Source organism: Spermophilus citellus, assembly GCF_964194105.1.
Source record: "Spermophilus citellus genome assembly, chromosome: 2".
Taxonomy (NCBI): Eukaryota; Metazoa; Chordata; class Mammalia; order Rodentia; family Sciuridae; genus Spermophilus; species Spermophilus citellus.
In genome coordinates, this window is record NC_138183.1 from 24,245,765 (window position 1) to 24,367,660 (window position 121,896).

Sequence of the window (121,896 nt, forward strand, 5' to 3'; positions counted from 1 at the left end):
ACAACAACAACAAACCAACAGCAACAAAAACAAACAAAAAAACATGTTTTTGTAAAATAAGATTTTGTGAACTCTAAAGATATATGAAGAAATAGAAGCCCCACAACTCGAGGACCTTCTGTAGCTTGTTTCTCTGACTATAAATGTAATAGCGGGACACAGCCACTTTAATATTTTGGTTTAGTTTGTTTGGTCTTGCAGTGTCAAGGATCAAACCCATGCATGACAGGCTAGCACTCTACCACTGAGCCACAACCCAAGATTCTTGGTGCAGTTCTTTCTTGTTTTTTTCCTATGTGTACCTATTGAGTTGAAATACAGGAAACTGCCCATGTTCAACCATTTTTGACCCACACATTGGCAATATTCTATGTTTCAACCTGGTAATTCACATAGTTGACTCTATACTGTGCATATAATTTTACACTGTGTTTTTCCATGCTATTACAACAGCAACATTTGCCCAAGTATTTCCGGATTCTGGGCCCTTCCTGGACTTGCATTAGCTGCACAAATAATTCATGAACATTAGCATGTCGGCTGGGAGCCCCGCCCTGTCAATCACTGAAGCAGTTCAAGTGGAGCCCAGACTTGCTGAGTCTTCATATAAATGACAGTCCTCACCAATTCTTCTAGGAATCTCTTCCTATAAATTTCCCCAACCAACTGCTGGTGTGCAGTGCCTGCCACCAGATCTTCTGTCCAAACGGCAGTTTCTGGGAATGTCGCTAATGACTGTTTCGTTTCTCATCTCGAGTCCCTCCTGTATGAATCTGGTCCATTACTAGTGACGTGTACTCAGCTTGTGGCTTCTCTTCCTCCCCAGTGAAATGACCCTCTTTGATTTGTTGTTGCTGTCTCTTGGTTTCTAGATTTCTGGGCTAGTCTACCAGTATGTTTAAAAGTGAGAGCCAATTGGTTTTTGGGGGGTTTAACAACAGGAGCAGTGCTCCCCCGGGACCTCTGACTGCCTCAGCAAATAGTATCAAGGCCATCAGCTCTACTTTTCATCAGCGAGTTCCTGAGAAGTTCATGGACCATGGTTACACTGAGTTGTGACCCTGCCCCCAAAATTATTGCCCAAGAACAGTCATCTATGTGGGTTCTGTCTGAACCAGTCTGGTTATCTGGATTCTTTCTGTGCAGCTTTGTTCCCATCTGGGCCTAATTTGCTCTAGATTTGCAATGTTCAACTATAGACTAGGGGTTCTTCCAAAAACCCCATTTGAATAAGGTTTGAGAACTTCTGATACAAGATCAACTCTCTCTGCTGATAATAACATTATGTCTCTCTAGGTACAGCAGATTAAAAAGGATGGACTTTAACATTTTGGCCCTAAGAATAAGAGAGTAACAGGAGACCAGAACATTTAAAGGTAATATGTAATCTATGAACACATCAAAGGATAAAGAAAATAAGGCAAAAAAAAAAAAAATCCAAAATAAAATACTCTGTGGCTCCTCTTATCAAAACACAGTAAGCTACCACACATAGAGGCAGTGGGCCCTGAAACCTGACACCCTGGTTTTGAAATCAAACTAACTTGCATTCAAATCCTGACCCTGTCTGTTCCCAGCTATAAACAGGGCTGAGATTGCCCTTCAGTAAAACTGAGCTGAAAAAAATGTCCACTGTGAGGATGGGAAAACTTGAAGAGAGAATGTGTAGAAAATACTGGCCACACTTGAACTTGATCAGAGTCATGGTTACTATTAGACTTAACAAAACAAAAAAATTGTAATTTGGTCTTATAAATGTTTTTATTATTGCAAAAACAACATTACAGCATGAATCAACTCTGTTATCTAAGCTCTTTGCTTAGATAAACTTGAAAAAAATAACCCTACTACAAAAAAAAAAAAAATCAGACTTGACACTTTTCTCTATTTCCTTCTGGACTTGGTGATGGGGCTACGTCATCTTTACCCACTTGCCTCTCAGCTTCTTCACTTATCACATTCCCGAAGTCTTCCTGGCACCCCATGTTCTAACTCAGTGTAAAAGTTACTATTTCAACCAATATACCCTAACCTGATAGTCATGCCTCTATTGTTGAGCACTTAGTTTCCAGTTTGGGAAATATCCTTTCACTTGGTTCCTGTTATGGTGATTTGAAATGCATGATTAAGAAAAAAAAAATAGGTCTTTTCCTTTAGGTATACGGATATTTCTAGCTCGAATTTAAGAACATTACTTACGGTAAGCAATGTTGAAAGAAAATAAAGATGGTTTCAGTCTAGTGGATTGCAAATTGGGGTAACTCCAGGAACTCGCATGTCCGTTCACCTCGGTTTTCGCATCTCGACAGCTGCCAAATTGGTCTGAGGATGAAGAATAACTGAGAATGAGATTTGGGGAGCGGGGGTCTGTAGCAAAGTTCACAGCTGAGTGCTAAACTATGTGCAAGGCTCTAGGTTCAATCCCCAGCACCAAAAGAAAACAAAAACCTTTAAAGTGGACTAAACAAGTTCGTGTTAATTCAATTCCTCACACTCCACCCATATGAAAGCGTGGGAATCCGTATTACTTGAACACAGAGAGGGAAAGGTGCTCCCCTCAGATCCACAGCAGCTAGAGATGGAGAGAGTACAACGCCACTGCACTTTGGGGGGTGGGGGGGAACTTCCTTCCCCAGGCGCTCCCGGGAGAAGGCGGAAGGGCGAGCCACCAAAGGCCAGGTGGAGCTCTGTGGGGCGTCGCTGGCCCTCCAGAGGGCTCCTCCTTCCCGGAGCTCGGCCCCGCCCGGCTCCGAGCATGCCCAGTGCGCTCCCCGCCGGTCCGAGCAGTATTGGGCAGGCGCTGCGGCTCCAGGTTTTGCCGGCGACCCGGCCCGACCGGGGCGGGGCGCCTGCAGCGCTGCCCCAGGGACTCCCGCTCCATCGGAATTCCCCCGACGCGACGCCCGGGCGGCGCCCGCAGCAGTGGCGCTACCGCGGGACGTGTGCCACGGTGACAAGGACTAAAGTGAGGTATCTGGCATTGCCGGGGTCTCCGCACGGCTCTAGGACAGATGGCTCCCTGGATCTCGGGTAATCGGATCGGGACTGGAGGGTCCCAGGCTTCTCTCCATCCTTCAGTTCACGCATTCATCCAACACGTGTTCATACTCTGTGCCAAGCGCAGCTGAAGGGCCTGGGTCACTGCAGCAGACAGGCAGAGCTACAGCCCTAGAACTGACGTTCCAGAGGGGCCACACCTGAAGAAGTGAGCAAATCAGGAAAAGCCAAAGTTTGCTCTCTGGAAGTTCCTTTCGCAGTCTTGCGCTTTTTTGCACTGGTTGGTTCCTCTCCCAGGAATGCTCTTCCCGTTCGTCTGCGGGGCTGAAATGTCACCTCTCAGTGTCACCCGATCCGGCCACCCGATTAGACTACTCCATCAGCTCAAGGGCCTGAACTGACCGCTTCATTGAAAATTGCACCAACTCCACCCGCAAGCCTTCTCACCTGGCACTTTTCCCATTAAAGAACTTCTCGCCTTTCCTGTGCTACTTCGTTTGCTAATTTGCTGTTGATCTGTTGTCGGGTCTCTCTTCCTGCAACCCTTAACCGTGGGATAGAATTTTGTCTGTTTGTTAACTGCACGTGAAAAAACGGGAGCAGGAACTCGGCAATATTGGTTGTGTGGATAGTGACAAATGCTTTGAAGAAAATTAAGAAGTCGAGGGCCAATTTAGAAAGGTGGTCAGGGAAGGCCTCTCCAATGAGGGCATATATGTACAAGGAGGAGGCGCCAGACACGTGAAAAGCTGGGCAAAGGCGTCCTACAGAGGGACAGACGTGCAATGTCGTGAGGCTGCTCAAGCCCTGAGTGTCTGATGAACAGAAAGGTGCTCCTGGAGCTGGAGGAAGGCAAGTAAGTGTGAGAGGAGGCTTAAGAGTCAAGTAGCTACACGGGTCAGGTAGGGGGCCCCACAAACCATGGATGGAAAGGTTTCACCCGGGAAGCTTTCTACAGCAGCCAGACTAGCACGGCACTGAGAGCCAACAGAACCCCATTTCAGCCGCTGACCCGCCGTGTAAGACCCCTCTCCCCCTCGTTTTAAAGAGTTCTTGGGCGCCAACTGTTTGCCATTTCTCGGCATGAAATCATGGTGAGGGCCAGCACATAGTAGGTGTTCAATAAATGCGTAAGAAACGAACGCCTGCGTGCGGGAGCCAAGGAACCGGGGCCGGTCCTGAGCTCCGCGGTGGTGCCAGGTGGTCCTGGAAGCCGCGCAGGAGCGCGCGGCCCGGGGCGGGGGCGGGAGGGCCCCACAGGCCGGCCCGGGCACCCGCCCCCCGCCCGGCGCGCGGGCCCGTCGCGGCCAGCCCGGCCGGCGGGAGCCGCCCGCGGGCGGCACTGGGCATGCTCAGACGGCGGCCAGGTCGCGCCGCGAGCGAGCTTCCGCGCCGCCCGCACGCGCGACCTACCTGGGCGCCCCGCGCCCCCGGATGCTGCAGGTACGGGCCGGCGCGACCCCAAAGGGCCGGGGGCAGGGTGCGGACGGCCGGGGCTAGGGGCGCACTCGGCGCCGCCCCGCCCCCACTGTCCCCAGGCGCGCGGCGGACGCGCGGGCGGGCTGGCGGCGCGGCGGACGCGGGGTCCCGGAGCCACGTCGGGGCGGGGAGGGGGCGCCGCGCCGCGCTCACCTGACGGGGCCGGGGCAGAGGGCGGGGGCCGAGGCGGGCGCGGCGGGGCTGGGGCGGGCGTCCGGGACGCCGGGCGCGGCGGGCGTGGGCGTGCGCTCCGGCCGAGCGGGGCGGGCGCAACCCGCCGAGCCCGGTGCCTGCGCGCGGGAGGGCCCCGCGCCGCAGCGACCCCGGCTCCGGGCGCCCAGGGACGCATCGCGCGCGGGGAGCGAGCCGGCTGGGGCCGCCAGAGCTCGGTCTCCGGGGCGAAGCCGCCTCTAGGCTTTCAAAGATGGCATTTCCTGGGCCTGGCACGAACTCCAGCGCCAATAAACCCTCCCGTTCCGCGGGCGATAGGGAATGATTTATCAGGTAACTGCGGTGAGACAGCTGCAGTGGGGGAGTGTAGGTGAGAGCGCTCAGCTCCCCGGAAATGCCCGGGTTCTGCCATCTAAACTTACTGAGAAGTTGCAGTTGCCTTAAACATTTATGGAAAGTTGGGACAACTTGACACCTGGGTTTCCCGAGGTGATGGAAGGATCTTGTGGCTCGGAAACTGGAGACCTGTGTTCAGGTTGGGCTCCCCTGTGGACAGCTGGTGTCCTTGGGCAAGTCGTTTAACCTCTCTGATCCACCATTTCCTCCTCTGCAAACAGCCGGTAATAATGCCCACCTCATTGGGTTGTTGGTGGATTAAGTGGGATAAATTATGTGGAGGTGTTTGGCTCTGTGCCCGGCACAAAGCAAGCGAGCAGTTGGCGTGATGTGAATTTAATTCATTTAGAGACCCTCGTGGCTCCCATTTCACCAGGAAATTAGAATTAGCAAAGCATCTTCTGGGCCTGTCTGTGCCCAGGAGAACTTCTGCTGAACGCAGAGGCTTTGGAAAAACAATTTCCCGAAGTGTAATCAGAGAGCATCTTCCTTAAAAGCAGTTTTATGCATTCAGAAACTCCAGAAGTTGGCAGTTTGGCTTCACTTACAAAAGAGCTGTTTTGCAAGATGGATCATCTTGCAAATGTTTAAGCAGATGATTTGAGAAAGTAAAGCCTGTTTAGGAGGATTTTTGTTCTACAAAACTCCCAGGCCCAACTTTAAGCGATTATTTGGATCAGAATTTCTCAACCTCACACAATTGACAGTTGGGGTTTGATAATTCCTCTTTGAGGGCGCTGTCATATGCATTGTAGACGTTTAGCAGCATCCCTGGTCTCAGTATACTGCAGTAGCAATCCCTCTCTCAGTTGTGCCTCCAGACATTGTTAAATGTCTCTTGGGAGCTTAGTGCCCCCCCCCCCTTCTCCTTTGAAACTGCCAATTTAAATAATCCCTGTTTTCTGAGAATTTTTGAGAATTTCATCTTGTGCATTTTTTTTCTTTTTTTTAGTGGTGCTAGGGATTGAACCCAGGGCCTGTGCATGCAAGGCAAGCACTCTACCAGCCCCCATCTGTGCATTTATGATAATAATCTTTGCATCACCTTCTGGAGCTGTATGGAGTTACCAGTATCATCTCATTTGATTTTTACAACTCCCCCACGAGGCTGGTGTTACTCCCATTTCACAGATGAGGAAACTGAGGCTCTGAGCAGCCAATTACATAGTATGTGGTACAACTGGGATGTAACCCAAGTCTTCTGGGTCCCAGGGCAAATCTTTCTCTTGTGCATCCAACTGCCCCAAATCTTTCTCTTGTGCATCCAACTGCCCTTTGTCACATGGAAGCCTTCACTTGGATGACTTTCCTCATGATTGAATCAGAATGTAGAATATATTGGAAGCTGGAAACCTTTCTGACTAGTTGAAAATTAACAAGAGTAGGCCATTATCTGGGAGAGAGTAGGCTGTTCTAGTTAAATATTCTAGTTTATAGTGAGCTCTCATAAATCCCACATACAGTTAATGGAATACCAATTTGCAGAGAATTAGAGTAGAATAAAACGTGCCTCATACTCTATATTGATCCTGGTTGTCTCTGGTGATTTGCCTTCTCCTAAAAAGGACTCATATATGCAAATTAGACATTAGCTGGGGCTTGTAAAAGGTCAGGTTACTAAAGGCATTTCAGAATAGCTCCACTGATTGAGCTGCTTCTGTATGGCAGGTGCAAAGCTGGGTGGGGATGCTGAGTTGGACCAGCCCCCAACAAACACAGGGTGCCCGGGTGAACTTCCCTGCAGCAGGTTCAGGCCAGGCCAGACCCTTGGTATGCCCTTCTGGATAGCTTAGCGCAGGAGAAGGAGCCCCAGTTACCGTGGAGGCAAATTCAGGATCCCACACTGCTCACTCCTCCTGTCTCTGAGCGTTCGCTTTGTCTGTTACACCAGAGGTATTTTGGTAGCTTTTAACATTCTTCAAGTTTTAGGGACCCGGTAAGGGAGGCAAGGTTCATAGACAAACCTTATCTCAGAAAGAAGTTGGGGTTCCAAGATGGCAGATGGTCTCAGGTTTGAGACCAACAGTGACCTTTCACTGTGAACTGGAAGGGTTGCTGCCCAGGCCTCCTGACTTCCCCACCCCCATTCCCTTGCAGGTGAGGAAACTGAGTTGGAAAAGATGGAATGGGACCAGGAGTGAGAGGACTAATTGTCACCTTCCTCACGCAAGGGGTGCTGTTTTCTAGAATGGAAATAACTGACCAGAGGGGATCAGCATTGTGTAGTAGAGGGAGCAGGGAAACATAGCACCTCCCTCCTGAATTCTCAGGGACTGGCGCAGATTGAGAGGGATCAGCGATTTGTGGTCCCTGAGAACTCCTCTGGACCTAATCCTAGGGTTCACTGTCCTGCCACCAGACAGTGAGTTTCTAGAAAGCAGGGCTGATCTTTCCACTCTTCCCAGGGTCTGCAGCAGGGGCTGGAATGCCACAGGCCAGAGGCCATACCTGGGCTGGCAGGGGCAGGGCTGCTCCCCAAGGGTCAGCTCTCCCTTCCAACTCTGATTCAGATGGGACTGATCCAGGTCCCTTGAACACTGCTCTTGTCTGGGCCCTGGCGACCTCATGACCTCAGCCTCCCATCATCCAGGTATCTTTTTTCCTTGGGCTGCAAAGGAGACTAAGGGAAGCTCTTGGTAGGCTCCTGGCTGAAATCTGATCTGGCCATGGCTTCTGAGACCTGAGCTTCTGCTTGTACCTACCTGAAGCCTCCAAATTAATTGGTTATTCTAAGACCAGCTGTGAGCAGTCAACCACAAATTCAGACATTTTTTGAGTCTATACTATTTGTCAGGCCAGAGGGCTGCAGAGATGAAAGCTGAACCTTGCCTTGGAATGATTTGTAACACTTGTGCATGTGTGTGTCTCCATCCATCCATCCATCCATCCTTCCATCCATCCATCTATTTATCCATCCATCTACCCAACTATCTGATAACTACTTTAAAGGGGGATTATACCAGATGCAACGTGGGGGGAGGCGGCTATTCATTTTGAGGGGCACCAGGAAATACCATAGGGAGTTGCTGACATTTGCATTAAGCCTTGAAAGTTAAAAAAAAAAAATGGCATTCAGGGTGGACAGAATAGCAGAAACAGAGATGCAGAGGCATGAAGAGACCTCCCATGTTTTAGTTTAGGGTTGAACCCACGGCCTCGCACAGGCAAGACAGGTGCTCTGCCACTGAGCTCTGTACCTAGGACGTGAGAGTTTTCATATTTTAGGCCTGCTGACTCTTTCCAAACCCATTCTTTTTTTATTTTTGAGGCAGGGTCTTGCTGTGTTGCCCAGGCTGCCCTTGAATTTCTGGGCTCAAGCGATCCGCCCGCCTCAGTCTCCTGAGTAGATGGGACTAGACCTGTGGGCCAGTGTGCTGGCTCAGGCCCAGCCTCTTGACTTGCACTGGTGCAAGACCCCACTCTTATGGACAGGGTGCTCCCCCATCTCTGTGCAGGGCTGGACCTACCCAGCACAGGGGTTAGTGCCAGTTCTTTTTGTCCCCCCAGCATGGGAGTGACACCTCTGGTTGTCTTTGAAGCAGGATCCACTCTGCCTGGGATGCTCTGGTTTTACCTATTTAACCCTAATGTGGTACTCCCAGGCGGCTAGCCACTGTTCCCAGAGCTTTCCAAACACTGACTGACTCCTTTAGCCCGGTAGGTAGGTGGGGGCAGAGAGCTCACCTATGTACTATGTGTATCTGTGCAAGTGGTATTCTGGTCACTAAAGTCACCTCTGGCTATAACTGACTTTGATGTGCCGGGGAACAGCCAAGTCTGAGAACGTGAGGCACTGCTGATAGCCACAGATATTTCTCTCTGACCCCATTTCCTTCAGGGGGCCAGCAGCGCTCTGCTGACTGCATTTCTGAACCAAAGACTGGGATGGGTAGTCCAAAAAAGAATGTGCTGCTGCTTTGTACAAGAGGAGGCCTGAGAGGTGTTTGGATACTGAGAGAGTGGAATTTTTGAGACATTTTGATGGTTTATGTGGAAAGTTAGGACAGAGGATTTGCAATTGGGATAGCGCTGGAAAATTCAGGTCTTATGATTCGTCAGGATACACAGCTTTTAGCAAATGTTTATGCAGTGTGTAGTTTGGAATGAATTTTCTGCACTTATCCTCTGGAGCCCCAAAAGGGAACAAATGGTGCCTTCTAGCCTCCAAATTTTGCTCATTCCTACCAACCTCGTTTGACAGATGGAATAGGAAAACCAGCCAATGAGAGGTGCACATGGTGGCCTGGGAACCAGGACCCCCAAAGGTCACAGGGCTTATGAGCAGAGCACCCTAGATTTGAACCCATGTCTGTCCCCACCCAGATCATTTATCTGTAAAGTGAGTATCACAATAGAACCTATTTTCTTTGAGCTGCTGGATTTCTTTTCCCAGTGCTGGGACTCAACCCCGGGGCCTCACATATGCAAAGCAAGTGCTCTCCCGCTAAGCTGCAACCCCAGCCCTAAACTGACTGTTTTTGTTTTTTTTTTTTTTTTATAATATTTTATTGTTGGTTGTTCAAAACATTACATAGTTCTTAATATACCATATTTCACAGATTGATTCAAGTGGGTTATGAACTCCCATTTTTACCCCGTACAGGGTAAAAATGGGAGTTCATAACCCACTTGAATCAATCTGTTACTCTGCATTAAGAAATGACAAAAACTGACTGTTTTAAATGAGCTAATAACCCATGAAAAATTGACAGAAGATCCCAGACAAGTGCTTGGGTCTGGCTCAGTGCTGAGCATCGCTGCAGGACCTCTTCTGGGGGATCCAAGAGGCAGGGCCACAAAGGAATTGTGGCTGGCTGGGAGCTGTGTTGGTGAAAGGCCCTTGACTAGGGAGTGGGGTATGGAGACCCGTCTTCCGTACCCTGCCTCCCTCAGCCAAGTCAGCCGCATGGACTGTCCCAGAGGCTCTGGGTGAGAGAGACAGAACCAGCTCCCTCCTGCATCCCTGACCACTGCCTGCTGATGACCTGGAGAGAGGAAGGGGCAGCCTGAGCCCACTGTCCCCTCTGTGTTCTTCTGGCCCCTCCTCTGCTAGGTTGGCAAACGTGTACGTGGTGATCATAGAAAGCTCAAGTATCGGGGAGCAGCAGAGACATACAGTGCCCCTGGGGGAAGCGGTCACTCTTGACTGCTGTGGAGTCCTACGTGCCCTCTCCCCTTCCAGTCTGTTCTCTGCTCTGCAGCCCAGGGTCTCTCAAACACTTCCTGTTGCTCTTAGAATAAAGACAAAGTGCCTCTCCCTGGTGTCTCCCTCTGGCCCAGTCTTCCCAGCCCTGCCTTGCTGTGCTCCTGTCAGGGCACTGTAGACCCCGAGGCCACTTAGCGTCCCCTCCTCCCCAAGACTGCAGATGCCTCCCTCACCTTCCTGAGGTGGGTTAAACTGTCTGCTATAAATGGTCATGCCACCAGAGCACTCTCCTGGATGGCGCTTTTCTTGATGGCAATTTTGCAGTTAATTAGTGTAATTATTTGTATTAGTACCTGTCTCCTCAGCTACACTGTGAGCTCTGAAAAGGCAGGATCTCTCTCTTTTTAAACTTTCTCTAAGCTGTATTTTTTCCTTTTAACTTTTCTATTTTGACCTAATTCAGACTTACAGGAAAGTTAAAAGAACAGAACAAAGAACTCGCATGTCCTCTTCAGCCCGATTCCCCCATGACCATTTTACCCCATTTATTTTTTCCTTCCATGTAGATGTTTTTGTTCCAACCATTGGAGGATCACCGAGAGGCTCTTCCTTTCCCCTTTAATCTATTTCCTAAAAAGCAATGGCACTGCTTACAAAACTACAGAATGCATTTTAGAATCACAAAATTAACATCATTACAGTAAGTGCTGGGACCTAACCTATAGACCGTCCTCAAGTTCTTTCTGCCACTCATCTCACTAATGTCCTTTTGGTAACAGAGACCCTCCGAGCATGCATTGTATACAGTTGCCACGTCTCTCTGGTCTCCTTTAAACAGTTTTTCAACCTTGCTTCGTCCTTCATGACCTGGACAATTTGGGAGAGCATAGGTTGGTCATTTGGTTTCATGCCCCTCATTTTGGGCCTATGTTCTAACTCACCCTTTGTGTCCCCAGCACCAAGCACAGTGCTTGGACCGTCCAGTGCACTTGGGTGAGTAGTGTTGGGTGAGGGGAAGGTGAGGGAAAGGAGCAGCTGCGTGGTTTCTGGCCTCCCGCACCTCTGCCTTTTTCCTTGCTGAGGGATGTTGTTATTTGTTGCAGTCAAATGTAAATTGTTTATAACAAAGAGAGGTTTCCTCAGCAGAGAGAGAGCCTGCTGTCCTTGCAGGTGTAGAAGCAGATGCTGGAGGATGGCTTGCGGAGAGGGATTGAGAGAGAACAAGGGGACATTTGAGGAGGGCCTAGACTCAGACTGGAGTCCCCTCCCGGCCACGCTTTCTCACTGCACCTCTAACTTCAAAGGCTTAGCTGCCCAGGAATAAGGCATCTCGACTTCATCATCCAAACAGGACGTTTGGAGAATGAAAGGAGGTGCTGTTGATAATTGCACATGCTGGACAGGCCTCAGCTGGGACTGCCCTAGTCAACTCAAGTGTGGCTTTGAGATTTAGGATCAGTGCTGCAGGACCGTGGAAATCCCTCTGGCACTAGAAACCCTCCTCCTGGATGAGGACAACAGTGACCAGTCTCCCCATCTCCCTGGCATTGCACAGGAGCCCAGTGTTCATGGCTTTGGTCCCACACTTCTGTGGTACCCACACCCTGGGTGTCCCCTCCCCAGCTTGCTCCTGTCATTGCAGCCTCTTTGCAGCCCTCCCCTCAGTGTGCTCCTTCCTGCTACTTGGTCAGGGAGCCTCGCTGTGTGCAGGAGGATGGGCATTAGGTGACTAGTAGGTGCAGAAAGGGACTTGGATGCAGAGAAACCAGGCAGGAAACCAACCTTGAAAGATCCTGGTGACAGGGACAGTTTGGGGCCATTTTTGGGGAAGTCTAGGGTCATACTATCAAGTGTGCAGACGCTGGTCAGGGCCGGGCTCCAGGATCCATGCAGTCAGGTTCTTAGAAGAAAATACTAACCCTGACTTCCTGGGTTAAGAAGTGGATGAAGATGTGACTACTTTCTGGGAAGCATCCCAGTCATGTGGACCTCAAGGACATTGTCGGGGCACTAGAGTGTTTATAACACTAGGCCCCAGCGGCTTTGTTGGAGGAGCCAGTTAATGCAGAACGTTCAGTTCTTAGAGTGCAGTGCCTTGGAAACCTTGCAAAGGCTTTCCAGTTAATGTGCTGTTAGATTTTACTACTTAAAAATGTACTTGCCCTCCCAGGCACAGGTAAAAGCATTTAGTTCGGGGGCATTTTTTTAATAGAACAGAGTCACACAGTGTCAGAACTGAAAGGGACCTTAGAAAAGCCTTTTCTTTTTATAACTGGGGAACCTAAGGCCCCGAAAAGGATGTGGCGTACCCAAGGATGGGCAGTTGGCCTGTGGCAGATCGGGGGTGGTGCCCAGGGCTTACAGTATCAGACAGGATATACATTTTTCTTATTTTGTTCATACCCTTTGCCATTTCTCTTGCTATAAAAATACAGCGTGTTGGTATTGAAGCAGTTATGCATTTCTTGTTTTATGTAGAAGTTCCTAGGTTGTTTAAATTTTTTTCCTATTAAAAAGATTATAGAGTTGCCATTGAAGCCCTATATTCTTTAAGAGTGCTTCTCAAACTTGCACATCAGAGTCCCCAGGAGGACTTGTTAAGACACAGGTGCTGGGCCCCTGTGTCCACCTCCAGAGCTGCTGATTCTGTGGGTCTGAATCGGAACCTCAGGGGGGACTGGAAAATTTGCATTTCTCTCAGCGTTCAGGAAGTGGCTGGTGAAGGTGAAGGGACCCTTCTTTGAGGAAGCCCCCCCCCCCAACCCCCAGTGCTGGTTGCAGATAACGTGTTCAGTGCCTCAGCCTCAGCCTCAGCCACCTGGGCCCTCCCTGCTGTCCATCCGGTCCTCTCACCTGGCTCTCACACCAGCTGACCCGACCTTCTTGCTCTCCCCAGGTCTCCTTGTTGTCCTCCCTCCGGGTGACCTCACCACCCCCTCCAGTTGCCTGTGATGCTGGAGGCTTCTGAGGGCCCCCCCCTCCACTTGTTCCTTTTCATTTTCTGGCTCTTCTCCTCTCCTTCCTTCTAGTCTGAAAAAAATAAATGTCTCTGGCTCCAGCTTACCCTCCTCCACTGACCTCCTGCCGCCTGGAGGGAAAAACCTTCCCTCTGGGGGACAGCCTCACCCTGGGGTCACCGCCTCAACTCCCGGAGGGTCGGTCCACAGCAACTGTGAAGGACTCGCTCCTGCCATTCCATTCCAGGAGTCAAATTTTATCCCTATATTGAAGATATAATTTTAAATTTTGGGTGAAATGCACACAAATTCATCATTTCACTGTGGTTTTAAGGGTACAGTTCAGTGGCATTCAATGCAGTCACACTATTGTGTGATGGTCACCATTGGTCCACTGCGTCTCCCAGAATGCACGCTATGCCCATTAAGTGGTCACATCACTCCCTCCCTCCCCCAGCACCTGGCGACCACCTTTCTACTTTCTGCCTCAGTAAGTGCCTCCTGTGAGTGCCATGGTACCCTGCCCTTTCTTGTTTGGCTGATTTTTCGCTGAGCGTGGTTTAAAGGCTCATCCATGTTATAGCTGAGTCAGGATTTTCTTCCTTCTAAAGGCTGAATAATATTCCCTTTATGCAGTTGTATGTTTTGTTGGTCCATTTACCCATTGATGGACACTTGGTTGCTTCTGCCTTTTGCCTATTGTGCATAACGCTGCCACAAGCGTGGGTGTGCAGAAAGAGATCATTTTGATACACTTAAAACCTCAGGTGGAATGTTGAGGTATTTGTGTAGCAGCCTTAGCCTCCTCCGCAGCCCACAGGCACCAGATTTCCCCTTCCTGCCACTTGACTGACACTCCCTTTGCGGACATGGCCAGGGGCTGCTTACTTGTTAAGACCAGAGCCGAGTTCTCATGTGTCAGCCTATTTGGGCTCCTGGTGCCAGGACTCCTGTGATGCTGTTCTCCTTCTACCCCGCAGCCTACCCTGGCTCCTCCTGTGCTTTTACTTCCTCCGTCCTCGTTCTTACTGTCCTGCAGGCCATCCTAGCTCAGTGCTCCCGTTTCTGTCGCCAGGGGCTCCCACGTCTGTGCCTTCAGCCTGGTATCTCTAGGCATTTCTGGTTCTCAGGACATCACTTCTGAACATACCCCAGGAGTGTCCCCAGGAGTGTCTCTGCACGTCTACAACAGACTTGTTACCTTCTTTCTTAAAAGTGACCTCTCTGTTAGCGATGGTCTTCCAGCCTAGAAAACCCAAGGTCACCCTACTCTGGTCCCCGACACCTGCTCTGGAAAGATCTTGCCGGTCAGCCTCAGCACCCCTCCTCCAGCCTACCCCCTTTTTCCATCGCTCCCCAAACTGGCTTTTTTTTCCACATGCTTCTCCCATTGCCCCTGCCTTTGTTTATGGTCACGATAGGCCTCTCATGCCCCTCTTTCACATTGTCACCAGAAACTGTTCCCCCAAAAAAAGCATGTGGATCACCGGATGTTCCGCAGGCCCTGAACTGCCTCTCTGTCTGACCTTTCTTCCCCGTCTTTCCCCAGCCCTGCACACCATCCCTTTAAGCCAGGGCTTCCCCAGCTTGTGTGTTAAACTGCAGGTGCACATTAAGCAGGGGTGGGGTGCGCCCAGTGCTCTGTGCGCATGCCAAGATGTGGTCCACAGACCACCATAGAGGAGCAGTTGGACTCCAGGACACAGCTGTGTTTCACAAAGCGCCACAGCCCTGTTTTCTGCCTGTTGATAGTATAAGAATTTTTAAGTTTTGTGTTCTAAATTTTTTGTTTCATGTAAACTTGATTCTAAATGTTTTCAGTCATAAAGGCAGATTCCTCCTGGCATGATTATTTACTCTTGAAAGAATTTTCAAAGACTAAGAAATCCTTTGCGACTGTACTGGGGCGGGAGGGTGGCTTGTGAGATGGCTTTCCCTTGACAGGGGCTCTGTCTTGTGAGGGACTTCAGGGCAGAGTGCTCTCATGTTTAGCCCTGTCCCGCAGGGCCCAGTTCGTCGTCAGGGGAGCGGGGCTGGAGGACGTGAGTTTGGAAACAGGATTTGAGCTGGGGAAGACAGGGCTTGGTGGGGAGTCCTTCTGGGGTAGTGATTGAGAGGGTCAGGGTACACCTCATGGAGGGCATAGCAGGTCTGGCTGGGGACTCTTAATAAGACTGTGCAATTGAGGAACCAGCTGAGGGAAAGCCAGACATTCTGGAGGTTTCCTAGGAGGTGGGCTTTGTGCTGGTCCAATAGGGAGGGGTCATGGAGGTGCAGACTGGGCAAGGTCGATCAGGCAGCTGATGGATGGAGCTGATTGTGTTTGCAACATCTGGAGGGATAGGAGCAAGTGCCAAGTGGTGATGAATCAGGTCTGCAGGGTGAGGGAACGGGATGGACGTCAGAGAAAGAGATTGGCGATTTGGACCACTGTTCAAAGACTTCATCACTTTCCTGACCCTCGTAGGTCTGCCCCTGTGGGGCTTCTGCACCTGGACTCTCCCACTGGTGTGCACCACTCCTCTTCTATCCAGGTACCAGCCAGTTCAGGACTGTCCCCCACTTAAACTGTAGACTCCCTGCCTCAGGGCGAAGGCTTTGCCCAGCAGTCGGTTCTGCCAGGTGTGGTGCTCAGTGTTATCTGTGTACAGGTTGGAAGCCTGGACCATCGCCAGCCCCCACTGTCCCACTCAGTGGCCTGTGTTGAGCCCCATGGGGTCTCAGTCTCCACATCCCACACAGGAACAATCATGGCACCTCCACCTCACCAGGTTGCATGAAGATTGCAGGATGACACAGTGGCACGTGCTGATTACTCAGGTGCTGGGTTTCTGTTCTTGGGACTAAAAGGCTCAGGGGTCACTCTAGTTAAACTGGGCTAACTGGGCTGCATGAAATAACCACACAAGAGACGCAAGTTCCTTTTTCTTTGGGGTCGCTGTGACGGCTCCTCTGACCTTAAGGGTCTGCAGAAAGAGAGAGAGAGAGAGCACCCGCTGACCCCTTTTATTGAGGAGAAGCTATTCAAATGAGGCAAGGGGTCAGGTTTCAGGGGGCTGAGTCTATCTTCATGATGTCCACTGTCAGCAGGTTGACTGACACCTGGGTAGGCCACACCCAAGGGCACAGTAAGAGGAGGGGACACACACAAGGCACTTCCATGGAAGATTCTATCCTAAACAGGGCAAGGGGTTATATTACAAAGGAACATGTGAGCATAGCTTCACCCATGGGGCTGTAGCAAGACACATCCATTTCTGTGACTGAGCGCCTCAGCACCCAGCTGGGGAGTGTAACTCAGTCACCCATAAGGTTGGCCTCCCACACTCAGGCAGTGCTGGTTGTCAGCCAGTGCCTGCCGTGTGACATCTGTCCCCCATTTGAGCCAGCCGTCTTGGGGATGGAGAGAGCTGTGGTTTGTGCATGCTGCCTGGGCAGGGCAGGGCTGTGGGTGGACACTCTGAAGGTTGGCATTAGTTCCCTGTGTGGGTATTGAAGGCGCCAAAAGATGGCAACTGGCAACTGAAGCCAAAGCCTGGGAAGTTGGAATTGGGAGCAGAGCCTCTCCTCCCAGCGTGCATACCCGATGAGTCTGTTCTGGGGGCTTAGAGTGGGACTGGTGGGTCTGCAGGCTTGACACACACTCAGTGCTGCTGGAGCTGCTGGTCTGGAGACCATCCTTTGACTGGAACATGATTTATGGTGGGGAGGCTAATGGAGAGAAGGAGGAATACAGATCCTGCATAGACTGTCTTTTCCTGAACATCCATACCTATGATCAAGTTTAATTTGTAAATCCTGAGTTCATTCGATCCCCAGAAATACACACACACCCTCCAAACTTTGAATTATTTCTGGAATTTTCCACTTAATATTTTCAGACCCAATTAACCACAGGTAACTGAAGCTGTAGAAAACCAAGGAGCTGGCCCGGGGAGGGGGTACAGTAAACCCAGTCTTCTGCTTGGCTCCTTGGAGAGAGCTTGGTGCACCCAGGTCTGGAGCCTGCAGGTACAGTTGGAGTTAAGTTGTGGGTGATGGTGGACGTTCCCAGGAGCTTTGGATCCAGTGTGGGGCCATCTGATTTTGTTGACTGGTACTCCCTCCTTCTGGGTCTAGCTTCACAGTTAGATTCTCCTTAGAAGGTGTTGCTTTCCGCCCCAGGCTGAGCTGGGACGTACCCTGGACTAACATAGCCCAGCAGCCAGTGGCTCCCCTGTCCTTGCAGCACTCACCACGCTGAAAGGTGATGTTTCTGTCCCACTAGCCCTTGAGTTCCTAGAGGGCTGAGGCCTCAGCCAGCCTCTTACATACCCCCTGGGAGCCTGCCTCAGAGCCTGGCTACAGTAGGGGCTCATAAATCCCTAAAGTGTCATAGAAAGGGACTAGAGCAAATACAGAATTTTAAGAAGGAAGAATGTGTGCATGCTCTGACCAAAAGGGAGCAGGGGAGCCCCAGCCCTGAGCCAGGGAGACCCACCAGTAGGGCCTCAGGTGGGATATCAGGGATGTGGAGCCAGAGCTGGGCTGTGCATCTCCAAAGGAATGGAGGGTTCCGCCAGGGACCAGGGTGGGAGGCAGAATGGGGATTTCAACCAAAAGCCTGTACGTTGATCTGAGAAACCAGGGCAAAGCTGCTTCTCTTCTGCTGTCTTGAGGAGAGGATGGTGCTCAGATGTAGGTCACTGAAGAACAAAAATTCTCTTCTGGTGCCATTAGTAGAGTCTAGGGCGAGTTCACAGACCTCAGTGCTCAGGGGGCACTTTCAGCCTCTTGTCCCTGAGGAATAGGCAGAGTCTCAGGGAGGTTCAGTCACTTGCACAGAGTTGCGGAGTGGGGATGGGCAGGCAGTGGGGGCCTGGCCTCTGCCGCCCAGGAGCTGGGACTTGGAGGAGCAGGTGCAGAGTTGGGAGGGCTATGGGGCCAGGTGCTTGGGGGCCAGCCCCAGAAGGAGGGAGCGGGTCAGGTGCAGGCAGGATGCTGCCTGTGGTATGTAGAGTGAAGTTGGGAGGGAGGGCTAAGTCCTTGAATGCCCTGTGTACCTGTAAAAGCATCTGGTGACCACTTTTTCTTTAAAGTTCTATCAGTTTGATTTCCTTTAAATTAATTTATTGCTCTTTGTAGAAATGTCACACTCCTTTGTATTCTCTCAAATTCCTTTGTTTTAATTAGTTCTGGCCTGCTGAGGATGTGACTTTATAACCAGCCTTTCTTAATATCCTAATCACTTTCCATATCATTTTGAGGTTTTCCTATGGTCATTTTTATGGCTCATTTAAGTGGCTGCCTGAAGTTGGCAGTTAGCTTTTTTGTTTGTGATCTCTAAGGGGTTGAGTGTAGCTGGGGAGATCTTTGCAAATAATACTTTTTGTGTGTGTGTCTGATAATCCTGATGGGTAGTTTCCTGGGAATGGAATTAGTCACACCACCTCCCAGCGCAGTTGGGATGGAAGGAAGCGCTGACACAGGCCTTCTCAAATTGCAGGTGTAAGCGCTGCACGCATTAGTTGATCGTTCATTCGTGTGTGCATTTATTAAGCACCTGTGGGTAGAGACTTCCTTTTCTCTGGCCAGGTCAACAGAGTGGCCTCTGCTTGCATCTTGGGCTTGACAGCTACGTGTGGGAGTGTTTGACTACGCATGATGTCCCTGCTCTCCCTGTCCTTGTCACAGCCCAGGAGTCCCATCAGCCTGTGGGTTCAGAAGTAACTTGTTGCCTCCATGCCACGGGGCCTGGCAGCAGTCGCCTGTGCTTATGGAGCCACCTGCCTTCCCTCTGGTGCTCGGCATTAAGGTATAGGCTGAGTGTGTCTTTTCCATCATCCCTGTGTCCTGCAGAGACTGATCAAGCTAGGGACTGCTCTAGGTCTAGGGAGTCAGCAGGTCACTGATGAAGTCCAGCTGCTGTGGAGCTTACGTTCTAGTGGAGGTGGGGGCATAAATAAGGATGTGAGAATCAGGGCAACAAATAGTTAATAAAGGTGGGCAAAGGACAGTGATCTTGGGAAGGCCACCCTGATAGGCAGAATTTAAGCAGACACAGGAAGGAAGCGAGGGAGAGGGCCAGGGGTGGGTCTGAGGGAACATCGTTCCAAGCAGGGGGAACAGCATGTGCAAACACCTGAGATGGGAGAGTCTGGCCCAACCTGGGAACGGCCTGGGGAGCTGTGTGGCTGAGCAGGGTGAGTGTGGGTGTGGGCTGAGGACAGAGAGGTGGCCAGACTCAGGCCATGCAAGGTCCTTGTGTAGTGGAGTGAGATCTAGGACCTGGGGTTCACGCCTCCCACCCCCAGTTCCCAGTTTGGAGGTTTGGGAACCAAGGGCCACCCCACTATTCAAAGCACTTCAGACTAAGCTCATGTATTTTTGCGGCTTCTCTACTCGGGTGATCCCTGCACATTTTCTGGGGAAGGCCCTGGCAGTGGAAGCCCTTCCCTCACTTGCCCTTCAGCTTCCTCATCTGCACAGTGAGGAGCAGCCGGTGAGGGGACTGGTAAGGGTCGGTGAGCCTTCCCCGGCTGGGACCCTTCCTCCTATTATTAGTTAGGGATGCTCGTTCAGTCGTGGGTCATTTTAAGTTAACTGATAGGAGTGTGTAAGGGACATTGCTGGTACATATGTCCGGCCTGTCTGGTTTGCTTCTTGTTTATTGTGGAGCGTCTCTCAGCCAGCTGGGGTGGTCTTGCAGCAGTCAGGAGAAGCAGGTGGAGGGAGGGGGCTTATCTATCAGTGAATTACTGATCACCTGCTGGGTGTGCTGGGGGTGGGGTGCTGATCTTCTACAGGTGCAGACCAGCCTTCATTACTACATACAAAAAGTAACTCAAAATGGATCAATGACCTAATATAAGTGCTAAAGTCATAAAACTGTTAGACAAAACAGGAGTAAATAAATCTTCATGACCTTGGATTCAACAGTGGACTCTTGAATATGATGCCAAAAGCATAAGCAACAACAGCAAAAAATAGGTAAATTGGACTTCTTCAAAATTAAAACTCATTTGCACCAAAGGGTGAAAGGACAACCTACAGCATAAGAGAAAATATTTCAAATTGTAGATCTGATAATATTCTAAATTTAAAGAATTCCCAATGCTTGACAAATCCAATTTAAAAATGGGCAGAGCGCCTGAATAGACATTTCTCTAAAGATACACAGATGGCCACTAAACCCATGTAAAGATGCTCAGCATCCCTAGTTGTTACGGAAGTGCAAATCCAAGCCATGAAGAGACACCACTGCACACCTGCCATAATCAAATAAAGAAAAATAGCAAGTCTTAGCAAGGATGTGGGGAAATAGGAAACCTCCTACATTGCTGGTGGAAACATCAAGTGGTGCAGCCTCTGTAGGAAAGTTAGGGTCCTCAAAAAGCTAAACATAGAGCTGGGCATGGTGGCAAATACCTCTAATCCCAGCAACTCAGGAGGCTGAAGCAGAAGGACCACAAGCTTGAGGCCCTGGGCAACTTAGCAAGACCCTGTCTCAAAAAAAAAAAAAAAAAAGGGATAGGGGATGTAATTCAGGGTATAGTGCCCTGGGTTCCATCCCCAGTACCAAAAATACAAAAAAACCTAGCTAAATATAGAATTACCATATGGCCTAGCAGTTCCACTCCTAGGTATATACTCCACAGAATTGAACACAGGGACTCAAAAACAGATTCTTGTATGCCTCTGTTCAACTGTAGCCACAACAGCCAAAAGATGAAAACAAATGATTATTGACAGATGTATTGATTTTTTAATATGTATATATTTTTAGTTGTTGATGGACCTTTGTTTTATTTATTTGTATGTGGTGCTGAGACTCGAACTCAGTGCCTCACATAGAGCACTAGGCAAGCGCTCTACAACTGAGCCACAACCCCAACCCCAGATGTATTGATGTTTAAAAAACAATGTCATGTAGTCATGAAAAGGAAAGAATTCTTGCTATGTGCTAAAATAGGGAAGCATCTTGAACATATTACGCTGAGTAAAACACAAAAGGTAGATACCTGTGACTCCACCTCTGCGGGGATAGCTGAAAGGTAAATCCATAGAGCAGAAGGTAGAGATTCCTGGGAGGCGGAATTGGAGACGTATTGCTTAATGGGTACAGAGTTTCTGTTTGGAGTAATGAAAATTTTCGGGAAATAGTGGTGACAGTTGCGTAACATTGTGTGAATGTAATTAATGCCGCTGAACTGTACTCTGTAAAAGGGTTAAGATGGCCAACTTTAAGTCCTGTGTGTTCAAGAACTGTGTATTTTAAAATACCACCATTTTTAAAAGATCACAGTAGGTGTGTCTGGGAGGAGCCCCGCAAGTCAGGACCCGGGTCTGGACTCCGCTCTGCTGCTGGGGAACCTCGGGTGCCAAGCCTGGGGGTTCCTTCTGATGTGAGACTCTGAGTGGGGTGGCAGGTGTGGGGTGCCTGCAGTGGGTCCTCGAGATGTTCCGAGGATGCCCTCGTGGCCCCCCAAGTCCATCCTTCCCAGTGTAAAAGACTGCTGGTCTGGTAGTCAGAAAACAGTAACTGTGATGATTTTGCCCAAGTCATCCTCAGTTTCCTGTTCGTCTGATGTGCCATTTTTGCCTGGGTGTTGGTCTAGCCCCTTCCTGTCAGTGCCTGCCCACTCATCTTTGGTGTTTTTGCTCTAAAGCAGGGCTCCTCTGGGCCCCACAGCCCTGTTTGTGCCTGTCCTTGGTCACATGCTACCTCTTCCTCCTCTGGGTTCATTGTGGATTCTTTTGAAATCCGAGCTCTACTGATTAGGAGTCATCTGAACACCCAGCCATGGTTACGTGCACCCACTTGATGGAGTATTGTAAAACCATAACAGAAAAGGTCAGTGATGTGTTTGACAAACCTGGACAAATGTTAGATTGTGATTATGTGAAAGAGGAGCATATACAACTGTGCAGACGTAGATTACAGCTTTCTAAAAAATACACCCCAAGCAAACAAGACCGTGCTCTTGGTTGGCTTGTGGTGCTGGAGGCTTGTATTGTTCAGGTGCTCAGAACCACCTTGAGTTTGCACAGTCATCAAGGTCGATTTCCCTCTGCCTGAGCATCTCTCAAGGTTGGTTTAGACACTGCAAGGCTGTCTTGGGTCCTCCTGTCCCACCCAGGGTGAACCCTCTAGTTTATTACCCTTGCCCCAGGACTACCTTTACGAGATCCTTGACTTAGAGCCTGCAGGTGTGCCCCTGAAGTGACAAGCAGGGTGTGATGGAGCTCAAGTTCACAGGGTGGGGATGAAAGGGGGCCTGGCAGTTCTGAGATCCCTGCAGGCAGGTGCCCGCAGAGGGGGGTACTGGCTGGGCTGGCTGGGCTGGCTGGCGGTGCCCGCCCTGCACTCAGGACCTCCCAGAAGACAGCCACTGGTCACAGGGGAGGAGGGGCCTAAGGTCAGACCTGGAACTCGCCTCAGGAAATGGGATGGCCCACTCTGCTCTGGCTACTAATAATTAACCCAGGGATGGCTGCCTGTCAGGCCAGAGGCCTTTAGATGTCACGTGATGTTCTCCAGCCACGCCTTTCTGAAAGTGAGAGGAAGTCATTTACTACATTTTCTCCATTCTGAAAAGCCCTTGTCCACATTTTAACATTTCTGAAATCGCTGTGACCTTCACAATCAAAGGGAATTTGGGGTGTCCTGTTTCTTTAAAGTATTTTTTCTGAAACACCTGTTAAATCAGTTGTGTCACCTTTCAGTAGAGGGAATATGGTAATAAACACCCAAATCATTACTCAGGTTTCTAATGTTGCAGAATTAATTAGGGGGAAACAAGGTTTTCTGGACCATTTCCTTCATAAGAGGAAATTTACCTACATATGAGCCTCGGGGAGTGTTTATAAAGATTATCTCAAAAGGGTAAGAATATACCTGTAGTCGGTAGATTACAGGGACGGTAGTGATTAAGTGTGGGGCCCTTTTTACTCCCAGTGAATCACCTGTAATTCACCTTCTTCCTGGTTGTGTAGGTCAGTAAACTCGAGAGTTTGGGGGGGGGGGGTGTAATGCCTGGAACCAAGTTGGGGCTTTTGATCCATATCTGGATCTGTGAGATGGGAACAGCAGTGCTCCCCGCCAGGCCAGTCACAATCGGTGGTGTCAGGGGTGATGGGTGTGAAAACATTTGGAAAACTGAAGTCCTGGAGGACCAGAGAATGTTGCTCAGGACAGAGGCCCCAGGATGGGAGTAAATGGGCCAGGGACTTGGGAGCAGAATGTGTGGAATGTGTCTGGTGGACCAGGCCCTGCACTGCATAGGGTGTGGATTGTTTGTAAATGGGGAAACCGAGGTGTAGAGGTCAGTTTGTCCAGAGCTGTGTCAGCTTATGAGACTGGAACCCAGCTCTGGCTTTTTATCTTCCAACCCTTGAGCTGGCCCTGGCCTGCTGAGAGCCCTGGCCAGCCAGAGCCTCTAGGCAAAGATGCTCTTGATCCAAGTTGCCCAGTGCTCTTTGAAATCAAGGAAGGGGTTGTGTTTGTCTCTGTGGCTTCCACATCCCACATTGGGAAGGCCTCAGTCCAAATAGATGTAACCTCAGAAGCAAGGAGATATGAATATTTTTAAAGAGCTTAAACACATCATTTTTATTTTAAAAAATAATTTTGTTGTTATTTATTTATTTATTTATGGTGCCCTCAGTGGTTGAGGGGCACTCAACCGTTGAGCCACATCCCTAACCCTAATTTGAATTTTATTTAGAAACAGGTTCTCACTGAGTTGCATAGTGCCTTACTTTTGCTGAGGCTGACTTTGAATGCAGTCCTCCTGCCTCAGCCTCCCAAGCCACTGGGATTACAGGCATGTGCCATCAGGACCAGCTATTTTATTTTTTTATGTGGTGATGGGATTGGACCCAGGGCTTCATGCATGCTAGGCAAGTGCTTTACCACTGAGCTATCTCCACAGCTCCTCTTTTTTTATTTTTTAAGTGACATCTATACATTCCTGTATTTCATATTGTATGTTCTAAGATATACAAAATGATGTTTTGATAATACACATCTGTTTCATTCAATTATTTCTAAGTATCGTTGTTCTGATTAGCACCGTCATATGATTTTATGTCTTCTATGGAGTTGCTTTTCACCTGTTTTCTGAATTCATTTTATCAAGGCACCAAGCCTTGGAAATGTGAAGAAGCTGCATAAAAAGACATTTTATCTTGGTTTCTAGAGGCATTGGCAACTAGCAGGGTGAGTGTGCCCAGTATTACCCAAGATGGCCCTGGGATCGAAGCCTTCCAGGCAGAGTTCTGTTGCTGGAAGGAGCCTTAGAGGCTTCAGCTGTGATGCCCAGCCCAGGAAAAGCAGAGCAGTGACTTCCCAAGCTGATAAGTGACAAACAGGAGGGTGCTTTGGGGGCCAGGGGAGCAGTAAGGGCAGAAGTATTTTTCTCTTTTTTCCTTGAGATAAAATTATGGTGAGGGCTACTGGTGGTGAGGATCAGGTTTCTCTGGCCAGGCTGCCACTGGCTTTGGATTCCTTGGCAGGAACAGTCTGGCGGGATGGTCCCTTTGTAGGATTCCAGCATCTCAAACCTTTCAAAGTGACTTTAGCTGTTTTCTTTTCTGAAGTCTTCTGCTGTTTTTGGTTGTTAAGGGGTGGGGGCTGGAGTCTAAGATAGAAATATCCTAGACTGACACCCAATTGGGTGTGTCTGTGCCTGAGGGCAAATATTAGCACAGTATTTTTGTAAAGTTTATGCAACTTGAATCATGTCCCTGTAGAGTAAATTTATTCCATCCTGTTTTCCAGTCTGTTCGGAGCCTGGTGGAACTATTCAGAGGGAAAATGAAGAGAGGTTGGTAGCTTAATTTTAGGTAGAAGCTGCTAAATATTGAACATATTCCATAGTCAGTTTTTGAGCTTTACAGATGATTTTGTCTCTTCCCCTTCTTTTTATCTCCATGTTTCATGGTTTGATAAACCATTTAGTTTTTTTTTTTGTTTTTTTTTGTTTTTTTTTGTTTTTTTTCCAAGAACAAGGTATTCATTTAGAATAATTTCCCATGAGAAGTCCATCCATGGAAGGAAATCTGAGTTTGAACAGTGGTAGCTTGAATGTGGTTTACAGGTACAGAAGTAGCCCCTTGGCACTTGGGAAACAGAAGTCGCTGTAGAATCCCAGACCTGGAAGCCTGAAGTTCATCAGTCTCGCCCTCTCCTGTGTCAATCATCCCTCCATAGCCTTCTCAGTGCAGGTCTCATCCAGTTCCTCTGCTTGATGGCCGCTAGGGACCTCAAGCTCCCTGCTTTTCATATATATGTGCCTTGTTCTAAAGCATTGTTCTTCTGTGGAGAAATCTGTTTTTTGAACCCTTAAGGTTGAAAAAAAAAAAAAAATCAGTCTTATGATGGTAGCTAGCCTGCATGTATTTTTGCTCCAGTGCTTAAAGCAACTTTTTTTTAAATTTTTTTTTAAACAAAGAAAAAGAGAGAGAGAGAGAAAGAATTTTTTAATTTTTATTTTTCAGTTTTTGGCGGACACAACATCTTTGTATGTGGTGCTGAGGATCGAACCCAGGCCGCATGCATGCCAGGCGAGCGCGCTACCGCTTGAGCCACATCCCCAGCCCTAAAGCAACTTTGGAAAGCAGGAAAATCTCCCTTCTTTCATAGAGAAGGAAACTGAGTCTCAGAGATGGGAAGCGATCTCTCAGGTTCATCTCTCAAGCTAACAAGTAGTCAACCTGGGGTTCCCACCCAACCCACAACTTCTGATTCTGAATCTAGTAGCCTTCCAGAGCCTACCCTGAACCCTGATTCCTTCCTTAGGTTTCTGAAGAAACTGATGTTATCCTCCCTGAGATTTCACAGGGATTTCAGTTACTTCTGACACTTGTGCTGAGTCTCTTTCCATAGACTTCCTAAACGTGCCTGCGTTTCCCCTCCAGCCTTTGCACATGCAGTTTGCAGTACCTGGAGTCTTCCCTGCCAGTTTCCTTTTATCTGGCAAGATTCCTGTGAACCAGAGTGAATGGTCCTGACCCTCCCCCCCAAGCAAGGCCAGAGCCCTGGGTGTTCCCAGTCCCCTAGGCTGCCTTCTCCCCCCAACTTGACACTTGGGCACCTCTGCCTTCCCTACCCCCACCTCACTTCCTGGCCTGGCGGGCAGCCAGGAGTGAATTGAGTGAGTAAATGGCCCGGAACTCCTTTGCCAAAGTAATAACAAAGGAGGCTAAAAGTAATTATAAACAAGATCTGCTGGTCTGTGAGATTGCATCTGAGTTCCCAGTTTAGCTGGTTGTGGCAGCGGTGGGGGGGGGGGGAGGCTCTTGTGCAATGGTAAAGTCCTGGAAGTCATTCTCTTGCAGCCCAGCACCACTGAAACACTCCACAAGCCATTTTCCCCAGGAGGCAGGTTTGCTGGCCCTCAGGCTTCTGGGTTCCTGGAGGGGCACTGGTGGGGAAAATCTGCAGTCCCCGTTCAGTGACTGCATGGACGAGACCCCTCTCTGCCCTTCTCCTTTCTCCAAAGCCACACCACGCAGGCCACCAAAGCACCCTGTGTGATCCTAGAAGCGACCCTGGGAGAGTTGAGTCCTGTGGGATGACAGGGTGTGCACCTCAGCGGCACCCTAACTCTTCCATGAACACTGAAAAAGTAACTTCTGAAACTCTCACTTAAAGAAACCTCATGAAAATGCTAAGTCAGGAGGGGTCACCTCTGGAGGGAAGGAAGATCTGGAATAGGACTCGAGGGGGCTTCTGCCACGTGTCCCGAAGCAGTACACTGAGGATTTGTGCTTTTCCTCTACGAGAAACTTCAAGGAAAAAAAAATTTTTTTAAAAAGAATCCAGTGACTGCATGTAGAGTTCTCAGCGTGAGCGAGTGCTCCTGGCTGGGAACAAACCTCGCGGAGGTAGCGCCCATCCCAGAGCTGAGCCCTGGGCTCCGCAGCAAGGAGCTTGATTTCTCTTTATACCACCTGGGCCTCTTCCCAAAACTGCCCGAAGCTCCCCCAGCATTCTTATCTTGCCCTTCAGAGAGCTTAAAGCTACTTCTTGTTATCCTCCCAGTATCAGGTATGACTTTTTATTTTGTCAGTTTTGCAAGTGTCAGTGCTGTCCAACCTATAAATAAAGCCTATAAATAAATTCGCACTCCATAATAAGAAAACTATTTGACATTTTGAAGTTGTATGAGAACAAGGGTGCTAATTATGGGTCTCGGTTAGAATACAACTGATCCTACAAATTACTCTACCACTGCTTCCCAGGGGCATCCCTCAGAGATCCATTCCCTGAACCAAGTATCGGACCCACAGAACAGGTGACGTGCTCCCAGGAGGGTGCTTCTGAGTGCAAGGATTAATCACCGCAGGATAGTTGGAGTATTGACCTGTGTTGTTAAAGTGACTTGTGTTTTATACCATTGTGGTAGAGAATAATATGAAGTCTTGAGCGATACATTCATAAATGCACTTTCACTTAACATGATTTTAAGTACTTTTACAAAAGCATGCCCAAGTTTTTAAGAAGTTTTGCACACCAGTAGTTGAATTGGGAGTAGTTACTATCATATTCATCAGCAGGTTTTAAGTTTAAAATTTTTTTTTTTTTATTTTACTTCATTTTCTTTTACTCTTTGCAGTATTGGCGATTGAACTCAGGACATTGAGCGTGCCAGGCAAGTGCTCTTCCAATGAGTTACATACCCAGCCCTTCAAAATGTCATTTTAAAATAAATGTTTGCGTTTATAGGTTCATGATAAATTAGTATATTGGCTTTAACATTAAAATAGCAATATGAACTGGGCACAGTGGTGTACACGTGTAATCCTCAGCAACTTAGGATGCTGTGGCAATAGGACCACAAGTTCAAGTCCAGTCTTAGTAATAGTATTATCCTGTGCCCCGCAAAATAAATAAATAAATAAAAAGGACTGGGACGTAGCCCAGTGGTTCAGTGCCCTGGGTACAATTTCCAGTACTGTAAAAATAAGTAAAAAATAAAAATATTGAAAATGCCTTGCTTAATGAAAAGATTTTTATTGATTTACTATGTATTTAGTAGAAATTGTTTACATTAAAAGTTAATTTTTAAAAAATATATATATGTATGGTTATACAGTGTTGTACTACTTAGGAAGTTTTAAAAGCCACGAAAATGGAAGAAAGAAACAGAAGGTAATGTTATCAATTTAGAAAATTTGAGTCACAAGGAATAGATATTAAATACCATGTAGCAGTTGTAGGGTGATTTTGTTATCGGCTGCATATAATTTAAAATTAGTAAAGTGAATGTACTTGGAAGTATTTTCTAAGTTGTAAGGACATTTCACAAATTCAAACTAAAATCACTTGATTTTTAATTAGTTGGGCTGAATTTTATTAAGAACATTTGCAAAGCCTAATTAATCACCAAATGCATTCATCTCTTTCTTAGCTATTTTTTAAGACAATGCTAGTTGGGTCTTTCACCTATTTCTAAAAAAGGAGGTGCTTTATGTGGTACTGTGGTCATTTTGTCATATGGGGTATGATGAAATGTCCAGAATTGGTGTCTGTGAGTAATGCCAACTATTCTTGAGTGAACAAGACGAGACATCTGGTTATGTAAGAGCAAGTGACAGAGCCCTGGTTGAACTAGCTTTCTTCTCTATTTTGACAGCAGTGCTAATCCTAGCACTGACATATAGACTGGGAAATCTGTTACTTCATCAATAACGATTTAGGGAGCACTTCTCCCACACTGAGTGATAGACAGCTGCTAAGCTATGGAAATTTTGTAGTTTCTAAAATATAAACAGGGAAACTGACATTAGGGCACCAGCCCATCCACCACCCTGGCTATGTGCACAGACGATCAAAACCAAAGGAAGCCTGGAGATGGTCTGGTTGAGGGTTTTACAGCCTGTGGTGCTCAGGCAGCCTTCACGGTCGTCTTGCGGTGAGGGGTGAGAGGGGGCTCTGCTTATTAAAAATGCATCTTCCATATGACAGGTAAAATAGAGCACGATTCCAGTTTGCATCCTGGATCAGAAGAATAAAAGGGCATCACCCCAAACAATTTGCAGAATTTTAATGTGGACTTCATATTAAAGTATTGAATCAATATTTTATATCTTCAGTGTGATAATTGTACCATGGTTATGAAATGTCTTTGTTCTTGGGAGATATATGCTAAAATATTTAGAGGTAAAGGGTTATTACATCCATAGCAAGTGGTTCTGAGAGAAGTGTGGGCTCATATCGGTAATGCAAAGGTAAAACGGTAACAGGTGGATTCAGGTTAAGAGAGGCATATGAGGTGTTTTCTTGCAATTCTGTAAGTTCAAAAGTTTCTATTTTGAAAGTGCAGCTTCCTGGGCCCTTACTGAACCAAAATCCCTGTAAGCTGTGCCCAAGAATCTATCTTTTAACCAGCTCCATTTTTTAAAACAATTAATAAGTATATATTTTTACAGTTTGATCTCTCTCTCTCTCTCTTTTTTTTTTTTGGTACCAGGGATTGAACTCGAGGGCACTGAACCACTGAGCCATATCTCCAACCTGTTTTGTATTTTATTTAGAGACAGGGTCTCACTGAGTTGTTGAGCATCTGGCTTTTGCTGAGGCTGGCTTTGAACTCCAGACCCTTCTGCTTCAGCCTCCTGAGCCTCTGGGATTACAGGTGTGCACCACCATACCCGGCTTGATCTCATCTTAATTGTGCCAATAAATTATAAATTTCTGCCCAAAAGTTTGTAAGTTTTATCCTTACCAGGGAATACCCACTTCTTTCGGAGGAGCTTAGGGATACTGAGGCCTGGCTTGGCCTGGACCTTGAAGGTGCCCTGCGGCAGGTGGAGACTGATTGGAGAGTGTGCTTTATGTTTTCCTGTTTAAGCACCAGAAAGTCATGAAAGTGACGAGTGATGGTCAGGGCTCTGGTTGGCCCCTGGAGACTTGGCTAAATCGAAATGCAGCCCAGCCCTCTGTGTTTACAGTGATGAGGGAGAGAAAGCAGTCCTGGCACTATCTTCTCATTCAGTAAAAAACTTATCTACAGTCATCAAATGCTGGTATTTGGTTAGACTTGCACTTGGCTTGATGAGTCATTGTCTCACATGGCTGATGGCACATGTTCTTTTCCATGCTAGAAATGTCCCTCTCCAGCAGATCAGTCATCTGTTGAGGTTCATAAATAGCAAAAACATAAACGAAGGAGTAAGAAAGAGCTTTCCTGAGTTCACTAGGGTGGTTGAGTTAGAGAGGGAACTGGACTACAGAGAAGGCCTTGGATACCGACCAGGAGAGGATTCCTGGAATAAGTTGAAATGCCAGCGATAAAAGAGCAGAGTCCTGGGCTGGAGGCGAAGTGTCTTCCTCTGGTGGCCACTAGGTGGTAGCATTGGCCTAGGTCAGCTTGAAGACTTGCTCAGGTTGGTTCCTGGAGCCAGCCACCCAGGATTCTCACAAATTAGGTGTTTATGAGTCAAGACTGCTTTCTTCTTTATTTTTTAAACTGACATTCTTGAGTTAGAGACTTAAGCATACTTTTAAAAACAAGGGTAGGGGATAATTTGCATTTCATTTTAAAATGATTCAAATAGAGTTGGGTTGGCTGTCTCACTGGTGTGAGCTGCTTGTCCTTCTTTCGGTCTGTGTTTCTTTGACTTTTGAAAGAATGGAGTTCTTCAGATCAGCATGGAGACAGACCCTTAAGAAACAAAGCAGCGCCATAACCTCTCCTCCAAGGCTGAGGGCAGCCGGAGAGGGACAGTAGTGGGAGCCAGGCTATCCAACCCTCCCACCAGGGCTCTGGGGTCCCTCATGCCCGGGGTGTGGCGATTTGTGCCAAGGTGCCCTTGCATCTGGTTCCTTTGAGTTTGTAGAGCAGCTCAAGGGTATATCACACATCTAAAAATACTGCCTTTAGCTCTAGTAAGCACTTTATTTAAAGGAATAAAAATTTAAGGAATGAAACATTTATACTTCTATAAGGTATTCGACATCAAGATAGCTCTACAAAATCTGGGATCTGTAGTCAGCACCTGGTAGCGTCAGAAGCTTAATATAAATAAAATGTCTTTTATTGAGTACGCAGTATGTGTTCCACATTGGGCAGGTGCTTTACATAAGCTATATCTGACTTCAGGTATTTAGTGAGCCCCTGCTGTGTGCACAGTGAGATGGTGCCTCTTCCTATTGTGTTTTCACTGAAAACTGTGTTCACAGAACAACCTTTACTGGCTAGTGTGTAAAGCATTCTAACTAAAACTTAACTGTTTGATTTTTTTTTTTTTAATTATGCAAAGAATAGGCTTGGCGTCCATGTTCTAAGTGGCTTCAGCTGTGGCTGTGATCATTTGTGGTCACAGAGGCCAGTGTGTTCCTGTTTGAGTTGTGGCTTTGTTGAGAATTAAGAGGCTTATAAAGGAAGCCATAGAAACCCTGAGTTCCCCAATTGCTGTGGTGCAGGAAACAGGACAATTAGTCAGCATCCATTGTCCCCATTAGAGTGTTTAAGATACACTTTCAAGACAATCTGAAAACATCACGTGGCTCGATTATGTGGTCGTTCAACATCAGGCACACGCTTGTCAAGGTTCCCTTTAGGAACAATTGTAGGAAGAACATTTTTGCAACTTTCATAAAATACCTTTCTATGACATGGTCCTTAGATTCCAAGCCCTTTATGTGACAGTCAGAAGTGGATACAGGGAGGGAAAACCCTGTCTCCTCTGGTTACTGGTCTCCTTTATTTGGTCCACTGGCTGAGTGGCCATGCTGGGAAGCCATCCTTAGCCATGGTTAAATTCACAGGTGCCACAGGTCGGGGTTGGGACCCCATGCTGGCATCACTGTGAGGAGCAGTTTGCAAGTCCATGCCCACGTGACTTTCATTGCAAGCTCCTGTTTGAAGTCATTGTAGGTTTCTTGTCCGAGCCACTGTGTGATCAGCTCTGCTTAAGGTGCTGCTCAGCAGAACTGCCCCCCAGCTTCTTCACATGCCCCATGGTGAGTGGCCTAGATTCCACCCAGCCTCTGTTCCCACCCCAGCGGTCCAGACACTGTCCCTCCACTGCCTGGCCCTTTGTTGGAGGGCCTCCCAAAGGGAATGCCATTGTGTGCCACACCCCAGTGTGCTGAATCACCCTGGGGCGGGGCCAGGACAGGAGTCATTTGTGAAAGCCCCCCCCCCATGCTGATGTGCACCTCCCACCAAAACCACACTTGGAATGATTCTATTGTATCTTTTATTTATTTATTTATTTTTATTATTGTAACCCACCTGAGATTCTTAGACAAGAGCCAAGCAACAAAACTGACATTTTAAATTCAATGTGGGTTAAAGCATTATGGAACACATTTGTTGTCTTTTGGTAACTTTTTGTATTACTCAGAACATGCATCCCTGCTTCTGATGACATTTTCAATGAAAAGGGCAAGGTGGAGGTGTTGGGGTGGGTGGAATTTTATAAGTGATTGAATATGTTTCTCTGCACTGCCGGTCCCAGGAATTATTTTTTTATTAATATTTGAGATTTCCTGTCACTGTCTACAGAAGAATGTTGTTTTACCTGGAGCTTCTCAAATACGTTGATAAGAGACCTTGTCTTCCTGCATGTACCTTCTACACAGTTGTCACATTCTTTGAATTTTCTCTTTCTGCAACAGGATGTATCTGTAGGTCTCTGAAGCCTCATTCTCAGGCTCGCACTCTGCTTTGTCCTCATCCCTTCCAGAGCCGAGTTATTTAACAACCTTTGCTAGTTTCCCAGACCTCAGTCTCTGGCCTGACATTTAGTGCTGATTTTCCATTTATCTTGGACTTGCTCCTTTTAGGGCAAACGCTGGATGCGGATCTTGGGCATCACCTGGGAGACTGAGGGACTGCTGGCACCCGAGTCTGCATTTTCATCAGTTCCCAAGGACCTCTGTGTGCACGTTGCACTGGGACGCACTGGTCCGTGGGGCATCTGCCCTCCACCCTCTCTCTCATCCCATCCTATCTCCTGCTCCCTCCCATCCACGTTTGTCTCTCAGTTATACCGCTCTTGTTCCAGACTGGAAATCGTGGCTTTGTTTTCTGTTTGATTCTTCATTTCATTTTCTATCCATTCAGATACTGACCGACTGCCTCCCAGAGCTAAGTGTTAAAGATACAGTCAGCAAACCCAGACCTGATTCCTGCCTTTGTGGAGCTCAGTGTCTAATGGGAGAAGCAACTGTTAAATACTCACTGAATTGTACGTGTGAAATTCTGTGAAATTCGGATGAGAACTGAAGAGAAAGCAAGTCGTGCAGACAGGACTTGCATCTCAAACAAGGGGCAGCACATGCAAAGGCCCAGCTCAGTAGAGGAGGTTTATAGGGGATTAAGAAAGGATTTACTTGCCCTTAAAACCCTCATCTGTGTTTCTTCTTCCTCCTAATCCTGTCAGATCTACATCTTCTCTGTTCCTGGGATTGAGGGCATGCCCCTCTGCACTGGGCTGCTGTTGTTTTAAAAAATTTATTATTAAATATAATGTTGTACTATTTTTTCCTCACTATGTTAAAATACCCAACACAGGCTACAAATGAAAATAAAAGGTTTATTTAACTCGGTTTTGGAGGCTCAGGGGCATGGCAGTAGCATTGACTCAGTTCTTTGCTGCATCACAGCCTGGGGGATGGCAGTGGCGGGAGCGTGTGGGGGAGCAAGGGTTGCATCTCAAACCAGAAGCAGAGGGAGGGGACCGACAGCGTCAGGCCTGTTCCTTTAATAACAGCCCTCTTGAGAAAGCTACCAAAGGAGTCTCATAAGAAAGACCTCACACTCCCAGTGATCTAGGGACCTCCGGCCAGACCCCACCTTCCAAGGTTCCACCGACTCCCAGCAGCGCCACCTGGGGGCCAACCCCTCAATCGTAGTGGAGCCCGGGGATGCACACTGTATTCAAAGCATAGCAAACTTACATGCAGAAAAATGTCCGAATCACGAATGTGATGGATTTTCAGAGTGAGAACAGGAGCATGTTAGCATGCGCACCCAGACAGGCTGTGGAAAGCACCAGAAGGCTCCTTGGGAGCACTTTGGCACTCTGAGCAGAGGGACTGCCACTCTGCCTTTGATCCGCCTTGGTTGGTTTTGCCTGTTTAACTTTATGTAAGTGTAGTGACACGTGACCTGTTGCAGCCATCTTCTGTTATCCAAGGTAACATTCGAGAAATTCTTTTCTCGTCGTCGATGGCAGCGGTAGTTCATGTCTGTCGCTCGCTTTGTGGTAGTACCCGGTATGACCACCAGACCGCAGTTGGTGGGTTTTATGGTAGATAGCCATTTAGGTCTTTTTCAGTGGACGAGAGGCATTTTTCAGTGTGGGACTGCTATGGAGATTCTTGCATGTATCTTTTTGTGAATAAATGTACATTTTTCTGTTGGGAACGGACCAGGTCTGGGATTGTCTTGTCACAGAATGTGCATATGTTCAGTGTGGTAGATATTGCCCAGCAGTTTCTTGAAGCAGTTGCTCTGATGTATGTGCGTGAGCGACACCCCCCACCCCTCCACAGCCTCCTAGGAGGTCATGTGACCTGCGGGCTCTGGGCAGGTGTGTGGAACTATGGCTTTGTGGTTTCATTTTGCATTTCTTTCACAAATCATGTGGTTGAAAGCCTGATTATGTTTTCTTCCCATTTTCTAGTTTTTTTTTTCCCCCTTACTGAGTTGTAGAACACTTCATGCAGTCTTTATAAATCTGTATGTTGCAGTTATCTTCTCCTCTGGGTTGTCTTTTTGGTCTTCTAAGTGTGGCCTTTTAATAAGCAGAAGTCTTTCATTTTAATACGATCCAAATTATCAGTAAACCTGTTCATGTTTTAAATCATATTTAGGGCACACTTACTTCTGTAAAACCTGAGTGTAGACTACACAAAAACGTAAGATGGCAAAGCCTAAATAAGAAATCTAAAGCCTGGGAAGTTAGAAGAAATTAGAAGAAGAAATAGACCTGTGAGATAATAAGAGAGACAAATAAGCCATGTAATTCTACAAGCAGGTTATAATTGAGCAGTCCATTTTGCTTGATCAATGCAAGTGGAAACCTGGTTTGTGTACACTTTTCTTTACCTGTGAGTTTCTCAGATAAGATTGTATCAAAAAAACAAAAAAAGAAGTTTGAAAACCACCAAAGAGAATAGAAACATTACCTGTGAAATGATACCTCAACAATGTGAACTGTAAGAGAATCACCCACGTCAGCGTAGACCAAAGTGTACACTTCTGAGGCGAGCTTCAGAAAATCACATTTGTCTTCCTCCCAGAAAGACTCTCGAGAGAGTTGAACAATAAAATTCTCCAAGTCGGCATAAAGAAAAAAGAGGAAGAAAAAAAAAAATAAGCCAACAGTTGTGAAGGGCCTGGGAAGGCTCAGGTGTTCACAGGTAGCTGGTAATTTGCACATGAACTCACTGACGGTGTGTTTCACCTTACAGGTTACTCAACGATAGTTATGACCTCCCGGTTACGCGCGTTGGGTGGAAGAATTAATAACATACGCACCTCCGAGTTACCCAAAGAGAAAGCTCGATCGGAAGTCGTCTGCAGCATACGCTTTTTAGATGGCTTGGTCCAGACCTTTAAGGTTAACGTAAGTTCTCCACCTCTGCTTTCAATGCGTTAGTGCTCCAAGGAAACGGTTCTCATCTCTCAACTTACAAAATGAAGAAAAAGATGATTTTAAGATGAAAGTTGAGATGTCAGGTCTGGTCTCTTGAGACTGGACTGGAAATACTCCTGGAGCCGTATCCCGTGCCTCGCTGTTGCCCTCTCCTTTGTGACGTGACCCTTAGGGGTCTTGGCTGCTGCTGCTCCCGCGAAGTCCCCGCCGACCTCCTGAAGCAGAGCTGGTTCTGAACAGTGGTGCCCTGCGGGTGCCTCCTGGGATCCCCTGTCGCGCTGCAGTTTTAAAACATGGTTATCAGCATTAGATTACGTGTCACCTACTAAACTGTGGGCTCCCGGAGGACAGGGAGGGTGTCCTGGCTGGCACCTGGCTGGGTACACAGCAGGTGATGGTTAAATGTGTGAATGGGCAGCAGGAGTCCTGGGGATCCTGGCTTTTCCCACTTAGCCCTTGGCAGAGCCAGGGTTGGGAACAGGCCTCCAGGCCAGCAGCTGTCAAATGTGGTGACCGTAGCAGCCCCTGCTGGCCATCCACTCTGGTCATTGCCTCCGGTGACCTTTGCCTCTCTCCCATCTTCTGGCCAGTCCTAAAGGGGTCAACCCCCACCTGGAACCTACCAGAAGGCCTAGTATGTGAGGGAAGGTGTGAAACAGAGACACACAGGAGAACAGTCTGGAGAGCCAGAGCCCCTGCAGCTCCCACCCACCCACAAGCTTGCCTCCTGGTGACCCCAGGGGCCGGGACCTTGGTGCAGGGAAGAGGAGAGGAGCCTGACAGCATCATGGGTGCTCTGTCTTCTCCCAGACTGGGAAAGGACCACCACCAGGAGCTGGGCCCTGGGCATCTAACCAGGAGAGGACGAGACTCGGGTCATGAGCATTTGGTCTCTTGACCACAGAATGGAGGTGGTCAGTGGAGACTGATGTCCTCCGGGCTCTAGCTGCTTCCTCAGCTCCCAGACCTCCAGCTCTTCCCTAGGGTCCAGGAACCATTCCTTTGAGAGTGGGAAATATTTTTGTAGCAAGAAAGGAAAAATCCAGCGGGGGACTTCAGTTGTCTAGTTAGTTGTCTCCAAAGTCTGATTAGGGGGTTCACATAAACACCTGCGACCTGGTGGTGGTGGTTTTGTTTTGGTGCTGGGGATCCAACCCAGGGCCTCATGTGGGCTGGGCAAGCCTCTGCCGCCCCCCTGGGAGGGGTTTGTGAATCTCCTCACGCAATCGCCTCATAGGCTGATGCTTTAGGCCCTTTTGGCAGGGTCTGGCACATTTCCTCCAGAAAGCGGCTACTTTGGTTCTTATGTAGAGTTTCCTTTTCAGTAATACGAAGCCCTGAGAAGGTCACGGGTCTTGTGTCTGGATGCTGCGAGGTGACTGTGTGATATGTGTCTGACTTCCTTGTTAAAATCTGTTTGTGTTGGGGGTATTCCCCTTCCATATGGCTTCTTCCTGATCCCACGGTGAATGTTTGCTAGTAGGTTACTCATTTATCCATTCAGCAGGTGTTTACTGAGCACTAACTATGGGCCAGCCTTTGTTCTGGTTACTGAGAAAATCATAGTGAGCAAACTAGAGCACAATCACTGCCTCTTGAGGTTTACAGCCCAGTGGGAGGAGACGGGTGGGACTGCCAGTTTCCAGACATGATGGGGGGCCTCACTGGTAAGATGAATGTGATTGTCTCCAGGAAGAAGGAATAGCAGTGCAAAGGCCCTGAGGCTCCTGAGGCCCATGTAGTGAGATTGTGGAACAGTATAGACGCCAGTGTGTCTAGAGTGGGATAAGCAGAGAGTAGCAGGAGGTAAGGTCAGAGGGAGAACTGGGGTGAGAATGCAGTGGAGGCTCATGGAGAGCCTCTCCATCCCTCTGGGAGCACCAGCTTTCACACTGTGTAGCTTTGGACAGAGACTTGACATGATCTGGCTCAGGTGTCACTTGTGAGGCCATGTGGGCAGTAGCCAGGGAAGGAAAGGGCTGAGGGACTGTGGACAGTCTCGGGAGAGAGGCTGATGAGGGGGCAGAGTGAGCTTGTGGAGATAGGTGGCTGAGCGGAATCCACGTCTGGAAACACTTTGAAGATGGAGCCAATAGGATTTGCTGAGAGCCGGGATCTGGGGTGTGAAAGACTGAGAGAGGCCTCAAGGTGACGCCAAGGGTTTTGGCCTGAACAGCCTGGCAGCACAGAGTTGGAGTTTAGAGAGATGGGAAGGCTGCGGGAAGGGCAGGTTTGGGGTTGGAAATGACCAGTTCGGTTGTGGACATGTGAAGTTTGAGGGGCCAATTATTCGTCTCCATAGAAACCCGTCAGGCTGGGGTTATAAATGCGGATCTCACCAAGGTGGAGGCAGTGGGTCAAACCATGAAGCTGGGTGAGACCACCTGAGAAGTGAGTGGGAAGAAGACAGGGCTGAGGCCTGAGGTTTAAAGGGGGTAGAGGTGGCAGAGGAGGCTGAGGGGGACCATCTGGGGAGGCAGGAGAGACGTCTGAGGAACTCGGGTATAAATGCATTGTCGGAAGGAGACCAGCCCTGTGACGAGCAGGCAAGGCCAGGGCCTGCCTGGGGCACTGGCCGTGGGTCTCAGAAGGGGCCCAGAAGTTCTCCGTGGTCACATCATTGTTCTCCTGCTGCCACCACCTGGAGCTTGCCGTGGCCTGGTCCAGAGCTGATGTGGCAGAGCCCAAGGGCCTGGCTGCGGATCAGAATGTCCCTCGCATTGTGTGGGAGGCCGACATAGCATGTGACCAGGTTTGCTTCCTCTCCTGATCCGTGTGGCCCTGTCTGTCACCCCATGATCTGGTTGCTTAAGTAACCGAAAACGGTAGCCCTGATCTTGAGGATAGAGAAAACGCAAATGTGTCTTCATGCATGGGCCTGCCTTCCCGAGGCCCCGTGGGTGGAGCTACGCTCGCCTGTTCCTTTGTGATATTACCCCTTGCCCTGTTTAGGATAGAATGTTCCATGGAAATGCCCTTTGTGTGTCCCCTTCTCCTGCTCTGCCCTTGGGTGTGGCCTTCCTAAATGTCATTCAACCTGCTGACAGCAGACATCATGAAGCTAGACTCAGCCCCCTGAAACCTGACCCCCTGCCTCATTTGAATGGCTTCTCCTCAATAAAAGGGGTCAGCACATGGGCTCGCTCTCTTTCTGCGGACCCTTAAGGTCAGAGGAGCCATCACAGAGCCCCCAAAGAAAAAGGTATTTCTGTCTCTCGTACGGTTATTTCATGCAGCCCAGTTCCCCTGGAGTGACCCTGAGTGTTTAGTTGCGTGGAACACGGCAGGTGGCGTCCCTGGGTGGGCAGGTGTGTTCCTGCCCGTGGGATGGCCGCGCAGTCTCTCCCGACTCTAGCCTGGACCCCTGTGCTAGGAGCGTCCTCGGGGAAGCTGGCTGGATGTGAGCCATTCCCACCCCAGCCAGGAGCCCGGGGGGCCGCTGGCAGTGAGCCAGGGCAGAAGAGGTGACCTCTTGTGTGGTGAGGACAGGCCGGTCCTTATTAGAAATGTGTCTTTAATTCTATTTCAATTTCTTTCGAGAGTTGGGTGAATCATACGTAATTGATCCCTGTGTGCTGGAATCATGCACTGGAGGTGTGGTGCGGGGAGCACTTGAGCCCTGGTGTCAGTGAGACCCGAGTCGGGGTGATGGTGCAGGGCGCGGAGCCCCTCGGTGCCTCTGCTGCTCCCTGGTGAAGGGGCTGCTGATGGCTGTTTTGCAAAATTACCACAAATATTGGAGGTCAGATGTGAAAAGTGCACGTGGTATTATATCTGCTGCTTGTAGACTTCCAGTAAGTCACAGCTGTTAGCAATACGTAGTAAATGTAATATGAAGTCATATTTAAGTAATGAATAGCAAGGGGAGCAGATAGCTCTTTGATGCACTGACTTTTTAAGTCTCGTCCCAAATGTGGGACGCCTATTAAAACTTAAACTGAATAACAAGTATACCACTTAGGGTGACTTTTGAAATAAATACCATGTTTTTATTTATTTTTTCAATTTTTTCCTTTTCTACAAGGCATAAAACCCAGGGTTTTACATGTGCTAGGCAAGTGACCCACCACTGAGCGGCATCCCTAGCACTGTTTTATATTTTATTTTGTGGCAGGGTCTTACTTAATTGCCCAGGCTGACCTTGAACTTGTGATCCCCCTACCTCAGCCTCCCAAGTAACTGGGATTACTGTAACTGGTGTGTGCCATTGTGCCCAGCTGATACTGCTTTTAGAGTTCTGTTCCTCTGAGAAAAGTAATAGGTGAATGACAACAGTGTTTGAAAAAATGTCTCTACCTATTTTTTTTAATTGATTTTATTTATTTAAAGAGAGAGAGAGAGAGACAGAGAGAGAATTTATTAACATTTATTTTTTAGTTCTCGGCGGTGCACAACATTTTTGTATGTGGTGCTGAGGATCGAACCCGGGCCGCACGCATGCCAGGCGAGCGCGCTACCGCTCGAGCCACATCCCCAGCCCCTCTACCTATTTGTATATATTTCATGTACATATGAAAGGGCATTGAAGCCCTCGATAATGATTTTCAACCTACTTTAATGAGCCTGTGTCAGTTTTGTGGAAATATCCTCACAGTTGTAAACTCGGGGATTGGATTAGGGTTAGGAGAGCCCCCTACAGCTTGGAGGGCGAGTGTCTCAGGACTTGGGATGTGGGGCCTGATCCTTCTTCCCGCACCCATCCAGATTCTCTTGGGGTGGGCGAAGCCCTGGTTGGACGAGGGGGCAGGACGGGCCAGAGGTGTGTTGGGAGATGTTGTATCTTGAGTTCCCCTTGCTGAACAGATCCTGTGAGGCTGCAGGAAGGGCCTGACTGTTATGGAATTCTCCTGGTCCCGGTCACCGCGACCTATTTCCAAGTCCATTATCTGATGTCAGGCACTCAAAAGAAGAGCTGCTCCTGCCGTGTCTGTGCCCTGTCCATTTCTGACTCACGTTGTCCCCATATTAAATGTTTTGGTTCAAAAGATTCCTGAGAAACCTGCCTGTTAAAATAGAATTTGTGATTTCCTGAACATGCCCGGCTATTTTTGCAGCCACGCCCCACCCCACCTGCCCTTCTACCGTGCCTTTGCTGTGCCTGGCCACCCAGCCGTCAGCCTCAAGCGCCTGCACACCTAGAAGTGTGTGTCGTCCTCGGCCCTGTCATCCTTGCAAACCCAGATATCAGGGGTTGCTTCTGCTTGTCCCCAGGGGAGTTGACCATTTGTACCGTCCCTTGGGTTCAGCGTACTCAGCGGTACTTAATAATCCATGTTACTGGCTCTGTCCCGTGCTCACACGCGCCTTTCTGTAAACACCGTGTGGTGAAGCGGTGCTGTCCCACTGTGGAGTGAAGCGTGGCTGAACATCCTGCTGGCTCCTCAGCGAGGCAGATAATCCCACAGGGCAACACAGGCCAGCTCACTCTGAGGGTATTTCCAATGGCATTCAAGTATTTTTAGCAGCTGGTCAAGAGTTTTCCTCCCCTGGGCGCACACTCCTGGGTCCCTGCAGGGGCAGGAGCCACTGGCGTCCCAAGGAGCCAGCAGAAGCTGACCCTAGATGTGTGTTCTTGGCGGGTGATGCTTGGTCAGGTCACGGTGAGGTTGCTGTGGTCATAGTGTGTGGGTTTTCTGGTTCAGACCCCACCCCCCGAAGCCTCAGCTGGGGGGAAGGAGAGCTCAGAAAGCCAGCTCATACCGTCTCACGTGGAATTTACCTAGTATGGTCTCAGCCCTCCTCCCGAATGCGCTGTGCAGCCTTGTCACTTGGAATTTGAGATCACTTTTGTTACTGTGGGAAGTGCACGTGTGTCAAGTCTCTGGCTGTATCTGCTCCCTTCAGTGGGCAGTGGAGAGGCTGTCACCACCAGTTCTTAACTTGCTTTCAAATTTTTCCCATTCTATTTTTATTTATTTATTTATTTTCCCCCTAGAAACAAGACACTGGCCAGTCGCTGCTGGACATGGCATACACCCACCTGGGCGTGACTGAAAAGGAGTATTTTGGCTTGCAGCATGGCGGTGACTCGGTGGACTCCCCCGTAAGTGCCAGCCTGTAACATGTGCTGAGCTCCTGCCCAGGTTGGTTTTATAGCTTGTGTTTTCTTACCAACAGAGATGGCTTGAGTCAAGCAAACCCATCAGGAAGCAGTTGAAAGGTTGGTGTGATCTTTTCTTTTCAGTCCAACATTTGGTGTGTGGGGACATGTTTCTTCCAGTCAGCAGGATGCCTATCACATCTGCTACCTAGATGCCAGGGGACTCGGGAGACAGGGGTGAGCTGCCTGCTCCCCATCCAACTTCTGAGTTAGCAGATGTGCTCGCAGATCAGCCTCAGGGTGCTCAGCTAGCTGTGGGCAAGGAGGGGACAGACCAGAGTAGGTATCTCAGGGGAAGAAGGAAGGCCTTTCTCAGCCCAGGGTGAGAGCCGGGTGGGAAAGACAGACACATACCAACTCTTTTATGTTCCACCATCACGGTTGCAGTTCCTGGAAGCTGAGCCCTGGGTAGATAGTGTCTCAGACGAAAAAGATCAGTCCTTTCACAATATGGTGTTCCCACCACGAATGGCTCCCCGTGCTGTAGGTCAGCTCCCAGGTAGCTCCCAGCCACGCCTCACCCACACTGCCTTGATCTGTTCTTAGCCTGGTTTTCCACCATACTGTCATTTTCCCATCAGGGCCCCTCAGACCCCAGACAGACCTGGCCAGTGTGCAGTGCCTTCCCTCAATCTGTTCCCTCCCCCGAGAATGGATGCCCCTGTCCTAAGTCTAACTCCTGCTCTGTGTCAAGGCTTCCAGACCCCATCTCCTCCTACCAGAAGCCATGACCTCTGTCTTCCCTTCCTGTTGCACTGCCTGCTTTTCAGCTGCACACTCTTGCCCTCGTCTCATGGTCTTGTGCCCTTGGCTTCCTCTCAGAACCATGGTTTCTTGAGGGTTGGATCCTTGCTGCATTCCTTCCTGCATTGCTCCTGGTGCCTGACAGACAGGAGGTGGCCAGTGAGTGGCTGCGGGGTATCGGGCAGGTTAACAAGTGTACATACACATAACGCCCTCTCTGCCTGCTCCAGGCCCCAGGTGGGAAGAGCAGACAGAAGTAGTCGTGGCTCTGACCCTAAGGCTGCCCTCTCCTGGAGCCACCTCAGAGTTCTTCCCTCCTGTGATCGTGACCTTAGTGTTCAGGAGCACCCAAGGGAGCCAGGCCACTGTTTGAATTCATGGGAATGAGCACACACGAGGCAGGACACAGGCTGTCATTGGTTTTCTCACTAACTCATTCTTGAGCAAGCAGACTGCGGTAAGGCACTGTGCTAAGTGGTGGAAATCCAGCCCAAAGCGGATTTGGACCCCACCCCCAAGTATCTCACAGCCATGTGTGGAAAGAGACAAGAGGAGAAAGAGTTCTGTGATGTACTAAGCTAGGAGGCCTTGGGTGTGCAGAGGAGGACGAGAAAGTCAAAGCGACCAGGCCCAAGACAACAAAAGTGCCCAGCTGCAGGATGGGGACCAGGAGGGGTGGAAGAGCGTCCCAGGGCAGGGGAGGACTTTGCTGTCCCCTGACTGCTCATGGTCAGCCTGTGCACAGCTGCAGCACTACCCACTGGCTCCCAGGCACATGCGCAGAGGTGCACTCAGGGGCACATCTACCATCAAGGATGAACCAAGGATGAAGGAGGCGAGCCACGGACCGGCGAGGGGAGCAGGCTCGGGAAGGACTTGACTTCAGAGCAAACAGCGCTGAGCACAGAGACGGGACCGGAGCAGAGCATGTTCACCAAGTGCAGAGGGAAGGCGAAGTTGACAAGATGTTGGGATCTTAGCAACACCGTCTTATCTTCTGTTGCCATGTCGATCAGAAGCAATGGACTAATTTTATCCACACAAGTGAACTGACTGGTGTTGATGCACAGTCGTATTTGAGTATGTGCTTTGTGTCATACTCACTACATATTAATCATTTTAATCCATGTTGCATTGAAAGCATGAAATGTTTTCCAGTATAAAAATGACTTTGAAATGTAGAATAGCAGTCACAAAACTCAGTGCTCCAATTCTGGGTTTCTCACTAGCTGTGTGACCTAAGGCAAGTCACATTTCTAAGCCGGTTGGCTTATCTGTAAAGTGGGGTCATCTATCAGTAGCAGCTTAGCCTACTCACAGTCATAACGGTGTTTACATTCTGGAATGTACATGAAAATGTTTCATCGCTGTATTAATGTAAGCTAGTACTTTGTGAATTGATTTAAAGATTTTAAGAATTCCTGGTAGAGATAATGGAGTGCATTGTGTGAACACAGCCTAAGTTAAACGGGATTGATGTTAGCACTGCCACAGCCTCTGCTGCGTCAGTGTTCAGCCTCTGTGTTGTATGAAGGCTTCATGTTTTGTAGACTTGGGAGTTTTCTGAAACAGTTAATTTATGCACTCCTTATTGGAAATTAGTCCTCTTATAATGGAAAAACTATGGTTGAGCTTAAAACTGTGTGAGTTTATGAGAAGAGTAATAACTTGTATGCATTGACTTTTTTAAAAGGGGGAATCTAATGTGTTTTTGAAAAATGTTGTAGGTGGTTTCCCCTGTACCCTGCATTTTCGAGTAAGATTTTTTATACCTGATCCCAATACACTGCAGCAAGAACAAACCAGGTAATAACATTTTCTTAAAGTTTTCTACTTAGTGTATAGAATGTATTCTTCATTTTATGGTAACGGTCAGATGACTTCATTTGGGTATAATTGCACCATCAATTATGATTGCAATTAGAGTTTGGGGTACATATATTGAAATTTTGATTGGTGAATTAGTTTTCCACTGTGGGCCTCTTCCTCTCACCTGCTTTGGTGCCATTTCCAGCACACTGCTTCCCCTCCTCCCTCTCCCTTCTCCCTCCCCCTCTGTGGCCTCTCATCAGTGGACAATGGAAAGCCTGTCCACTGATGCATGCTGGGTTTCGGAGACAAATGTGTAGAACAATTGTCCTCAGGTCACATAGCACAATATCTCTGAAGAACAGGAATCTAGGCCCTGGAGGATGACAAGACACTGCTGTAATCAGATGTTTTGATCAGGTCCCAGTTTGCAGGGGCTGGGAGGGGAACAGGCTAGATTCAGCCTGTCTGTCACTGAACCAGCAGGTGCAGGAAGCTTGGGAACCAGATAAGGAAGGAGGCCATGGTGGGAGCTGTTTACCCCCCAGGGCTCGAGTCTGTGCTGGCTCTGGTGGTGCTGGCAGGTGGGATTTCTGGGTGGGAACAGGGCATTTAGAATGGGGGTGGGCAGCGCTGGAAAGCTGCTGCTGTCAGAGCATGGGCTGTGCCAACACTCCACCCCACCCTGCTCCATGGCAGCATCAGCCCCTTTATTACCCATCCATTTACTGTCCTTAGGGAGAAAAACTGCTTCAGGAGGAAAAGGCTCACGGTGGCCATGAGACCATCCCACCGAGGTGGCACTGGCTGAGGGCAGTCTCATTTTCCCTTTCTTCATTTCCTTTTAACATTTTATTTTTTAGTTGTAGATGGACACAATACCTTTATTTAATTTATTTATTATTTTTTATGTGGTGCTGAGGATCGAACCCCGTGCCTCATATATGCTAGGCGAGCGCTCTACCGCTGAGCCACAACCCCAGCCCCATTTTCTTTTTAATGGCGATCACACAATCACATTTTAGCTTTTCATGTGTTTACTGGATAAGTGTCAGTCTATTACTCTCTTGCCTCTTTGTGTACCCCTTCCCTCCACAGTAGCAGACACTGGGAATTCGGTTCTTTGCTGTTCTGTTAAATTTTAAGCCTGTGTACAGGGCGGGGTTCAGCGTGACTCCCTGGGTCGTGGCGAGGAAGTGTACCCTGCTTGGGGTCCTCCTTCCACAGCTCTCACCCTGGCCAACCTGCTGAGGCAGAGCCACTCGGCTCATAAGATGATGAACACAACACTGGTGACACAGTCTATGAGAAGTGTTCCACATGACCCTACCAAGGCCGCCCCAGACCAATCCTAAACAACAGATTTTGTGTGAGGGATACTTTACAATGAGATGAAGAGTTGGGTCTAAGGACATGTACCTATAGTTCCAGCCAATGGGAGGCTGAAGCAGGAGGATCACTTGGGTTTAGGAATAACAGACCAGCTGGGGCAATAGAGTGAGGTCCCAGCTTAAAAAAAAAAAAAAAAAAAAAATGACACGAATAATCGTGTGTGTGTACATATGTGGGGGGGCTACATATTATTTACACTGTGTGTCATAGGTGTGTGATTACGTTTATGTCTACACGTAGGTATGCATAATCCCATTGTGTACATTTCCTGTGTTGAGTGTTGTAATGCAGTACACACACATACGAATTGCTGAAGTGAAAGTTCTACAAAACTAATTCAAAGGGCTGGGGATATAGCTCAGTTGGTAGAGTGTTTGCCTCCCATGCACAAGGCCCTGGGTTTAATCCCCAGCACCACACAAACACACACATACACACACACACACACACAAATTCAAAATACATTTGACCCACTAAATTGGGTTTACCATGAGCTGATGGGCTCTGGTCCCAGGTGTGGACAGTTCTGCCCAAACTGGTGATTCTCACTATCTCCTTGTCTTCTCCCTGTGGTGCTGGGGCCCCAGATTTGTGGCACCTGCTGGCATGGTAGAATTCACCAGTGACAGAAGCGGAGGGCAGGATTTCCAGGGCTGGCTGACCCAGGAGTACCTCTCCAGGACCCTCGTGGTCGTTGGCTGTTCACCTGTGACCCTGTGGGAAAGAAGCTTGCTACTCTCCTGGGTCTGAGAGGCTACCTGCTGAGCACTCCCATCTTTGGAGGGGCAGATGTTTGGGTGGAGAGAAGGCTCAGGGAGAAGTGAAGCTGCTGTCAGCTCCCCCGGGAGGAGTTGTAGGAAGAGGGAAGTTGGATGTGCTGGTCAGGAGTTACGGCCCGGCCCGGTGCGGTGCGAGTGGGGGCTCCAGAGAGGCAGACTTGAGCGCCAGATGAGCAATAGGTTAACACTTGTCCTTCCCCAAGTCCCAGGTAAGAATTAGTTTGTCCCTGTCTCTTAAAGTTCTCCAGTTCACATCTGACGGCCCACTCACCACCACCGAGAGGTGAGAGTTCCCTGCTGTGTGCAGCAGACCATAGCTACTACTTCCTGGGGCACGGGGCACCAGGTTTCTCAGTGTGGCAGAAGACATGGCAGCCGCCATCCCTGTGGCTCCTCTAGAGCTGGTGGGCAGCTGAGACTGAAGAGTTGTCTTATGCTGGGTCAGGATTCCACCATTAATTCACACGCTTTTTAAAAATTGACATGAAAGGTTCGACCTGTTTCCGGGTATATAGTATCTTATCGGGCTTGAGCTTTGAAGCTTATCCAAAATTGAGGGCCCTTTTGAGAAAATTTGGTTCCCAAGAGTCAGAGGAGTATGGAGATAGTATTTGTTGGATTTGTTTCTTTTTAAGGAGAAATTCAGTGCTTTTTTTCAGAAGTTGAGGTCATGGATGGGATTTGCTTCAATGGGGGTCATACATTTCCAGATTTAGGCAGGCTGAGTTTATCTTGTAAACAACTTTCCTTTATTCTTACTGCTAAACCAATGTCTTTTTTATTATGAGCCTCCACAACTGCTGTTTCTGATAAATTTGGATCGTTCTAAACAACTTCACTTACTGTCAATCTCTAAAATGTAAGCTCCTTTTCACGATCCCCATGGAATCACCTAAGTTTGGGTTGCAGCTCCTGATTTTAGTTTCTTCACGTATGATGTTATAGGGTCGACTCAGAAACTTCGCTCAGCCTATGATGAAGTGGCACCCGGTGTATGGCGACCTCATGGTCGTGTTCTTATTTCTATCCCTAGGAAAGCACAGTGACCTGCTGGGCTCTTCAGCACAAGCCCAGCTTGACCCGTGGACTGTCTATAACTCTCTCCGCTCCCTTTTTTTTTCTCTCAGGAGCCCTGTAGGAGGAGAGAACACTTAATTCTGGTTGAATGTCAGCTTGGATAAACATAGAAACAGACTAGAAAGGACTGATCCTGTTCTCCTAGGTGGGAAAGAGAGGGAGTCCGGTATTGCAGAGGCATGATCGGCATGTACCCAGTGCCGACTCTGAATGCCAGGTGCTCCACCCATTATGGGTAGTGATGATAGTTATAATCAAAGTAGTAACATCAGTTAGGACATAGACCCTAAGCCTGTCTGTCTTTAAACACATAACAGATTTGTTGTGTACCGAGATTTTTCTCATGAGTTTCTAGATAAAAATAAGTCCTGACATGCCCTATCTGAGCTTCAGTTTCCCTGTCTGTAGTAATGGTACAGGTGATGGTACCTACGGAGGGCACCATGAGGAGGCTGAAACGGGGTGGGGGAGGGGGGGGAGGTTAGAGTCCCCGGCACACAGCTCAGAACTGTGAGGCTACGAGGCTGTGATACCGTTTGAAGCATTCACATCTCAAAAAGCCAGTCCCTTGACCTTTTATCAAACCCAAGGAATATGAGAGTGAGTGGTTAACTTTGCCAGAATGCCCTTTGTCCTGCCCTCAGCCCTTCTGCCCTGTCTATATTAGATTTCAAGGTTTCCCTTTTGTCGTCTTGGCCAGAACCTGGAATGTCTATCCCATTTGAATCTGGGTTTTAAAAAAGAGTGGGAGCTGGCAGCCAAGAGTCACATGTGTGGCGCATCCCTAAATATAAGTGTCTCCAGGGTACTGCCTGGCCTGCCCGGCACTGCTCTGGACCTCCCTGCTTCCATCTGTGACAGTGGCACAGACTCATGGGCTGAGGGGCTTGTGACAACTTGTCAGCAAAAACAGATTCAGGCTTTTGAGGTTGAGTCTACTGGTGGCTCACAGAGGAGCGCAGGGGCAGCGTGGAGGTGCTGGCACCTTCTCCTTTACCCATGTTTATGCTTCTGCTCCAGCACCCACAGTTCCCGGGACACAGGAAAAGGCCCAGCTGGGCGTTTGCACCTGAGCCAAGGCAGTGTCTTCATAAACTCTCCTCCTCTTAGCAGCTTCATGCAGAGGGAACGTGGGTGTGCGAATGCTGGCTCGGTGTTGGGAACAGTGGCCCCGTCAGCGTGCGGGGGCTGCTTGTGGAGAACGCTGTGGGTCCCAGGGCCTGGTTGGGAAGTACCAGGCTGAGGGAGGGGGCACTTCCTGCAGCAGTACCAGTGGTAACAGCCAGTCACTGGTGGGTTGCTTATACATCCCTGCTCGACCTTCCCTGGGGTGGCCCCCACCATCCATACATAGGCACCAACGTGAGCAGTCCTTACCACGGGGGCAGCTTTACGATATGCAGAGTAGCTCCTGATGTCCTAGACCTGCTACCAGTTCAAATATGCCAAAATGTATTTTCATGTATTTTGTTTTTCAAATCTAGGTCTTGTTCTTGATGCATCAAAAAAAAATTTGTTTTTTGTTCCTTTTAGTTTGAGTATGAATTAATGGAAATCCTTGTTTTGTAGGCATCTGTATTTCTTACAACTGAAGATGGATGTTTGTGAAGGAAGGTAACGAGCATTTTGCATTTTCCTTTTCCTGTCGGACTAGCCAAATTCATGGTTTTAATCTAATGAGTGTGTATTTCTGACAACAATATTAAATCTCGACAATGACTGGACTTTGAAAACAGCATCCTGTGTGACATCAGGCTCTGGACATCTGTTTTCAACTCAGTCTTGGCTTAGAGAGGCTAAAGATTGATAAGCTTCATTTTATGCTATTTCCGCTTTATTTCAAAGGTGCAGTTATCTTTCTGGTAAAGACCTGAGAAATCTTAATGGGAGGGAGAGACCCAGAATATAAAATGGGCTTCATTCAGGAAGGCAGATCAGGACCAATTTAGGTCCTCTTCCAGCCCCTGGTATCTTGGATGATTCATTTTCTCACTGGGAAGGCTTTTGCTTAAAAGACATGAGCATCTGCCTGTGATTCAGCACTTCTTGTGTATCCAGACCATCTAAATGACTGGCAGCTCTCCGAGACAAGCCCAGAAAAGGGGGATGGAATTCCAAGCAAGTGGTCCCGGAGCCGCTGCTTCCAATTCCTTAGTATTTTCTTGACTCATAAAAGAAACTGCAGCAGGTAAATTAGTAGAAACACCCCTTCTCTCCACCTGTTAGCTTATTCCTGCAGAGAAGGGTCATCAGAGGCCACCAGCATGCTGTACCACAAGGCAGCTGGCAGTCTGGTTGGGGGAACAAGTCAGGAGCCCATGAAGCAATTAGGACCTGCTTTGGCAGTGGAGACCACAGTTGTCATGGCGTTGAGGAGCTCCTTCTACTGGTGCCGGCTGGAAAAGTCTTTGTGGATTGCTGGGGTGAGCCAGAGTTGGGAGAGTAGAGAAGTGAGGGGTCAGATTTCCTTGGGCAGCAAGAAGCATCACCCCCCCCCCACACACACACACACACACACATAGTCCGAGCTAGAAACCACCCATCAGCAGCATGCGGGAGAACAGAGAGGACTCTTCATGTCAAACATGGGCATGCATCTTGCATCCACCAGGCAGAGGAGAGCAGTCGAAGGTTTTTAAAAGCAGGAGGAATGTGGCAAGAACCACACCTACAACCATCATGTCAGTGCACACAAGGGAAGACTGGAGGAAGCCAGGGTTCGGTCTAGATGGAGGAGAGTGGACATTCCCCGGGGGAAGCTTTACAGACCTGCCAGCCAGAGGTCTGGGGGCTGGCGGGGAGACTGGAGGGCCAGGAGGACAGGTAGAAACAGGAGCCTCCTGGGGAGAGGACAGCCAGACCTGTGGACTGTGTATGGGTCACAGAATGCACAACCCTGGTGACATGGCCGGTTTTTTTCCTCGAGGTAGGAGCACATCCCCTTGCCAGCACAAACTGTGGCCTTGGGGCACCTGCTTGGTCACTCCAGTGGTGGGGATCTCACCCTTCTGAGAGGCAGAACATTTTAAGATAACTCCTCTCCTGGGGCCCAGGCTTCCTCTACGGCCACAGAGACCTGTTCTGCCCTCTCTTCTGCACATTTTGTTTTCCCAGATACTTTGCTGGTACCTGTTAGGAGGCAGGTCCTGAACTATGCAGTTAGATAAGGCCAGGGCTGCCTCCTCTGCGGCTGTCACTCACAGGTGCTGGGCAGTGCTTGTCCTCCTCTTGCCTTCTCCCAGCAAAACATCCCTTGGTCTTCCTGGGTGGATCAGTAGGTGTCTGTTGAGGAGCACATCTGGCTTAGATCCCTGGCTTTCCTCATCAGGAGGCCCTCACCCCTCTCCAAGGAGAGCTTCTCTGCTGTCATACCTGCTTCTCAGGTGTGAGTCAGGCTATTTGGCCAGGATGTTTGATAGGCTTGGCAATTGGCATTTCTTGGGACCTCAGATCCCCTGATGGGGTCTGAACTGTGAGCTGGCAGTACTGCAGGCTTCAGCTCCTTCCTGCCTAGTGGGGTGATCAGTCCACGCTCTTCACCCACTCCCCTGGACCTGACGGAAAGAAATATACCTAGGAACAAGCAGAGGCTGAGAGCAGTGCTCTTGGTGTTCTTTAGTGTATGTCTTGGACACCACTTTTTGGAAACGTTTTTCCTTGTGACTTTGTAAAATTGTTGCTTCCACCCAGACTGAATCTCCTGAGCTTCCTCCTCAGGTGTCCCCCAGGTCCCATTCACCTGCTCTTCCTCTAGCAAGGACACTGGCTGGATGGCAGCAAGGCCCTTCTTGGGAGGAGAGTGAATACGCACTGCCTGCTCTCCCTCCACCTTTTGCATCTCCAGGTGACTGACTGGACAGTGAGCGTCCCTGGGACGTGCACGTGGACATGGACTTGGAGAGACACTCACAAGTGCCAGCAGGAAGCCAGAGTTACTTGAGGGGAGGTGGAGGCCTCTCTGCTAGGGAATGCTGCCTTTGTACGCAGCCTTGGGATCAGCACACGGTGCAATGGATGGAAGGGGGACCCCTGGAGGGCCCAGCAGATCAGTCAGAGGGCGGGATGTTTCACGTCTTGGGAACTTAATAAGCTACCATGGAAACTGCATGTTTTCTCCGCTTCCCACTGCGTTGCTGGGAAAATGCTTTTAAAATCTCAGTGCCTCTCAGTGTTGCTGTTGGGGATGCCTCCCTTTATCAGATCCCTTCCACCTTGCACTTTCCCAGCCCGTGCTCCCATCCAGCTGTGCTCCAGGGAGACAGATCATGGAGCCAAAGGTGAATGGAGGAAAGGAGCAGTCAGGACTCCAAATGTGACTGACGGGTGGAGTCACTGGTGAAAGTAGGGCATTTGGGAGGACAAGTGAATTCTGAAGAAAATGAGAACAAGTCCAGCCCAAGCCTGGATTTCTAGGAGATGGTAGAAGACAGGCAGATGAATCGTGGAACCTTATAGATCTTCAGGAGGGCAAATACATACAGGAACCTTAAGTCATTACAGCCAATTAATTAGGGAATTGCAAGTGTTAAAATGCAAAATGCTTTTTCACTTTTCCCTTCTAAGAGGATGTGAGAAAGGGGATACTCAAGAATCATAGTCTCTAGAACCCAAGAATCCAGTCGGAGAGCCCTACCAAAACTGTCGCATCTTTACTAGAAAGATTTGAAGGTTGCCCAGTGATGTAAGAGTTTACGTTCCTCCCCGTTCCTCTCAGACATGAATCTGACCAGCCAACCTGCTGGCCAGTGTCAGAACTCTGTCTAGCTTCCTGGTATCTGTAGTATTTGTTATTTTAAACACAAAAAGTTCTTTTTATTTAAAAAAAAAAAAAACTAAAATCCTTAGTGTGTTACAATCAATCTCAAAGAGTGATTAAATGTATCATAAAGTTGTCTCTGTTGTGAGTCATGCTGTCCTCTGTGGTTAATACAAGAAAAGAAAGACCTATGAGCATTTTGGGCCCTGCCCCGGACCATGTGATCTGGCTAAGACGTTTTTCTTCTGACAGGTTGACCTGCCCTCTGAACTCCGCTGTGGTTCTTGCATCCTATGCAGTACAATGTAAGTCACCAAGGGAGTGTGGCATGGAGGGACAGATTGCTCTGAGCAGTATGTGGAGAAAGCCACCTCTGTGACCAAGTCCCTCTTCCCCAGGGACAGTATAGATCTGGCTGTCCAGATAGTCCCACTCGAACCCTGATTTTGATGCTCCCCCAGCTTGGGGATGTTGGATGAAGGGAAGTGGCACCAGGGGAGGACGTGGATGAGCTCTGGCATGGTGTCTTCTCCAAAGGGAGCCATAAAGCAGCAGACAGCTACCACACATGGCATTTTCCAGAGGCTTTGCCCAGGTATTTGGATTTGATATCCATACAAACCCCAGTGGAGCAATATTTATACTGGTCATCTCTTATAAACATGGAAACTGAGACCCAGCTAGGTCAAGGAATTTGCTGGAAGTCACTCCTGCAGCATGCTTGGTGCCTGTCTGAAACACTGCTGAGAGCTTATGAATTTATTTTTAGAGTTTCATTATAACTAATGAAATAGGTTCATAACTAATAGGTTATGAACTGGTCTATAGAAGTGCTGTCCATTAGAAGTACAATTTAAAAGCCGTACATGTGGTTCTGAGTTTTCCAGTAAAATGAAACAGGACAGATTACTTTTTAATGTTTTAAATTAACCCAGCATATTCAAGCTATTATTTTAATATGTAATCAATATAAAAATTATTAATGAGATATTTTACATTTTTTTTCCTACTGTCTTTGAAAACCAGTCTGGAACTTATGCTTTCATCTCCGATTGGGCTACCCACACGTGGCTAGTGGCTGCCATATTGGATAGAAAGTCCAAATGGAATTGTCTATCAGGGCTGGTTTAAGCTGTAGTAGAAACCCACTTGTTCAATTAGCACAACTTTATTGAGCAGGTACTCCATGTCAGGTCCTGTGATAGAGGCTGGGTTTGCACAGTGAAAAAGAGTACATAGTCAGATGGATGACAAAATATCACTTTATAGTTAGCTGTGTGATTCCAGTACAGTACACAGGCATGTTGCTGTGTAGAGTTATAGGGTAGATAGCTCAAGACTTAAGAAATCTCCTCTACCTTTGCCATAAGTCCCAAACCATCTTGGCCTCTTACCCCCTCAATTGACTGCATGTTAGGCAATTAAGGGAGGAAGATGGTCAGGTCTCAAGAGTAAGCACTGGCCAAATTATTCACTCTAAAGGCTCAGAAGAAGCAAAATAGCAAAAGAAGGTTACCAGGGGCTGTTGAGGTAGCCCCAGTTCTGCCTCCTCCCCTAGCAGCAAAGTACTGAAATAAGAGAGGTGAAGGTGAAGAGCAAGGTAGCTGGGCCTGCAGCTCACCTGCCCACATACATGGAACCAGGAAGTGGGGGAAGACGACATCAGGGTCAACTTCATGCCTTTAAGCAAACAGCAAGCCTACTTGCTAGTAAGACAAGACCCAGCACTGGTCTCCATCTCACCGTGTCTCCTCCTGCCTAAGTGGACTCTCAGAGCTTGCCCAGGGAGTCCTGGGTGGATTTGAAAGTTTCCCTCTCCCTGCAGTACAACTGGAACAGACCTGGCGTGTGGTAGCCATATAGCAGGTGGCGCAGCCATCAGTCAATGTGCACTCCTGTGGGTCTCTAGGTTTTGCAGACCCACCTCTGCTGGGTGGATCAGCTGAGGAAACCAACCTTGTCCACATCAGAGTGAGTTGGGTGTTCATAGCTGGAGCTCCAGGCTTGAGAGACGGGGATATCAGAAAGGAGACAGTCACCCCACTTAAATCCTGCATGCTCCATTTGCTGCTTACATGGTATTACCTCTCTGAACCTTGGATCTCTCGCCCGTTAAATGGAGATGACAGTAATTCGCAGTATGGCTGCAATATTATTTGGTTCAAATTTAGTAACACATGCAAAGGTGGTCTAGCTAAACATTCTTTATGGTTTGATCATCACTGACTGAGTCAGAACATGGACTGAAGCCAGATTACCTGTGTCTTGGCTCTTCCACTTACCCTGTGTGACCTTGAGATTGCCAGGCCACAGCTTCTTCACCTGTCAAATGGGGACATGGGAACATCTACTTCACAGGGCGTGAAGATAAAATGAATGAGCACGTATGTACATAAAGCTCTTAGATCAGTGCCTACAATCTGGCTGAGTGTCAGCTCTTACTGTATTTTCCCGACTGCCCAGAAGAAAGCTATTCTGAAAAATTGCCTATTACAAGCTTTAAATGTAGAGTAAAATTTAAGAACTACATTTAAAGCATCCTGTTCCAACCTTCCATAGTCAGCGCCCCCCACTCCCCACAAAATATTGATAAAATGAGGGCTAAAGAAAATGATTAGACCTAAAAAAAATGCATATAGGTTTCAGTGGAAATATTAATACTGCCATGCTAATAAAATCATGAGTTGTCAGGCAAGCACTTTTAAGAATAAGCTCTTTATATTCCTCTACCTTCAGTAAATAAATACATATATTTGCATACTTCTGTGCATACCTGTCTAGAAGATTAATTCTTAGATACGAAGTTACCAGATCAAAAAGTTATGTCTTCATTTTATCTGATAGGTTTTGCTGACTTATCCCAAGATGGATAACTTATAAGTCCTACCAGTGATTAGATAACCAAAAGCACTTTTTTTTTTTTTAAGTAAAATGATCTGTAGGTTAAGTACCCCAAAAGACATGATGATAGAAGATAGCTAGTAACCTGTCAAGGGTTTATGAGGCACAAAGAATGAAGCTTTTAGAAATTCTTATTTATTCCATAATATTCTCAGACCTCCTGCCACATGCAAACTCTGTGCCAGCCTCAGGAAGGAGAAAGCTCGCTGCTTTCCCCGAGGACTTTCTACCCCGTTAGTGAGGCAGGTGAGGACCTGGTGATGTTTGCTGTAGAATGAGCTCAGGTGATACTCCCCGTCCTGCTTAGGAGAGAGGGAGGGAGTCCAGAAAAGCATCCCAGGAATGAGCCCATAAAGAGCCTCTGGGAGCAAGTGGGAGTTGAAATAATAGCAGGTAAAGGACTTGCCCAGCATAACCGCTTGATAGCTGGAAACACAGCACCTTGGGAACCTGGGCTGGACCCTGTCTTTGCTACATAAAGTATGCCTGCATATTTTTGCTCAGCCAAAACAAAAAACATGAAACTTGAAAGTCAAGGTATTTTGCACAGAAGCATTTATTTCCTTCTTGTTCTGCTACAATTAACTTTTGCACGTGTTGCTTTCCTACAAATAGGAAAACTTTACTCAGGAGTTTGGGGCAGGTAGTGGAAGTAGGCAGATAAGAGGAGGAACTCTGGTCAGGTCTAGGCTCCCAATTAATAATGGTCAAGGAGTAGTGGCAGTAGCAGGTCCCTTTTTTCAGTCTCAGTTTCTTTACCTGTTTAATGGGGATAAAAGCATTGCCCAGTTCTGGGTTCTCAGGAATCAAGTGGGATGACGTCATTGAAGTCTGGTGGAAATCACCCAGTGTTCTCAAATGTTTATGTGGCTGTTTAACTTTGTCTCCCCCTAGTGGTTAACCCAGAGCTTTGTACAAAGTAGCTGCTTAAGAGTTGAAGGGAAAACAGGGAGGTTCCTTGGTCACGTTTAAGTTCAGAAGGTCTTTCAGTGACTTGACCCAGGAGAGAACCTTGCAGTTCATGTTTGCACGGTGGCACTGGGATTGGTTGGGACTGTTAGATAATGTGATGGATAACCAAGTCATTCAGGAGGATCTCCATGAACTCATGAAACCAACAGAGGAAAACTAAATAGGATTCTGCTTTCAAGCCCAGGAAAGACATTTGTAGCATTAGTTGGTCTTTGGGGGATATCATCAAATGGCCAGCAGCAGCCTGCTGACCTGACAGGAAGGCAGGTAAAGTGTTAGGGCACTAACAGAGGGCCTCCAGTCCCCAGTTCTGGCCTTGACCCTGTGGACAAGTGGCCCTATGATAGGAGTAGATCCATTTTCCTCTCTGAACTTCAGTTTCTTCCCCTTAACATGAAGGGTTTGGATGAGGAGATGCTAATGCTTTTCTCCCTGGTACTCTGTGTCCAGGCATCTCAGTGGTTCCTGTAAACATACTAGTCACACTCAAGAAAATAAAGCATGAGGTCAGTTATTCTTCAGAGCTCGAGGTTGGCTTCTGTTTTTTTGTTGTTGTTGGTGGTGGTGTTCTTGCGGTGCTGGGCCTCCCCATGTGCTAGGCTAGTGCCCTATCATTCTCCTGCTTTTATGGAAATAGAAAACTGTCTTGGAGAAGGGAACTGGATGTCCTCAGGTCCTGACCCTGGTCCTTTTCCCTGATCTCTTCAGCAGGAGGCCACATAGTGGACTGAGTCCTTGGGGCAGCCATGTGTATTTGTACCAGTTGGGCCCAGAACAACCCTCAAGAGTACCTTGCCTTATAGATAGCACTTCATGTCTGCAGACAGTAGGACAGGGCTTCAGGGAGAAGCGTCATCTGGGACAGGGGTTAGTCTGGAAATCCTTCCATAAAGCCCCTCTTCCCTGTGTATCCCCCCACCTCCACTCTTAGAATGTGTCCTCCTCCCCTGGAATCCTGCCACCAGCCTTGCCTGGGCCCTGACTTTTAACCGCACCTGTACCTAGCCCTTACCTCCATGGCCTCTGAGCATATCCTGGGGGTTTACACAGGTCACAGGGCGTGAGTCAGGTCAGCAGGACCTCTCTTCTGCCCAAACCCATTTCTTAGAGCCAGCTGATCCAACGTTGCAATAGCCTTGGGCTGCGACAGTGCCCAGAGGCTGACATGAGGACGGCATCTCCCCTGGTGGCATCCCCTCTCTTTCCTTCCCCAGGGGTGGGAGGCAACCTTAGTGCTGAAACAGGGTGCAGGAGGCTCGGGGTCGGGATAGGATCTAGATTCCAGCACCTTCTTCTAGCTTTCTCCGTGTGTCCTCGGGGAATGAGAATTGGGTCGGTCTTGTGTGATGGTTTTGGCCCCCAGCAAGGGTTCAGATAAGCAGTGTGGAGTCTGAGAGGCTGCAGGTGGTGGGGGGAACTCATCAGAAGATGTTTCCAATTAATGTTTTCTCACGGCTCTGTAGCTGCTCATAAATGCAGACCGTATTGAAAAAGGCAAAACTAATTCCAGTTTCCCCCTCATTCTGTCTTTTAATAGCTCATTTCGGAGACTTTAATTCTTCCGTACATCATCCAGGTTACCTTGCTGACAGCCAGTTTATTCCAGATCAAAACGATGACTTTTTAACCAAGGTGGAGTCTCTGCACGAGCAGCACAGGTGAGGGGCTCGGTGGCCTACTTTGGGAGCTTGGGTCGGGTATTTTCAGACATCGCATCACCTTCTGGTTAATACAAACTCTCCTTCCTTTTGCTCATGGTTCTCTTTGAAGATGTCAGGGGTTTTTGAACCTCTGTGCTGTGATGGTAGCAGATACAGTGAGCATGACCAGCATTTCTTTGCAGTATAAAATCCAGCCGGCAGAGTAGGACACGGCTGGCTGCTGTGTTCCTTTTCAGGATGTCGTTGAAATTGACTTAATTCCTAAAGGAAACACCTGTTTTGAAATCTGAACGCCCCACAGATTGCCCCCACCAGGCAATCCTTTCGGCTGTACCATGTTGAATAAATCAGGCCTTTCCTTCAGGGATCCTTGAGTAGACACACAGGTGGCCAGAAGGGGCTAACAGGCTGGACATTCATGGGTTCAGCTCGTGAAAACTGCTTCCAGTCTCCTGTGACTGCTTAGGGCCAGCCTCCCCCAGGAGATATGCCCAGATCCAGCCTCTTCCTCCCTTTCCCCACTGGGCTAAGAGCTATGTGGCAGCAGTACAGTTCCTGTCAGGCAAGAGCCATGCTGGCCCAGGAGGCTAGCTCTCAGGGGACCGACCGCTCACTTCTTAGGAAGGCCATAAAAACAAAGGGCAAGCAACCAGTGTCCCTTCTAAGAAGGCGCTGCCAGTCGCTCTCCCAAAATTGCTCCCCTGGCAGAAGTCAGCATCCGAAAATAGCACAGGGCCAGCGTCATTTGAAGTTTGAGGCCACTGCTGAAAGAATAGACAAAGGCAGAAAGATGTCAAGATTACCTGGGAATTGAGTAACCCAGGAAGATCAGGGCAGGAACCATGAGAGGGGAGACCTGGAGCCTGTGGCTGGAGACCCAGAGCCCCCACCACCACTGCGTGAACAACGTCTAGATGAAGTCAAACTCAACCGACCGAAGGAAACCTGGTTCCTTAGAATTTAGGGTTAGGTGGTCTGAGAGTGGCCATGTAAGGCGTTTCCTAACCTCAGAGCAATGTTACCAAATCCTCTAGATTTTCTGAACCTTTAAAAGTTGGAGTTGACGTTCCCTGTTTGTCTGGTGAACTTGCACCTTTCTTCTGCAGTGGGCTGAAGCAGTCGGAAGCCGAGTCCTGCTACATCAACATAGCCCGGACCCTCGACTTCTATGGGGTGGAGCTGCACGGCGGCAGAGTACGTAGCCTCAGTGTGTTTTGGTTTAAAATATATATTTTTTTAATTTTTAAATTGTAGAAGTTTAGAAAATTCCTTGATGAAGCTGTTCCTTTCCCATTAAAACAGAAGTCCTTTTTAAAGATACTCAGAGGGCTATTAAGTCGTGCCAAGCTTTGCTGGTCATTTATCTTGCTTTGTTCATGGTTGCCATTATATGTGAAGACTTTTCCCTTTTGAGAGAGGTCAGGGGATAGAAACTTATAATTTTCTAAGACTGTATTATGGTTAAACAGGCAAAAAAAATGTGTATAAATCCATTTTTCAAGGTTTAATGAGTCAAGGTTTCTGCCACTTCACTCAGCCACTGCTCAAATTAGAGCTAGTTACAAACAGTTTTTTAAAAAAAATTGTGGAGGAGCCGGGCATGGTGGTGCAAACCTGTAATCCCAGCCACTCAGGGGGCTGAGGCAGGGAGATCTCAATTTCAAGGCTAGCCTCAGAAACTTGATGAGACCTTCTCTCACAATAAAAAGGGTTGGGGATGTAGCATGAGATCCTGGGTTTGATCAGTAAACCCCCCCCCCAAAAAAAAAAAAAAGTTATGGTGGTATGATTGTGAAGATCAGTAAATATTTAAGATTATTGTGATTTGTGAGACAATGTCTGTGGTGCCAGTGGATTATTTAATTTTTTCTCCCAATAATGCCACAAGCTAGGTATTACTGTCTCTGTTTTACAGATGGAGAAACTACTACTTGGGGACTACACAGAGGATATAAAAAGTAGCTCAGTACATGGCCCCAGCACTGTCTGATTCCCTCCCACCTTCACGGTGACATACTAGTGTTTTCTACCTGTCACCGGCCCATATCACACCCACAGGGAGTAAATGTTAGTTGAACTCCAACTATGTGCCAGTCTTTGTTCCACAGACCTTTACACCATCCGGTCTCATTTTAAGAATTGTAGTAACCTTGTCAAATTGGCATTCTAATCTTGCCCATTTTACAGATGGGAAAACAGGTTCATGGATGTTGAGTAACTATGTAATGCGTCTGCAGTTTATAGAAACACTTCCATTTCTGTGTTTGTTTCCCTTGGGTCCTGTAGAAGTCTGTGAGGTAGAAAAGGCATAACTTTGCCAACAAAGCAGGAAAAAGATATCAGATCTTACAAAATACCAACTCTGGGATTTAAACCTTAATGATTACTCTTATTTGCAGATAGTTCATCCTTGGCAGAATGTTTTGGAGACATTTATTCGGTAGCAAAACAGGATTTTGTGTCTGTCTGAGTTGATCTGTGTCTTCCCCACCTTCAAGCTGTCAGTGTAGTGACCCTCAAGGTTTCTAAGGCAGAGGCTTAGCTGCCCAGCCAAGGCCCACAAGGTATTAGAGGGGGTTGTGTCCCACCAAGCTGTGCTGGGTGAACTAAACCCCCCAGATGTCAATAGCTTGAGACCACAGAGTTGGCTTTTCAGGAGGAAGTCAGTACTGCGTGGGGTCCAGCCATCTCTCCAGGGCAGGCTAGGCTGCTCGAGGCTCTGCCTTCCTCCCATGTGGCTTCCTCGTCATCATAAGCCTGAGGGTCCCACAGCAGCTCTTCAGGGCTGCAGCAGAGGCACAGGGCATGTCTGCTCAGAGCACATTGCCAGCACTGGTCCCGTGGCCCTGCCTTCTGCCAGGGGAGCTGGGAAATGTGGTGTTGGCCGCGGGAACCTAATGGACAGCAGCCATCCATGATGCAGGGGTGAGGGACACACGGAGAGGCTATAAAACTGGGAGATTTGAGACCAGTCCTTGGCCTACTCAAACCATTCATCTCCTTATTCACTCAATTTTAATTTCATTTGCTAATTTGTTGTTTTCTCCAAATGGCAATCATAGCTGTCCTGTTTAAATGCGGCCCTGTTCTTCATCATGCTAATCTGGCTTGCTCTAAGCACATGATTTCAGTCGGGCTGCTATCAGGAGGAATACTCTCTGGCCTTTCTGCCACAGTAGAACCCTTCTCCCTGTCCAGTTTCTCTAACTTCCTTTGTTCATATTGCTGCTCATAGACAATATGTCCCTCAACCAAAGGGGATCAGCATTTGTCATGCTAACTATATGCCAAACCCCATTCTAGACGCCACACACCGAGCCCTGTTCTACATTCCTTCTCATATTCTCTGGTTTTAGCCTATCAAAATCCTTTGGGGTGGGTTCAGTAATCTGGTGTTCAAAAAGAAAAAAACAAAGCTCTTCTGAGTCCCAAACAACATGTCTGGCAAGTGGCAGACCAAAGGTACATGCCCAGCTGAAACCGACTCAGACTCCTTCTTTACAGCCTCAGGTATCTGATGGGGAACAGGAAGTACATGACCCAAGGGAAGGGGCCATCTGTATTTTTTTGGTTTTATTTGCTTATATTCAGGTGGATTTAAAACAGCTTAGAGAGTTTGTGCTTCCCTTCTCCAGGGTCTCCAAGGACTACAGCGTGACTGGCGCTCTGTAAATGTTCTTAGTAAATGTCAGTTGTACTGGACTCGTAAGCAACAGTTATTTCTTAATTGGATTTAGAATCAGTTTTACTCTTGTAATTTTCCCTCATCATATCAGAACAGGGAAAGCCTTTTTCCTAATGGGAGCTGAGATTGTACAAACCATGCAGAGAGAGGCCTCTTGGATTTTAATGTGGCTGTCAAATGCTGATTTGAAAATTTAGAACTGAATGTCTATTTAAGTGATTCTGGTGACTTTCTAAACTAGGTGACCAAGAGCTCTGTGTGTGTGTGTGTGTGTGTGTGCGCGCGCGCGCGCACGCGCACGCACTTTGGAAGAATTTGGTGCCAAGTACTTGGATCTCAAGTAGCTATTTAGTGGGGATTTTTGCCTGTTTTCAGTAGCATTTTCCCCTTTGGAGCTTATACATATTGCTATTTATAAAACTCTGGATGCTTTCAAGTTACTGGTGGGCATTAAGCAAGACTGTCACACTGCAAATCTGAGATCTTCCTTTTTCACAGGATCTGCATAATTTAGATCTAATGATTGGAATTGCTTCAGCGGGCATTGCTGTGTACCGAAAATACATTTGCACAAGTTTCTATCCTTGGTAAGTGAAAACAGTTCTAATTATTGTCTGAATCACACTTTAAAAATACGCTGAACAAAAGTAATTTTACACTTTTTTTTTTCCCTAAAAGAGGAGTAGAGATTTTCTCCCAAACTTTAACCTCAGACCTCAGAATTTGATCCAAATTTAGTAAACCTGGGAAATGTAGAGTTTGGTTTTCATTAGCATCCTCTCCCCCAGTCATTTTGTAGTTTGGGGGTACTCTGCAGAAACATGGTGGATAAATGGTATGAAGTGGGTCTGGGTTAGGAAAGCCTTCCCATCCGCCTGCATCTGCAGTACAATCCAAGACTCCCAGGGTTGCCTGGAATTGCAGATAGTGCCGAACCCTGTATACACTATGAGTTTTTCCTTGTACATACATATGTGTAAGTCAGGCACAATAAGAGATTAACAGCAATTAATAATAATAACATAGAACAATTGCATTAATATGCTATAGAAGCCAGGTGTGGTGGTACACTCCCAGGTTAATTCCAGCTTCTCAGGAGGTTGAGGTAGGAGGATCAAGACTTCAAGGACGGCCTGGGCAACTCAGCAAGATCCTGTCTCAAAAATAAAAAGAGCTGGAGATACAGATCAGAGGTTCAGTCCTTAGTACTGTAAAGTAAACAAAAATCCAAAATACTGTAATAAAACTTGTGTGAAATGTGGTCTTTTTCTTTAAAAAGTCAACACAAATGTTGGTGTTTTCAGACCCCAGTTGTCCATGGGTCACTGAAATCATGGGAAGCAACAGCACAGAGAGGAGGGGCTGCATCAGGGTTGAACTGAATTTTGGAGAGACGCTGGAGCCTGAGGTACCAGGTGACAGGATGCTCAGGGAAACACAGCAAAATAATATCATCTTTATAGATGACAGTTGAGTGGTGGTGTACAGTGAGGGGGGCAGATTTGCCAGGGGGGTTGAGGGAGTGAGGTCTGCAGTCCGCAGGGGGCGCAGAAGCAGAAGTACAAGCAGGTAAAGAAGAGGGGCTGTGAGGAAGGAAATCAGGGACAAGATTGAGTGCCAGGTCTGTACCATGCTGAACTTGACCCTGAGGTCTAAATCTGCCTCTCTCCCCACAGCAGAGCCTCACTAATTGGGACCTAAAGATGTTCATCATAGCATTATCTACAACAGAAAAGAATTATCCTATAAGTTTGTAAAATTAGAGGGATAATAATAATGACAGTCATCATTATTGGTATCAGCTGTGTTCAAGTCGTGTTGCTGTGTACTTTATCTGTTTATCTCTTTTAAACCTGGAGTAAGCGCTGTTGTTACCCCATTTTCACAGAAGAGGAAACTGAGGCACAAAGAAGGGAGAGCTTGTTTGGGATCAACTGCTGATGCCTGGTACAGTTGAAATTTACACCCAGATCACACTCCACGCCTGTATGCTTGTGCCACCCCTAAAAATTGCATTTGTGGGAAAGTGCTTCAGTAGGATATGTGTTTACAGACACCGGCTTCCAGTGTTACGGGGTATCTGTTTTTCAAAAAGGAAAACATGTCAGTCCTATCCAATTTTCACAACAAAATCAGTAAAACAGATAACAAGATCTTCTCCCCGTCTTCCTTTCCCCTTGCCTTGTTACAAACTCCCCTTGGGAAGCAGGAGACTGAGTCTGGGCTTCCTAGCTGGGACATGGCCTGGGCAGCTCTCCAGCCTGCCCAGGACCAGGACTGTGTGTGGTAGGCACAGGGCTCACGTTCCCTCCAGATGCTGGAGGCTTCCCCAAAAGCCACAGGGCAGAAGCCACTGGGTCCAGCTCTTCTGCAGCTGAACCTCTTAAAGCCCTACAGGCAGGGGCTTCATGGGATATAGGACTTGACACCCCACCCGCTCCTGGGCTTACCTGCAGACCTGCCTGTAACTGCCCAACCTCTCAACCTTCAGATGGGTCATGCTGAGGTCTGTCCCTGCCCATGACGCAAACCTCAAAGACTGGAGGCTAACCCCAAATGGTGGCCCCAGGGCAGTAAATAAGTACTGCAGGCGGACTTCACGAATCGCCCTGAGCCCACATAGGTAAACACTAAACCGAATGGGCTTTGGCCTGGTGGAATAAATTTCCGAGGAAAGGTACAGCATGCATTTGGGTTCAGAAATGTAAGAACATGCAGTAAGTCAAGGGGAGGTGGGTGATCCAGTCTGGAGCACAGTGTGGATGGGGGGAGTGGTGGGAGAGAGGCCTGGCGGGGGGGGCCTCTGGCCACAGGAGTGTATACTCCATTCTTGGTGATGAGGTGCTGGACTTTCTCAGTCGTAGTGTTGCCCTGACCATGACTGGTAGTACACATTTGCAGTTTACACTTAGAGTGCACATATAGTTAGTTATCTGCCTCAGTGTTTTATTTGTTACTGGTCGCCTTCAGAAGACTCTGCGTCTCCAGATGCTGCTGCCCACAGTCATGTTCCCTGTGCGCCCAGGGCTTGGCATAGGACTTCAGACATCTAGACCCTTTGTACATTTTTTTTTTCTTCCCTTATGAATGAATGGAGGACAGTAAGAAACCACTGTAGGGACTTCATCCTGGAATGATATGGATTGTGTCTGCACTTCATCAGATTTGCTCTGGCAGAGAATGCTGTCAAGCACAGAAATTGGGGTGAGCAGGGGTCCCTGTATGTGAAGACAGAGGGGGAGCTAGAGGCCCACAGATTCCCATGGGCAAAGCAAGGTAAGAACTCAGAAGCTCACAAGTTGGGTATCCTGACTCCTTTAAAACAGGAGTGCCTGCGTCTGCCCTTTAGCACAGGAGAGCAGCAAGGAGACCAGGGAGATGGCAGGCAGGGTATTCTCATTCGAGGACGAGTACCTCAAAAGTGTTGAACCTAACACCTCTGGTCCTTGCTAGTTAGCCTACAAGCACCCCAGAAATTCACTTGTCAAACAAGTTCATCTGCACCACAGATCATGCATTATTTAATACTTAATATGTACTGTAGGTAGACCACATACTGCTGATGCAACTGGATAAATGTCACATGTATAGACTTTCAGTTTACCCACCCAGTCTCTGTTCTAGAATGCTCTACCTAGGTCTTCATATGATCCTAGAGATTGATAGAATCTTTATTCCCTGAAGTATTACTAAAGTAGTCTTTAGTGGGGAAATGGGCGTTCCTTGTGTGGATTACAGTAGTGTAAATGAAATTGATTTTAAAAATGAATTCTTTAACCAGTTTTAATGAAAGGAACAAGCACTGAAGGCCTACTATATGTCAAGCATCATACTCAGGACTTGACATGCCTAATCACTTGAATCCTTACAAGACTACTTTGTGAAATAGTGTTACTGCTACCGTGTAGGAGCCTTCACATTGTAGGGCCCAAGAGCACGGGCTTTGGACCCAGGAAGGTCCTAGGTACAGATCCTGGCTCCCTAGAACTTCAGACATCTAGACCCTTTGTACATTTTTTTTTCTTCCCTTATGAATGGGAAGAATTCCTGACCAAGTGATCTTGAGTACCTCTGCAGTGTCTCCGAGCCTCAGTTTCCTCATCTGAAAACTGGGTACAGTATAACAGTATGCACTTTTCCGGTTTGTTGCAAGACTAAATGGAGGGGATATTTGTAAAGTTCTTCACACTGGCCTGGTATATAAAAATATATTCTGCTAATGACGTCTTTAATTCTGTATGTGCGTGTGATAGAGAGGCTGCTTGACACGTGGCCGTTAAGTAATGGAGCTGGGATGCTGACCCAGGCCTGTCTGCTGCTGCTCTGCACTGCCCTCAGCTGTCTTCCCCACGTGTCCACCAGCTCTGCAGGGCTGTAGTGTCACAAAAGAAGCTCACAGCAATGAGAGCGCATGGCCCGTCCATGCTTGTTATTTGAAAGCTACATCACAGTCCAGCAGCTCCGTGAGAGACCCAGCTCAGTCGGCTCCTTGGTGTCTGGCGGAGGTGATGGGCGGCCACTGCTCATGGTGAAGTGCTCTCCAGGGAGCCGGGAGCCCCCCGCGTCAGGACCGTGGACTTTATATATGAAGGGGGTCGGCTACCACTGGCTGATCCCCGATGTGTGTGTTATTTTGCATTTTGTTTAGTTTTTGTTTTTTGTGTTCTGTTTGACTTTCTGCAGGGTGAACATTCTCAAAATTTCTTTCAAAAGGAAAAAGTTCTTTATACACCAGCGACAAAAACAGGTGAGTTGTGTCTGCACTGCTTTGTTTTCCTGTGTTTTGAAGTTACCTCAGCCCTTAGTTCTTCAGGGGTAGGGGGCTGATGGCCACCTATGTAACAGGGACAAAAGAGCACCGTGGCTCTGGGTCTGGAGGGTCCAGCAGTGCTCTCCCTAGGCGTCTGCTTCTCTGGTTGGAGAATGTACTTGCTCTGAAGTCAGAGGTGGTGGGTTCAGGTTGCACCTCTTTCCCTCACCAGCTGGGCAGGGCTGTAACCTCCCCAGCCTGAAGCCCTCTTCTCAGGGACGAGGAGGATGAAATGAAAGGGCATGGTCAGCGCAGCCTCCAGAGCCCACGCAGAGTTGCAGGAAACGTCTGCAGGGCCACTTCCTTCCCTTGGTGTGTTTAGAGCTTGGTGGCTTGTGTCCATGTCTTCCGGGAGGAGGCTGATAAAACCCTAGATAACTGTTTGCTTTGCCACAGGGAGAAGCAGGTTTAGAGGTGAGGAAGCTGAGGCTCCCACTGCCGGGGTTGCGGGTGCTGGAATTTGAACAGATTGTTAGGAGTCTGGGATGCCTGCACTTTCCACACCACACAGTCTTGTTGTGCTTCATACATGCCATCTGCTGTCATTATACCCATTTCCCAATTTTTTCAAAGATAATATGTCCTTAAGATGGCCCCACGTAGCAAAGAACCCTTAGAAAGGGAGCATTTGGGCTCCGAGCAAATGAGGGCAAGAATCTGGGCCAGCTGACCCCCCAGCACGACTCCAAAATGCACGAGAAACCAGAAAACCTGAACCCACGCAGAATGAAGGCAGAGCCAGGATGAAAATGCTCATCGTGTCACCATACTAGGCTTCTCTCTGTGCTCTGTGGGAAGCAGTGGAGAAATCGCCAGGTTATGAAGTTGCTGTTGTCTGGTAGGGCAAAGGGTGTTTCTTCAGAACAGAGATGTTCACAGAGCTAAATTTTAAAAGGAGCATGTCGGACAGTAGCCCCAAATAGATCCAACCTCGAAATGTAAGCAGGCTTGAAACAAGTGTTGCTGAAGGCCTGCCAATGAGGAGTGGGTTGTGGCCTTTACCACTGATTCACAACGAGGGTGAACAGTCCTGCTCTGGAACATTCCGTGACACTGTCCCTTGCATCTTTCCTGGTTGCCCCCAGAGTGGCTAAAGCACTCCCAAGGCCTTCATCTCTGCAGATGAAATCTCTTGTTTTTCCTCCCAGACTGAATCTAGGGAACATATCGTGGCCTTCAACATGCTAAATTACCGGTCTTGCAAAAACTTGTGGAAATCCTGTGTCGAGCACCATACGTTCTTTCAGGCAAAGAAGTTACTACCTCAGGAAAAGAATGTTCTGCCTCAGTACTGGACTCTGGGCTCCAGGAACCCCAAAAAGTGAGTATGTTTTTTTTAGGGGCAGTGTCCACACTAGAAGGCTAGTCACCACTGGGTAGTCGATGTCCTTGGGCCGAGGAGGGAATGTTGTGACCTTGAGCCTAGGCACTGATCCTGAACCCTGGCTGAAGAGTTCCTGGGGGTGGCATTGCCCCTGCACATGCCCAGGTGTGTCATATTCTCAGCGTTTGTTTCTGGTCCCTCAGCTCTGCTGTCCTCAGAGCTCCCAAGCAACCAGGGGTGCAGCTGCCCCTGCACCCTGTCTAGTAAAAGAGCTCCGAGGGTCATCCTGGTGCAGCATGTTAGACATTCCCACTGAGGCCACTTAGCAGCCTCTCCACAGAACATTAATCCCTTCAGGTGCTTCATGAAGATGAATGAACAGAAGAAAAGGTTACCAGAGTCAGGTGACCTTGGAATATATTTTATAATGATTACAAAATATTAGTAATTACAGTTGACAGTTACCTGGCGTTTACTTTGTGCCAGGCACACATTTAATTATATTTTATTCTGACAGCTGTCCTATGAGATAGGTATTATTATCCATGGGAATCATATTCAGAATATTTAATGAGTAGTAAAGTAAGGGAGATTTACGTGTGATTCATATGTATATTTAAAATTTTAAATTTAGATTAAAACGTATTTAGTCTCTAAAAATAACCATGCAGTTTTTTTGTTTTCTTTGTTCTAAGTATAAGAGGCAGCAGAAATTGTTTACCAAGTTATTCTTAGAATTTCTAAATCATTCTTTGGTTCTCTGAGTTTCTGTGATTTGTTATGTGGCTGTTTCTAAATGAGGCTCGCGTTGGATTCGTCACGTGGCGTGGAACTGCATCAGGTGTTTTAGGACTTTCCCCTTGTCTGAAGTCATTGGGAACAGATTCAGTAAGTGGCAGATTTAGTATCAGGGATGCCACTCATTACCAAATGCTCTCTCTTGGCTTCCCATGATCCAAGAGCACATATAAAGTTTTTAGCTCCTACACTACTGTCTAGTATTTTACTCACTCAGTAGCTATCCCTGAATAAGTCTTGAGAATAATTTATTGGTAGTGCTTCTAGGTGTCAAGCCAGTGCACACTTAGCAGGCCACATGGAAGCCCAAGCCTAATTTCCTGCATGGCCCTTCTAGCTAGCAGGGCCCCTAGGGTGAGAGCTGCACCCAGGCCAGCACAGAAGCTGGGCACCAGAGGCAACCCCACTGTCCGCAGGGTGCTCGCCTTCTGCTGCTGTCTGGCAGCCAGGTCTAGAAACCCCTGCAGCTGCATGACTGTGGGCCCCACGCTGGGCACTCACTGGGTCCTGCCGTCATCGCTAGGGCTTCCACGGAGGAAGTAACTCTGAGCCCCAGGGCCCAATATCATTAAGGAGAAGCTCCCAGGAACCCAGCTGGCACAGCAGCAGCACTTGGTGGCCCTTGATTCTGTAAGACAAAATAGTTTCTTGAGTGTGCCCAGAAGCCCAGTGACATTAAGCTCCGAGAAGGTTTCAGTGAGGTGCTGCGACAGTGCAGTTCTGCAAATGAAGGCATCTGACCGAGAAGTGGAAAATCAGCTCTCGTGACCAAGTTACTTAGCATAAGAAGATACTGGAGAGTGAAAGCATGTGGTGTGACCACCAGTGACCCTGCTTTGGAATAGCAGCCGTGCAGGTGATCTTGCTCTGTACGAAGGTCACTGAGATGGTTTTAGTTTGGGACTGTGTGAATTTGTGACCTCTGAAAACTGTTGTGACATTATTTATGAGTTAATTAGAATACAGCAATTTTATTCAGTCAGAATGTACTGGTACATAGTATTGACTTAGGTGGGACCTGACTGTCCAGGCCAGATGCGAGGTGTCATCGTGAGGGCCTAGACAGCATGTGTCCCAGGGCTGAGCAGCCAGGTTTAAATCCTCCCTGGGCCACTTGGATTTTAGTTTGGTGCTTCAGTTTCTTCCTCTACAAAACGTACTCCTCAGCCAGGGGGTTGGGTTCTCGTGATCTACTGTTATGTAATAAACTGTGTCTATTTCGGTGGCTTTAAGCAACCATTCTATTGTATTTTAAGAAGTTGTGGGGTAGGAATTCAAGGATCTTAGAAGACTCTTCTGCTCCACGTGATATAGACAAGAATGCCATAGCTGGTGTCTGGACTTGTCTGGAGGGTCCAAGACAGTTTCTCTCCTTTGAACTACTTGCTCAACCCGTGCCTGGTATGTGGTGGAATGATTGACAGGCTAGACCCACCCAGTCCCCTCAGCCTCTTTAGGTAGACTCTACAGTTGGGCAGTTGAATTTCTTCTTTGGAGGCTCAAAGCTCCAAGAGCCAAAGGCAGAACCAGCCAGTCCTCCCAAGGCTGAGGCCTGGAACTGGCAAGTGCCTTTGTCAACTAAAGCTGTCCCGGGCAGCACAGGGCAAAGAGTCAAAGAACTACCAGCCATCTTTAGTCACCAAGGGGTCCCTCGGGGCCTGGGGGTTGGTGAGCTGGGGCGCGAGTCAGCACTCCTTCACCCCAGGACCAGCTTCAGCGTGCTGTGCCTTTCCACTCTCGTCACCTCCATCTACTTCACAGGTGGGGAAACCAAGGCTTAGAAAGGTGACATGGTTGCCCACGCCTAGACATAAATCTGCACATTTGCATCCTGGGATTTTCCAAGCTTAAGGGACAACGGAACACTCGCCAGCCCGTTAACCCATGACTCGGGCTTTGGGAATTTGATACGTTAATCCTGGGACCCGTACAGCTAGTTGCCCTTGTTTTAATGGTCACGTGGTTTCTGATGTAGACCAACCTCAGAGGGAAGGTTCTCCTCTGATGCCTCCCGTGAGCATTTCCATCAGGGCAACTGGCCTTTATTATTGTAAATTAATATGTGACATTCTAAGGGGAGTTTGGTTTTGTCTCTCTTTGTTTTTATTGATGGGTTGGTTTTAGGCCACAAGGAAATATGTAGAATGTTTTCCTAAGACATTAGAACTTAGTTGAACGTTCACAATACCAGAACCAAAAGCGTTAGCCCTAAATGAACTTGAGGCTCTTCTCTCAAATAATCCATTCTCCAAGATTTAAATTCTCTAGGTATAAATAAGATTCAGATGTAACCTTCAAAAAACATGGGTGAAATTGTACTTTCTAAGTATATCCTTAGGTTCTCTATCAGTTGCCAGTGATTTACAGGGACAGCTTCTGCCAGCCAGGGTGACAAAGAGCATCCGGAGGGATGGTTAATATTTTCACTCCTGCCAATGTGAGTAAAGTGAGAATCCCTCGAAGTTGCCTGAACTGTGTTTCTGCGTGCTATCCTGGCATTCCTTCTAATCTGGTAAGGTTTGGTTATATCCTGGAAGCAACCAGGTAGCTTAAAGGAGTAGAACCATGAGCAAATTTTTACCAAAAGAAATACCATAAGGAAAAGCCAGGGTGGAAAGGACCCTCCTAAGGACAGTTTCTCCAGCTCTGCTCCTGAGAACCTGGTTGGTGTCACCTAGGATTGAGCAGCCGTCCGTCTGGGCAGGAGTGTGGGGAGACTCTGATCCACGTCACATGTGCTGTGCTTTCTTGCTGGCAGTGTCAGTGGGGAAAGTGAACCTGTGTCTGATTTTTCAGGTCTGTAAATAACCAATATTGCAAAAAGGTGATTGGAGGAATGGTGTGGAACCCTGCCATGCGGAGGTCCTTATCAGTGGAGCATCTAGAAACCAAGAGCCTGCCTTCCCGGTCCCCTCCTATCACCCCCAACTGGTATGTCCTCCTTTGTGCCACCCACCAACAGACGCGCGCTGTCTCTCTGCCTATAAATTCCTAAACACAGATGGCCTGCAGTCAGAGTCTCTGTGTGCATTTTGGGCTGTTATAGAGATAACTGTTTTCCTGAAGTCTACAAGCCTAGCTAAACATTTCCATAGTATATAATGTTGAAATGTTCTTTAAAATTTTTTTAAATGTTTAAATTAACATTAACTGCACATCTTATGGGGTACAGTGTGATGTTCTGGCCCAGGTGTACAATGTGTAATGACCAGATCAGGGTAATGGATATCTCCATCACCTCAAATACTTATCACTTCTTTGAGTTGGGAACATTCAAAATCCTCTCTCCTACTCACCTTGCAGTATACAGTTGCTGTCCACCACAGTGACCCCACTACACTAGAACATTGGAAGGGATTCCTCCTATTCAACTGTGTTTTTTTAAAAAAACACATTCAGTCTTAATAAATTTGGAAGCTGTCACCTGCGGAAACGCCTTCTTAAGAGTTGTAGTGTGTGTTAGCATATTAAATGCTCTGAGAAGTCCTGTGGTGAAGAAGCACAAGTAACTTTATTTAGCCTTACATTTCCTGTTAATATCACACAAAATAAACTTTGGAAATAGTCGATAAAAATATGTGATGTAAGTGAAGTGAGGCTGTGTGACCCTCAGCAACAGCAGCAAACACCCTCTTGGTGGGGGGCTGCTAACTTTTAAGGGTGCAGCAGCTAAAAAGGAGGGAGATGTGAGCGGGTGGGGGTGTGGCTGGTGGAAGGGCCTTTGCCAACGTGCACAGGGCTCTGGGTTCCATCCCTAGCTCTGGAGCGAAGGGGTAAAAAGGAAGGATGTGGCCATTTGGGTTTGCAGCTGGAAGACCCAAATGCAGAGCTTAGCTCTTCTGCTAATTAAGTTTATTTTTTTACCTCTCTGACCTCAGTTTTCCTTCTAGGTAAGGGTCATGAAAATTACCACAAGTAGTCATTTTATATTCATATAAGCAATTTTCTTAAGTTTGCTGTATATGATTTTATTTAAAAAGAGCCAGGTAGAATTTTTCTGTGACTGTTATATTATTATAATGGCCCCAAAGATACCAGCCCATTTTTGTGCCTGTCTGCAGAGAGGAGGCGTCAGCAAAACGGGAAGCAGGCAGGGAAGTCTTGCCCCAGCTCCACTTGGAATTAACAGTGTGGCTTTAAGACAGGAGAGCCTGTGAGTCCCTGAGCCAGGATCTCCGAGGACAAAGGGAAACTGGGACAGAGCCAGGGAGAGAGGCTGTCTGCAGGGCCTGCTGGGAAGGACCCTCTGCCGGGCGCCAGATGCCCTGAGCAGAGTGAAGATAATTTTCAGTATCAGAAATCATGATCTGATGAATAGATCTGCTTCTTGGTTTCCAAGATTTAAAATGTTTTGATCTTCCAGGATTCTAAAGAGATACATTTATGCTCTATAAAGTAGCAGCTTCCTTTATCTGGAACTCTCTCTGGCAGCAGCACCAGGAACCAGAGAGCCCTGGGTAGGATCCAGAACAGCCGGGCTGGATATTGCCACCCTCGCGCCCTGGAGCTCTTGATGCTAATTATAGGCCCTCTCCTAAGAGAGTCACAGGACACAGCACTATTGATTATTTGGACTCGGGGAGATTGCAAGTCATGGGGGTCCAGACAGTCCCTAGGAGAAATAGCTAACAGAGAGAGAGAAGATGGAAACACCGTGAGGGAAGAGAGCATGCCCAGGACGACCTGCCGCAGGTGCCCAGGTGCTGACCCAGCGTTCTGAGAAAGTGTCTTCAGTTGGCTCATTCTTAGGAGCCGTAAGTGCAGGGAAGGCCCCAAGGTACAGGGGACTTGCCTAAGGTCACTTGGTCACTGCTGCTGTTGGAGAGTAAGGCAGTACTTGGACGTCCATCTCCCCACATGTGGCTAATAAGGGATGTCGTTTGAAAAGCAAACATTCCCTTCTGGGATCAAGTGAAATTCACACAAAAGGATGTATGTAAAGGAAACAAGGTTTGCGTTTTGCCAAGAAATTCACTTTGGCTCCTAAACTTTTTATTTACGTTGTTCAAATTGGTGAGAAAAATTTTGATTGGCACCTAGTATGACGTCTTGACGCTAGGTCAACAGGAATAAGCTACCCGGCTCTGACTTGGTAGCAGCGTCAGTCCAGGCCTCCTTAGCAAGGCCAGCACATGGTCCCCATCATTATGCCTGGCCAAATTCTCTGTGTTGAATTTGTTTTCAGCGCTTTGAACTTAACCTCTCCCCACCCAGGCGAAGTCCTCGGCTCCGGCACGAGATCAGGAAGCCCCGCCACTCCTCTGCTGATAACTTGGCGAATGAGATGACGTACATTACGGAAACTGAAGACGTGTTCTATACCTACAAGGGCTCCCTGTCCCCCAGAGACAGCGATTCCGAAGTTTCTCAGAACCGCAGCCCACACCGAGTGTAAGAACCTGTGGCCTTTCCTCTTCCTGTATCTGCTTCTTGGCTGTCTATTGAGGAATTTGCTCAGGTCCAAGTGGCCTAGAGAGCTGGTGCCCATAGCCAGCTCTCGAGGCTTCTCTCTGCCAGGATGAGAACACAAATCAGAGCGGCCTGTCTACACAGGGAGGCAACCTCTGGGCCCGGGTGTGGTGCTCACACTGCTTTTCATCTGTGACCCAGACCTACTCTCCATGCACCCATCAGTCTCTCGCAGTCCCCTCTAGTTCATGAGCAAAGCTCATTTTAAACTGTTCCATGTTGCGGGGGAAGACTCCAGGGCTGTATGAACTACAGCTTCTTTAGACTGTTTGAGCTTCGCTGTGATTGCGAATCACTGGGAAAGTGCTGAAAGCCTTCTTAGAACAAGAGTACGCCCTGAGGGATTTTGTTTTCTTTTCATGTTTAATAGTAAGAAGGAAAAAAAACATGCTAGATAGAACATCCCTGATTGTCAAATTTTGTCAAGGACAGTTTGTTCTAAATCCCTCTATTTCCCACTCTTTTTTAATGTGACAAATTCCCTTCATTGATAAGGCCAGGAAACGTATGTCTCTTCTAGAAGACTGGCTTGAATTCTTTGTTATTCAGTAACATGTGGCTAACCCTTAGTTCCCTTTTTGCCTTGCTTACCAGGAAGCTCAGAGCTATGTGTTATGCTCACTTGCATTCACTTCCCTTAGCCCAGGTTTTTGATGGAGCCCCTTCTATTCCTTCCTTACCTTTCTTATACAGTTCTATCTATCTGTACATTTTTAGGGAAAGCTCTCTTAAGTCATTTTCTCTTTGTTTGTTAATATTTTTAGTTATAGGTGGACACAATAACTTTATTTATTTTTATGTGGTGTTGATGATCAAACCCAGGGCCTCACACATAGTAGGCAAGTGTTCTACCACTGAGCAACCACCTCAGCCCTCTGAAGTCATTTTTGAAGTAGACAAGACAGGGGTCATAAATTAAATGACTTTTTAGTTTAAAGTATGATAGGAAAGAATGCACTGGTAGGAAATGAACTTTAGTCTTTAGGTGTCCATTCTCTTAAGCCCCAGCCTATGACCAAAATACAGAAAGGCGCTGCCTCCCCCTCACAGCAGAGGGTTAGCAAGCGGGCTCCGTGTTAATCTGTCCATGCTTGTCACTGAAGCTGGAGGCTTAGGGCACTAGGCACATCCTGATGGCGCCTAGACACTCGCAGGTGAACTGCAAATCTCCTTCCCACTCCCGTGCGGGAATGCTGCCTCTCCCCTACCCCACCCACAGCAAACATAGTCTGGTCTTCCACTTATCTTCATTCTTAACGCCTCTGGTTAAATAATCCCTATGGTCATTATTTCCTTGTGACCTGAGCTTGATGATGCTTTTCTTGAAATGATTGTGGAAGCCACAGAGAATGGGTATGAGTTCCTTTGGTGACCCTTGTGGCTTTGCAAACCACAAGCAAACCTAGAAGTACAGGCAGGAGGACAGGTGTGCGTGACCAGAGCCAGTTTGACTCCTCTGTGGGCTCTGGGCTCTGCTGCTTGGCTGAAGGAGAAGCGGGTGTAGGGAACTACCTGAGGGCTCACGGGAACCCATGTGCCCTCCCCGCGCCAGAGCTTCCTGCTGTGGTTTGCAGCCCCAATGGGGGATCATAGAGCACCCTGACCTTCACTGCCCACTGGGATAGCCACCAGCTATGGACATTCAAGGTAAAATGTCAGCATTCAGTGCCTCTGTCACAGAGGCCACATTTTAAATGCTCTGTCAAGCCTCGTGTAGGGAATGGCCCTCATATGGGACAGCACATATGTAGCCCACTCCATTTGTCACCGGAAGTGCCATTGATCGTACTCTAGACTGAAACTTTTTTCTATTATTCATTGAATGTGGAGTGAACTCCCAGAATGTCTCCAAGTAGAAAAGGCACTTCTCAAACACAAGTGACCTTTAAGTTGGGGACTAGCTGCTGGCTTGCCATTGGAGCTCTTCCTACCTCTCACCTGGCTGCTTGGCTATGGAACCAGGTGGCCTCTGGGTGCCTTATGTCCCAGCTCCCTCCGTCACTTCACTGTGTGGGGTGGGCCTGTGCAGGAGAGATGCCACTCTTCTTCACAAGAGTGGCTTGTGGCTGCTCCAAGGTCCTGTGTCCCGCAGCACACTACGCATCCTCCACTGACCATGGAGGGGGAAATGTGGAATCACATCAGACAGAGCTTTGCCTTCAGGCACCAGCTGGGCTCTGGCACCTTATCAGCCCCCATGGTCACACTATGGGGCTCTGCTGCTTTGGAGAACTGTCACAGGGTTCAGGGAAGCCCAGGCAGCTGCACGTCCTACATCAGATTTTCCCACTGGTCTGCATTCTGTGGAATTGTAGTACACCTAGGCCGTCATGGCCCAGCAGGGGTGCCACCAGCCACAAGGGCTGTTGACATTTAAGTTTATGAAAATTAATGAAAACTCACTTCCTCAGGCCTGTTGACTTCAGTGAGTTCTGGCCCTGCCCACCCCTGCGCAGAACACCCTGATTCTCTGAAATGCCTCTCTGAGACCCTGTACGAGGTCTCTTCCAAGAACACTTTTTATTTTGCATCTAAATATTAAAAGTAGGGTGATTTAATGACAGCCTTCCTGCTGGGGTTTTGCCAGGGGCGAGGACCCTGGGTGTGAGTGGACGTGTTGCAGGAGGCCCGGAAACTGGGGAAACCAGCACCCCTCACCTCAGCTAGGCAGGGGACCTCTTCCTGCTGTGGGAAGCCTCTCTGCTGGGGCTCCAGAGGCCACTAGCTTTCCTGAGAGCTGGGGGACCCTCTGCTGCCCCAGGCAAGGAGGGCAGGCTGGTCTGTACTTGGTGAGAAGAGCTGTGTTGGTTACTTCACTGAGTATTTGCAAAATGTTTAAGAAGAGTTTGACATGTTTTCTACAGCACATTTGTGTTAAGAGGCAAAAAGAAGCATTCTGTCAGAGAAATCAGATGAATAATACCACAGGCGGCGAGGAGGGTTTCTTTGAAGAGGAAGCATTAAGTGTAATGTTCTGTACTTGCTTAAAGACAAAGAAGCAAGAGAGAAAAAGAGTGGTTGGGCTCTGGCTCTCCACCCAGAGCACATGACTCACTCCGCCTGTTCGCATTTACAGCAGCACAGAGTTTACGCTGGGGCTCTGAGGCCTTGGCAGTTTGCTTTGGGTCCAAGCAGGCCGTTCGTGGCTGCTGTCCCCATGGCTCTACCAGCCATTCTCGATCCTTTCCTCGATTCCAGGGGAAGAACAGATTCTACAGAGAAGCTTTCCTCCTGGCGATAATAGCAAAACGGACCCCACCTCCCACGCCCCACCCAGACCCAACAGAAAACCTGCCTGGCCGAGCCCAAGCCACGGGAAACGCGGCCCAGAGCAAGTTGGGGCTGTGTTCAGAAGACCTCTTGCTCTTACTTCATCATGTCACCAACACGGACACCCCTCCCGAGAGCACTGCTGCTTAAAGACAAAGAAGTCTGCTTATTCCCCCGAGCGTGACTTCTTCCGCCAGGTCTGGGGCAGGTGTCACTTTGTATTTCACAACCTCCCTGCATTGAGAGGGACCTTGGGAATCTCCTCCTTCAGTGGCACTAACATCCAGGCCCCCGGGGCCGGAGGACCCCACCCTTGATGGGAAGCTCCCCTGCAGAATGGCCGCACCCTCTTCTGGACACTTGGGTGTCAGGGCAGCCGGGGCCGTGGGCCCATTCTGTCCACAGGTTCTGCCTCCACGGACCCAGCTGACCACCTGCATGTCCAGTGTGCAGTTAGGCCTGTGAAGGTTGCTGCATCTCTACCCAAACACGTCCCAACTGTTTTCCTTCTTGTTATTCCACCAACAATACAGTGTCACAGCTGTTGATGTGCCGTCTGCGTTGCATTTGGTATTACAGGTTAACTAGAGATGATTTAGGGTCTCTGAGAAGATGTGCATCGGTTACGTGCAAATTCCGTGCCATTTGGCATAAGGGACGGGAGTGCTGTAGACTTGGTGTCTGCAGTGGTGGGTGTTACAGCCAGTCCCCCATGGACACCGAGGGCAACTGTCCTTCAGGACTGCTGGGTGTCACCTTGATGTTGACCTGGTGTACAGGTTCCTGCCTCAGTCCCCTGGAGCCACAGGTGTGGCATCTTTCCAGATCCACCTGAGGGCTCTGGCTCCTGTTCTCCAAGTTAAGCAATCCCAGTTCCTGTGGCTCCTGCCCTCTCCGAGTGTACGTCAGCCCCTGAGATCCAGGAGCATGAGAGGACCTGTGTCCATCTGTCTTCTTGGGGCACCAGCCAGGGAAGTGCCTTCGCGTCCCTGAACCTTGCCTGTCCTTTGCTGGGTTTTGCCTATTTACATGTCAACCGCGCGCCCTACCTGGGCTCTGCATCTTCCCCTGCACCTGGCTGAGGGAGGCCCTGCCTCTAAGCCCCCTGTGCACCTGCCGGAAACGTCGGTCTTCCTCTGCTCCTGTCTTTCTTTCACCATCCTCATCCAGTCTCTCGTCTTGTTTCTTCCACCTCCAACGCAAATCTTGAACCGGGTGCAGGAGGGCACCGTGCCCCATCTTCCTTTCGTGGGAAGCCCTCCCATTTCTCATTTCTGATCTTCAGAGAAATGACCTCTCCCAAGGCTTTGTTTGTGATGCCTGTTGTATTTACAGTAGTTAGACATCTGGCAATCCGGCTCTGCCCCTCTTTCCCCAGGGTCACGGGCACAGTCCAGACCATACTGGCCACTGTGGTCCCTGGAGGAGAGGGATACTCTCCTCGGTGTCCCCCTCCCTCCTGCCTCAGGGCTTTGGCTTCTTCTCCTCCTCCCCAGTCACGAGCTTCACCCACCCACGTCTTCTTGCCTCCCGCATCCTACTCCTTCTCTGCTCCCATCACAGTAACTTCCTTGGAACCCGGCTTCACAGGGCATCTCCCCTCCCTGTCCCTTTCAGTGGCACCCACGTCCTGCCCAGAGAGGGAGGAAGCATCTTTGCCCCAAGCACTCTATCTAGCTACCACTGTCTGATTACTTTCTGTCTGTCCATCTGTCTTGCATACCAAGCAGAATGTCACCGGACCCTGCAGGGAACCTCAGTATGCAGCTGGTCAGGCCAAAAATAATATGTACATTTGTGTACATAAGTTACCATCTAAAGTCACCTCCAACCCTATTGGAAAATGCGCTGGGGCACGGGATGGATTTGGAATGTCACTGGTACTTGTCGTAGTAGCGGCACTAGTGTTACTTAGCACCGTGAACTCTTTTAGACTACTGAGTTTTATATTGGCAAGAGAAAAATATTTTGAAATCTCATAATAAAACCTACAAATTTAGAAAAAATTTCAATTAACCATAATATTCACTAATACCACTTAATTGAAATTAGTCTGTTGGCTTGTTCATCAGCCCTGCTTTTCTTTTTTTTAATGTTTACTTTTTTAGTTATAGATAGATAAAATATCTTTATTTTTATGTGGTGCTTAGGATTGAACCCAGCACCTCACGCATGCTAGGTGAGCGCTCTACCTCTGAGCCACAATCCCAGCCCCTCGGCCCTGTTTTTCTGTTTGTGTGCCTGCCTTTCACTCTTCCCGGGCTCACCCACCCCCTGGACTCCTGCAGACATTTGAAGTATGCGCAAGATATCAGCAGCTTCTTCCCATTAAAGGTTCAAGTGCATCGCTAGAACCGGACATAGCATCTCCTACGCCTTTGGCTTCTGCGGTTGCCCTTCCTGCCATCGGGTGGTGCTCTTGTAAGCAGTAAAACAGGCAGGGGGTGTGGCCGGGGTGGAGCCTTGCCTGGCTGGGTGATACCCTGGGTTCAGCCCCCAGCACTGCAAAAACATAAATCAACAAAAAGACCAGTAAAACAGCCATGTTGCCCTAGTTGGGGGCGAATTTTGAAATCTTATTTTTAAGTGAATCAGAGTCTCACTGTCAGTGTGAAAACACACCCAGCATACAACTTGAGCTCCCAACACCCTCTCCTGAAACGCCTTCCTGCCCCAACACCCTTTTCCTGCCAGCAGCAGGGAAACCACAAGCCAGATCTTTCCCCTCCATAGAGCTGTTTCCTCATTGGTCTGTCGCTGAATATTTTCTTCAATAAATGGAGATTGCGAATTATTCTGTGTGAATAGGTACAGATTTTCTATTTAACGTAAGCTAATTGGGGCCAGGGGTATGGCTCAGTGCTAGAGCAAGCACGCACTTGCCTGGCAGGCCCGAGGCGCTGGGTTTCATCTCCACCACAGCAAACAAGAAAATGCTAATCAGAACTTGAGGAAAGAGAGAAGATGGTATTAATGAAAAGCCCCCGGACAAGGCCCGGACAAGGGTTAGTGAAGGTGGGGCCGCCGTCTTTGCCATTGGTGTTTCAGCCTTCTCCATTCACCTCTCCCTGGGTGAGATTGGGGTGCAGCAGAGTCTGTAGGATGTGGGGAGAAGCCATACTCCTGGGCCTTGTGAGATACCTGTGTGAGGTCCATAGACCAGGGTGGGCAATACAGACACTGAGTGTCCTGTCCTATACACTGATGGCAGGGGTGGTTGATTTGTGGTCCTGTGTGGTTAGAAACAGGAGTCTTAAGAGCAGACTTGGCATCGTGCAAAGCCGAAGGGAACACTCAGGACCATCAGAATGAGTGTGATGGGAAAGCTGTGTGACCCTAAGGAAGTTACTCAGCCTCTCTGGACCTTGGCGTCTTCATCTGTGAGGTGGAGTTGGAGCAGATGACCACAGAGGCCTGGTCAGTTCTAAACATCTGTAATTGTCCAAGACTGCACTAACAGAACCTCTGTGATGTGAGAAAAGTTCTGTGGCTGCCCTCCAGCTTGGAAGGCACCAACCACGTCTAGCCATTGAGTATTTGAAATGTTGCCAGCACAACTGAATAACTGACTTTTCCTCTTAAGTTATTGAAATATAAGTACCATGTGTGACAGAGGCTGCCATATGGGACAATGAGCCCTAGGTCCAGGAGAACCCACGTTAAATACAGAAAGACAAAACAGGAGCTCAGTGAGGGCAGCCCATGGACGTCAGACATAAACTAGGAATGCTAGTTGTCCTCAACGTGCAGCCGTCACCCCGCTTCCTTTGGGTGGCCCGGGATCCCATGGAGCAGAGCTGTCGGCAGGAATGAGATGGAAGGAGAGTGTCCTCCAGAGGATACGGGGACATGTGCATTGGCACGGCCTGGCCTGGCAGAATCTGGATCAATACTTAACCCTAGAGCCAGGCACAGTGCTGCACACTTGTATTCCCAGCACCTGGAAGGCCAAGGCAGGAGGACTGCTCAAGTCCAGGACTTCAAGGCCAACCTGGACATCATAGCAAGACCCCATCTCAAAAAAAAAAAAAAGTTAAATCACCAGAGTAGCTGGACACATTTTGCCCAGCAGCTTTCTAAATGGAAGGGAAACCAAGTCTTTAGCAGCTCATGCATCCAACTTGCCCTCCTGTCCCTCTGCCCCCAAACTTAATGTGCTGTATGTAGGCCAGACCAGGGCAGGCGTGGCCGGAGGACTCTGCATGGGCCAGACCCCTACAGAGGACCTTTGCAGCTCAAAGGTTCCAGAGATCCATGACACTGGTCCCCAAACAAGTTGGTGATGTTTGCATTAATAACATTAATCCAGTTATTAAAATATCTCCTCCTTCCCCACGATGAAGGAGTCTATCCGAGAACAATCCAGCACAAAGCTGCCTGACCCAGAAGTCATCCAGTTCTGTGTCTCCATCTTCAAATGCTCCAGGCTCCTGCTCACCTGATGGGGTCCACCAGCAGTTTTTAGAGGACTACAACAGGGTGACCAAGGGAGGGTCCACTGAGGACGCCAGTCAGTACTACTGTGACAAGGTGAGCCAGCCCAGGTCCCGCCACGCCTAAGTGACCCACCCTTGTGAACGGGCCACTGGAAGGGCAATAATGTAAATGATCACTTTCCAATGTTTTCTAGAATGATAATGGTGACAGCTACTTAGTCTTGGTCCGTATCACACCGGATGAAGATGGAAAATTTGGATTTAATCTTAAGGTATGTCATGTGTATTTATTTGGTAGGTTTATGCTAAGAAACCACTTGAGGTGAATTTTAATTTCCATTAAAAATGTGCTGCATAGCTAAGCTGCATAGGGAAACTGGCTCAGCCCTCCAGATGGGGAGTGTTTAATGTGACTGAGGCTGCTGCTACCTCCTCTGTGCCCAACACTTGCTGCACACTAGATTTATATCACCTTATTGAGCTCTTAAAATAAGCGGTGAAGACAGTATTTTTGAACCTACCTCACAGATGGATACTAAGGCTCAGAGACATGGAGGCACTTGGTTGGCAAGCAGATCTACCCCCTCAAAGGGCTTATTAAGAGAATCCCACAGCATTGCTAAAGCTGATAAGAGAAAACGGCTCTCCAGGGTGCAGGGCCTGTCCCATCCTCTGGGCGCCTCGGAGCAGTCTGCACATGGTGGCCCCGTAGGCTGGATCCCATCTGTTCCTGTAGTGTGGTGGGAACAGCCTGGCCCATCCCTTTGCAGATTGGGATGTGGCACAGAGTTCAGCAGTTGCTGCAGAGCCTCTTTCCCATGGAGTCTGAAATGTTGGCTCCCAGGCCCTCCAACCACCAACCTACCAGCCGCCACCCCCTGCCCTGGAGCCCGTGAGGGCAGCTGGTCTTTGCCAGCCATCCCTGGCTGCCCTCGTGCACATCTTTCTCAGCATCCAGTGGCCCTGCCCACACGATGTATGACCCTTCCTGAGGCCTTACCTGCCCGCCCTGAGAGCTCCCATTTCTGTCCGCTTGCGGGGCCCTCCTGGGGGCGCAGCGCTGCTGACAGGGAGCTGGTACCCTCTTCAGCTCATCACCAGTGGGGGTGTCGGGACTCCTCTGAACAGTTCTGATGTCCCCTCCGCAGAGAAGCCAGCACGGTATTCCCTAGTTCTGAGAGGGGTGCCACAGGCTTCGAGCAGCACAGGTCCAGGTCTGAGGCCCCCACGGGCCAGAAGACTGGCTTTATTGGTGTCTACTGTTTGTCACTGTGAACTACTCAGTGTCATTTCATGTTGACACCTTGACAGGGTGGAGTGGATCAGAAGATGCCTCTTGTGGTCTCAAGGATCAACCCCGAGTCACCTGTAAGTAGACGTGTCCCCGTGTGGTCTCCACTTTTGCTCCCCCAACACCTGTCGGGTCTCTGCCTGTCCCATTTCTTTTTTTGGCAGTGGGGTGTAAGTCCCCCCAGGCAGACGGAGGGAGCGGGACTCGGGTTTTCTCAAACCCTGCTGCTCGGTGGGCCCTGGAGGCTCGGCACCCATGTCACCTGGGGCCTCATTAGACAGCAGAGCCTCTGGCCCCAGCCCAGGCCTGAAGAACCAGAGTCCGAGTTTGGGTGATTTGTGTGCGTATTCAATTTTGAGAAGGACTGTAGAGGGGGGACACTGAGGCAGAGTCTGCCGTTGTGCTCGCTTTGAGCAGGATCACAGACCTTGAGCCCCTTCCCACCGTCTCCCCACCAGCCCCACCCTAACCCTCCACATCTCTGGCGCTTTTTCTTTCTAGTTGCTGTGCTTGTGTATGCGGAGGGCACGCAGCACAACACGATGCTCAGACACAGGCACGGCACAGTGGACGGATGCCCACAAGTAGACTCGGGGGTCCGTCACGCTCTGAAGCTGCCTGGTGATGGTTTGCTTTTTTAAAGTGGTAGAACATCAGAGTCTCTTCTAAGAAGGGGCCCACCACGGGTTTTAACTCTTGAGCAGTCTGTCCCCAAGCCTGTCGCTGTCCTGGTGTTACTCTTCATGGTTTCTGGGGATCCCTGTGCTCTTACACTCATCACATCGCCCCGCAGCGGCTCCTGCCCCTGGTGTGGTGCTGACAAGGGCCTTCCCTTTGCAAGCCACGGCTGCGCCCTCACTTCCAGCTGCCGGCTCCCTTTCTAACAGCACCTCCAGAGTGAAGGCGTCTCGGGCCTTATCCTGAACTGCTTCCTAGCTTACACTCTGAGCAGCACTTCTGTAAAATCCCACGGCCACCTTCCTGTGCCCGTACCAGTGGGTAAAACGAGACAATGACGTGATGGCAGTCTCAGGTGTCCAGGACCAGGGAGCCTGCGGCCCCTGGAGGGAGGTGTCATGGTAACGGATGCTCGCTTTCCTCCATGCAGGCGGACACCTGCATTCCGAAGCTGAACGAAGGGGATCAGATCGTGTTGATCAATGGCCGGGACATCTCCGAGCACACCCACGACCAGGTGGTGATGTTCATCAAAGCCAGCCGGGAGTCCCACTCGAGGGAGCTGGCCCTGGTGATCAGGAGGAAAGGTAACAGTGCCTGCTGGGGGAGGAGCCACGGGGACAATGTCCAGCCCATTCTGTGGTTGGAAAACACGGGGTGTGTAGCCAGCGTCTGAAAATCGAGAATTTTCCCATAGCAATGAGAGTGTCTCGTTTCTCCCTGGGAAAAGGTGAAGATCTTCCTCCCCAGGGCCTGACCCCTCCAGGCTGGTGCTCTGAAGAGAGGCAGCCCCAACACCACTTTACTCCAGGCTGGAGCCCTGGATTCCTCCAGCTCAGGCACAGCTCAGCCCCCATCAGGCTCTCATCTGCCTGGTCCTGCGGAGGGTCACGTGTTCAGCCCCTTCCCCAAGGATCCCTTGGATTTCACTGGTACCTGCTCAGGTCTGCTGGGCAGGCCCTGAGGCTAGAGGGGTGGAGCCGAATGTCCCCGGAGATTCCTGACTCCACCACCGCCTGGTTGAGGTTTAGGGACCTTGAGCAAGTTACAGCCCCAGCCTGCACTTGTGTTCCCCCGAGAGTGACTTGAGGACTTGACAGTGCCCTCCTCAAGGGTGCTTGTGAAGATTAAGGGTACTTACACTGGGTGCTGTCTGGGCTGTGGAACGTGTTTGAAGGAAGGCCTCTATTGAGTGTCATCTCTTTTTTGGGGTGGTACCAGGGAATGAACTCGGGGCCCTCTGCCACACCCCCAGCCCTATTTTGTATTGTATTTAGAGATAGGGTCTTGCCCACTGCCTGGCAAGTGTCATCTCTTGAGGGCCTCCAAGGAGTTACCATTGTTGTTCTGAATAACAAGCCAAGACCCATGAGCCTTCAACACTGGTGGTAGATGAAGGTGTGACTGCAGAGCCCCAGCCACGCGGCTCTGCCCTGGCTCACGCCTGCTGGGCAGCTCCACCCTGCCACTCTCTGCTCCCAGCAGAACTCCCAGCCCAGAGCCAGCATGAACCCACCTCCCTGGGAGGCCGTAGGGGACCTCTGATCCCTCCTATGCTCCTGCAGCCTGCCAGGCACACAGTGGGGGTCCACAGGACAGTAGCTGGTGTCTGGGTCATGCCAGGCGAGGACCTCGCCCTGGGTCGGTGGCTTCCCATTGTATCCTCCTCCACTCTCACGACTCCCCTGTGACGTGGGAGTTGTCACCCCAAGTAGAAAACAGGGAGATCATATCACAGGTGAAGAAGTTTCCCCTCTGCCACGTGACTGGTAAGGCCACATGATGACAAGAGTCTGAGGAATCAATGGGTAGAGCCTCCATCACATAGACCTGGGTGTCCCCGGTGGGCACAGGAGGCCTCCTCCACTGGCCCCTGGCTGGTGCCTCTTGAGGTGAGGAAAACCAGTGAATAGAGAGTGTCAGAGCTAAGGAGCAAGGGCTGCCGGATTTCCAGTAATCGTAATGTTAAGCTTATTTCTAACATAAGCATTTAAGTAAAAAAATATGAACTGAGCCAGGCACATAATGTTCCCCTAGAATCTCGGCTCCTTGGGAGGCTGAGGCCAGAGGATCACAAGTTCCGTGCCAGCCTGGGCCATGTAGCAAGACCCCGACTCAAAAATAAGTAAAAGGAGCACAGTGGTGAAGAGCCTCTGGGTTCAATCCCCAGTATTTATATTAAAGAAAAAGTGATCAGTCAACTTTGGCACAGGAAGCTGTAGATAGGGTCAAAATCACATAGTACAAGAAGAGCCAAGCTGTGGTCCACGATAGAGTCAGACAGACACGGACCGATTTCCCAGGCCCTACCCTAATGATTCGCCCCGTCCCAGGAGCCCCATTTCCTTGTCTGTGAAAGGGGACGAACAACAGCACATTCAGAATTGTGAGGATTCAGTTCCACTTTATGGGGAAACTCGAGTGTTTAGTTTTCCTCCCCTTTCCTGTGATCTTGAAGGCAGTAGGGAGCCACTGAAGGCTTTTGAGGGAGTGACTTACCTTTCTGAGTGAAAAGGGAAAATTCCGAAATGATCCCAAAGTCTCCAGCTTGGGAGAAGGAGAGAAAGTAGACACAGACAGGTAAAGTAGAAGTGTTTCTTCCCCTGCTGGACTGAAGCACGGAGGATGTTCCTTGGGATCTTCCCACGTAGAGACTGGGCTGTTGAGCATGAACTTGGGACCCTCCCCCAACCCCAGCGCCTGGAAAAATGGCATTTAAGGGAAATAAATGAAAAAGGACCCAAGAAGGGAGAGGTACGGGGATGGTGGGAAAATAACAAGGTCAGAGAACAAATGAGAAAATTTGCCCTACGAACATTCTTCCTCCTTTCCTTACCTTTGGCAAAAAGCCCGCGAGTACTAAACACAGTCGTTCAAAACTAACCAGAGATCAGATGTTGTTGATGTGAGTGACACATCCTGGGTCATTCACCTGGAAAAGGGGTCTCGGTGGAGGTGGTCACCACGTGCTGATCCACTCAGTAAGACATTTGAACACCTGTGCCCAGCTGCTGCAGGGTCCTCCTTGGAGGGGAAGCCAGCAGCAAAGTGCCGGACGCCTCTGTCTTGCTCTTCCAGCTGTCCACTCGTTCACCGAGATCAAATCTGAAGATGAACTGAACCAGCTTTTCCCAGAAACCATTTTCCCCATGTGTCCGGAGGGTGGGGACACTTTGGAGGGATCCATGGAACTGCTAAAAAAAGGCCTGGAAAGCGGGACGGTGCTGATCCAGTTTGAGGTAAGAGGCTGCCCAGGCCACGCCACGCACCTGCAAGGCCACCCTGCTGCCCCTGAGCGGCTCCGGGCGAGGCAAGACACAAGCCCTCGGTTCTGCAGTCGAGATGACTGTGGTTCACAAACCTCAAACAGCAGAGTTGCCACAGGCCACAGCCATGGGCCGTCTCCTAGGGGTGGAGCAGCACAGCAATGAGGTCCGGCAGGCCCATGAGGACCTCAGCCATGGCTGAATTCAGTCTCGCCCTCTTCTAATAGCATTCGGTAGACCTGGAGGGACGTGTCAGCAACTGGGGAGGAAGGACTCTGAGCTGATTAACTACCAGCACAAAAGCTCAGACTCCACAGTGGAAGGAAGCAGGTGTCAGTGGGCCCAACTCTGTCACCCCCAGCCCAGCCACCCTGGGCATCCGAGCACTTAGCGTCTTCCCATGAGGACACAGCCTCTCCCCCTCCCCACTATCTCAACCACAGAAACCAAAGCCAGACCCCATCTTCCCCAGGAGGCGCAGTCCGTGGTGCCAGGAGTGAGGCTGCCGACAAAGGCACCCATCGAGGCCTTTTACTAAACCAAAGATGTCCATTAAGGGATCGAAATTAGGGTGCGTCCATCTTCCAAATTTATTTAAAGGTAGAAGAAAGCAGATTAGCTCACACACTGAGAGAGTAGAAGGAACACAAAGGAACGCAAAATAGGCCAGCGAGAAACCAGAGCCTGGTCAACAGCACACGGAGTCTGGGTTCATAAATTAAGGACGAGCATCTCAGATGGATTCAGGCACACAGATGGCGTTTATTAAAAAGTCACAGAAGCAAAAGTAGGAAGTTTGGCCAGTGCGTATGACTGCAGAGGGGTTCAAGAAAGCAGGAGGAACATGAATATCAAACAAAGCCACAGCTCTGAGAGGAAGGTCTGTCTCCCGGTGGTGCAGGGCATAGAACATAAAAATACACCACAGCAAAACAGGTTGAGCAGCAGCAGAGAGCAAAACCCATAGCCCAGAAGGCAAAGATAACTGATCCCTAAAAATTCAATAGGGAATTTGAAACTTTTAATTAGCTACCTTGACAGGTAACATAAAACAAAAAAAATAAGTTCCTATCTTGTGGAAATGAAATCTGGATAAGAGAACAGTAACAAACACTCTCCAAAGTAGATAAAACAAGGAAGAACTCGAAACCCAGTTGCTGGTGATCTCAGTTTTGTCCTTCTTGTTTTAATACTGGGGAAGGAGGGGAGGGAAGAGGCACCATGGAGTCAATCACCCATTCAGCCAGTGGCAGGTACTTCCATGGGCCTAACGCTAGATCTGGGTCATAATGAGGGAAGAAGGGGGTTTCTGGCTGCAACGGATTCACCATCTAATTTTGGTGTGTTTGGGGTCGAGATGTATCATGAGTCAGAAACAGCTGAAGGCCAAGGTAGGGTAAGATTTTATTACACAAATAGTTCATACCAGGGCAGCTGGAAGAGAAGGTTCCAGGTGGTCCCTGGGGTAAGATGTGGGATTAATAAGGGATGGATGGGACTAAGTGAGAAGGGGAGGGAATTCAGGAGGTCCTGCTCAGCTGAAGGCCACAGAGGTCAGGTGGCATAAGGAAGTACCAGGAATCTTGGCTGGCCCCAGACGAGGGAGAGCCCTGGACCTGGGAGAGCTGTTCTGGCTGATGCGGTGCCATGGCTGGGCCTGGGGAGGCTGGCCCTGCCCTGTCTTCCTAAGGCCTCCTCCATGCCCAGCCTCTGCTTTGATGTATTTCCCATATGGGCGTCTCCATTCGATGAACCCTGAAAAGTGTTCATCAACTTTTTAAAGAAGTTTTAAAATGCCTTGCCACCCCCTATCTTTTTGTAAAAGTGTTTCTCAAAGGGTGACCTCTGATCATCTGTATGGGAGCCACCTGGGGAGCTTGTTAAACTAGGGCACTGTCCACAGCTACCAGATACTGGTGCTTTAACAAGGTCAGCTGAGGTTCTGATGCACGAGCTGATGTGGAGAGGAGAGGGTGGAAACCTATCAGGACCTTGCCCCCTGCCACCCATCCTAGTCTACTTGTGAAGAGTAAGAAAGTAGCAGAAGAAAGAAACAGAAAACATATACATCCATAAGAGGGTTAAATTTTAGCATGGACATGTTTTTTTCATTTCGTCTGTAAATTTTGTAGATATTAAGTAGGAAATCCTTCTTTTTAAATAAACTCTTTTGCAGAATTCCAAAATACCAAGCAGATAAAAGCAGATCTGCTCTGTGGTGAGAGCCCTGCCTCTACCATCGTCCCTCCTGGCCTCCCAAGGAGCCCTAGGCTCACTGGAGCATCACATGCAGATGTCCTCTGCGGCTGCTAGAGCAGTTTGGTTCAAGGGACACTAGATCAAACAGGAAACTAGTACGAAAGGGAGCACTTAGTGGGCACTTACCCGGTGCCACAGGTTGTGAAGGTGTCAGCTTACGTAATTCTCTAAACAGCTCTGTGTAGATCCAGCCGTTATCCCCATCATATAGAGAAGAGACACAGTCTCCGATAAAGGGCCCCCTGAAAGAGGAAGAGCCCGACTTAAGCCCAGGCAGCCAACTCTAGAGCTTGTTCTGTAGCCGTTGGAAATTACAAGATGCTTTGGCCCGTTGAGGGCTGTTTCTGGGGTACCATCAAAGCTAGCGAAGGTCACAGAGGGCCAGAGTCACTTTAAATCCTGGCTTCACCCCTTACTCCCTTCCCTTGACCTCTGAGGCCCCTATGTCCTCATCTATAGGTAGGTCGTCTCGTGAGTTGAATTGTAAGTAGATGAGATAAATACTTAATTCATTGCTTGGTGCGTGATCAGGACACCATAAAAAGTAACCACAGGGGCTGGGGTTGTGGCTCAGGGGTAGAGTGCTCGCCTAGCTCGTGCTAGGCGCTGAGTTTGATCCTCAGCATCTCATAAAAATAAATAAATAAAATAAAAGTATTATGTCCAACTATAATTAAAAATATTTTTTAATTAAAAAAATTTTTTTTCTTTTTTTATTTATTTTTTTATTGGTTGTTCACAACATTACAAAGCTCTTGACATATCATATTTCATACATTAGAATCAAGTGGGTTATGAACTCCCATTTTTAAAAGTAACAGCAGCTATTATTATTTGTAATCAAAGAGAGGCTCCAAGTGCATGCCCAGTCTGTACAAGAAGTGGTCATAGGGCTCTGAGCTTGGAACCCTGCAAGTCCTGCCTGTTGTGCCCAGACAACATGGCCATGTCCCCATTACTCTTCCTCCAGTGCCATGGGCAGACAGGCAGCTTGACTGATGGGGGCATGTGCTCTGTGCCCAGAAGCAGGAAGTGGGGCTGATCGCTGGCAGGGCCCATGGGCAGATGTCCTCCTCACCCACTCCGTGACACAAAGCACCTGCCTGGGGCAGCAGACAGAGTCCCTCCTGGAGCACTGGTTTTCTGGAAGCTTGTTCTGAAGCTTGCTTTCTTCCTCTTCTTCTTCTTCTTCTTTTTTTTTTTTAATTGAGGGAATTCCCTCGTCCCTCCCGTGGCTTTCAGTAAACAATTACATATGTGTTCCAGAAAGCATTTGGTCCCAGCTGTAACAAAATCACACTTAATAATAATCAACATTCTGGAGTATCTGGGATCTACCACGTGTATTTCACATATGCTGTTCCAGTTCTCACAGCAGTTCTGTGAAACAGGTGACGGCCAGAGTTATTAGGATTTTTTTTAAATTTTATTCTTTGGTGCGAGAGCTGGTACGTACTCTACCACTCAGCCACAAGCCCAGGATCAGAATCAGGAGAGGGAGAGGCAAAGAGGTTGTCTGGTGTCACATACCTAGTCAGAGATAGAGCCAGAATGATAATTTATGTTAAAAAATCCACCTGGGTATGGGGGTGCATACCTGTTGTCCCGGCCACTCAAGAGGCCAGAGTTCGAGACCAGCCTGGGCAGCAGAGTGAGACGCTGGCTCAAACACTTACCTACCTACAAACAAACAGCTCTAGTCCACTGACAGGCGTGTCCCAGCTCCACCCAACCTCCAGAGCTGTCCGTCCCCCGTTGTGACACTGGACAGTTGGGCAGCATCTGTGATTGGCCTCGAATGCTGTATTTTGTTCAGCCAAGATCAGGTTTTCTTCTCTGTAGGATGGAACAGGTTGGTTCTTGCCAGGTTCCTTGTCAGCAGCACCTCCAGGACACTGTCCTCCTTGAGGACTGTACCCGTTCGCCACAGCTTCCTTCCTTCCTTCCTGGGAGTAGCTTGTGGCTTCACCCACACTGCCCCGAGTCAGAGTTCTGTTGAAGCCAGGGCAAGGCCATGCGTTTGGTTTATGGCTTCATGGATAAAAACTCAGTGCTGATGCTCAGCTGTCCGTTGTTTGAGAACCAGCTTTCCAGCAAACAGAAGAGCCCTGTGTCCAAGCCATCCAGGGACCCCGTGACGGGCAACCGCCTCCTTGCCCACTCTTAGTTAAGACCTCTTTGAAGACTCCTCTTCTGATAGAAAATGAAGAGTACTGCAAGGGAATACCCCCTCCCCAGATTGACGGATTAGAGCAGTGGCCACAAGACACCCAGTGTCCTGTCCACTCGTGTACCCTCACCCCTCTACTTCAGCATCGTCCATCCTTACCAAAACCCATTCTTCTCTTTTCCGACCTGTGCTTCCTTAATTGGCACCTACCTTGCCACTGTAAGAACTACCCGTTAGTGTCAAAACAAGTGACTCACGAGCAAAGGCAGCTGAAAACTGTGAGAGGTTCAAATCAACACATGTCAGAATTAATGAGGGCAGTGGTACCTTCCAGAGTAGAGCCCACCCGTCAGAGTGCATGTAAAGCCAGGTGCAGTGGTGCACATTTGTAAGCTACTCAGGAGGCTAAGGCAGGAAGATGGCAAATTTGAGGCCCACCTGGGCAGCTTAGAGAGAGTCTCTATCAAAATAAAAAGGGCTGGGGAAGTGGTAAACACGCTGGGTTCAATATCCAGTACCCCCCACCAAATGTATTTTTTAAATGGTTTTCCTGGCCTGGGGACATAGCTCCGTTGGTAGAGTGTTTGCCTTGCCTACACAAGGTCCTGGGTTCAATCCCTAGCACCACACACAAAAAAAAAGAAAGAAAGAAAAGGAAAAAAATTGGTTTGCCATTTTTTTCTCATTTTTTAAAAAAAGTATCAATTTAGTGTGTCTGGAGTAGATAGACACACACAGGGGCCCTTGAACGACCCTTATCCTGTGCATGTCACGTGCTAGGACTTGCCCTGTTTGTGTGTGTATGTGAAGGAGACACCACTAGTGTACTCGGGAGTGCGCCAACAGTAGAACGTACATCTGGGACTGGGCGTTGAAAGACCACTACTATCAAAGGTCTCCGTTAAGTGTCCATTGCTGTGACAAAATCCACCTAAAAGGAGGGAAGGGTTATAGTTTAGTTTGACTCACGGTTTTGGCGCTAGAAAACGACAGAGCTTTTAGCATAGGAGCCTTCAGGGGTCATTTAATACTCAAACTATAATGAAATCCCCAAGTAACTACAACCATGTCAGCGCAGCACACCTGGACAGTAGGTAGAGGCTGCAGGTGCCCTTGAGACCGTGTCCTTGGTCCTCTGGCTGGGTCGATATGAAGAAAGGGGATGTCCCCAGTGTGGACAGGCTCCCTGGGAGTAGTGAGTTGTTAGCTCGTCCATCCAGTGGCACCAGGAAAAAACCTCCTGGGGCCTTTGTGAAAGGTGAGTGCCCTGAGCTCTGTTCCACAGCACCACGTCGAAGAAAGCCACAACTGCCATCTCTTGTCAGCTTCGTTCACGTGGTTTGCACCCCCTTTAAAGCCACAGATCCCATGCTCCCTTCCCGCTGCCCAGCACCTCCTGTGTGCCAGGCACAGTGCTGACCTCGGGGCTCATGGCGGTGAACAGAACAAGCAGGTAGTTGTTGATTCAGGGGACAGTCGCTGGGAGTCCCAGTCATGGCTGAAGCTGGCTCTGGCTCTTGTGGGGCATGAAAGGGGCTGTTCTTGCTGCTTGTGCTTCCCTTGTCCGAGGTCCCCGAGGTCCCCTCCCTTTGTTCTCCTGCCTCCCCCTTCTCCAGTTCTCAGCCTTCCAGAATCCAGCGAGAAGCCGGCTGTGTTCTGGGGTTGGTGGAGGTGTCCTTTGCTTGCCGGGTCCCACCCTGCCGCAGTCCCTGTTGGAGCTGGTCGTGTCTGCAGCCCTTGTCCAGGGTGCGACTAGATCTCACGGCTTTGGCCCAGTGAGAGGAGCTAAGGGATGGGAGCCCCTGAGGCCTCTCTCTGATGTTGGAAACCTCGCGCAAAGCAGAGATGTCTAAACTCCAAAGCAGGCCTTCCGGTCCACCCCGCGGGTGCCGCGCCAGACAGCGCCAGGTCCTCTGCTCAGCTGTTTGTCTTCAGAGGCCAGAGCTGGAGATGTTGATATTGCAGTTTAAATACTGCTGTTCCTTAGCAACCCCTCTCGGCCCGAGATTTTCATAATTTACCCTTAGTTTCAGAGCTTCTTAGAACTACACTCTGATAGGATGAGAACATGCATTTTAGGTCATAAAAATTCATATTTTCAGCAGGGCTTGGTGGTGCACACCTGTAATCCCAGCGACTTGGGAGTCTGAGGCAAAAGGATTGCTAGTTTGAGGCCAGCCTTAGCAATTTAGCGAGGCCCTAAGCAATTTAGTGAGATCCTGTCTCAAAAATAAAAAAGGGCTGGTGATGTGACTCAGTGTGTAAAGCACCCCTGGATTCAATCCCTGGTACCAAAAAAAAGTTATTCATAAAACCAAGTGATTTCATAAGTGCTTGTCCCCATGACCCCGCCTCCCAACCCCTGGCTGCTCCCATTTTAAGACGACAGAATTTAGGGGATCTATAACTGGGAGATCTTGTCTGCCTTACACACCTGCAGCCTGGGAATAATGGAAACAAATGCTGTTTTTCCAGGGAATAGTTACTTTATGGGTCTTGTCTCAAATTCTGGCCAGTGTCCTAACGCCTTAGTCACTGCACCGTCCCTGACATCCTGTGTTCCCAGCACGTCCCACTCCACTCTTATCAGCCCTGTCTCAGAGCAAGTTCTTACACCCAGCTGACCCAGCAGCCCACGGGCAGAGAAGAGTCGGGTGCATTAAAGGACCTTGAAAGCCACCTTTTCACACGCCTGAGACTATGCGCTTGAGTCCTGTTCCCCTGAATGGCGTCAGTCCTGTTCAGCGCCAAACTTTGCAGAGCAGATGTAAACACAATGGGCTTTTTTGGACTTCCTAAATCCAAAGAAGTCTTGACTTTTGATTTGCTCACCCAGCTTTCCCGGAAAATTTTGTATTTTATAAATAGATTTGTTTTCTTTTTTTCGCCCTCACTCCAGGCATGAGTTTAAACAATAATCATTCTCATTATCATCATCCAGAAATAGCCCAAGTAAAAAAGTCTCCCAACTCCCATCCCATTCAGTTTCTTCTTTGTTATAAGTTGTAGATAACAATTTGGTGTGCATCCATCCATACCTGTTCCTGTGTTCATGCTCATATATGGTACACACACATACACAAGTGCACACACACAGGATTGTGTGTTATACACCCCGTATACACTCTGTATGTGCTGCTATTTAGAATCACCATCGTGTATGTTGTTTTTTTTTTTTTTTTAATATGCAATTTTCATTTAAAAGTAGATGAAGGGATGTTCTTCCAAATCTGGACTTTTTGCTTTTTATTTTTTTGTACAGAATTTTATGGTTTGGCTGTACTGCAACTTAAGTCAGAACTTCCCCTTCTTGGGGAATATTCGGGTTGTTACCATTTTCTGGTTTTCCATGAATAAATATTCTGCTGCAGGTAAACTTCTCTGACAGGAATCTTTATGAATTCTTGTTGGATAAATCCCAGAGCATACACATTTTAAAATGTTTCTCTGCCATAGTACGTCTTTAAAATTTTTAGTGTTCTATAGTCCTACTACTGAGATACATTTAAATCATATAATTAAAGCATTTTACTAGATCTGTTTGTCTGCCAGACCTTCTCAAGGTGACTGCATGTATATCTTTATTACATAGAAGGTATATATCTTTTTACCTCCAGGTTAGATTTACTGGTTGCATTCACATAATTGGATTTCCCTTCATACATTTAATCACTTAGAATCAAAATGCCACTTAGATAAATTTGACCCACTCAGATGTCCTCCTTCTGCCAGAATCAAACTAAAACCTCCAATAAATCATGACTTTATTTCTAGAATGAACTCACAGAGTCCTTTGAAGCCTGCAGATGTTTAAGGAGTAGTTCAGCAGCTACTTGATTGTTATGAACTGAAACCATACAGGTGATCAGATCAGTAGCCAAGCTCTTGTAGAATTCAGAAATTCAAAATAGTCAGTAAATATATAAAATATAGCTATTTTTATGACCCCAGGTCTCCATGTTAATTCTTTTCTAATAAATTCTGTGTAGTTTAATGAGAGCAAAGCAGACCAAGAGAAGCCAGTTTGCTAAATAATACAGCTTGCAAAAATAAACATAGTAAACTAGATTGTTAAGTTTCACCTTTATAAAGAATATCTAATCACATGGAGAAATGGATACTACCTAGTAAATAAGGGGACAGGCTTTAAAATTAGGGCAGTGTTTCCCAGAACTCCCCCCTCCCATCCAGTGGGATGCTGAGTCCTTCATGTCTAAATTAGCCTGAGAAATACTTAGCTGATCAAAATTAAACTCATGTGGGAAGACTTGTCTTGTTGGAGATTCATAGAACATCAGGTAAATCTTCGACTTTGCAACTTTTTTGAGAAATACCTACTGCCTTCCTTTAAGACGCTTGGTTTCCATTGAATATAGTATGAAAAATATCGATATTTTTTGTCTTTAAAAATGTAGTATATATATGTGTTGTATATGTTTACATTGCATACTTAGGTGTGTTCATATGTTCATGTACATATATGAGCAGAAAACAATAATCTGGAGAAGATAAATGAAAAGGTCATCTCAGAGTTGTGAAATTACTGTTAAGATTTTTTCTTTAGACCAGCCTGAATATCCCAAATTTAATTAAAAAAAAAAACCAAAAAATTAACACTTCCAACATTGAAAAAATTGTTTTCTCAGGGAGCCCCATAGTACAAAGGGCTTAACTTTGGTTGTTCAAGTGGGGGAAACTGCTGTATAGAAAAGAAAACATAAGTATTGGCAACAGATGTGTTCATCCTCTCATTTGTTATCTTGGGCAAAGCATCTATCCTCTGACTGTCACTTGCAAAATAAGAATAATTGTGGTAACTCCCAGAGGGCTGTGGGGAAATCATGTCATGCACTATATCAACCTATTTGATATGTGCTTGTAGATACACAATTTATTTTAAATTTTTGGTAGTGATTGCATGTATAAGGAAATAGTGCTTTAAACAGAGTTACCGTATGTCAGACAAATGTTTTTACTTTGGAAATAAACTTCTAAAATGACGAATGACATTCATCATTAAGCAAAAGATGTGGTTCACACCACTGAGTTGGAGGGAAATGGCGCTCAAAACTAATTCAGGTGATTTTTATTAATTTTGAGTCAAAATTCCCCCCCCCATCCCACCACCATCACTACTTGCTTTTAGCATGTGTCAAATTGCCAAGAAAAAAAAAAGTTTGACTTATCAGGACCCATTATCTGTGACTCAGATCCCCCCTATGACTTCCCCCTGCCAAAGATCCTCAAATGTAAAACATTAGTAAAGGATTTAGTCAGTTTCTCCTAGAACTGTAGAATTTCTTATTGGGAAGATTTTTTTCCCTTAATATGTTAACAACATATAATCACTTTAAAATGTTAAGATTTTGGAGCCATGTATGGTTAAAGTATATTTTCACATCCTACTTTCCTTAGCTGTATTTTCACAGTGATTTTTTTTTTTTTTTTTTCTTTTTGGCCTCTCTTTGTCATTTAGCAACTCTACCGAAAGAAGCCAGGTTTGGCCATCACATTTGCAAAGCTGCCTCAAAATTTGGACAAAAACCGATATAAAGATGTGCTGCCTTGTGAGTATCCGGCATGAATGCCTCCTTCCCCCACTACACTGAGATAATGTTTCCCTTTTTAAAACAGATTGTCTGGTATTCTGGAGCGATTTTCAGTGTGTCTGTAAACACCACCGTCTTTATTGCAGCCATTTCAGACTCTGAACAGTTGGGGAATAGTGTTTATGCTAATGAGGCAAGAGCTGCAGATGGGGCTGGGAACTGAACTCTTGTTTACTTGGGATGATAAAAATAACACTCAGAATAATCGGTAAATTTTTTTCTCCCACAGATGACACCACCCGGGTATTATTGCAGGGAAATGAAGATTATATTAATGCAAGTTATGTGAATGTAAGTTAGGAAGCCGGGTGGTAAGATACAGCGCGTTCATCACTCTAACAAGGATGGGGGTGGCCTGCGGGGTGCTTGGCAGTTGACAGTGCTCTCCTGTTCACAGCCTCATTTCAGCTCAGCAGCCATGTGAGGGAAGGCAGAGAGGTCTCAGTTTTACAGAGGAGAAAACTAAGGTTCAGAGAGACTGAATAATTTGAAAAGCCGCAAAACTGAGATAAGGGCAGGAGGCCTTCAGTGTTTCTAATTCCATTGTCCACACACCTCTGTATTTGCTGCTTACTTGGGTATTTGGTTTTGCTGGCGGTATGTTTGTTACTTTATGTGGTTTTCCCCACATTATTAGTGTCATCCTGCCTAAATATAAGAAAAACAATACCTCTTCTGTACCTAAGACCCAAAAGAGGACAAGGAAAAGGTATACATGTTTTGGGGAAAGCATTCATTTTTACTCTGAAAGTGCATTTTGGGCAATTTACCTGGTTTCTCTGAACTTCAGTTTCTCCATCTAAATCCATTGTCAGCACACTTTTTCTATACAGAGTCAGAATTTGGTCTTTGCATTTAAGATGCTGCCATTTAAAAATGTTGAAAACTACTCTTAGCTTGTGGCCAGCAGATTTGACCCTCAAGCCATCATCTGACCTAAACAAACATGACTTTTCAGACTAAGTCTCAGGTTATAGAAGTGATCAAGAACTGTCCTGGAGCTGGGGTTGTGGCTCAGAGGTAGAGTGCTTGCCTAGTACATTGAGGGACTGGGTTCGATTCTCAGCACCACATTAAAAAAAAAAAAAAAAAAAGTGAAATAAAGATATTGTGTCCACCTACAACTAAAACATAAATATCAAAAATAAAAGAACTGTCCTAATAAAATTTGGTCTGATCATTGATAATATTTATTCCAAAGCATTTATGGAATTCATAAGCCCTCACTTCAACATTCTTGATATCTTAAGAAAAGAGAATCAGAAATGTGTGGCCACCCCACAGAATCCAGTCTCTTTGTTTTATCAAGGGTCAAGGAAGCCATGAGCCCAAGCACTAACCCAGTCATGAATTGGGATCCTTCATTTACCTTCCCAACCTAAGTGTGAATGAATGAAGTTGCCAGTCCAAAGCGCAGAGGGCTCTGAGTGTTATTGCATAGAGAAGACTCGGTGCAGAGGGCAAAATGAAAAAGGAGCAGCATGGGAAAATGTTGGTCAAGATGGACCAACTTGGGCTGGGGCTGTGGCTCAGTGGTAGAGCACTCGCCTAGCACGTGTGAGGTCCTGGGTTCGATCTTCAGCACCATATAAAAAATAAGTAAATAAAATAAAGGTATTGTGTCCATCTACAACTAAAAAAATAATTAAAAAAAAAAAGATGGACCAACTTAACCAACTTAATGACATTATCGTTGGAAGTCATGCAGAAAGCAAAGTGTGACAAGAGTTGGCGGTATTAACCTGTATTACCAATGCCACCAATTCTTGTCTGCTTTGAATAAAAATAAATATTTCCTGCTCTTAATTTCATGGCAAATAAAGGATAGCCTAATTAAAGCTATTTGAAAAACAATTAAATGAAATAATTCTGATAGAAATTCCTATATGGGAAAACTTGGTGAGGATCGATGTGTCCTGCTGAAAATGAAGATAATGGATAGTAGTTATATTTAGTAGAAAGCAATGAAAGTCACTTAAACTCCATGTTGAAGGGACATTTCTGGGTTTTGCCAACAGAGTGACATCCACCTTAATCTTAAAGATATTAATGGTGGCCTTATCATCAAATCTTTTTCAAGGATTTTTAACAATAACTTTCTTTGATTTTTCTTATTCACTGTGGATTGATATAATGGTTTGATGTGATTATCAGCAAGTAAAAGAGTTTAAAATGCAGAACCCTGTCCACCTTGTGGAAGTAACAGATTATAATCCTTTACCAATCTCTTGCTAGATGGAAATTCCTGCTGCTAACCTTGTGAACAAGTACATTGCCACTCAGGGACCCCTGCCACATACCTGTGCACAATTTTGGCAAGTCGTCTGGGATCAGAAGTTATCTTTAATTGTCATGTTGACAACTCTCACAGAGCGAGGGCGGGTAAGTAGATCAGTTTCCAATTCAGATGTGTGCAGTGTCGCATCATGTTGTATGGAGCATAAATCTCACGCTGGAAGTGGCCTCCTGGTCTAGCCCCTTCATGCCCCATAGATCTCTGTGGTTCCACCAAATGGACACCCCCAAGGATGGGAAGCTCAGCCCCACTCCTCGCACTCCCAGCATGGATCCAGTATATCAAGCCAGAAGACAGTTCCTCTTGCCTTACCTTACCTTCTCAGAACCCCTGTGTTGGCTGGGACAAGTGCTGGTTCTGAAAGGGCAATGTGTACCAAGTAAACGGTGGCTGAAAATAGAAAGAGAGATTATATTGTTGTACCATTTTCCATAGAAACAGTTCTATGATCCTGTAACAGAAGTCAGTATATAAGGGATACTCCTATCATGCTTCCTTAACTTGTAGATACATCTGGATGTCTTCTTTATGAAATATTCAGAAACACATTCCAAAATCAAATAGAAATTACTTTTTTTTAATATCTATTTTTATGTGGTGCTGAGGATCAAACCCAGGGCCTCGCACATGCTAAGTGAGCGCTCTACTGCTGAGCCACAACCCTAGCCCTAGAAATTACTTTTGAGCCCCCTGCTTTGAGTGATCTCTGTGCCACTTCCTCCCATTGATTCCCTCCCAAATGTAGTTCAGAAAGCCAAAATAATCCATGTTGAAATTGAGAATACCTAGGAATTGATAAAGCTACTATTCTTGAAGAGATAAGTCTACTTTCTCACCTGAAACAAAAGAATTTCTACTAATTCCACGGAGCCCCATGGATTGCAGAGGGCTTTTACGTATGTGGTCCTAGATAAACTGCTCCCTGCCTTGGCTAGCACACTTCCAGGATCCATCCTGTTGATGTTCAGCTCTGCTTTTTAAAAATTCCCCCTCACAATTAAGATATCTCTTTTAACCTTCATCCCATGTGGTTCTGCTACATGGAAGACACAAAATAAGTTCCCCTTCTTTTCTGTATCAACTTTTTCAATATCTGAAAATAACCCTGGGCTTCCATTAAACCACGATCAGCAGAGATTATGTGGACTTTATCTTGCGATTGCCATTGAACCTCTTTTTCCTCTTCAGCGCTTAGGCCCTTAGCTCTGGGAACCCTCATCCAGCACACTGGAGCCAGACTAGGATGAAAACAAGGGTCCTTTTGAGCAAGTTACTTAACCTCTCAGACCCTCGGCTTCTGCTGAATGTACGATGGAGATAGTAATCGTGCCCACCTTGGAGGGTTAGTGACAATGCAATATTATTAGCTTAGAGAACTGCATGTTTCAAGTGTCCAGAAAATGTTGGGTATTTAGTCCTCAGATCTGGTTTTGGGGGCATCCTTATTTCTTTGCCTTAGTTATTATTCTTAGCTCTTATTGATCGCAGAGTTAGTAAGAATCTCTCATCCCTAAGTCAATGATGAAAAATCGTACAGTCAAGAAACAGTGGAGGGCTGGGGATGTGGCTCAAGTGGTAGCGCACTCGCCTGGCATGCGTGTGGCCCGGGTTCGATCCTCAGCACCACATACAAAGATGCTGTGTCCGCCAAATACTGAAAAATAAATATTAAAGTTCTCTCTCTCTCTCTCCCTCTTTCTCACTCTCTCTCACTCTTTCTTTAAAAAAAAAAAGAAAAGAAAAGAAACAGTGGAAACTTCCTCTAGAATACTGTTCTTCAGAGGCACTGAGTACGCACTTTGGGGAGCAGTTGTTAATCCTGGCAACCCTGCTCTTGTCCCCTCCCATTTTTGCCTCTCCTGTACCCAGTTACCATGAGAGACTATCTGAGGCCAACTCTGTGGCATCACCTCGTCTTTTTGTCTGGAAATCTCATTTTTATCTATTTTTGTTTCAGTTGTAATTTTTTAAGATTTATTCTAATTAGTTATACATGGCAGTAGAATGCACGTTGACACATCATACATAAATGGGGTATAACTTCTCATTCTTCTGGGTGTACATGATGTCGAGTCACACTGGTTGTGTTTTTGTTCTTTTTGTTGTTGTTGTTTTTATCTACTGTGTCCCAGGCTTCTTTATTTAAGAACAAAGTATGAGTGATGTGGGGATTAAAATCAAGAGCATGATTGAACTTCACCTTCCCTCCAACCAGTTCCCCAACTCCTCGTCTCACCCTTTGAGCTTCCAATTCCTTCCTTAGTGAATGAAGAACTTAATCCCAAAAGCCCTGGTCCGGACTCCAGGTTCTCTCTCTCGCTCCTCTGGAAAGGGAAAGTACCTAGGAAAGGCAGGTACCTCAGTTTGAATGCATGGGAGAGCCCAGAGTGGTGACAGAGACAGAGGGAAAGGCTTCCCCCCTCAGGAAAAGGAACCAGGTAGTAGAGTGTGGTGAAGTGAGGGCTTCTGTAACCTGAGGGGCCCTGGGGCTAGAGGAAAGGATATAGGTCCCCCTGAGAAAGGAGAAGCTGCAGCCTCAAAATCTTCTTGTTGGGAATAATCAGTGCTTGATCATTTGCCCTTCTGGCGCCGGTTACAGAACCACACTCGGACCACGTCCTTCTCAAGCCCTAGCTGTTCAGCAATGTGGCTGATCTGCTGCAGTGTGGGTTTTGGGCACTGCAGGAACATGTTCTCCAGGTTGTCTCTCACTGGGTTCTCCATACTTGTTCGCTTTCTCTTCCGGGCTTGCAGGAGGGTCTCTGCTTTGCATATCTCCTGAAGGTTCTCATTGTTGTCTATTTTCTCCACCCACTTCTGCAGCAGGGGCTGCAGCTTGCACATGTTCTTGAAACTGAGCTGCAGAGCCTCAAAGCGGCAGATGGTCGTTTGGCTGAATACCTTCCCAAAGAGAACCCCCAGGGAGAGCCCCACATCGGCCTGAGTATATCCCAGCTTGATCCTCTTCTGCTTTAGCAGCTTGGCAAATTCCTCGAGTTCTTTCTGCAAAGCTTGGATATCTTGGGACTCCTCATGGTTTTGATCCACCTTCTCCTTCTCCACTTTCACAACAGCAGGGTGAGCAATGCAAGGCTCAGGGGAGGCCTCCTCAGAGTTGCCTTCTATCCCAGCTCCTACCTCGATCTCAGGTTGAGAGGTCTCCAGGCCACCGTGGGGGATCAGGCCCATTCCAACCTGCGGTCCACAGTATGCCATCCCTCCACAGAACTCATAGGGCGGAGGGCATGAGGGAACCCCCCACACCTCCAAACCTGGCCCAACCCCTGGCCCAATTCCTGGACCACCGGGAGGGCCTGGGAAGCTTAGCCAGGTCCAAGGGTCAATCCAGCCCGGCTCTGGCCCTCCTGGCCCATCACCCCCACCGCCCGGAGGGGGCGAGAAGGCAAAGTCCGAAGTCAGATGTCCAGCCGTGGGTTAGTAGGGCACCCCAAGCCGGGGCTCTGTAAGGGCTCACCAAGGAAAAGCTCAACACCTCTCCTGTTTTTGTTCTTAATAAGAAATTACTTGGACCCTTTTGAATATAGGTAACTCCAGCCAGCTCACAGTACCGTTCCCTCTGTTTTACTAAAGTGCCTACAGCTTGCTGGTTCTGTCGTGTAGTGGGTAAGGAAGCCCTAAAATCATACTTTTTGAGTTTAAATTCTCGCTCTGCGTTTGAGTTATAAGCTCCTGTGTGGCTTATAACTGTGTAAAATGGGAGTAACCACAATCTTGTAGGATTATGGAGGAATTGAAAGCTAATATGAGTAGCTTCTTGTAAGAGTGCTTGGCACACAGAAGATATTCTATAAATCTTAGCTGGCAGTAGTAGTAATTTTGGTGCCACATTAATGACTATTATGAGGACCATATTGTCATATTATTTATCATTTTCTTCAAATTGACTTTCTTCTATTTTAATATTTCTTAAGATATTTCTTAAAGGGGAGTCTGTTGGTCCATATCACTTGCCATAAATAAAAGGTATGTGTAAAAATATGAAGACCCCCCCAATTCTAAATAATCTTGCCTTCCTCAGCTCTGAATCTGAGGCGATCTCTCAGTTATTATAAAAATAGAATTAATACATATAAGAGGAAAGGAGGAGTAGGAGGAAAATTATATAAGTGGAAGAAACGATTTATAGTAGAGGGGATGGAGAGAGAGTAGGGGAGGGGAGGGGAGGGGTGAGGGGACAGTGGAGAATGGGATAGACAGCAGAATACATCAGTCACTAGAAAGGCAATTTGTAAATCAATGGAAATGTAACTGATGTGACACAGCAATCTGTATACAGGGTAAAAATGGGAGTTCATAACCCACTTGAATCAATCTGTGAAATATGGTATGTTAAGAACTATGTAATGTTATGAACAACCAACAATAAAATAATTAAAAAAAAATAGAATTAAAGTATTAGGTGATGTTAAAGTGGTTTTGAACAAGGATTGAGTCTGTCTGTATGGCAGAATCAGAAATACCGTGTGAGAAAGCACGTCTCCGCGTGTAGCTGTGACTGACGCAGACCCAGTCTCTGAAGGTGGGAGGCGTCTTGCGCTTGGTAGACTCTAATCTGGGCCATTTTGATATTTTACAGCTAGTGGACATCAAGTCTTCTTGTCATTTTGTACTGCATCTGCCTGCCTTTGGTCCCCTGTCCTGTCTGCTGGGTGCCTGCTGCTCCCGATTTTCTCAGGGTCTGGTGCCCCTCTGCTGTCTCGTGAGGTCTCTTAGTTCATAATGCAGCTCCGTAGAGTCTGCATCGGAATCCACTTGGGCAGCTTGGTGCTGTCCCCGGCCTCTTGTCTGTCAGGCTTCTCTTTCCCCTTGAAAGTCCACCGTGCCCTTCCCAGCTGGACAGCCATTCTTCTCCTTGGAGAAAAGGCGGAACGGGCAGTGACAGGTGATCCGCCCTGGATGGCAGCCCCTTCCTTCCCTTCTCTGCCAGTCCCTTTGTGCCCTCTGAGAAGCCTCACCCTCGTCTGTCTACTCTGCCAGGTCCTGTCCCTCCTGCCCCTTGTTCCTGCCCTCCTCTCCCCTCTGTTGTGGGTGGCCGCTCTGAACCCGAGCTCATTTGAGGTCTCTGTGACCTGCACATTTCTTTGTTTCTGAGCCCTTTCTGCCATCTGAACCCATTCTGCTCCCAGCTGTTTCCCAGGTCTCCTGTGAGGCCTGGCGTTCCCTCAGCACCTCTGGCCTGGGAACTTACTCTCTTGGTGATCAACTGTTTGAAACCTGTTCTTCCAAACTCCAGGGTGTGTTTCCCTTCTCCTGTTACAAACCCTTGGGTGACCCAAGCCCTTTGTCCTACTGTCCCTGACTCCTCGTCACATCCCCCAGTTCTTCTGCATCAGGAGTTGGTCCTTCCAGGAGAGCAGCTTTGCCCCTCTTTTTCCAGAAGGTGAAATTTCCATCAGCTCCTACTTCTTTTCTCCCCTGCGGTGCATTCAGTAGAGTAGGACTCGGGCAGGTGTGCACTGGCTGGCAGCCCCACGCCCCCCTGTGCTGCCTCTGCATCTGGGGGTGCAGAGCCACAACCTTCATCTCCTGGGGGTCAGGCTGACTCTCGCCTGTGGCTCACTTTCATTTCTCCTTTCTTCCATTCTGTGCAGAGTGGTTTTCATTGTTCTCCCCCTTGAGGCTCGGGTTTCCTCCTAGAGGGTTTCATCTGGAAGTCACTTTCCTTCGTTTTCCTTCCATAAGACATCTCTTTGGGGGAGAGATCCATTTTTCCATCTACGTGTGAATAATATGGATAAGTTTTCTTCTCATTTGCCCATCACTTAAGGCACAGGCTTTGGGGTCAGTGGAGGCATTTGGCTTCTGGAACCATCATTTAATGGGGTACACGTGGACAGGACTCAAAGCCTCGGTTTCCTTGTCACTAGAAAGGAGTGGCAACGCCTGTCTCTTGGGTTGTTTGGAAGGTTCAGAATGAGCTGCACCGGGCCTGTTGTGGGTGTTCTGCATGGTTGGTGACTCTGGATCCCATTGCCCTCATCTTCCTGCACCAGAGGCAAGTTGTTCTGCTAATCTGAGTAACAATAGAGACCGGGATTGTCGTGAGAATGCCGTGACGTGTCAGGAAGAGGTTTGGAGCAGCATAGAGTTCTGTGGGCTCCCACGCGCTCGTTACCCATTAACCACACTGTGCCTGATGACATGTGCACAGGGGCAGGAGGATTCTGCCTGGGAACCTCTCGGTCAGGTTTTGTCCTGCCCACTGGGTAATTAAGCAAATGGAGCTGGGCACTGACTCCTGCCACCCCCTGATCCCCAAGCCCCTCTGCTCACTGACAAGACATGCCTACCTGAGTGTCCTCACAGATGGTACCAGATTCACCACCCTACAAATGCACACGTGCAGGCACATGCATGGCCCATCCCCCCAACCCCCATCCCAGACACTTGGCACTGGTCACCCAAGCAGGAGTCTGGTGCATCCCTTCCCCCACCTACTCACCATGGGCCGCCACCACTGACCACCTTTATGACCCCAGTTTATCTGTCCTGTGTCCCCAGGGCCCCTGTCTGCTGTCACAGCCTTTGCATCCCCCTCCCAGGAATAGCAGGGACTTCCTGCTGGCCCCAAGTCTTCCCCAGGCTAGCTCAGGCAGGAACAAGCTTTCAGCCAGACCTTGCCTTGGTTCAGACTGGTCCTACGTTTTCCCGTGGTGCCCCTCAGATGCTCAGAGCACCACCTCCCCAATGCCCACCCCAGACCAGCTTGCCCCTCCTGGGTGGTCGTATCCAGGTGTCTTCTGTTCCCTTGCAACACCAGGGGCCTCTTTACCTTGAGCAGCCCATGCCCTCTGCCCTGATGATCCCTGCCTGCCCCACCCAACTGGGGACACCCTCAGCCTTCAGCACTGAGCTCCTGTCCCCTATCCAGGACATCCACATCACCTCCCACATGACCCACCTCTTTCTCTGCCTTTTTCTCCTTCACACCTTCTGATGGCCAGATTTGATAGCACCTTGAGGATAATGCCAAACACATCTAATTCGTCACGATGTCTGCAGAGATGTGTGTTAACTGACTAAGCAAGAAAGCAAACTTCATCATAAAAGTTGGGTTCATCATAAAAGTTGCCTCTCCCCTCAAACCCACGTCCATCTTCCTAAGATAACGCTCCACCCCCTCCAGGAACACAGTCTTCAGCATGTCCCCTCTGGTCCAGACAGGCACTTCTTTTCCAAAACCATTTCAGTGGTCCGTTTTCTCTTCCTGAACCCTCTTCTCAAAGCCACACTCGGGGCTAGAAGAGAGAAGCCATCCCTGCTCAGCCTGTGAATCCAGAGGAAAGAGCCTCTGAATCCTGGCAGCAGCCCCATTGCCCTCTGACCAGCTGCCCTGACCATTGTCCCTCCAAGCCCTTTGTGTGGGTTATCTGTTTAATCCCACAGCTCTGCAGAGGTGTGTTTCCTTATCATCTCATGGGATATCCACCCCACAGCGAGTTCTTAGCCCTGGAGTGAAACTCCCACACCCCAGTGCCTGTGTGGATGACCTGACGCCGACTGATTAACTCTCTGAGCCTCGGTTTACTCATGCAAACAGAGGCCCTCATAGTACCTTCCTCCGGCTGTCACTGGGCCAAGATAAAATAATGTCCATGCAAAGCACCCTCCCATACCGTTCAAACGATAGTATTGATTATGTTATTATGTTATTAACAGTATTATTTTATCTTGGCCTCAGAACAACCCCAAAGAAAGAACTGTGAATGACTCTGTTTTGCATCTGAGCAAACTGAGGCTCAGAGAATGAATGAGCTTATATCAGGTCATCCTCATAGGAACTGGGGCATCCTCGTCCCCTGCGTCCCCTCCAGCAGCAGTCATATAGAAAGTGAGGCTCAAAGAGGGTAAGTAATCTGAGGACGACACCGTTGCTTAGTATAGCGTATTAACGAGGATTGAAACCCAGGATCTCCACAAACGTCTTGACTACACCCCAGTGCTTATACATCCAACAGACCTCAAAATCTAAATTCGATCAGAGGTAGAGAGAGACCCAGTCCTGACCAGGTGCACTGTAAAGACCCTCTGAGAATACAGGTGTTTGTAGCTCTGCCTTGAACAAGTTATATTATTTTAAAGAGCATCTGCCCCCAGTTTTCCTGCGGGCAGGACCCTTGGGAACTATAACACAGGGTGAGGACACAGGCAGATAGATGCAGAGCCCTTGGGGGCGACTTGGCTCCCTTCTCTACCCACAAGCAGCCCTTCGCGTCTAAGGAAAGTTGGAAAGTGGTTCCTAACCAAGACACCCACATGTACTGTTTCCAAGTAAATTCTCAACTGCAACTTTACAGCAGCGTATTTTAATTTCAGATATTCACAGCGATATTTGAAAATAAGTTAGGAAAGCTGTTTCCTGACAAATTGCTTGTGTCAGGATTATTTTACCACCTTTCTGCTCTAAACAAATGTAGTTTTTACTTAAGTCGGTGCAACTCTAGGCTTGGGGGCAAATATTTTTTTTTTAATGAGTGAGAATTTGACTGACAGGAACTGGGATGGGAGGGGCAGCTTAGCCCAGCATCTGACTTAGAAGCCAGAGGCGGCGGCAGCAATGGCGTATGGAAGACCCTGCGGGGTTTGTGGCGGGGAGAGGACCACGGTGAGGGTGATGGGATTGGTCAGTCTGTGGGCAAGCCACAGGTGTATTGAGAGACACTGTGGTATCCTGGGGATGTGTGCTGAACAGGGTCACGACACTCTGTGGCCTTGGCAAGTCACTGCCCTGAGTCAGGATCCAAGTCTGCTCTGGAGTCTCGGCGCCACAGAGAATTATCTCGGAAGCATTTGAGGACCAGGACATGCTCCCCACGTGAAAAGGGGTCTTCATTTCAGCTTGGAGATTCCTTAATCTGGATTTCTAGGGCGTCTCTGAGCCCCCCTTACTCAGTTGATGCAGACCCATAGCAGCAGTAAGAGGGACTGCCGTGGGACAACCCCACCTTGAGCTCCCTGCACACCCTCTCCAGCTGTCACCATCCTCCAGGTCCTCAGGCTGATGCTGTCTCCAGCCCTCAAGTGGAAAATGGGAAAATGAGAGGGGTTTGTGAAACCATGGGAGCTCTCTCTGTGCTCTGACCACTGTGCCTGGGGCTCCCCTCTAACAGGAAGGTCAGGGGTGGAGGGCTGAGGTTACAGGGGCTCTTGGAGCTGGGAAGGGGCCTGCAAGACCTGGTAAGCCTGAGAGGGGTAGGTGGTTGGGTGGAGGTTGCTCATAAGCCCAGGTCCGAGTCTGATCATCTTCAACAAATGAACCTTGGAGAGGAGAAGTCTCTTGTCCTCTTCCTATAGGCTCTGTCCCAGGGCTGATTGGCCTCTGGCCTGCCGACCCCCACCCACATGCTAAAGGAGGAAGGAGCTTCCTCTGTGTCCCCATCCCAGAACACACACAGCAGATGGGCCTCGCCTGACTCCTCTTCTCCCACGAGCTCTCCCTGGGACGCCTGCCCAGCCAGCCTGTCTCCCGTGGGCTGTTCCCGCACACACCCCACAGAGGAAGCTGACCCGCGCTCGGTTTCTTACAGACCAAATGTCACCAGTACTGGCCCGACCCCCCTGACGTCATGGACCACGGCATCTTTCATATCCAGTGTCAGACAGAGGATTGCACCATCGCCTACGTGTCCCGAGAAATGTTGGTCACAAACACAGAGGTAAGCAGCAGTCTATGCAGGTAGGTGGAGGGGCAGGTGGCAAACCAGCAGCCACTGTGGTCCCTGCTGGGGCCACGTCTTCAGGTTTGCCCTGTTTTCACCTGATGGAGCTATCAATCAGTGCAAGACTCCCAGTCATAGAGCCAGTACCAGGGTGCATGGTGGCACCTTTCATAACAGCTGAGCAGGGGAAGCAGCCCTGTGTCCATCAAGTAATGAATGAGTACACAAAATGAGTCTATCTGCACAGTGGAATAGTACTCAGCCTTTAAAAGGAGGGGGATTTCAACACATAATACAACTCAGGTGAACCTTAAGGATGTTATGTTAAGTGAAATAAACCAGTCACAGAAGGAAAGAAACTGAAAATTCCATTTATGTGACATGCCTAGAACAGTCAGATTTATAGAAAGGAAATGATAATTGCCAGGAGTTTGAGGAAAGAGAACAATCGGGAGTTATAGTGTAATGGGTATACAAGTTTATGTTTGAGTGATGAAGAAAGTTCTGGAAATAGTGGTGATGGTATCACAACATTGAGAATAAGTATACTTGTTGCCCCTGGACCTTACATTTAAAAATGGTTAAATGTTAAACTTCGTATGCATTGTGCCACCGTAAAAGAAATACATATAAAGGGGCTGAGGGTGTAATTCAGTGGTAGAGTGGTGGGTTTAGCATGCTCAGAGCCCTGGGTTTGATCCCCAGCGCTATAAAGTGTGTGTGTGTGTGTCTGTCTGTCTGTCTCCAGCTGTGTGGGCCTATTGCAAGCACAGTTGGAGCTAATGGAAGAAATCACTGTAGGCTAAAGAGTTGGAAGGCCACCCTCCAGGAGGGGGCTCAGCTGAGAAGAAGATGGGTGTCTTGGGAAAGTGGGCAGATGTGGGATGTGGCAGGGGCCACAGCAGAGCTGTGCACAGTAGGAGTAGGAACACGGGGCCCGGGGCCCCCTGGACGGTGTTGGGGACGGGGCCCACCACCAGGACTGATTCACCGAGGCCACCGCATGTTCCACAGACTGGGGAAGAGCACACGGTGACACATCTCCAGTATGTTGCATGGCCCGACCACGGTGTGCCCGATGACTCCTCGGACTTTCTGGAGTTTGTGACCTACGTGAGGTCCCTGCGGGTGGACGGGGAGCCCATCTTGGTTCACTGCAGGTACTGCCACTGTTTTGCCTTATTATACCCCTGGGGAAAGGCCTGGAGAAGATTGGCAGGCACCAAACCGCCCTAAGCCCACCACGTTGTGCGTTCTCACCAAGCTCTTTTTCTTCATCATTTCAAAGGATTTGGAACTTTCAGGAAAAAAGATCATAAGCATGTGCATGTGGCCCAGAGCCTGAGAGGAGAGTCCTACCCTCGTCTCTGTCTGTCCTGAGTGTGTCTCCCTTCGCCCTTCATAGCAGGTGGAAATAGCAGAGGGATTGGACTTTGTACTCAGCAGTGGGCTTCTCCCCAGTAGCTGAGCCCAGCCTCAGATGGCCTTTACCCCTGCCATGAAGCCCGCCTAAGTGTGTCTTTGCGTTCCTGGTGGCTCCTTCTGAGTAAACGCAGGCACTGCATCAGGGTGTAGCTGGGCTGTGCAGAAAGGTTCCTCGGGCAAATCTTGAGTCTCTGCTCCTCTCCCTCCCCAGTGCTGGAATAGGTCGGACTGGCGTGTTGGTCACTATGGAAACAGCCATGTGCTTAATTGAGAGAAACTTGCCTGTTTACCCCCTGGATATTGTCCGGAAAATGCGAGAGCAGCGTGCCATGATGGTGCAGACCTCCGTGAGTACAGACCAGCAATAAAAAGCCTAATGGTGGCCGGCACTTCCTGAGCAGCTGCCCTGGGCCAGGCCTGGGTGAAGGGCCTTATGGGTCATGAGAAGGAGGGTCAAGGGAACTGAGTCCTTACCCACAGCTTGGGGACAGGGGCGCTCACAGTCCCAAAGCCCACAGCCATCTGTCCTCCCAGGTGTACCGCCCTCCAGACCCACAGCCTCTGGCTGGTTTCTCCAGTGCCCTGTCATCAACAGTGTCTAAAGCAGACTTTGGAAAGTCCTAGAGGAGGGCCCCTCAGGCACAACCCCAGGCAGTGAGAAGGAGGGGTCGGCAAAGGCAGGAGCTTGGACAGCTATGAGAGTCCCCTCACAGATTGTGAGCCCTTGTGGTTTATTAGTTTGTACCCAGGAAATGGGACTAAGAGAAAAAGAAGTGGACGTGTGTTTAAGGATGGAGAAGACCTCATTGCCTGTCGAGAAGAAAGAGTCCTTCCTCTTGGGACTTTCCTACTTGGAGATGCTCCATCTCAGTGCTCTGGTTTTTTTTTCCTTCTCTGCTTCTTTAAAATGCGCCCGAGGTCTTTGCTAGCGCAGTCGGCCCTTGGTTTCCATGGGCTCTGCCTCATAGGACTCAGCTGATTGCAGATCAGAAATATGAGGAAAAGTTGCTCCTGCAGCCAGACACATGCAGACTTTTTTCCTTGTCGTTATCTCCTCAACAGTCCAGTATAGCAGCTATTCACGTAGCTTTACCTTAAGCATTATAAGAATCTAGAGATGATTCAAAGTACATGGGAAGATGTGTGCAGACTTCATGCAAATACGCCAGGGGTTCCTGTATCCCATCTCCCATGAACACCGAGGGGCACCTGTGTAATAACCGTATCCTGCAGAACATCCTCAGTAGCTTTCCTTTTCAAGACAAATCCAGACTCTTTGCCCCACGCAGGGAGCCCCACAACCAGATCCTGGCTCACCTGAGCACCTCCCTCCTCCACACACCGAGGGTTTGTACTTCTGCAGAGTGGCCACCCTGCAGGGACCTTGGTTCTTTCCCAGACGACCACTGCCTCCTCTGTCACACAGAGGACCCTCTGCCCCTCCCCCTCTGGGGGCAGCTGTCCTCCTCAGGTGGCACGCCTCCCTGGTGGGTCTCTCTTGCCGAGTTGGTGCCGAGGGAGCCGTGAAGAACAGCACAGAGCGTCAGCCCGCACAGCGTGACACGGGGTTCCTGGTGCTCCTGACCTGACAGCGTCCCTTCTCTCCTTTTCCAGAGCCAGTACAAGTTCGTGTGTGAAGCGATTCTTCGCGTGTATGAAGAAGGCTTAGTCCAGATGCTGGATCCCAGTTAGGACGACTGTGAAGCGTTCATCCCTGGTTCCCGAGGGCATCTCCCCCAGGAGAGCAGGACGCACCTTCCTCCAGAGGCGGGGAGAGGAACCGCCAGCTGTGGGGAAGGAATGAGCACATTTGAACCCAGGCACTTTAAATTTTATAGGAAAGGGATCCTGTACACAGGGACTGGTGTAGATATGCATGCAACTGTGGCTTCCTTTAGGCCCAGAGAGAAATAAAAAGGGATCCCAGTTTGGAACTTCCTCCCCAGACATCACCACCCCACTGTTGGCCACCCTTGTCCATACAAGAGGGGCCGGCAGCCGTGCTCCTGACCTCCCCAGAAGCTGGACAGCATGGTTCTTCAAGGCTGCGTGGTGTTCTGTGTGTTGATCTGGGTAGGGCTCCGAGGGCTGAGCTTCCTGTGTGTCCAGGCAGGGCTGGAGCCAATGCACAGTCCCACCCCGGTGCCAAGGAAGCCCTGGTGAACGTCCTACACACCAGGTGGTGGCCATTCAGGCTGAAGGACAAGCAGCGCCCTGCCCTTGTCTCAGCTCCATGCCCCTTGCGATCTGCGATCTGCAAAGCACCCCCGCCCCTCCATCGTCCCCCTTCAGGTTCATATCCAGTGCCTGAACCAGATTAGTAATGTACGTGTAGGCGAATTTCCAGCTGAGACTGAGAACTCCACCTTCGGCGTGATCCCGCCTCTTAGCGTTAGAAACAGGTGTGTGTCAGCTCTGCTTGCCTCATCCTGGATTCACGGACGCCAGGACCGGGACCCCTGACTACTGAATCTCGTACATGGACTGCTGCTACTCCAAGCTCTTACACTTGAAGAGACATGTTCCCCCGAGGGGGACAGGATCATAGCATCGAAATATTCTTTGGCCCTTCTAAGAAAAGACCTGCTCGTAGGTGACCACGGGAAACCCTGCTTGCCAGGAGCCCCTGTTGGCGTGTGTGCCTGCGCGTGCGCCCTGTGGAGGTTGCTCAGGATTCCTGACTCGATTCAAATTACCGTTGAGTTTATATAAAGAATGAGTCTCTGTACCGAAGAACAAACGTGTGCATTCACCCTCAGTTGCAGCGGTCTCCGTTTCATTTCAGAGGAGAGGATCAGACTATCTGAATATAAACCCAATTTGATGTTAATTTATTCTAAGTACCCCATGATTTTGATTGTCCTAAAGAATTCTGCCTCTGTGAATACTGTGTTCAATTTTTTTTTTTTTTAATTTGTGACAGGACTGTAGCAAGTTACTATTTAAGGAAAATAAATTACATAAACATTTTAATGTGGTATTTTTAAATAGCAGTTGTTGTGTATCCAAAAGAGCCAGTTTCTTAACGGTGTTTATAGAAAAAGGATGCTTTCCTATTGTAGCCCACAGAGATGAGGCCGTTTTGATATCAGGAAACCCTGGACCAATGGAATTGCTCACCTGGTTGCCTGATGGATAGGGACCTATCCATAGGGGACCAGGTTTCTAAAGATTCTTTTATCTTGCATCCTTCCTGTCTCTTCCCCATGCATATTTTACTGCTATCTGGCATGGGTGGGAGGAGGTGGCGCCAGCACCCTAACCCTGTGCCGTGGACCGAGAAGCTCCCGGCAAGTGGAGCTGAGGGCAGGAGCCTGGCTCCTTTTGCCACTCAGCCCTCTCTTACCCACTCTCAGTCTGGGCACTTAGGAGCTGTGCTTCTAGCTCCCCTGTTTTTCTCATCTGTGAAATGAGAGAGACAGTACCCACGACTCCAGATTGAATGTGAGCCTTGAATGAGCTCCTGCCATCAGTGTGAATTTTCATTGGTTGGAATGTAAACGGACACCATGATGGAAGAGTTACTTGGAAAAGTGTCCTTCTCTGTGATGAGCCCAAAACACATCCAGCAAGTGGAACCCAGTGGCTTTCTATAAGGGGGGGGAAAAATGTTCTTCCAAAAGGACAAAGCAAGACTACAAAGGAACAACCTATTCAATCTGGACACTGGAAAATTCTCTGAGCAAAACATGGAAAAAGAAGGAGGGCATGCAGGGTACATTTAAATGCCATCAGGATATTTAGCACACCATTGCCGCCGGATAAAACGGAACATTGCCCTGTGCGCAAACATCCTGGAGAAGCCTAAATACCTTCCGAGATTTATGTTCCATTGTTTTTTTAAACCAAGCATTGAATATGAGTGCAGAAACGCTGCCACCCTGGGTCCCTACATTTCTAGAAATCTAGCCGGAGGTTGCAGCCAGCCTTTCTCGGCCACCGTGCAGGCGCGCAGCTCAGACCAGCACGTTGCCAGGAACAAAATTCGTGAACTACTTTGAAGAAAATGATCTAAAGAAGCAGCACATGCTAGTGCAGCCTGCAGAGACGGCAAAGTAAGATCCACAGCTCGAGCTCCCAGCCTCCCGCCTTCCGCCCGTCGGCAGTTATTCTTAAGAGGCCTTATTTTCCTCCTAAGAGCAGCATGGGAATCAGGGTGAATATTTGGCCTGGGAAATTTGATTGGATGGGAATGGAGAAGACATTTATTTCCTATGTTCTGGAGCTTTCCGGAAGGCCTAATTAGACCCACTGATGTGCCTGATTTACTGACTTCATGGATGTCACTCTAGAACCTGCACTTGGTGGTTTGACTCCCCAGAGGAAAAGACCGCATCACTTTGGTTGCAGGTGGGACGTCAGGGTGGCTCCATACCAACTTGCGCCAGCCCCTAGCTTCCTGCCGTGGTGATTCATACTGAAATGCGCTTCCAGGTCAGCGCAGAAGCTATTGCTCCAGTGTTGCTGGTTGGGCTTTTTTGTCTTCCTCAGAAATGATCATCTGGGGAAAGCAACAGGTCTCTTCATCTCGAAGAGGCAGCAGCCATGGGGGAGGATCAGGAGACGCAGGCTCCATCCAGACCTGGACGCGGGCAGAGCACAGTGGCCCTCGGTTTCCTTTGAGTTAGAAGGGGACAGTGGGCTGGACTAGGTGGGCTCAAGATTTGCCGTCCTGAGAGTCTGATCTTCCAGAGGAGTGAAATTGTTCTTTAACCAAAATATGTAGCTCCCAGAGACATGTGTGTCCCACTTCCGTGACTTGTCCCCACGGGGTTGTCCCTCCGACCCTGGCACTGTCGGATGTAGAGATGGGGGTCGCCGCCCTCTGATTCTCGCCTGTCATCCTAGGCCGAGAGCAGCCTCAGCTTCACTGGCAAAGCATCTGTGGCCTCAGCCTGGGGAACCAAACCTGGGAGCCAGATGCCCGGCTCTCCTGCCATCTTGGTGGCTCCCGTTCTGTTCAGAGCAACCAAAGGATCATGTTAAGCCATGTTGTTTTGAAAAGCATCTTAATTGATAAGCAATATTTTTTTTCTGTAAGTTGGGGATGTTTTTCATACTGACCTGTACTGTCAGCGACGACTCTACTGAAAGCTGTTTGATCAATATAAAAGTGTTCGAGCTATGCAGCAACACGACTGTCTGTCGACATCTTTATTCTTTGTCTGATTTCTGCAAATGCTTCCATGATTGACCTGCAGAATTTGTTTGTTGCCCCCTGTTGTCACTCTTTGGGCAGAGGGTGCTCTCAGCCTGTCTTGTCCTCCCTGGTTAGGAAAATGACCTCCCACACACAGTGCCTGTCTCTGCCCTCACCTTGGGTGACAAATTCTAGATCGGAATTAGGTTCCTCTCGCGTGACAACAGTAGCTTACACCAAGTCCAAGGGTACCCTACGTTGCACAGGGTGGCTCCGTGATCAGCATGGTCCCAGGTTCCTTCCAGAGTGCTGCTCGAGGCCCCAGGTGGCCACCCGGCCGCTGTCACCTGCTGTACATCCCATTGATCAGAACTTACTCACCAGGCCCCGCCTGCGGGGGAATGGTTCTCACTGCAGGAAGCCATGTGCCTAACTAAAATTCAAGGTTTGAGTTTCTGAGAAACTGAGGGACAGAGAGTGAACAGCTGTGGTTCGGCCCTGTGTTTGTCCTCCTTCCCCCGCGTAGAGCTGACCTCTTATCTTCTTCCCACGTAGCCCATCAGCAGTAACAGACAGCCACTGAGGACACGTTCCTGAGGGGACAACAGAAGTGTGGTTAGCAGACCCCCCCACCCCCCACACAGGAAGCGAGGACACCCTAAGTACTGCCAGCTTGGGGGGGGGGTGGCGGTACCTGCCATCTGACCATTGCAGCTGCCTGCTTCACACATCCTGGCCGAGAAGCCTGCTGCTGCCCAGCCTGGCTCATTCCCAAGTCAAGGCCACCCTTCCCTCCCCACCCCCGCCACCACCCCTGGTACTGGGGGTCAAACCCAGGGCCTTGCACATGCTAGACAAGTGCTCTAACACTGAGCTACATCTCCAGCCCTTTCTGTTTGAAACAGAGTCTCACTCAGTTGCTGTAGCTGAGGCTGGCCTTGAACTTGTGATCCTCCTGCCTCAACCTCCCAAGTCACTAGGATTACAGACCTGTGCCATCAAGCCTGGCTAAGGGCACTGTTCCTAATAGCTGTAGTTTGGCAGACAAAAACAGTTGGTGTTTTCAACACTTGAAAACTTTAATCAACTTTTCAGTGCTGGCTACAAACTCAGTCTCCTGGGCAAAGCAGGATTCCCTTCCATCTCTGCTGGTAATCTGGATGGCTTTTAGCACCCCCCCCACCACCTCACCAAAGGTGCTTTACCATCAAGCTGCATCCCCAGTCCTTTTTATTTTTATTTTATTTTGAGATAGGATCTCATTTATTGAGGATCTTGCCAAGTTTCAGAGGCTGGCCTCAAACTTGCGATCCTCCTGTCTCAGGCTCCCAAGTTGCTGGGGATTACAGGTGTGCACCCCTGCACCTAGCTTCCAACTCAACTTTATAGGACCTTGTGAAAACAAAGAGCAACAGTCACACTTTGGAACTTTCCCCCTACTTTTTCTATTACTGTGTTCTCAGTGTGTGATCCATCTTTTAAGATAACACACGTGACAATTTCATCTAACCTGTAGCCATTATGTAAAAAAGATGGCCTTCCAATTCCACTAAGCCATTGCCACATTTGAGATGTTATTTATAGTATCCTGTTTCCAAGTATCAGATTCTGTATCCAAAAAGTTAAGGTGGCTGGAACAAAGTAGTTTATTTACCTGCCATGTGAACACCAGCAGTCCAGATGGCTCACAATTGCTGGGCACCCAAGCCAGCAACTGGGTTGGTGCACTGGCCTCAATATATAACATCCACCTCGTAGTCCAAAATGGCTGCTTTGGCTCTAGTCATCACATTCACATTCTGGCCAGGAAAAGAGAAAAAAAAAATACTCCTTCCCTTCCCTTTAAGGATATTTCCTCAAGGTTTCATATACCACCATGATTTACCTGCAGAACTTAAATGGGCTCAGCTAACTGTAAGAGAGGTTAGGAGGTATAGGCTTTACTCTGGATGGCACTCTAGACAGCCAAAATTCAGGAGTTGTATTGAAGTAGGGGAAGTTATGAAGGTGCAATTAGCAAGCACCTCTCCTGCATGTTCCCTGACTTGGATGTCCTGAAGGGCTGGCATGAAGGGTTGCTATGCTCAAGACCCAGCACACAGGAACATGCCGTTCTGTCACTGGAGCAAGAACGCTTGGGTTCTGCCTTGAAGAGCGTGCGCTGACAGCCACTGATAGGTCGGCACCCACCTGTTAGTACCCAGATCATGTAGACAGGAATGGAAGGAGGGCATCTGGGCACAAGTGGCACACACCTGTAATCCCCAGGATGGGAGGCTGAGGCAGGAGGATCTCAAGTTTGCAGCTTCGCAAGGCCCTGAGAAACTTGGCAAGACCCTGTCTCAAAATTTTAAAGAAGGACTGGGGATGTGACTTGGTGGTTAAGCACCTGACCCCGCCTCAGGTTCAGTCCCTTGTATAAAAAAAAAAAAATGATGGTGGAATGGTGACACACATGTAACCTCTTTTCTAGGAGCCCAGAGCCCCGCTCCCTCCTGCCCAGTCCCACACAGGTCTGTCTTCATCCCTGAGTATTCTTGCCTCCTTGTCTGATTGGATCTGGAGCCTCCAGGTTTCTCTTGAGGTCAAGAAGACTCCAGGGTTCCCCCGAGGCTACCCAAAGGGTTCCAGCAGGACTGTCCAGACCAGAGGCCGAGCCAGGTAGGACCTGTCAGGACCGACCCGTGTCAAAGCTCCAGGGAGAGGACTGCGCTGAGCCTGCAGGTCAGTGGGCGCAGCCTGGGCACCTTTAACAAGTGCCGATGTCGCTGACAGTGCACACAGGGAGGAGTGGGGCGAGGGCCAGTTCCTAGGTTGGGCACCCCGTTGGCTGTGGGTGCCATGAAGAAGGAGCCCGGGTGTGGGGAAGATGGCGACCTTGTTCCTGGGGCCTGAAGTCTAATGTCAGGGAGCATGTGCCCTGTCTCGGGAGTCTGAGGCAGCTCTGTTGGGACATTGAACAGAAAAGAAATTGGGGACCTCAGAAGCTGTAACTCACACCCCCTCCATGGAAGCCAGGTGGGGAGGCACTCTCCCCTCTGCCCTCTCCCCCACACACAAGACGGGAACACCTCTGTGAGGATGGGTCAGGCACGTCAGAGACCCAATACAGACCCGTCCCCAACACCCCACTGTCGCTGCCCCTAAGCACTGTGTGAGCTGCTGATGCCACCGGGGCCCACTGCCAGGGACACACTGGAGCTGACTCTGCAGCTGCCACCCCACAAAAATGAACTGACGCAGCCCCTGCGTCCTGGCCTCTCTGAGTTCTGGTCAGAGTGGGGGGCAGACACTCGCCGTGGGCAGGGCCTGACCACATGCACAAACACCTGGCTGCAAGAGACCCAGAAGCCTGGCAGTTGGCATTTCGGCCACATGGGAGATGCAAGAAGGAGGTCTTGTCTGCCTGCCACGGCAGACGGGTCTCCAAATGGAGAAGCTGGGTGACCAAAAAGAAGTCCCCTAGAGCTCAGGTCTTGCTATCTAATATCCTCACGCTTCTGATACCTGCGGGTGCTCCTGCCTGGTGGGACAGAAACTGTCCCCCAAAAGGAGCCAACCAGAATTTGTCATTGACAGCAGGGCAAGTCCCACTCTGTTCCTTTCCTTTGGGGCCAGGACCCTGTCTCTTTTTCTTGTATTCCATGTACTAAATTGTAGGTGACAACTACCTGCGTACCCAAAAACACTGAAGAAGGAATATGAGATAAACCATGTTAAACACGCATAACACAGCAGGAGAAAATACAGCCCAATTACCCAGGTGACAGGCTCTGCCCACAGCAAGGCCGCAGCTGGCCGCTGTCCCTGGTGTAAGATCACACTGTGGCCCCCAGGGCTCCAGTGAGGGACTCGGCTCTAGATTTTACTGGGACCAGGTGCAGCGTCTGGATTGTAGCAAGAGACCTACCAGAGAACCGGGGAGGGGTGTCAAGGAGAAGAAGCTGGGTAGTGACCAGGGCCAGCCAGTCAGGTGCTAGAGGAAGTGCATGGTATTTATAAACCTCCAGGAGAACCTGGTGACTTGAAAGGGAAACAGCAAGAAAAGCCCAGAGAAAAATAAATGCTGAGGTCCTAGTCCTGCAGCAGGCCGCTCCTCCAGCCGTGATCAACAAGCTGTTGACAGTTTCAGAGAGCTTGCGGAATTCGGCTTTTCCTTGTGGAGTTGTGCATCCAGAAGCACAGAGTGCACAGGGCCGAAAACCTGGTCATCCCCCACCCCCCACACATACCTGCCTCCGCCTCCTCCGATTCTCTTTCCCTCCTGCAGCACACTGGCCTCAGGGAAGACTTCCCCAGTAATGTTGGTCTCTGTTTTTCAACCCTGCCTCATCTGCTTCTGGAAAACCTCTTGCCTTTTGTTTCCTTCCCATCATCAAAAACTCAAAAAGATCTCCACAGCAAGCTTTTTCACAAGAGATCAAAAGTAGAAACGACCCACACGTCCATTATCTGCTGAGCAGATGAGCCAAATGTGGTCTGTCTTCACAGTGGAACATTATTTGGCTCTGAAAAAAGAGAGAAGTGTGATCATGTGCTAAGGCACGGATGAACCTCTAAACCAGGATGAAAGAAGCCGCTCACAAAAGGCCACGTGACACCATATATGGGTTGTCCAAATCCACAGACGCAGGAAGTGGTCAGGGTTGCCAGGGGCTTGGAGGGGGAACGGGCATGACTGCCAATGGCTCTGGAGTTTCTTTTTGAAAATGTTCAGGATAGTGGTGGTAACGTGGAACAAGGCTACGGGTCCAGGAAGAAACATTGGCCTGCACACCTAGAGACAGTGAACTTTATGTTATGTGAATTCAATCTTGATTTTTTTTAAAATTGGGAGAAAATCCATAAAAGCGTCCTCGGTCCTCAGCAGGCGGAGTTCACGTTGCTGAGTGGCAGGGGATTTGCGGGTGTCGAAGCTATAATGGGAACCTAGTACTTCACCTGAGGAATCTGACCTAAGGGAATAACTTAAGGGTTCTGTTTTACGATAGTAAGAGGGTTTCTAATATGATTTTTGTAGCAGGGTATTTTTATAATAGTGAAAAATTTGAGATCAGGTCCATGCTCATTGGTCCAAGTCAAGTTCAACAAAGTTCAGTGCAGCTCTGTTACAGGATGCTTTGTGGCTCTGAAAGCCGATGTGGGGACTGTTGATGTCCTTACACAGAAAGTATCTGTACTAGGCCAGGTGCAGTGTGCACCCCTGTAAATCCAGCAACTCGGGAGGCTGAGGCAGGAGGATCACAAGTTCAAGCCCAGCCTCAGCACCTTAGCAAGGCCCTGAGCAACTTAGTGAGACCCTGTCTCAAAATAAAAATAAAATATAAAAAGGGCTGGGGATGTGGCTCAGTGGTTAAGCACCTCTGGGTTCAATCCCTGGTACCAAAACAAACAAAATAAAAGAAAGTATCCATAATATTTTAATAAGAAACTCAACCTAAAGGATGGGGTTACTATGTGATTCCAACTAGTATAATATAGTAGCTATGAATATAGATTCTGAAGCCAAATAACGTAGACACAAATCTCAACTTCTCACCACTAAAACAGCTGTGCCTCCTCAGGTATGTTACTTAACTTTTCTGAGCCTATTTTTTTCTCCAACATTTCTGAGCTTTCCTGAACTTCTGTTTACTCCTCTAGGATAATAATAATATCTGCCTCATACGGTTGTCATGAAGATTGAATTATATGGAAAATCACACCTTTCATTTTGCTTAATGAGTACGGTAATATGTATTACTGCTTAGATGGAGAGAAGATAGATCGATGATGGATCCAACACTAATGATAGAATTAAGGGAAGATGATAGACGAGGAGGGCGGGAGAAGGCCAATTGGTAATGACTGTCTGCAGGGATGGGTTATGGGGGGATTTCCTGCCCTTTGTGTTCACTAGTGTAGCCCAAGTTTCCATAATGAAGTTGTGTTGCTAGTAAATAATCGTAGAGGGCTGGAACGTTGCTACTAAGACATGCACATGCCACAATGAAGAGCTCAGCCTCGGCAGTGAAGTGACTCCAAGGGTCAAAGCTGCTTCTCACTCCTCCTGATGGCAGATGGGATTCTTTGGGCTGCAAGTGTCAACCCAACTCAGGCTAGCTTGAGCCAAAAAGGGACTCCTGGGCACAGGCCATCTGAGCCTAGGGCCGTGCCTGAGGGACAGCCGCCTTCAGGAAGCTGGACGGCTTCTCCCAGACCTCCCTGACTTTGGTGTCTCCAAAATGGCCTCATAGATGGCTCTTCCTCAAGACTCCCAAGCCAGACAGGAGGGAGAGTGTTCCCTGTCTTCCAACTCAGCGCTGCTCCGTGGGACATTCGATTGGTTACATGCTCCAGCTCAGGTTACATGCT

General features: G+C 48.4%; 1 protein-coding gene and 1 pseudogene across 5 annotated transcripts; one reads left to right on the forward strand and one right to left on the reverse strand.

Annotated features, from left to right (window-relative positions):
* Positions 1-35,562: 35,562 nt before the first annotated feature.
* Positions 35,563-115,540, forward strand: PTPN3 (protein tyrosine phosphatase non-receptor type 3). 4 transcript variants are annotated; one of them, XM_081278698.1, is made up of 25 exons: positions 35,563-35,715; positions 41,681-41,788; positions 41,863-41,905; positions 44,317-44,395; positions 49,216-49,260; positions 52,655-52,707; positions 57,813-57,933; positions 59,043-59,130; positions 62,120-62,208; positions 66,305-66,368; positions 67,580-67,752; positions 71,350-71,484; positions 73,768-73,944; positions 81,636-81,822; positions 81,923-82,000; positions 83,040-83,096; positions 84,128-84,284; positions 86,776-86,936; positions 96,869-96,959; positions 97,231-97,292; positions 99,237-99,383; positions 108,846-108,974; positions 109,992-110,137; positions 110,614-110,749; positions 112,017-115,540. In XM_081278698.1, exons 1-25 carry the CDS (start codon positions 35,578-35,580, stop codon positions 112,092-112,094), a joined length of 2,742 nt encoding a protein of 913 aa, XP_081134824.1. In that variant the 5' UTR covers positions 35,563-35,577; the 3' UTR covers positions 112,095-115,540. The 4 variants fall into 4 exon arrangements, with proteins under 4 accessions (XP_081134824.1, XP_081134825.1, XP_081134826.1 ...); XM_081278699.1 differs by lacking the exon at positions 99,237-99,383; XM_081278700.1 differs by lacking the exons at positions 71,350-71,484; positions 73,768-73,944.
* On the reverse strand, positions 99,393-102,927 carry LOC308640808 (POU domain, class 5, transcription factor 1-like; annotated as a pseudogene). The gene is made up of 2 exons (XR_014024384.1): positions 101,055-102,927; positions 99,393-100,852 (listed from the first exon to the last, which is right to left on the reverse strand). The product of XR_014024384.1 is annotated as a POU domain, class 5, transcription factor 1-like (transcript).
* Positions 115,541-121,896: the final 6,356 nt, after the last annotated feature.

What these genes read in the sequence shown, in the direction of transcription:
- PTPN3 (XM_081278698.1), top strand. Translation starts at nt 35,578, where the DNA reads ATGACCTCCCGGTTACGCGCGTTGGGTGGAAGAATTAATAACATACGC. An exon ending in TGGAGCTGCACGGCGGCAGA is followed by an intron (nt 59,131 to 62,119) that starts GTACGTAGCCTC and finishes CCTTTTTCACAG; the next exon opens with GATCTGCATAATTTAGATCT. An exon ending in AATTTGGATTTAATCTTAAG is followed by an intron (nt 82,001 to 83,039) that starts GTATGTCATGTG and finishes ACACCTTGACAG; the next exon opens with GGTGGAGTGGATCAGAAGAT.